Source organism: Alosa pseudoharengus, unplaced genomic scaffold, assembly GCF_046254945.1.
Source record: "Alosa pseudoharengus isolate Yale_2024_CS ecotype anadromous, Long Island Sound unplaced genomic scaffold, YU_APseudo_1.1 YU_APseudo_1.1_scf_23, whole genome shotgun sequence".
Taxonomy (NCBI): Eukaryota; Metazoa; Chordata; class Actinopteri; order Clupeiformes; family Clupeidae; genus Alosa; species Alosa pseudoharengus.
The window spans coordinates 18011196-18154866 of NW_027468685.1; the positions used below are offsets into that span (position 1 = coordinate 18011196).

Sequence of the window (143671 nt, forward strand, 5' to 3'; positions counted from 1 at the left end):
ATGTGTGCCTGGCAAGGTGCTCAAGAGAGTGAGTGTCATGGTGAAGGTGCAAAAAGTAGTCCAACATTAGTCCAACAGTGCAACAGTGCAAGAGTAAGCATAAATAATATAGACAAATAGGAGAGTAAAGTGTAATGTAGACAAGGTAAAATAAAAAACTATTTCAGTGCAAGAACAGGTTGAGGTAATAGGGTTATAGCCATTCATTCATTCATTCATTCTCATTTGGTATACCCCGCCCTCTCTTTATTTATTAATGATAAAACAGTAAAAAAATATTCATTAACCTCACAAACTTAAAAAGGAGGTGGTCTGAGTGCAAAGTCCACATGAAGTTACAATATGCGTGTTAAATGAATTCCAGTGACCGGTCTACAGATCATTGGATGGATAATTAGATTGATCAACAGCTCCACCACGTTCCTACAGTACAGCAAGTCTCCCCTCCCCAATCTTCATTCATAAACACACACACAGACACCCATCCTTCAGCATAAAGTACCTATACATAGACCCTCTCTCTCTTTTCTCTCCCCCTCTCTCTCTCACACACACACTTGCAACCTACCCTTCAGGGCCCTGGAGCCATGACGTTAGACACGCTTACCCCTGAACATTACATTTACGATTTATTTTTCATTCTAGTTCACAGAAACATATATGAAAGAAGGTTCTGGACAGGATCAGATCATTCAGTTCATTCACATTCAGTTTAATCATCCTAAAAACATAAACATAACTAAACATTCCAACCTTTTTCTTTCTCACTGTCAAGCATGCAAGCACACACACACACACACACACAACCTACTCCCTCAGGGCCCTGGAGCCATGACATTAGACATGCATGACCCTGAACCTTAAAGTTCAGCTTAAATGTAGGATTTATTTTTTATTTTAGTTCACAGACACATGGCTGAAACCTTTTTAGACTCTTGGCATCATCACCTCCTTGATTCTTTTATTCAGGTTCATATCACTAAAACTTTAAACATACACACAGTCATACAAACCCCCTCATCTCTCTCTCACCCCTCTCTCAGACACACATACACACACACACACACACACACAGACAGCACCCTCCCCCAGGCACATGACTCCTACCAAAAGCACCCCCGCCAAATTCAAAGGCACCCATACTCAACAGATGCCTATACTGTTGCCTATAGCTTTCTCTTGTGTCTTTTCTTAATGATTTCTCTTAATGTTTTCTCTTAGGGGCCCCACTTATCCGCTCGCTACTAGGACCCGCATTTTCAGGAGTTGATAAACTAGCCATTTTTACTTTGCTATCTTTACCCATACTTTTACACCGCTTTTATTCTCCCTAACAGCGCCGCTCATAATTGCTCGCGCATGACACTCCCATGACATCCCCCTACAGGACACACCACAGCCATGACCAACACATTCGTGTACACCCCCCCCCTGGACACACGCTCACCCATTACCAACGCATCCGTGTACCGCCCCCACCCCTGGACACACACACACACCCATGCACACACACACACACACACTGACACACACACACACACCCCTGTACACCCCCACCCTGGACACACGCTCACCCATTACCAACACATCCGTGTATCACCCCCACCCCTGGACACACACACACCCATACACACAGACACACACACACACACACACACACACACACACCCCCGGTACACCCCCACCCTGGACACACGCTCCCCCATTACCAGCACATCCGTGTACCGCCCCCACCCCTGGACACACACACACACACAGACACACACACACACACCCACACACACACACACACACACACACCACACACACACACACACACACACACACACACACACACACACATACACCCATGCACACACACACACATACACCCATGCACACACACACACACACACACACACAGCCCCCTCCCCAGACACATGACTCCTACCAAAAGCAACCCGCCACATTCAAACAACCTGTCAGACTCAATTGATGACTAGTTCAAAGACCGGATGTCCCGCCCTCACCGGAAATCAAAGACCTTTGACCTTCATTAACCGGAAGTCCCGCCCACCTGTCACTTTTTAATTAGTGATAATTGAATATAAGTACTTCTTATACTCTCTCCTATTCTCCGCTAAATGAAGTGCATACAAATCTTACCCAGGACCTAGACTATAACACCTGGTCAGGGGTGTATTCCTTCCGGAATTTACAAACCCATTCTGCCAGGTGGGTGGCTATGCCCCTTATCCATTAGGCCAGTGGTTTTCAAAGTGGGGGCGGGGCCCCCTGGGGGGCCGCGAGGGGGTGCCAGGGGGGTCTCAGCAAGTTGGAAAGAAAAATAAAAGCATCAAATAAATACATTTGAATTTTTTTAAATATACCCATTACTATGAGGGTTGTTATACAATGGCATTATAATAATTTGTCGCATATCTGAACATTATTTTCCATGATAATGACTGGGAATAATAGTAGAGTGATAGCTCTCATATAGCAGAAAGCCCCAAATGTAATTTTACACACTGTATGCTCCATCACAAAGTGCTTGTGGCTAAAATAATTATTAGGATTAGCTTAATGTATTTTTAAATTTGCTGTAGTATTGTCGATGGGTTTAATAACACATCAAGGGGTCCTTGGCCAGAACCTAGTGGTATTTGGGGGGCCTTGTCAAGGAAAAGTTTGGGAACCCCTGCATTAGGCTACCCCCCTGTTGTTTTTAGTGTAGGCTAAATGTTGTCATAACCAAATTGCACTGTTCCATTTTACAATATTAGGCTACTTTGCTATATCACCAACAGACACCAGAGTCAGACTTGTCTTGACCTGACAAGAAAGGTTAGAGGCTATCTACCCAGATAGCAAGCATACGTTGGCACAACGTTGGCACAACGGCATATCATCCGTTGGCATGACGTTGTTTACTGACGTTGTGCCAACTTCATTTTGTCCGGTGGGGTAACGTTGTTTTGACGTTGGCACGGAGAAAATCGTCGTGCGTCACAATAGGCCTACAAAAATCCGTTTATTGCAAAACGTTGGCTTATAACCAATTGCCAACATTTTGTTTTTATTTTCCATTGCTAGTCCATACCGTGAAAATGAATGAACATTATACTTTTATTATCATGAGCAATGACTTGTTCTCCAGTAGCCTACAAGCCTATATGGAAATGATTGCTTCCGCAATTGCGCATCATGCCTAACAGCTGTTCTAAAACCAGTGGCCTCTCGGGGCTTGTTGCTTAATTCAAGACAGGCAGGCAATATGTTATAAATGTTAATATTATTTATAATATTTATTGACAATAACAAAAATAACAAAGAAATAAATTAATAAAAAATGTTTAAAAAAAACACCAACAAGGAATTGGGGGGTGGGCTGCTCCGGTTCCTCCAGATCATGGAACTATTCTGGAAAAACAAAAGAGTTTGCTCATCGATCCATTTATCAAAACAATGCAAAGTATGTGGGGTTTGCCATATGTGCTACTTACTCGGAGTCAGAATCGCTGGAATCCGAATCACTGAATTCCAATTGACGCAGACGCTGGCGCTGAGTAGCTGTGGAGAAAAGGAGACAACCATCAGTGACAGATTGCCCATTTAGGAGGTTATCACTGAAACTAGGCCTAGGAGGTAAGAATGTTTTTTTTAATTATTTTTTAAAAAATGTTTACTGTCCCCATCTATTATATGAAAATGCGCTTAACGTTGTAACGATCTGAATTGCGTTGTATTGAGGCATGCTAGGCTATATTTTTAGTTGAAAATGCATCTCCATTTGCAAATAGCATTTTCATATTGCAATCAATCGTGAAATGCACAGCATGCACAGGCCTACTAAAGCCACGCGACAAAATGTTACCTGAGAATGAATGCACGTGATGTTTGCATGAACCACGCGACATTAGGTCAGTTTGGCCTAGGATTAGCCATAGCTAGGGCACTGGACACTTGGTGACTGTTTGACATGTGATAAGGTAAGATTTTTAATTATTGTCTTAAAATAAGGTTAGAAGACTAAGCTAAACTTGGTTACTTTTGTGTGAAGAAATGAAGAGTTTGGTTCCAAAACGCTATCTCCTTTTTTTAAAACATTCAGGTTATTTAATGTGTATTGTGTTGTTTTGATTGAGTAAAGATATATAAAATAACAACACCCAGTTACAGTTCAACTGAAATTATTTGGAAAACAAAATGTAAAAAAAAATATTTATGAAAATTCATTAAAATGGTGGCGTTTTGAAACTCTTCAAATGTAGCACATAGCTCGACATATTTTGTAGCCTATGCTACTTTGGAATAATTAAAATACATAGATATTTATGTTTTTGGTATAATACAGAAATATAAGCAACTGTTGTTGAAAGTCCCGAGTACCGCCATGTATAGGCTAATAGAAAATCGGAGAGATTTCTATTTTGGGTAGGACTTTTTGCCTCAGTATTTTCTGTCAGTCTAAAGCACAACTGATATTGCCATCTATGTACTGTAGGTAGCCTGCTTTGTTTAAAGATCGTTGTCTTTCAAAGAAATGTAGCTGGGCTTTGGATGATATAAAATCACGGTGTCTCTGCAACAAATGCGCATTAAGATTAAACGAGGTTGCATTTTTTGGTAATTGGTGGAGTAGCCTAGGCTAGGAACACGAAAATCAGTGGGGCTGTTAAAGCGTAACTGGCCAGAATGCATCCTAGGGTGTTTTTGTGAATGTACCCTAGTCAAACTTTAGTTTAAAAGCATAATTATAGCCTACGTCCGAAGCGCCACTTTTAGCTTGTCGTCGTTTTCGGGTCAAATGGCTTTTTTAATGGAAATCGTAGGGGCACTACTATTTTGATACATGATGGCATCAAAATAGCTATTTTTAAAACACCAAGAAGGCTCGACACAACATGAAACTTTGATCGAAGTCATCTGTGTCTCTACACATGAACTTGAGCATTGTTTGTGTACACAGAGTTTACTAAAAGAAAGGTTTTTAAAAACTTAGTTTTTCTGCTCGCCGCCATCATGCCAGCCAAGGAGTGAGTTGTCCAAAACCTTTCTTTTTAGTAAACTGTGTACACGAACAATGTTCTCAATGCTCGAGTTCATGTGTAGAGACACTGATGATTCTAAATAGCTATTTTGACGCCATCATATATCGAAATAGTAGTGCCCATGAATAATACTTATCATAAATGCTCAAACATTGCTTCCTAGATAATGTGAATTCCAAGCTACAAAACTGAAGTAATTCTAAGGACTGACAATTATATGAATGTGATAAAGACAGGATTTGAACAGAAATATTTTACAGGCTTTTGGTTTTGGGACCCATTCTTGATTAAGACAATGTTTTAACAAAATATGAGATGGTGCAGCAAGAACCTTAGATGATTTAACCTGGAATGACCCATTGCATATACTTAAATGTCTGCCACTATGTCTTTGGATTTCCCTCTTCTTATTCAGGTCTGTAACATACCGATTACAGGGCTCTGCGGTTCTTCAGCTCTCCTCTTCCTTCCTCCACTGCGGTCACTGCTATACTTAAGCCAGTTCTTAATGTGGCTGTCGCACTCGCTGGCAGTGATATTTTGCGCTGCCGCAGCACCTGAACAGGTAACAGTTCTTGATCATTGAAAATACAATGCACTATTTCCAGGAGAATCAAAAAGTGTCTATTAAGCACACTGTATTTAATTTTTCTTTTACAATGACAGCAATGCAGTGGCATTCAGACACCTCTTATAGCTGCAGTGATTTTTAAAGCTGCAAAAGCCTTCTTTTGGCCTCCTCGGCCAAGCCAATTGTATTGGGTTGCCAGTGTGTCTGTGATGAGGTGACGCATTATTCTCCTGACCGCGTCCCCAGCATTCATCCCACCAAGTGCTGTAAGGTGTGTTGTCTACAGATAAGAACAGAAATGTACAGATGTATATAGATTTTATACAGTTAAGAACAAAATTATTCATACCCCTGGCAAATATTAATTTAATGTTGATTTTCTCTCGACCAATATGTTTGTTCTGACTGAAAATGAAACTGCCACATGTCAAAAGGTTGCTTGACAATGTGGTAGAAACATGGAAATAGAAGCATTTTCATCTTTTTTTTTACATATGTATGAATTTTGTGTCCAAAATTATTCATACCTTTTTTTAGATAATGACTGGAAAGCCTTGTTTGGCTGTATGTTTTGGATCATTGTGTGGTTTAATGGCCCGATGCCGCCTATTGGGACGGGTTTCTCGGCAGACTGCCTGATTTTTTTTCCTCCAAAAATCTTACTGTAGCCCCTTGTTTTAGTGTTACCATTTACTTTGAGAAGGTCACCAGGTCCCATTGTCTGGAAAAAAACACCCCAAGCTAATACATTTCTATAATAGCTATTCTGCACTGTGGATATGGTGTTTTGATGGTTGACATTTGCAGCACATCCCAAAATGGACCACTTGGTCATCATGGATGCTGATCATGGATCACTCTTCTTAAAATGCACAACTCTGCTTAACCTTTTATAAGGACACACCTGAACAAAGAATATAGCTTTTGCTTGATTTTTAAATGGTTATGAACTAGGTTTCCAGACTAGATCTCCCTGAAATAAGATCTAGGTGGGCGGGGCTAGGCTAGCTGTCTAGAATCATTGTGAAGACATTGAGAGGCTTGGTATGTATTATGAGAACCATTTTGAGAGCTGTGATGACAAATAAACATGCTTCCAGTGATTATTTAAAAAGGGTATGAATAATTTTGGACATGCCATTTTTCATAAAAATGTTCAAAAAATATGAAAACTGATTCTACCACATTATCTTACAACATTTAGCCATGTAGAAGTGTCATTTTCAAACATATTGGTCAAGAGAAAATTAACATTAAATCAATATTTGCCAGGGGTATGAATACTTTTGTTCTTAACTGTATAGAATGTGTACTGTTGACAAAACATAATGCAGTTGGTTCCAAAGTATTCAACCAACGTGAAATTTTTCACCATGTTGTGGTCATCAATGTAGTCAAATACATACCATAGCTTTCTCCTGTGCTTTCTCTAATAACACATTCTCCACTCTCCTCAGATGTTCTTGTGTCTGAATTGGGAATGTGAATTCCTCTGGTAGAGAGGGCGCTGCTTGTGCTGGCTGCTTCTTAGCCAGGGCCTGGAGAAGGAGGGTGTTCTGGCGCACTTGCGCCTTTATCTCCTCCAAGGCCCTGAAAATTAGCTGGTCACGCTCTATAGGTAAGAAAGGTTTAATAGAAAAACAGAAACATTTCACATTGCTTTAGAAAGTGTTGTGACTTAAATGATTATGTTACACAAATGATATCATCAGTCATGTTGCAGACCAGCAAAATGTTTTGTACCGAATGTGTTTGTCACAGGCTGTGAGTAGGAGGTAGTGGGAGCACTCAAGACCGATGAAAACACCGGTGGTGGCTGGAGTACAGGCTGGAGTACAGGTAGCTGTTTGGAGGAGCCTGGTTTCGCAGGTGGTTTCACTGGTTGTTTCGCTGGTTGTTTTGCTGGTTGCTGGTTGGCGATGGAATGGCGTGGCTGAGGTAGAGCTTCAAACTGCTCCACCACTTTGGCAGAGGGCCTGCAGTATGACAACAGGACAACACCACAGGTATTAAAACATCAGTGAATCTTAGACTTTTGTTAATTTGTGTACTGTACGGTTCTTACATTCTAGGCCTTCTGAAACTTTCATCCTCAGAAGTGAGGGAGTCTTTCTTGGTGGCCCTCACCAGTTTCTTCCTGGCCGCTTCATAAGAATCTGTATTTGAGGGAAACATTTGTTAAACAAGGAACCATATTGCAGCATGTATAGAAATGAAATGAAGTTGCATTATGATGAATCATGTTATCTCTCTCTCTCTCTCTCTCTCTCTCTCTCTCTCTCTCTCTCTTTCTTTCTCTCTGTGTTTGTTTACAGGAGGGTCTCACCATATTTCTTCAGTACCCTGACAAAGAACTCCCCCCATGTCTCATCAGGATCCTCCTGATTCTGGACAGCCACCTTACCCCGTTGCATACTTTTGTATGGTGGCCAGAACGACACTTTTTGGTCGACACTCAGCCAGCTTGTGGGCACCACTTCAACCTCATTCTTTTCCGTAAATAGTACAATTGCGAACATGATCTGTAAACTGAAATGATGAACAGATGAACTTAGCTTTAACTAACTAAATTATTTATTTATTTATTTATTTATTTATTTATTTATTACTAACTAACTCATTTATTTATTTATTTATTTATTTATTATGTATGGTTCAGTCGGTATATTGCAAAGCCATGTTTGACAGGCATTGCAACCATTTTGGCATCAATGGTTTTCTCTGACAAAGCCACCACCTCTACAGACAGTCCTTGAACAAAAGCAATATTCAAATTGAGGGAGTCAACTGGGGATGTGAAAAACGACTGTCTGTTTAAAAATTTCCGTCCCAAAAACTGTGTGCAGCCATCAGCATTGAACATTTTTTCAATTCTGAATATGCTGTGCCCACTCAAAACTATGTTGTTAGGCGCATGGACTGATAAAAAGAATTTGGGACAGGTGTAGTGAGAGAGTAGACTGTGCAACACTGGACTGACATTGACTGACTGACTGACACTGCTGTTTAGTTTTTGTTCAGCGATGCGTTTTACAATTTGCTGCAAAGGTTGGTTTGGCTTTCTGATCTTTCTTTTCAGTTGATGCAGAAAGTTTTCGAAAGGAAAGGCAGAAATTCTCTGCAAGGGGCCAAATTTTCTGACATCGTCTGCCAGGTGGATTAAGCTATGGACATTGTACACAATGAAATCGCCATAAATCACAGAGAAGTTTTGGACAAAGACTCTGATCACCTTCTCGGCGTAATCACAGTATGTTTTTGACAGCTGTGGGCTGCATAGAATGGTTATGCCCACATGCAGAAGGAGGAAGTGATCGTACATAACATCAGGCAGTTCGTTTTTGAGAGCAATGGGACCCGTATACAAAAGAAATGTCCGAAATTCAGTTGCTTTCCAACGGTCCACCTCTGTTAGGGATCTCCCTCTTCTATTGAACTCTTTTGGCAAGCTTTTTCCAAGTTCCACTATTTTTTGTGATATTGATGTTATTGTTCGGTTGCCAATTCTTGTGGGTAGTGGGCCTCGCATCCACAACCAAATGAGCTTTCTCACTACTCCCAAACACACTAAGTGCATGTAATCGAGCACAAATTGGGAGACCATGCCAATGTTGATGTCAGTGAGGGGACTTTCACCATCCTTGTGGTGATCACTTTGTAATTTGGCCTTAAAGCTCTCGTCTGTACGTGGTGCCGCCATTGTCTCAGGGAAGTTTAATCTGTTATTGCACCAAACACCCTCCTGAACACACCTCTCGCAGCCGTAATACGAATTATGATATTTTATGTTTTTGAGGAATGCTCTTGCTGGTGCATCGCATACAAAGGCCGAAATGATTATTTTGTGATTTTGTTGGTACATAACACCACTTGAGGAGATGACTGACATCTCCTCCACAAAATCGGAGAGATACTCTGCCAAATTTGATGGTTTTTTAAACCCAGAGTATAATGCCACAACGAAGGGAATTTGGTCTGGGTCTTCTTCAATTAATGCCAATATTGGCCAGAATTGGTTATTGCTACTTTTAAAAAGTGGCATGCCATCAATATTGATTTGCAGGTGGAGTGTTTGAGCGATTGTTAGGGTGGGACTGTCCTGCATCCTCACCAATACACCTTTAGCTAATCCAAAATAGTGCATGGAGCCCCCTGCTTTTTCTTCCACCTCTATGCTTTTAGGAGTTGACAAAAGTGTCCGACCATCTTTTGGGAGATCTGCATCGGGCAGGTGTTTGTTAAGGACAGCAAGAAGACTTGAAAGATGGCTGATTGGTGTGTTTGTTTCCACTGCCCACGCCTTTAAATCGTCACGTAATTTAATGTTGTCATATTCCTCATCAGGACTGTCAATGTCAATGTCAAAGTCCTCGTCTTGCATACAGTAATCGATATTTTGGATTTCCTCCAGACCACAGGTGGCGCTTATGTCCTCTAAACTAGAGCTAGTACTAACGTTACACCAGTCTCCTCCATCACAGCTGTCTAACGTTTCCGTCCCTGACATGTAGGAGTCGGAGCCATGGTCGGAGCAGTCGGAGTCGTGAGTAACGCTAACTTTTTCCACATTAAGTGATTGTAGCATAGAGACAATGGCCTCTGTATTTTTTTTTGTATGCCGTCTTAAAGACCTTTTTGATAGCAATTTGTTGCTCTCTGCCATTATTGTGACAGACAATAGCGTAAAGTTTACTAGATAACTGTTAGCATCAAGCAAGCTATAGCAGCTAGCGATATAGCTAACGTTAACGTAACCGTTTTCAGCTAACTTTAGCGAGCGAATCCGACTAACGCTAATTTACACAGTTATCGTTCTTGGTTTATGGTGTTGCGGTCTTGAAAGTGACCTTATAACCACTACTTTACCTGAATGTTGACCAAAACACCACAGTGTCTAATGTTAGACCAAAGTCTGTCGTTGGCGATCCCAGGTGAATTGAAAATCAGTTGATTTCAGTTAACTTTTATTCATACGCGCGCAGGTGTGTGTGTTACATCATAAGCACGAGAGCAACCTATATGTTCTATATTGTTGATGAACACAGTGGACCTTTTAACCTGTAATGTGTAGTGTAGCCTACAGTTTTTTTCTCCTACTCTCTCTGTGTGTGTGTGTGTGTGTGCTTTCAGACTCTGGAAAAATGTACTTATGAGGGCTTTATTTCCTTGAAGGTAACTATATTACACCCCCAGACACACACACATCAGTAGTCCTATGAGCTATGAGATGTCAGATTGTGTGTGTTGACACTGGAGGCACACTCACCTGTCTTATGTTCTTCAATGGAGGCTGAGGATGATGAAGACACTGTCTGTATGCTTGGAGTTGTGAGGGGAATTCTTGTAAACATGCACTACCAAAGTTTTAGCCTGATGAGCCAGACCTCACATCTTGATGTAGGACCATTCGCAGTGCTCAGTCCAAGGGGCGGGATAAACGGTTGTCTTTCAAATTCCCTCTGCACGCAATAGGATAGTGCTACAACCATGCATTTTCCCACCAGCGGAGCTAGTTGTTCAAACTTTTGCCAATTTAAACAAAGCTTAACTCGTGTCACGCTGTTCGCCAGCAGCAGCATCCATCTTCTTTGTTTTCAAGTAGCAGGGAATTCACGCAGAACAGTCGCAACTATGCCATCATTATGTTAAGTCCGCTTACTGATTCTATACACGATGTGATTGGCCTGACTGAAGTTGAATTTTTCCAACTCGCAAGCCAACGGAGAGTTGCTAGACTACCCTGGCAGCAAATTACATCACCTTGGCCGCTAGGGTGCGTCTAGATTTCTAGGCTACCAAAGTTTGGGATCACTTAGAAATTTCCATTCCACTCCATTATAGACAAAATACCAGCTGAGATCAATTACATTGTTTTTTTGTTTTTTTAATCAGTGCAACAGTTTTCAGGTTACACAGTATGCGCTTACATAATTGCAAAAGTGTTCTCTACTATTGTAGAAAGAAATGTCTTATCTCTAATGCAATATTTACATTGCCCATTATCAGCAACCATTCATCCAATGTTCCAAAGGCACATTCTGTTTACTAATATATAATTTCTCTGTTTCAGTAGCATCTGTTTCCTGTTACCAGCGTAACACAACACAGACTGTTTTTCTGCCGTGTATTCAGGGCACAGGCAGCTAGCGGATAGTGAGGCGATGTTTTAGCTTAGAAACTGCGTGACATGTCAACAACGTTTGTATTTACTTGTCACAGCCTGGCATACTGTGTTCATTATTCCATACATCTGATGTGTAGGCTAACTGCTGAACTATGAGGTCCGACAAGGGACCAGGGCTATAGGCTACAGTCAGGGCTACCCTGCTGAAAAAAAACAGCCTGACCAGCTTAAGGTGGTTTGCTGGTTGACCAGCTTGTTTGACCACCCTATGATGGTTGACCTGCTAGACCAGCAAAACTCATGCGACAACATAGCTTCGGCTGGTTTACCCAGCTTGCGATGGTAATTCAGCTGGTTTTGCTTGTCGTATCATCTCAAGTCATTTTAGCTGGTGTTGCCGGTCTACATTGCTGATTTATCTGGCCATGCCAGGTTATGTTGGTCATTCTAGTAAACCAGTATGACCGCCTTACACACACAGTATGCACTTACATAATTGCAAAACTGTTCTCTACTGTTGTAGAAAGAAATGGCTTATTTTTAATGCAATATCTACATTGCCCATTATCAGCAACCATTTATCCAATGTTCTAAAAGCACACTCTGTTTACTAATCTAATATCATTTCTCTGTTTCAGAAGCATCCATTTCCTGTTGTTACCAGCACCATGCCATGTATGTCGCTCTGCATTATCCACATGTACACTGACCAATCACTGACTTGTTTCTTGCTGGGCATTTTTTATAACAGTGATAAACATTAAAAACATGAAAAGCATGAATATTTCTTTCAAACAACACAACTTGTGGTGAAGTCAGAGTATGCTTCCAATCAATCATTACACAACAGTGAAAAAAGTTCAAAATATAGTTTTCAATATAGATCGACAGATAGATACTTTATTGATCCCCAAGGGGAAATTCAATTCAATAAGAACCTAGACAAGATAAATTCATATATTGAAATTGGTCAATTGTTATTTCCATTGAATATTTTTATTTAAGTACACCAAGTAAGTACAGAAACCACTGTAAATGTGCCTTTGGCCTATTTGATCCATGCTTGCAAATACACACACCTTCAGCTGTGTTGCTGTGTGTGTGTGTTAGAGGGTGATTGACTAAATAGCACCACTGTACATTGTAAAATGAGTGTGACAAACATGTAATGCAACTTTTTTGTTTGTTTTTAAAATCCATGCTATCTATTTCTCTGTCTAATGTATATTTTTTTGTTTCTATCTGGTCCATTCAGGTGCTCTCTGCAGCTCAGAATGAGATTGGCTGGGACTTAATGGCACGCTACTGGGAAAGTGATTACTCACTCATGAGTGAAATAGTGATCTCGTATACTGTGAAATGCCAGTATTAAATAAATGATGGGCTTGTAAACATTGGGTTTGTGTCATGGTTTTCAGCAACAAACATACTTTACATGAAACTGTAAGATGACATTCACTTAAATTGTGAGTTATTAGGGGGAAGGCTGAAGTCATTTGACAAATTAACTTTGTCTAATACAAAGATTTACTTGTTTGTATTAGGTGTAATTGCAGTGGCACATTATGATACACATTTAAATAATGCCCAGTCAGACATAAGGAATTTTCTATCAGAAAAACTTTATTGGACCATGGCAGTCATATTTTATGGTGAGGTCACGGGCAACTCCAACTGAAATATCTGATGTTACATGATTAGTGCTTGGATCTCATCTAGCCTATAACCAGAAAGTTGGACATCAGTTCCACCATGAATAGCCTAACTGCTTAACAGTTATACCCATTAGAGTGGAACTTCTAATGGGTGAGCTATAGTATACTTTTTGTTGGAGTTGCGATAGCTTGACCTATTTGGGAAATGCACTCTTTTTCAGTGACTTCTGTGGGTATACTTAGTTACTTATTGGTCATAGGAATAAGTTGGCTACTGCTTTTCTTGATTGCATGTGGGAAAACAAATATCCTAGTCTTACAAACAGAAGCAGGTATGTATAATCTACACACCTATGGCTGAAAAAGTTAAGGTTCATTTAGCAAATGTTATTTTGTAGTATTAAAAAAGATTGTTTTATAATTTATCACGTAATTAGCACGTTTAAGATAATCACTGCAGTTGCAAACAGCCGGTCGGTGGACTGCCGTTGGCGTGACTGTGTTTCAACGTTGTAAATCCTCTTGTTTTAAGAGGCCTTTAAGAGGTCTTACAAACTTCTAAAATTATCTCACAAATGCAATAAATAATAATAATAAATAATAAAACCCGAAATCTTGCGTTGTTGACATTCGCTGCAGTTGCAGCCAGTCGGTGGACTGCCGTTGGCGTGACTGTGTTTCAACGTTGTAGATCCTCTAAATATTTTTGTTTGACGCAGCTTGTCGCAGAACAATCCAACATTCTATAAACCAACATTCTATATACAATTGCTTGAGGCGCTGCGGTTGTTGTGACATTGTTTCAACGTTGAAATTCCACCTCCGACACTGCCAACCAATGGCAACGTTGTGACAACGTGTGCTTGCTATCTGGGTAACGTCTATGGTAACTAACTGAACTACAAGCCTTGCCACCACCACACGCTTGATTGCTGACAAAATGGAAGATTATGGAAGGCTTGCTATCGTGTTTATCGTGTACAGTTGTTGTGGAGGTAAGCATATCATCTTATTCTTTACTTCTTTCATCTTCCGAAAAAACATTTCGATATTTGTATTCAGGGGGCTACTGTGTGAAATTGCACTGTCTATGCGTATAGTGCTCATGTCTAATCCTGTTCTTGAGCGAAGTTTTTGTTTTTACATGATTATTCTCGCTCAATCTGAGTGAATTTCCTCAAACAAACGCTTACTTTTAAACATTTTGGCTACTCGGTAACTCCACGTAGACAAGTGCAATAGCCAAGACGGAGCGGTCATGAGGAAATGCCACGACTTATTTTACTTAAATCTGTGAATCCTTCATTGAAACTGCCTAATACGTGCGCAAATGGTTCAGAAACTTTCTGAGCAGGTGAGAATTATTTTCTGAAAAGTTTTTCAGTATGGTCAGCACATGTGTATTCTCGTTGCTCCTCCTAACCCACCACCTTTGGCAAGCGTAAAGTGTAAAGAAATAACATTTGTAGCCTTTAGAATAAGTGGTCTCGTTTTGGTCTGATCTTGAACGTTTAACGATATTTATTTCCTCAAGCCATCCTTTTCCTCGAGTTTCTTTCCTCAAGCCATCCTTTTCCTCGAGTTTCTTTCCTCAAGCCACCCGCATCCTCAACACACGTAAAACTCTTAAACTACGTTGGACTTGCCATACTGCACTCACGTACACACATTGCGCTTTTACTCCCTTCTCTCTCAATATAGACCTATATTTAATTATTCTAAATAGACACATGCACACAATAGTTTACCAGCTATGCCATTTCACTGACAACATGTTTTACAACACTAGGCTTAAAAGTTATAGACAGGTAAGGGGCTGGTGGGGATGAGTCTAATAGGAATTAATTATGATAGGAATAGGCCTGAGCCAATAAAAAAATGTTTGGCTATAGGCCTACTTCCTGGCATCATACTGATCAGTTGCTGATTTAACATTTTTGATTGTTCTTACATTGCCAGCAAACATATTCTACTCTACAAGTAAAAAATACTCTTAATATATACATACATGTATGTGACAAATAAAAATCTTTGAATCCTTGATTAAGAGTATTTTTTACTTGTAGAATATGTTTGCTGGCAATGTAAGAACAATCAAAAATGTTAAATCAGCAACTGATCAGTATGATGCCAGGAAGTAGGCCTATAGCCAAACATTTTTTTATTGGCTCAGGCCTATTCCTATCATAATTAATTCCTATTAGACTCATCCCCACCAGCCCCTTACCTGTCTATAACTTTTAACTCATAATATAAAATCAAAGTGTTTTATTATAGTATATATAATTTTTTTTAAAGAAGATTTGTGTCATGTAGAGGGTATCTACCGGTGTTCATTAGATGTGTTTTACAATGGATAGATCAAAAGGTGAGGCGGCTAAAAAGATTTATTGGATTTTTCAATAAATGAAAAATATCACTTATATCATTTTATATCCAAAATATCATTTATATATCTTTTTTTTCAAATGTGCCATCAAAATGGTAAAAAAAAAAAAAAAACAAGACTGGAGATCGCACTCAAAAGGTAGATTTAAAAAAAACTGAGAATTATCAAATAGTGATTTATTGACCTCACCAGACTCCAAATAAAAAACTAAAGTGCAAGTGCAGACGTTTCGGGTGACCCCATCCTCAATGCAAGTTACATCAACAGAGTTCACAGACTATATAGGAAATTACATAATTTACCAGGCAAGTTAGCCTGGGTATTTGCCCTCCCCTGTCGTGGAGGGAGATGAAAATCGAGCGGAAGTACGTAGGAAGGCAAGGCCAGGCAAGTGGCAAATTCAAATGAACCAATCACTATAGTTCACAAACAATCAATCAATCAATCAACCACCATCTTGAGCTAACGATTAAATAATCATACAAAGTAGAAAAAACACTTCATCATACTTCTTAGGTTACATACATGTTTTAGAAGCCACAATACCAATGTGTAAAAGTTGCAGATTAGACAAAAAAACAGGTCAAGTTATAATCTTCATTCAGTCCTCCAGGAGAAAATTTGCTCATATAGAAGACCCAACGGGCTTCACTTCGTAATAATGTCCTATCCAAGTCACGACTTCGACGGCTGGGTGATAGATGTTCTATCCCAATTATCTCCAACTCGCCTACTGTGTGCCTAGCCATGGTGAAGTGTCTAGCCACTGGTGAATTTGCATCTTTCCTGTAGATGGCACTCCTGTGCTTGTTGATCCGAACTCTTAGTTGCCTATTGGTCTTATTGCAAACTACAGGGGCATGCTAGTAAATGGATAACAAAAGAAGAACTGCAAGTTATACATTTCTTGATAGTGTATTCTTTACCTTACCTAGTAGTTTTCTTCATCCCTGTGGTGGTACAGGATGTGCAAATCTGGCAGGGGAAAAACCCCTTTTGCGTTGTCCAATCGTAGGCTACTCTCCAATCGTCCTAGAGAGATCGAAGGTCTCTTCATGCGCTAAGATGTCTTTGATGTTTCTCGCTTTGGAGTGTGTGAATAATGGGGGATCTTTAAAGAAGTTTGAGCATGTTGGATTTGTACTGAGGACATTCCAGTGCTTCTTGATGATCTGTTGAATCTAGTTGCTCTGGGGGGTGTAGGTTGTACAGCATATCACAGAATGGTACTTTTCCTTTTTCTTATTTGCTTGAGTCCCACTATGGGTGAAGTGTGCCTTATGGAGGGCCAGGTCCAGTGTGTCTATGCTGTAGCCCCTGTCCAGAAACTGTCTGTACATCTTGTCTGCCTCAGTTTGAAAGTCTTAGTCCTTGCTGCAGATCCTCCTCACCCTCAGTAATTGTCTATATGGAAGTCCCTGTTTCAGAGAGTTGGGATGGAAACTAGAAGCATGCAAGACACTGCTTTTGGTTTGACATATACAGTATGTATCTAAACATGTATCTATGTACTGCACAGTCCTGACCTCAACCCTGTAGAACACCTTTGGAATGAATTAGAGTGGACACTGAGAGCCAGGGCTTCTCATCCAACATCAGTGTGACCTTCCACATGTGCTTTTGGAAGAATGGTCAAAAAATCCCATAAACACACTCCAAACCTTGTTGAAAGCCTTCCCAGAAGAGTTGAAGCTGCTATACAGTAGCTGCAAAGGTTGGACCAATGTCATATTAAACCCTATGGATTAAGAATGGGATGTCACTTAAGTTCATATGATAAACAATTTGGGTTCAAGTGCCCATTTTAACTTAGGGATTCACTTTTGTTGCCAGCGGTTTAGACATTAATGCCTGTGTGTTGAGTTATTTTGAGGGGAAAATATTTGCAGAGATGTGAGGGGTGTACTCACTTTTGTGAGATACTGTATGTAGATGTTTGTATGTAAATATTTGTATGTCAGTTTGTGTTCATAGACATTGTTATCAGCTGTTTCCCTTAGCCCATGCAATGATTACAGAAACAGGTCTGTTTTGAATGCAGTGCTATCTGATGCCCCAAATATCACAACCATCCAATATTGATAATGAATAATTATTGTTAAATTGAGATCACAATGTATTTTAATGTGTGCACAATTTACTTTAATGGACCCACGTGTAATTTTTGATCTTAGTGAGCTTATTTTATTAAATGTGTTGTTCACTTTGTAAATCGAGCTCACCATGTGTATAATGTATAATAACATGCCCATGATGTCTGTTTTTTTTTAATCTATTTTATCTTCACCTTTTAGGGGCTCTGTATTATTCTTATTGGTGTCTGTTAACAAATACTGTATGGTGAATTGCCCTTTGGTGGGACATTAGGGCAAATCACACAGAAGTCCGAAAAGCAAAAAAGGTCCCACATTAGGGCAATCCACCTACCGGTACATACTTTTCTGTGGCTTTTAAAATGGGGCATATTTCATTAAATTCATTAAATTTCTTTACAGGCTTTAGAGGGAAAAACCATAAAACTGGATTAAAAGCCTAGTCCAAATTAGATGCAGACCCTTTTTGCTGGCCTTGTGTGGTTACAGCTTTGGAAAAATCATGTCTCAATTAGAGCCTGGCCTGTTTTTATGGAGGTTTTTAGTTGTATAAAATCTCTTGAAGCCCATCCGATCGCCCACTAGGGCTAGTTCTATGCTGCTTAGATTGTGCACATGTGAGAGACTTCACTGCTTAAAACATGCATTTGCCACTAAAGAAAGGCAGACAGTGTTAGCCAGAGTTCGTAAATGTTTAAACCTCTGTCAATATGGACATGATGTATCGTTAGATCAGTTAGATTCTCCACAACTTAATTGTTCAGTTAGTTTTACAGAAACCGCAAGTAGCTACGGTGAAATTCATTCAGATTTACCAGCATGGTAAAGAGAGGCGAAGAAAAGTGGTGACTCCCCTCCTTTGGTGGTTATTAAGTAGATAGATAGATAGATAGATAGATAGGTAGATACTTTATTGATCCCCAGGGGAAATTCATATTATGAAGTATTAATATGTCCATTCCTTGACTATTTAAACCCAGACAAACCGGACCATCTGCAGGTCTATCTGGAAAGGATCCCATTGACGCTGCTCCTTTCCGATACTTCCTGTTTTACGACCGAGTGAATTAAACTTAAATTGGTGCATTAAACTGACATGAAACCGTTTCTTGTAAACCAAGGTTTTAAATGCAGTTGTTTCAACTGAATTCCAGGAGTGCCAGTGATATTTCATAGCCTTCACAATTGGCATACATTTTGGTCTTAATTTTCTATTATTTTTAGATATTATCATAAATAGAAGACACTCAAGTTGTAGTCGTATATGAGCTCCCACACCTATTTTCAGAAAATTATGAGACCTTATTATAGTAAGATCAAAATTAAAATGTTGAAAGATATGAAGATGATATATATTTGCTTTCACTAAGTAAATAAAACTTAGTCTAGTTATTTTATATAAGAAACTCATACAGCTTACACACATAGGCAACTTTTTTAAATAGGGGAAAACATTTGATATTTAGAAGCACTTTTTTATTTGCATGTTATTCCCCACTACTTAGGTATAAAATGCATTTTTATAGTTATTTCATAATATGATTGAATGATTGAAAACAATATCTTGATGACAGGGTGGACCAATGTATTTTGCACATAACTGTGTCAACAAAAAGTCCATCATCAGGTAAATGTCCACCCCATGCCAAAGGGCATGATTTCTGACAGGGTGGACGATTTTGGAAATTGTTCGACAATGATAGGGTAGACATTTTCACCTTCAGTTAAGTTTTTTCTCACAACAAACTGTCACTGGCTTACTATTTAGACTTGTTGTATAAGAGAATGTGGAATAGATATACGGTACCCAGGGACACAACTACACTGCCCCCCCCCCCCCTCCAAAAAAAAATAGGCTTATGTTTTAGTTATGATTGTGATAAATCTTACATTTATGTAACATTCAGATGCAAACAACTAAAGTAAAAAAGGCCAATAATTTGCCCTATTAGTGTGTATTTTGATGAAGTTTTGATAATTGGTGCATTGTCACTTTAAGGGACGCTGATTCTTAACGGTTATCATAACGTCCTTTTGCCAGCTCTTGCTCACAAAGGATCAGGCTGATCCAACCTTGGGCTGTATTTTGGGTCACCAGCGCATGGCGTAATACTCGTTATTCACCCGCGGAAAGTTGAATTCGGTATTTTGCACGTTTATTTTTTAAGCATTGCGCCCAGGGGTGTGGCAATTAACAACCTAGGGAGGGGACTCGCGCATTGTCTAAAAATCGCTATCATACACCACCTAAACCTGGTCAGAAGTCAATGGCAAGTTGTTCATATGCTATTTTAAGAGCGCATGTCAACAGTCATATTGGCAGGTGCACGCACCATCCTTCTATCATTCATGAACGCACACCAGCGCACGTCCATGCAAAGCATTAAATTGCACATTACAATGGGAAACATAATTAGAATAAAGATATTACGAAATACTGTACATCTCATGATGAGTAGTTATTCACCATCATTTGCAAATTGGTAATGACGGTTAAAAGTGATTAGGGGAGAGGCGAGAGACACGTATGGAGCACAGTCACAAGATATAAGCAACTCCTCTGCAGGATAAATGTTGTTTTATTCAGTCATTTGAGCAACATTAGGGTAAGTGTTGCTTTTTCCAGCCTATGTTTTCGATGGTAACCCATTGTCAGTCAATAGTGAAAGTAACTGCATATAACTGTCTTGTCGTTGACTGACTCCTTGGTGAAGTTAGTTTCACTTTGCCAATGAGTTCAAATAATAGACTAGTGCAAATGCGTGAAGGCTATGCTAGGTTTTAGTAAAGCATGGTTTAAGAATGACTATTCCATACGGTCTCGCAAGCAGCCTCCTTCAAATGCGCCGTTGAATGCCAAAATACCGATGCATTTATTTGACATATCGCGCGTTGCGCCGTTAAAGGGAATGACAGATGTCATTCTCATTGGTTTAAAATGATGTTACGCCCCAAACACACCCATATGACTGATTAAAAGACCTAGGAACACCTTGTTACAGCCATGCGCTCCACTTTTGAGAACGAAACCCCTCCCAATGTGAACTGGACATCCTACTAAATTTGAATAGACTTTTGACGAGTGACGATGCACTTTAGAATGTCATGATAGGGCCCCTTGTTTGTTTGCGCCATTGACAGCACAATATTAATAGAACCGTATGTAAGATTGTGGCCAAAACTGATACTGCAATCACTTTCAAATTACTTTAGAGTGGTGTATCCCTTCCCCCCTCCCTGACTGGCAGAGCTGGCAACCCGGAGAGGATAAGGCTGGATAAGGCTGATCCAACCTTGTTTGTTTGCGCCATTGATAACACAATATTAATGGAACCGTATGTAACATTGTGGCCAAAACTGGTACTGCAATCACTTTCAAATTACTTTAGAGCGGTGTATTCCCTCCCCCTCCCTCCTGACTGGCAGAGCTGGCAACCCGGATGCCGAAACACTACTGACTTTGTGATTAGTAGATAGGTGGAGGGTGGCGCATCAGGCCAAAACACAAAATTACAACATCAACATCAGTTGAGGGCTGCAACTTCACTTTTTAAATGACAATATCCTGGCTGGACTACTGTTGTTAGTGTATTTGAAATTAACATGATTTCTTAATGTCTATAGACATATCAAGGCCATTTTATGATTAATTGAAATACATTTCTTACATACAGTTCCTTTAAGTTATTACAAACAGCTGTCCTTGTTGGGATGGAAACATGTAATGAGTTGTTGCTAGCCTGACATTTCTATTTGCAATTAAACGTGCATTATGAGCCTGGTAGCCACCTGAATGCTATCTGAATGGAATAGGCCATGTTTCGATGGGCATCTATGCTTCATGGAAATGCTTAGCTTAAGGAAAACTAATTATTGAAGACTCACCAACTCAATTCTTCAGATGCAAAGAAGTAATCCTTATATTCTTGGCCATGTCACAAATCAGTGAGTACAGCTAGTGGCGTTCGATCCCCAACCAGTAAGAAAAATGTGGGTGGGGGAAGTGGTTAAGCACTGCTCTCCCATGCCACATTCACTAATTCACGGATGGGATAAATGCAGAGACCAAATTCCTTGTATACGCAAGTGTACTTGGCCTAGAAACCTGATTTACATTTACAACGGAAAGGGGGCATGTGCCACCCTGATTTTTTTGTAAAAAGATTTTGTTCCTATTTCATCCCCATTATAAGCTCATAATATTGTGACAGATGTATTATTCTGGATGTATAAATCACCCAAATAGTCAAAGATGGGTCAAAAAGCTAAACCGCAGTAACATTAAATAGTTTGGTCAAAGTAGAGTTAGCATATGACTCGAAATGGGCTTTGAGACATATTTTCTGTCTATGGGCCTTCTCGAACAACAAACCATATTCTAATGTCACTTTCGTGTTAAAAAGGTTTGAACTGTCATGATGAATCGGCGTCAATGGCAACTTCATCAGTGTCATTGGGGCATTTAGACTTTCTGCTTATCATTGCCTTTGCTCAACTGTCCGTTACCTTACAGCTCTGCATGTGGTTTTGATAGATAAGGCCACTGTGTAATTTCCACAAACCACAAGGACACAGAGTGTAGCTTTTTTATTGGTTTCCTCCTGAAATAAATGTACCAACTTGTCAACTCAAAAAATAAATAATGCCTAACGATCTTTGAGTCTTTTGAATTGTTGGATTATATCTAAACACCAAATAGATTAATATGTATCGTATAAAAGTGTCTCACTGTGGTCAGAGAACCTTCTGGAAGATTTAAATTCAAAATCACACTTAGTAAGAGTGGGAAAAGACTAACCTGACGAAACCCACTCCTTAAATCTCAGTTAATGGCCTCCTTGTCAGACAGAGCAAATTGAAATGTGCTGACAGGTTCGTCTGGGTTTTCCCAGTCTAGGGAAAGACAATTCCATAGTTATAGAATGTAACTGAATAATAAATGTTGAGTGTATATTCTCCCTACTCATGTGCACATGCAAGTATAAATCCACCCATGTACCTTCATACTGTATGCACATCACATGTGCCTGTGTGTATGTGTGAGAGAGAGAGGGATCAATGCTGTGAAAAAGCATGATGGCTCTTTCCCTCCCAAACTGCTCAACCTCAAGGATTGGTAAATAGAGGGATGAATCGGTGGATGTGTGAATGGGGAGGGGGAGGGGGTGGAGGTGCCCTAGTAAAACACGGTCTGTCTGACTGTGTTGGGCTACTAAAAATCTGCATGGCTACTGGTAGCAGTCCCTCAATTCTTGCAGGGAACATCATGTGCTTGGGTGGGCGATGGTGGTGATGGGTATTTAGAGGATCCTGGGGAGTTTGATTGGGTGGTGGGATGATGGAGTGGGGATGGTGATGGGAGATTAGGGGGGCTTGATTGGGTGGGGAGGTGCTTGGGTGTGGATGGTGATGGAAAATCAAGGAGGTTGGGCTTGAATATTGATCCACAGTCTGCCTGCTGAGGTTCTGGGGAGTTTGTTGCAGACGCTTCGCTTTCAGCAGGTATTCCAGTAGTGTATTCCATGTTGTTGTGTCTTTGTGGTGGCAAGGGGGTCAACGGAGGTGGGGAGGGGTATTGGTACTGGTGTTGCAACATGACCCTTCCTTTCTGATAGCCTCTCAGCAGCTTTGAAAGATAGGTGCTATGCTCATTACATCCATTTCTTTGCTGAGATTCCAGGGAGTTCGAAGCCAGTGATTGCTGAGTAATTTCAGCAGCATCCTCCCTATTGTGTGCAGGTGACGTGGCTGGGCGTTGTTGAGTGGGTTGCTTACGTTTCTCCAAGGTCTGCATTTCAGTGAAGGCTACCGGGTGATTACCAGAGGGCCCCACAGCAGGGGGGGTTGGGCTCTGTTTCAGCTTGTGCAGTTTTGGTTTAGCCAAGTTGTTGATGTCATCAACTTGTTCCGTTTGTATGGCTACAGAACGCTTATCAGAGGCTCTGCTCAAGGTTGGCAGAAAAAATGTTGGGTGCAGGAGAGAGGGTTTTCGGTTAAGATCTTGGCCCCAGTTCAATTCAGCTCTGTGCTATTTGGTTTGAAATAATTCCCTGTGATTCCAGAAAATGTTAAAATTGTCAATAAAATTCATCCCAACTGACAAGGATGTTTTGTAAGCCAGGTGTTTAAACTGCATAGTCTGGTAAATACAAAGCTTCCCTCTACTGGGAGTGGGCCACTGATGAAAATTTGTATTCCAAGCTCATATAGGGCAGAGAAAAGTTCCTTGGAATCTTATTGGACGTACAGCTGTTCTTTGTAAATGTCATTTGCTCCATCATGCACAATGGTGCCTTTGATAGTTGTACATTTTGACACCATTTCTGCAAGTTTGCTTTTTGTATCTCATTTACTGAAGCTTTTGGGAGACGGCAAGCATGTAATCATCCTTTCCCCATTTAAATGTCTCACAGCAGAATCTCCTGGGTCTCAGGCCAGAGGAGGGCATTTTGTTTTATTCCAACTTCAAGGTGACTTGCCATTCAGTTTTGCCCATTGACTTGGCTGGCTCAAGTAAAGTAAAAACTAACCACTAAAGTTTCAAATTTAAATGTACTGGTTTCACGGTCTTTCAAATCTAGCTTGTAGATGAAATAAAAGAATGAAAAAGAGTGGAAATTGCTAGAAAGGATCGATCAAGCAGGAGCAGTGTGAAATGTGTCCTACTCTTAAAGGTAGCCTATTAATTATCCTTGTATGTTTAATTGATAACTCATTTCGGAAAGTTTTAATGCACAATCGAAGTAAAAACTATAAATAGATTCTGCATTGTTTGTGTTATTCTTCTAAGTGTGAGATCCGGTGCTGATGCTTGCCATTAGAGCTAGATAAACTTGAACATGAATATTTGTAAGCATCCAAATTTGGTAGCAAATCTATGCATGGTTCCATGGTAAACCAGAGTTATTGCATTAGTTATGTTTTCCAAATTCTTGTTATTTATTGTACATGCTACCTTATATTTTCCAGTTGTCAGCGCAGGCGCAACAACATTGTTTTTACATTTTTAAGCTAGTCGTAAACCCCTACCCTGGCTACAAATTACATTTGCTGCCACTTGGGAGCATCTAGATTTCTAGGCTAGTAAACCCCCATTTGGCTGCTACATTTTAGCAAACACTAGCTAGTTCATAACATTCATATTTACAAGCCTCTAAGTCAAGGAGCAAGTCTATGTATGATATGGTAAACCAGACTCATTGCATTAGTTATATTTTCCAGATTCTTGTCGTTTATTGTACATGCTACCTTTTCCAGTTTTCAGTTCAGCAACCTCGGTTTTGCATATTCTAAGCTAGCCGTAAAACTCCATTTTGCTGCTACATTCCCTGTGCAAACGCTAGCTAGTCTGTTAACATGAATATTTACAAGCCTCCAAGCACAGACGTCACACTTCCTACCTATTGCCTTTCACCATCCACTTATTTAACTGCTGTCGCATCTCTTGACATGCCATCTCCTTTTCCCTCTTTCTTTTTCTATTTTTAGCCCCTGACAGCTTTTATGCTTTATCCATCTTTTTCATAACGACAACTCACTATTCGTACCTGTTCGCTCAGCGCTCACGCCACCCCCACTCCCCTCCCTCTTCTATGTCAAAATTCCATGATGGAATCTTATGAGATAGTATGCCTATTCTAGCCTGTTAGTCCTCTAAAATGTTATATAACATTTAGGAAATGCAGAAAGGATTTAGAAATGCACAACAGATAGCCTGGGTTTCCCCATGTTGCCTTATGTACGCAATTTTATTCGTGCTGCTATGCAGCCTGTTCCATGGACCCAATTTTCACCTCAACAAAGGAACCATTCACAGAACGGAGGGGGGGAAGGAAGACAATGACGACACACCTACGTACAGACGCATTTGATAGACATTCGTAGCGCCCAATAAGTAGCTCTGGGCATTCGTAAACCACGTCTCAAATACGAGACAATGAATGTGTAGTTCCCAGACCCCATCTCAATGAGATGAGGTCTGGCGTTAGCCAGGCTACACAACAGCAGCTACATATAGAAAATACAAAAAAAACAATAATATATATGTTTTTATTTCTTTTTTTACCATCGCTTATGCGCAGCATATAGTGCATAGGCCTACCCACTTTTTGCGCCAATGGATATACCCGAATATTATGAAAATATTGTATTCCGATCACTTCCCAATGCGACAATCATTTCAGGGACACACAAAAAAATCCTCCTTTTAAAGGGGAACTTGCCAACTATTTCAAACCCGTTTAGAAATCATTTGGATGGTTAAATGACCCGATCCGTTGAAAATGGTGACTTTCCCCCGCTGCCCCTAGCGTCCCCAGGCGGAAAACCAACCTTGCAACATTGAGACTACCGTCCCGGAAAGAGAAGTTAGAAACAAGAAACTCGTTTTAAATCGTGTTTCTTACCTTGTAACATCCACATTCTTTTGCCGAACTTATGCTAACTGTTTCGCTAGCTTGTAAACAAATCCATGTGCTTTATCGTTGGAGCTGGGGACATGGCAAAATAGCATGCATCCTCCTTATAAAAACTGAAAAAATCAAGTACATGTAAAATGGCCATGTAATGCTTTTTCTGAATATAACATACACAGACAAATGTAAGAAACTCTTCATAGTCATTTATATGGCAAATGAGCTATTTATGTCCAGGACTGCAAAAGACACCGCTCAGCGATATTCACCAATATAATGCCCGCCCCATGCCAGTTAAGCGATTGTGATTGGATCCTGCTTTTTTGGTGATTCGGAAACAGGTGCCAATGGGATCTTCTCCAAATGGACCTGCAGAGCAAATTTGAATTTGCCATCAGGTTCGTCTGGATTCACACAAGTTAGGCTACTGTTTTTCAACCACTGTGCCGGGGCACACTAGTGTTCCGTGAGAGATCATCAGGTGTGCTGCAGAAAATTACTCAAATGTCACTCACTGGTCAAGAAAAGCAACTGTTGCACCAAAGAATTTATAACCACATGCTCTCATTGATTGTATGATTGCACTATTTGTGGTATGCAGGCATTGTACAACGGGGGCCCCATATCCAATATTCACAGAATCATCACATATCCAGTTCATAACAACAATTAAATTAGATATAGTCACCTACAAATGAAACAGAGGGCGCTTGTTTTATTGAGCAGGTCTTGCATAGAAGCCATAATAAGGCCATATCTGTGTATTATTTGAAATTTTAGGCTATGGTATGTTTATTGTTTCTTCACACAGGATGTTAGTGTGCCGTGGGATATTTTAAGTGTCAAAAGTGTGCCGTGGCACAAAAAAGGTTGAAAAACACTGGGTTAGGCTACTCTCTATTAGGTTTGAATTCCGGGGAGCATTGGTCAGCTCTTCCACAATCTACTGTGGAACTAAAACTGTGACCTAAATTCTCAAAATCAGTCTTAAAAACTAGGAAGGGGGATATGTCCTTCAGTATTTTTACCGTATGAAGGAATACATTTGCCCAAATAATCACAGTGTTAACCAGGACGGCAGATGATGGTGTCATTCTCAGGAACCTTTGGCAGCATCTTATGCCTAGTGTGACCGGCAACGTTAACGTCAGGTATTTCAGTGCCAGTAGTTTTTTTTTTGTTTTTTTTATCAAAGACCATTTTTTCAATACCAGACTTTGCTCTTTTAGCTTCCTACAGTCAGACAGATGTGTGAAAATATAAAGGAATGATGTGTTGAATAGGATTGAGATTCCATCAGATTATTGTCCAAGTCATTATTATACCTAGCCTGGCCCCGCCCACCTAGAGCTTCTTTCAGGTAGATCTAGTCTGGAACACCATAGTCCTTATACCATTTTCTGAAAAATGCCAGCCCAATCAGCAACGAGAGGGGAAGACGAAACCTAAGCTTATTGTGATAGTAGCAGCAACACCTGCAAACATCAAAAAATGCAGAAATTTATTTACAGCAAAGGTAAACCCACATACATTGTTTCCTGACTGTTGATGCTGTTTATTGTAAGGTTTAGGCAAAGTAGGAAGTAACATTAGGAATCTCTGAACAATGTAATTGGCAAGGCTGGACCAGTGATTTCAGTCAGCAGCTCTATCACAAAATAGGGTGAGTGAAAGTTATTTATTAGTCAGACTTTACTGCTACTATGATTAATCAGACTTGACTGGAACTGTAAGCAACATGTAGGAAATGACTGAGTGACCCTGAAAATACAGTTTGCTCAAGATACTGTTATCATTTGCTTTGGTTTGAAATGCTAAGTCCTTGTGTGGGATTCAAAACAGCCAAAAGATTAAAAGTGTTTCACAATTCACAGGGTCCATCTCCTACTTCATCCCCTACTCTTGGAACTTTTGTGTATGTAACCATTGGTGTGTCTGTATGTGTGTGTTTGTGTTTATGTGTGTGTGTGGGTGTGTTTCTGCATGCGTGCGTGTACGTGTTTGTGTTTACATGTGTGTGTGCGTGCGTGCCTGTGTGTACTGTATGTCTGTGAGTCTGTGTGTGTGTGTCTGTGTATGTGCATGTGTGTGCGTACGTATGCCTACATGTCTGCTGTGTGTGTATGTGTGTGCGTGTGTCTTTGTGTGTGTGCGTGTGTTTATGCGCGTGTGTGTTTATGCATGTGTGTGTGAGTGTGTGCATACCTGTGTGTGTGTGTGCATACCTGTGTGTGTGTGTGTTTGTGTATGCGTGTGAGTCTGTGCGTGTGTGCCTGTGTGTGTGCATGTGTGTGTACGTATGCCTACATGTCTACTGTGTGTGTATGTGTGTGCGTGTGTCTTTATGTGTGTGTGTGTGTGTGTGTTTATGTGCTTGTGTGTTTATGCATGTGTGTGTGTGTGTGTGTGTTTGTGTACTGTATGCGTGTGTGCCTGTGTGTGTGTGTTTATGTGTGTGTGAGTCATACCTGTCAACACTCCCGTTTTTCCCGGGTTTCTCACGTATTTCAAGGTCATCTCCCAGCACCCTCCCGTTTTGTTATTTCTCCCGGAAAACTCCCGTAATTTGCATGGCCATCAAACTTCATTTTAAAATCATTGATCCATTCAGGTTGCCAGATTGTGTATGAAATACACCCTACACATACACGATCACTTAGTTTCAATTTCAACTGTTTTGTCATAGGTTAAAACCTGGCAACCCAAAACCCAAATAAGTAGGCGGGTGCCGACTGCGCAGCCTGAGTCTCGTCGTAAGCAAGCGGGCTAGTTGAATGGCCTACTCCAGAACCAACTGTTGTGAAATTGTTGGGAATTTAATTGATTAACACATCACATAAACTGTTATTGAGTGTTGTTGATACAGTAAACTTGTGCCCTCGGAACCAAATCTGACAGCAAGCAGCTTTGAAGTTTTGGAAGTAGGCTGCAGGCAGGCAGCTGGTGGATACATACAGTAACTGGCATGCATAAGGTAATGGTAAGGTAAAAGCAACGACCGAAATGCAGTGTTGAAACACGTGTATGAAATGTATTAAATATGCAAACACAGATCTGGTATAAACACTGCCCCCCAATGTCTGAGTAAATGTTTTATTACTGGCCTATATCATCTCTATGGAACTAGCAACTCGAGCTAGGTAAAACCAATTGTTTTCGGGTTTTTTTTCATACCGACAGTACTGGGTGACCTCGATTAACGGAGATCTATGTTAAAAAAATTGCGGAATTTCTCCTTTAAGCAATGTGACATACGAGTGGGAGTGAGGTTGGTTAAGGATCTCCCCATGGCTGTGATTTGACCGTATCTAGGCATAAGGCTGGAAGCCAAATATAGTAAAAGACTGTCAACTGACAACTATCACACAGACATTGCTGTGTACACCATTAACATGCTATAGACACAATGTCATGGTTGTTATGTTTAAGTGTTGTTTATATGAAATTAATCAACAGCATTACAAATTACACAGATACAATGTTTTTGTATATTGTACAAACCCACATGCTTTTGTTCTTATGTACTGCTGTTCAAACATGTCAAGCAGTTCAAACCATAGATATAGAAACCTATATTTCTACATCTGTTGTTCAAACTGTGAATGCCATTGTATTGCATTGTTAAACAAACACCAATGGGAGCGTATGTGAACCTTGTGGGAGTTGCAGGAGTAGGAGTTGGGGAGGTTTTGAGAAACATGCCTTTATGCAATGGTCATATAGTAATATGTGACTGCACTGCGTCAAATTGGATGACCTGTTTCTTTGACCTGTTTTTCCACTGTCCAATTGATGAGACCCTTGGCTGTCTCTCTCTCTCTCTCTCTCTCTCTCTTTCTTTCTTTCTTTCTTTCTCTTTCTCTCGCTCTTGCTCTCTCCCAGCTGCCTTTGAAGTGAGAGTCCCCCAGAAACAGGTGGTGGCAGTCCATGGGTTTCCAGCTGCCATTTTGGGGTGCACCTTCACGCCTCCTCCCAGCCTACAAGACGTGGTCGTGACTTGGCAGCGAGTAGAGGACTTGAGGGTTGTTCACAGCTTCTATTACGGAACTGACCAGCTGGGCCGACAAAGTGCCGACTACAAGAGCAGGACAAGCTTGTACCACGAGCAGCTTTCAAGTGGGAATGCCACTCTAAGGCTGGCACGGGCCGGCCCCCGAGATACCGGGAACTACCAATGTAGTGTCAGTACTTCACAGGGATCAGACAAGGCAGATGTGCAACTGAGTTATGCAGGTGAGGATGGGTTAAAAAAGGGGAATTCCTTTAAAGGGAAACTTGGCGGGATTAGCTATATTTCCCCCTCTGCTGGAGGAGTTGTGCATTATGATATTTCAAACTGTGGAAAAAGGTAACGATAAAGCACATGGATTTGTTTACAAGCTAGCGAAATGGTTAGCATAAGTTCGGCAGAACCATGTGGATGTTACAAGGTAAGAAACACGATTTAAAACGAGTTTCTTGTTTCTCACTTCTCTTACCGGGATGGTATAGTCCCAAAGTGGCAAGGTTGGTTTTCCGCCTGGGGACGCTAGGGGGAGCGGGGTAAGTCACCATTTTCACCGGAACAGGTCATTTAACCATCCAAATTATTTTTAAACGGGTTTATTAAGTTGTAGTTGCCAAGTTCCCCTTTAAAGGTACCGTTCACAATGCTGGTGAAAGGTTGTTGATATTTCAGCTCAACAGCCAATCAAATTACACCCCCTTCTCTGCTCCTGAAGCAACCTGTGTACAGCTTTCTCAGTTATTTGTTTTATAAGATTACATTAGAGGTTGCATTACAATGCCTTGTTGAAGTTGCTTCAAAAAATTGTGTTTGTTTCTTTCGTTGTTTTAGAAATAGGTAATAAATCACCTGTCACATATCTCAAATCCAGAGAGGCATGGATTAAAATGTTTATATCCACGTAGAACATGAAGGGCCCTAATTTTTTTTCTTAAAGTCAACTAGCAATAAGCAAAGCTAGACTCTGGTTGTAATCTTGGGTGGGTCAGTGCAATGCTCTCACACACCACACGATAGCTTTAGTTCATGCGCCATGGACTGTGGTCATTTATTATTGCCTGTCAATGACATCAGTGCCCAAAGTAGCAAAATATCTCACCGGCTGCCTAAGAGAAAGTTTTTGTTTTATTTTAGAGAAAACAGGCCTATTGCTTGGGGATTTAGGAACACACCAAATGTGGAGAAAATGCTTTAACTCCAGTTATACTCCAGTTTTAACTCCAAATAGTGGTATCCTTACATCAGAAGACTTGGAAAAGATTTGGGAAAGATCCTTGACAGATTGGAGTCTTTTAACTAACTAGCCTTTATATGAACTTTTTCTATTTTCGGAGAAATACAACATTGTGTGATTGGTGTCATAACCTCGTAACTCACTTTACGGCTGCTATGACGTAATGAGCATGGGACTTGTCGTCGCACAGGAAAGCAAAGTAACTGTATTCTCTGGATAAGAAACGAACACACACATATACACATACCCACACACAAACTTCTCGACAGTTGAAAATACCACATGCATATTGTTTATATCCCTACTTATGATGTTAGAGAATAAAAATTGGCTCGCTTTGCATATTTTAGAGTTATGTGCGGAACACCTCTTTGTGGATTTGAAGTTTATTTCAGTCTTATACAGTCTCAATTAAAGTCAGACTCAATGACTCAGGCTCAATTCAAGTAAAAATTATGGATGGTCGTGTTCCATTCAAGTAAATAAATAATACTTACTTTAATGAAGCTGTCATTGCACTGTCATTCATAATATTTACTCTGTTGTAAACATAAGTGGTGATGTAGGTGGGGGGAAATCCCGTTGGTGAGAGTGCGACACACTTAGATATAACCCCATCAGATGCCGGGAAGGGAATCAGTGGGAAGTAGGAAGCAGTGGAAATTTCAAAATGCCAAAAGATGACTTTCTAAAGAGAGTCATCACTGTGTGTTAGACCTTTTGTATGAAATGACTTAAACAGTGATCTTGGACTTCCCTTCTGGCAGAGATCAGAGAGTGTTTAAATTCCTTCTGTCTCTGTCTGACCCACATTTGTTTTTTCAGCTTTCTTCTCGGAGCCCAGGCTGTCTATACTGGCCCACAGCTCCAATTTCACTCTCCAATATGAAAGCGAGGGTTATCCACAACCTGAGGTCCAGTGGAGGGATGGGTTGGGTCATAACCTCACACACAATACCCAAGTGCTTCAGTCAGACGAGGACCCTGGTCTGCTGAAGCTCCATACCCAAGTGGTGGTCGACATGGCCAAGGGTTTAAACTGGACTCTCACTGTGGTCAACCATCCCCTGGGACAGGTCATCCAGAGACCTGTTAGCTTCATTTATGGTAATCTTCCCTCCCTTTTGGGGATCATTATTATTTGTTTGAATTATCAGATTTAAAAGATACAGCCGTATGCAGTAGTGCCCTGTGTAGAGTGATACTCTCTTGAAAGGCCAAAAAGAAACTTTGGTAACACTTTATTTGAGGGAGCATATGTTAGCCATTGACACATAATGGTACAGCAGCACTAGCATCACCCCCTGAAAATCGGCCGGCCTGAGTTTGCTGTTACGAGTCTGTGTCGCTTTGGATAAAAGTGTCTGCTAAAGGTCTTCTAGAGGCTAAGGGCTGCATTTATCTACAAGCTTTTCCCATGGCGACTGTCCATGAAGTATTTCCCAACCAAAATCCGCCCTGTGTCAGAGCAAGAGGTGAGGAATGCTCTAAAGGAAATAAACAGCAGGAAAGCAGCAGGACCTAATGTAATCCCTGGGGGTCTTATATGTGGGCATTATGTGTCCCTGGCGTCATGTGGTGAACAGCTGGCCAGTGTTTACCTGAATCTTCTGCATGTCTCTGGCCCATTCAGTTGTCCCTTCGTGTTTTAAAAGGTCCATTATCATCCCGGTACCAAAGAAGACCAATAATAAGAAACTTAATAAAAGCTAACTACATCTGCTCTTCCTTGCCTGGCTCCTTTGACCCCCTCCAATTCGCCTATAGCCCCAACAGAAGCACAGATGATGCAATAACCCATATCCTATATTCCATCCTCACCCATCTGGACATTGGCAAGGGAAATTAGGCTCGACTGCTATGTTAGACCTGGAATTTCATGATATTAGGGGCAAGGCCACTTGGCCTTCGGTTGGGCATATTTGGCGGGGGATCAAAGGCCACACGTCAGGGCACCAAGCCAAAGTTAACAGTAGCCTATATGAATTTAGCCTATTCACAGCAGTAGACCTGTATCACTGAATGAAACATTACAAAAACATGAAACATTACATATTAGCCTACATAGAACTGTAAATCATCTGATTTTAATATTTACAGATATTTAGGGTGTATTTAACATTTATTTTGTATTTGGCCTGTTATGAAATCATGTATTAAACAATTTAAGCACATTGTAAACTTAAAGCCCAAAGTTGGAGACTTTCATGTAGAGATTTGCTGCAAACTGGACTACTCTGGAACAGGGGCATGCTTTACACTTTTGTGTTCGGTAAGGTCAGCTGTTTATTCTGATATATGGTTTGTCATGTGTTGAGTAAAGAGTTAATGAGATATTCCACCGAGATGAATGGGTGGAGAGATGGGCGCAGAACTGTATGCACAATAATATGATTAAATTAAAGTTACTTTTCCTGTGAACCGTTTATCACAGCAACTAGCGGCTAACATCATTTAAAAGCTCTTTCATGTGATGTGATACATGTGATATAGCGTTAGGCAAGGCTTTGCAAGCTATCTCGTCATAACATTTATGCCTACGCTACTGTATGCCAGGGTAGTGTTTGAAGAATTCCTCCTGAAAGGAGGGTAGGGCGGACACAGTTTTCTAAGTATAGTATAAGTATATATACTCTTTTGATCCCGTGAGGGAAATTTGGTCTCTGCATTTATCCCAATCCGTGAATTAATGAAACACACATAACACACAGTGAGGTGAAGCACATACTAACCCGGAGCAGTGAGCTGCGTGCTACAGCGGCAGGATCAGTAAGGGGTTAGGTGTCTTGCTCAAGGGCACTTCAGCCATGGATGTGGGCATGGGAGAACCGTGCTCAACCCCTTCCCCCGCCCACATTTTTTGGCAACCCTTCGGTTACAAGCCCGAAGCCCTAACCCACAAGCCATGGCTGCCCCGTAAATGGCCTGTGGGTTACTTACCGGTACTAATTTGCCCAGATTATGATCATAATAGTGAGATTCAGGAAGATTATGTAACTTGTTGGTTGCTCACACACAACACTCCCTCTCATACCAACCTCAAGATTCTTGAGAACTTTATTCATCCAATCTGAACACAATGGAACCAGCTATGTGGTTGCCCTGCAACATTGCTCAATCTGGGCATGTATTGACGATGTCAGAGACTTGTCTTCACTTTGTACCGCTTGACAAGTTCCGTTGTATTGACTTTTTGGTTGCATCTCTGATACAATCTTTAGGCAATGAGATGTAACAGGCAGGTCAGCATAGTTGATCTGTTGACTGTTTGCTGGTTATGGCAGGTTATGGCATGTTTCCATCCACAGCGGAAGTGCCCTTGAGCAAGGCACCTACAGTGCCTATAAAAAGGTTCTTTTTAAGTTGACTAAAAAGAGGAATAAAAAAATCATCTTTTGGAAATGGATCTTAATGCCTTAATTAAAATGAGGAAAAATCCAACCTTTAAAGGCACCAATTTTCTTTGTGAATTAATAATGTATCGTAAATAAATAAATGTTCTTCATTAAAATACAGGGTGCATGTTCATACCCCTATGTTGAATAGAGGCAGGCAGATTTTTATTTTTAAAGCCCAGTTATTTCATGGATCCAGGGTACTATACATCCTGATAAAGTTCCCTTGGCCTTTGATATTAAAATAACCCCACATCATCACATACCCTTTACCATATCTCACGATTGCCATGGGGTACTTTCCATAAGATCAACTTGCATCTCTCAATGCAAATCAAACCAGCTATTAGGCTAACTGAAATGAAACCATCCCAATCTCTAGGAATGTTGAAGGGTATGTGATGTGGGGCTATTTTAATTCCAAAGGCCAAGGGAACTTTATCAGGATGTATATCTTTTATTTCTCTTTTTAGTCAACTTTACCATGGGGCTGAAGTCTTTTTATAGGCACTGTATATATAAGTATACTTGGCCAAAAAACCTGATTTACATTTACATGTTTCATTGGCAGAGAAAACTCAGTATCAGTGTACTGATGAAGGAATACAGTGCAACCGGAAAGTTTTCAGACCCTCAAGTTTTCGACATTTTGTTATGTTTCAGACTCCTCTTTAAACACATTCAAAAAAAGAATTTGTGTGTTCAATCTACACACAAATAACAGTTTGGACTGTTTTGTAAATGTATAAAAAAAAAATAAGAGACTGAAATGACTGAAATTAATTTACAACAGTCGACATATTAGATCTCACCTCCACAATTTCCTCATCAAAATCTACAACTAGTCTACTAGACCCTATTCCTACTCACCTTCTTAAGACAGCTCTCCCCTTCCTTGATTATGCTTTGCTCCATATTATAAATAATTCAATGATATCAGGGCATGTAACACAGTCGTTTAAGACATCTGTTATTAAGCTATGCCTCAAAACACCTAGCCTTGACCCTAACAACCTGGCCAACTATAGGCCTATATTTAATCTCCCTACTAGAAAAAATTGTGTCAAAACAAATTGGTGCCTTCTTACAATGAACAAAATCCAGGAATTATATCAGTCTGACTTCAGAGCTCACCACAGTACTAAATCCGCCTTAGTTAAAGTTTTTAATGACCTTCTCTTTGCTGCTGATAATGGATATGTATCAATACTGGTCCTCCTAGACCTCAGCACTGCCTTTGACACCATAGACCATGACATACTACTTCATAGGCTTGAACATTTGATAGGCATCAAAGACTTCGCACTCACTTGGTTTAGATTCTACCTTTCTAACCGTTAACAATTTGTACAGGTCCATAGTAAACCATCTACCCAGACTATGGTAAAATATGGAGGGCCTCAAGGCTAGGTACTGGGGCCCCTGTTATTTTGTCTTTATATGCTTCCTCTAGACTCTGAAATTAGGAAACATGGCATTCATTTCCATTCTTGCAGATGATGCACAACTATACCTCTCCATAAAACCTGATGAATTAACCCAGTTAGCCAAAGTTGAAACATGACAATTTCCTGCTTTTGAACTTTAGGTCCTAGAAAGATGAGGGATATCCTATCCTCATCACAGGCTACATATAGTGATCTTCCAATGACCTCATCCACAAGTGTTAAAAACCTAGGAGTTATAATTGACCAGGACCTATCACTAAACAAGCATATAAAACAGCTCACCAAAACTTCAGTTTACCATTTAAGTAACATTTCAAAGATAAGGAAGTCCTTATCCTTACCAGATGCCAAGAAATTAATCCATTAATCCAAGGATAGACTATTGCAATGCTCTATACGCTGGCTGCAATAATACCTGTCTAAAGATCTTACAACTTATACAAAATGCAGCTGCTCGCACACTCCCTAGGACCAAAAAATATCCCACATCCTAGCATCTTTACACTGGCTACCTGTTAAAAGTCACATTGACTTCATAATATTACTTCTAACATACAAAGCCATAAATGGCTGGGCACCTGAATATATTAAAGATCTCCTAGTCCCATACAACCCACCTAGACCGCTACGTTCACAGAATACTTTGTGCTTTTTGCTACCGCGCACCCCTCCTCAGGAATAATCTCCCTCCCTCTATTCGATTAGCAGACATTTTAGGGAGGGTGTCTATTTAAGTCTAGACTTAAAACATACCTCTAGTGCCTCCCATAGTTAGGTATGGTGCAGTGTGGAACTTCAACCACCTCAGGGTTTTTTGGAATGGACCACCCTGCTGTGTCCTTGTGTGACTGGCACCCCAGTCATGCGTGCGGCGGCAGTGGTCACTGACCATACCTGCGCTGGTGTTGACTACCCTTCACCATGCCTTAGTTATGCTGCTATAGCATAGTGCTGTCATGGACTTTTCATGTGTCACACCCAGTGTTGGGGAAGTTACTTTTAAAAAGTAGTGTTTGCTCGTTACTCGTTACTTCTCAAAAAAGTAACCCGTTACTTTACTTAGTTACCCTCTATGGAAAGTAACTTTTTACGTTACTCGTTACTTTTACGTTGCTCGACTTTGGGCAGAACCCAATATCTGTTCCTAAATGTGTAGGCCTACATAAAGTTCTACTATGGAGGACATAACAGGTATTTCTTTTGTGCTCTTTATTATAAAAAAAAAATGCCACAAACAGAGCACTTGACAAGGCTACAACTAACACTCACATTCCTCCCCTTAGTTTCAACGAGTTCGAAGTAATGTGAATAGGCTACCTCCATCCCTCAGAAGTTAGCGTTGGCTTCGTCTCGCTTGCTATGATTGCTCTTCATTGCCACCAGCCTCTGTCACATACCGTGTGGAGCTATAATTGCACTTCATGCTACCAGCCTCTGTCAAGTAGGCTGCCGTGTGGAGCTTGTGCCTATTGCGCAAGCGCGCAGCTGAGAAAGCAGCGTCGCTGTCAAATCTGCCCCTGGGAAAAGTAAAGTTGCGCCGATATGAAAAAGGAACTACGTTACGTTACCAAATTTTCAGTAGTAACGCGTTACACTACTTTTTACTCAAAAAAGTAGTTACTTTAATGTAACCTGTTACTGTAACTCGTTACTTTATAACGCGTTACACACAACACTGGTCACACCGTACAACCCCTCCTCTCCCCTCTCTCCCCTTGCCTCTCTCTCTCTCTCTCTCTCACTCTCTCTATTCTCACTATGGTACACTATATAGTACCAATGATATACTTATTGATATTAACCATTTTGTTTTATATACTAACCCGCTCTATATCCCTCTCTCTCTTCCCCGTTACCTCACTTGTGAGGTATACCATTACCAGTCACCAGCCATCCTTGTGTTTGGCCCTCATCTCACTCATCTCACCTGAAGTCCCATCCCTACGACTGCCCTATCATCGCCTATTGCTGTCCCCCTGCCCGGATTCCTAGCCCGCGCAGCCTAACGACCCACTACCTGCCTTATGACAACTCCTAATCCCCTTGGACAATTCACTTCCTACACTGAACTTTTTGAACTTTCTGACACTAAATAAGATTCATGCATTATCATACTGGATATGTAACTATCCCACCTCTTTGTAACATACACCTCAGGTGTACTAACTTATTCATTATCATGTAAACAGACCTGACTGTTCTGTACTGACCCTAGGCAGATGGGTCAGGCCCTTGAGTCGTGGATCTGCTCGAGGTTTCTTCCTACATGTATCTCCAATTCTAGAGAGTTTTTCCTCACCCCTGTTACTCATGGGCCTTCTCTGATTGTTTAACACTCTGTAAAGCGCCATGAGACATGTGCAATGTTTTGGTGCTCTATAAGAGATATTAAATTAAAATTGAAATGGTTGTCCTTCTGTACGCCTCTCTCATCTTCACAAAGGAACTCTGGATCTCATTCATAGTGACCATTGGGTCCTTGGTTACCTGTCTGACCAAGGCCCTTCGTCCCCAGTAATTCAGTTTGGGTGGTGGGCCAGATCTAAGAAGACTGTTGGTTTTCCCAATTCTTTTCCATTTGAGAATGATAGAGGCTACCATGCTCTTGGGCATGTTTAATGCTGCAGGAATGTTCTTGTATCCTTCCCCAGATTTAGGCACAGGTGGAATACAATCAAGTTCTAGAAGCATCTCAAAGACCATTGACATAAGTAAGATGCACATAAGCATCATAACAAAGGGTCTGAATACTAATGTAAATGGTATGTTTCAGTCTTTTATTTTTTCTAAATTTTCAAAACACTCCAAAACAAGATGTGGAAAACTTGAAAGGGTCTAAAAACTTTCCGGTTGTACTGTAGATTATATAGACAGATATGTTAGTTTTGCAATGATTTCATGCTCCCTGTAAAGGCCTTAACAAGATTTGGAAGTAGAGGCGCAGCTGGGCTTTCTTTGCCTTTGATGCAGTGTTGATGGCCCAAGAGATGGCCCACTGATGTACTCCCCCACAAATTTGGTGCTGCTCACTCTCCCCACAGCAGCACTGATGATCAGTGTTGGGTGTGGCCTCTCCAAAGTCAATAACAATCTCCTTTGTCTTCTTGACATTCAGAAGGAGGTTGTTGTTTCTGCACCACATGGCTAGAAGGCTGGCTTTCTTCCTGTAGTGGGTCTCATCATCTTTGGAGATGAGACCCACCACAGTTGTCATCCACAAACTTCATCATGTGATTGATGCCAGCAGCCAGTTGCATAGTGAGGTGTTGAGCCCCAGGTGGTCCAGTTTGCAGATGTGGTGTTGTGGGATTATGGTGTTGAATGCTAAACTGAAGTCTATGAACAGCATTCTCACATATGAGCCTTTTGTGGAGAGCAGAGCAGATTATGTCCTCTGTGGACTGGTTGGCTCGGTATGCAGTTGCTAGGTCGGTAATTGCCTACCGGGGGCTGCTCAGACAATGGCAGTATTGTTCGTCATGTTATGAGGTTATGTGTCATCAAAGTGATTTTGGAGACGTTATGTTAAGGGTGCTTTTGAAGAGTATTTTTAGTATTGTCAAAATAATACAAAATACAGTATTTTATTTTGATACATGGCAAGGCTGCTGTATTTTGTTGTTTACTTTGATACATTTAACATTAGGGTTTTTGATATTTCATTTTAAATACATGTTGATGTATTCTTGCCCATCGTTGGCTATGCCTACCTGCAAAATGTATAAAAATGTGGAAAAAATCTGTAGCTTGTGGAAACAGAGGATGAAGTGCATGAATGCCATATAGTGTTAAAGCAGCACTAAAGAAGATTTGCTCTTGGGTCCCCCTAGTTGAGAAGCGCAATAATACAGCTTTGGTGCATTTCTCAGATCAGAACTGAAATTCTCAAAACTGCTTGTTCAAACTCCATGATCGTCTTATCACTTGTGCACATCATTAAAGCAGTTTCTCCCCATCTTAAACAACAACAATAACCCGGGGACCAAACGAAAGTAGTGGGTCTAATGGGTCTACTGTACATGCCCACCAAGTTTCATGTGTTTCGGTGTCCCGGAAATCGTTGGCCAAAAATTCAGGAAGTTGTTGACCACTCTAGCGGCAGTCATAATTATTCATACCCCTGGCAAATATTGACTTAATGTTGATTTTCTCTTGACCAATATGTTTGTTCTGACTGAAAACATGCCAAAAGGTTGTAAGACAATGTGGTAATTTCGGGGGGCTTCAAAACTGTGTAATCAATAGGTGATGAATGGGAATGTGGAATTTCATACATTCAGTTTTTTTTAGCATTTATACCACTATTATTTAACCTGACTCTCGCCAGATGAATTTCGTTCCGCCTAGCTCCACTCATCCTACTGTGATGTGAGTGGAGCTAGGCGGAGCTAAGCGGAACGAAATTCATCTGGCGAGAGTCAGGTTAATTATTATCACCATTGAAGTGCAATCATTGCCATTTTGAGCGATTTTCCCTCCCTGTCACTATAGCAGCCTGGATCAGTACAGTTAAAGTACTTGGACCTGTATGCCATTGTATTTGTGAAACATTGTTTGTCAGTAGGTATACCTATTAGGGGCAGCCGTGGCCTACTGGTTAGCACTTGGGACTTGTAACCGGAGGGTTGCCGGTTTGAACCCCGACCAGTAGGCACGGCTGAAGTGCCCTTGAGCAAGGCACCTAACCCCTCACTGCTCCCCGAGCGCCGCTGTTGTTGCAGGCAGCTCACTGCGCCGGGATTAGTGTGTGCTTCACCTCACTGTGTGTTCACTGTGTGCTGAGTGTGTTTCACTAATTCACGGATTGGGATAAATGCAGAGACTAAATTTCCCTCACAGGATCAAAAGAGTATATATACTTATACTTACTTATACTTATACTATTCTACAACTATTCTGTAAGTAATATATTCAGATAGTGTTTTAGGAGGCTATAAACTTTCTATTTGGATTTTTATAAACTATCAATGAGGTTAGATTAGATGTGATGTATGAAGAATAAACAACCAGAGAATAATAAATTAGAGATTAGAGAATAATTAGATGAATGACCTAATAAATTATTAATGATGCTCATTGTAGGCCAATTGGCACTAATACACACATATTAGATACATAATATTCCCTAAAACAAAATGTAAACAGGAACTTCCTATTTAAGTTGGCATAGTTACTCCCATCAGTAGATTCTTTGTTTTGTGTTAGACTGCCTCCTTGTGGGCATGCAACACAGTTCAACAGACAGCACACAGTGGACACGTGGACACTGTTACTCAATTATTAGCTGTTAGTAAATTATTTGTCTGAGCCATTCCGTAGGCCTCTCTCACTTTCTTGTGTGTTTGGTTTTGAGTCACACATGTATATTAGTAACAATATGTAGATCGTGTATATGCACAAGAATAGAAAGTGATTAATGTTATGACCTCTGCAAGTTTGCAGTCGGTTTGAGCCTTACAATTTTTCTTTTTTTTCCCCAGATGATCAGAGAAACCTAGTGGACTGCAGCAGAGAGAGGCTTTCTCTGTTATGTCCAATTGCATTTTGTGTAATTGGCTTATGTTTACTGTTTTGGGTACGACAGCCACTGTGCTCCATTTTAAAATAGCAGGTAAAGTAAATCAGCAAAGTGCATGACCGTACGTTATGGACATAACTTACAATCTATTTCGACTTCACTCAGTCACCACGGTCTTCACCTATGGATGACTCATACCATTAGGGTCACGAGGAACGGAGGGTTCCACTTTTCTTCTTCTCTCATAAAAAGCCCTGTAGAGAGTACAGCTGAACCCAGAGGTTCTGGCGCGGCAACACCTGCTACCGTGTCATTGTAGCCGCTACTTGCCACTGCATATACAACCTGAATTCCGAATAAGTTGGGACGCTTTGTAAAATGTGAATTTAAAAAAGAATGCTATTATTGACACATCATGTCAACCCTATATTTAACTGAAAATAGTTCAAAGACAACATATCAACTGTTGAAGGATAAAAAGAAAAAATTGTTTTTTGAAAAAAAATATGTTCATTATGAATTGAATGCCAGTAACACGTCTCAAAAAAGTTGGGACAGGGGCGTTTTTACCACTGTGTTGCTGGGGACTTCTTAATCATGTTTTTCATTCCATGACCCCCCCCCCCCCCCCCCCCAATTTTACAGGTCTGGACTGCAGACAGGCCATTTTAGCACTTGGACTCTTCCTCTATGGGGAAATGCTGTTGAAATATGTTTAGAATTGTTTTTGGCATTGCTTTCCTGAAATATTCAAGGTCTTGAACCTGAATATTTGAAATACAAGGTTGACATGATTTGTAAATCATAGCATTCATTTTTTTTTACGTTTTACAATGCGTCCCAACTTTTTCCGAATTCGGCTTGTATCTTAATAGCGCTGGATGCTCTCCCTGCATCCAAGAGTGACTGGAGGAAACGCAGAATCAAATGAATAGAGCACGTGGCTAGGATCTGCCCTGCCCTGCCCTGCCCTGACGCCAGGTCAAAATAGATCTGAAGTTGTTGTGAGGTGTGTGGGATCATTGAGCTGTTTGTGTAGGATTTTGCGCATGGTATTAAGTTAGCAAATAGATTTACCTCATTATTAAATGACATTTACTTAGATTGTAGACTTTGTCTGTCATTTAAATTAAGGCCCAATGTGTTAAAAGTGTTATTCAGAGCACAATATGTAGAGCATTGTTCACCTCTTTTGTCATTGAATCTCTTGAAATGAAATATGTATTATGTTGCACTGCAAAAAAACCCTGTTGCATTCATATTGAATCAATTGTGACCTTCAAAAGATGTGTTCTATGTGTCCTTCTATGATGATTGACCTCGTAAAATGAAGAGAATGTTGCTGGACAACAGTGGTACTCAATATTAGGCTAGAACCAGTCTTCCACTGGATATACAGTAGTCATGGACACCAGACAAGGGCACCTGCAGGAATAAATGTACCTTGTTCTTGCCCATCTGCAATAACTCTTCTAGCTTTGCTGCCTCCATCCTTTCTGTTTTTGTTGTTTGCAACAAAAAAAATGTGTTATATCCACGATGGTCTTGAAGTCTTGAGTAACTGAATTAACTAAACATTGTTAGTTGGTAACCAGCAGCAAATAGCCTACAAGTTCTGTAATCACTGCATGTGTGTGTGCTCTCAATCTCTCTTCTGCGCATACAAAAATGTGTGCGTTCCATTCCACATAGTGCACAGTTCTGCTGCATTTAGTTGAACAAATTTGTTAATGCAGTTAATGAGCTACAGTGCAGTGAAGAGTTGGGAAGTTATGATAATAGTCCAGTGGACAGAAAGGTGAACCCGGAAATGTTGAGTACACCAAAGTTTTATGATGGAAATATATAGTATGGGTTCCCAGCATGCAGAAACCGCCGGGTGCTAATTTGCATATGTTGGGCAATTTGTGCAATTAAACTAATTAGCATAAATTAGCATAATCACCTATATTGATCATATTATAAGAGCTGCTTGGCCAAAATGGACCATGTTAGTATGTTGTTTGGGGTTACTGGAGATGCTGAGGCCATATCTGACATTTTCAAGATTTAAAATCACTATTTAAACTTGGTTTGGTCACGTTTTTACTCTCATTAAGCTGATTTTGCTGAGTTTTTGGGGGCGATTTAGACGGATTTTTGGAGGATAAAAATGTTCAGTGTTTAGGAATAATTTGGATCCTCAAGTTATTTCTGAATTCCACAATCATTTTGGAAATAGCTATTCACTGGCCCTCTGCTGTGACTCACAATTGAGTAACAAAGGGAAGAACTAGCCTCTACTACTCCTCACTGTCCTCATCCGTTGTCCTGTCGCCATCTTCTCCAGACTCTTCATCCCTGTCCTTCTGCTGTTTTTGCTGTGTAAATATATTGCCACATGTAACATCACTGCCTTTGCAGAAACAATAATTAGTACAGGCCAGGCCTGCAGCTGCACAGCTGAACTTTCCAGATACAGTACATGTATACACAGTTTTACACCAGCTTTGCAGTTACAGCTGATAACATCTAACAAATCAGGAGGAGCAACAGGACTTGAATCCAAGGCGGGCAAGTTCCTCTCCTTTCTTCATACCTGTCTTCTAACTCCCTCCAAACGCGGTTATATCCACAGCCGGTGGGTCAGGACGGTCTGCTGCTTTCCAAAGCAGCACCTGTAGATGGGCACGTTTTCCATGGAGGAGCAAGTTGCATTCTGTAGGAGACAGTGTCTTCAGTGCTGGAGGAGCCGGGAGTGGGAGACCTCACCGCCAGGGATGAATTACTGCACGGGCCTACCGGGCCCAGCCCAGGGGCCCAAGGGGTCAGGGGGCCCTGAAGCCCAAGCCTTTGCCTGAAATCATTGCCTCAATATCAACACATCAGGATGTAGGCTATGAATCTGATTGAATTTAGTATTGGCCATCCCCAAAATGCACCAGAATACAGGAAATCACATCAAACAAATTAAAACATTTCTGAGGAAGGACCTCCAAACCCCCCTTCCACATATGCGACAATTAATGGGGGGCCCTTAATACATCTGGGCCCAGGGTGGAGGTGGATAGGTGGAGGCCCAAGCAAAAAGATCCGAAGAGAACCCTTGTAAGGGGTACTAAAAAGCTTACAGAGGCCTTCAGTAGAAGCCGCGGGAGGAGACCAGCCGTCGCCTGGGCCTAGCTACGGGAGAAATGCTTGCCTGAAGAGGGTTTTGATGCAGTGGCCACAGCGGAGAAGGACTTCGCGCTACTGGGAGAGCGGTCTGAGGAAGCGGCCTTGGAAAATAAGGTAGTGACGCTGGCCTGGGCGCTGACTTCACCGAGAGAAGACCTTGAGCCCCTGCCCCCGCCGGACAGCTTTAGGCTGGAGTTGGCGGTGGCCCTGGCTGCGGAGCAGAGCAGAGGTGGAGCGGCAAGGAGGTGGTGCCTTGAGGACGGACGGTTGGCGGAGCCTGTTCGAGTCGGCCTGTTCACCGGTGCTCTTCAGAAAAATAAGGGGGAAAAAAGTTTGTTGTGTGAAATCCGATGGCACGAGCCAGAGAGAAGGTCTAGGCCTTGGTGCGATCGTGGCGGTGTGGAGTAGCCGGAACAGCGGAGGACAGCTCTGCGACAAGGCAGCAGAGGAGGGACGCCAACGTCGATAGCTGTAGCTGTGTGCAGCGTGGTCCGGCTGCGATGGAACTGGAGTCTGCTGCCCCGACTGGCGAGACGACGGAGTGGAGCATCGGAGGTGCAGTGCCAGTTACGGTGCTCAGCGCTGGGGAGTCTGTGGCAGCGGAGGCTAGGCCCCGCCAGGTGTTGGAGGTGCCTGTTGGTTGGGTGCACACTGCAAAAGTGCGACCTGAGGGCGTTCTCTGAAGGGAGCTGGAGACGAGAGGCGACAGACCAGGTGACTGCAAGCACGCCCCGCATTGGGCCGCTGGTGGTTGTGGTTCCCCAGGGTGAGTAGGGCTCTTGCGGTGTGTGCACCCCACCTGCTGTGTGGCAGTGCCAGAGACTAATTGCTGGACTGAATGTGGGAACGCCCGCGCCGAGGATGGCAATGGCTTGTAGGGGGAGCTGTGTAACGTTGGTGTGCTGGACTGTGCTTGAGATTCCCACGATGTTTCGCGCTGGGGATTCTGGGAGAACTGAATGATCATCTCAATATCAATGTTTCCCAAAAGGCTTGTCCCAAGGAGAACAGTATTACCTTAAACACACATGACGAAACTGAACAGTCCAATCAGTAGACTAGGATAAGCTAGCCAACTATGCTACTTTGTTTACAATATTTCCAGGCTTCAACCAGACAGCTGAATGTGGTAGAGTTGTAATAAAAATAGTAGGCCTAAGCTATAGGCTAATCTGCATGAAGTGTGCTGTCATAAATATCAGACATTCAGTATTCTCTCTTTTTATATCAAGATATAAAATAATACAGATATATTACATTGTAATCCTTTGGTATTCTAAGGTAGGCTATTGAAATGTCTAGCCCCCCCCCCCCCCCCCCCCCCCCCCCATCCTAAAAAAAGAAAAATCGAGGTTCGTATCAAACCGTGGGTCAAAAATCGTGATACGAATCGAATTGTTAGGTTGGTGTATCGTTACAGCCCTACTGTATATCGCTACAGCCCTATCCTCCAAAAATCTGTCTAAATTGTACTAAAAAACTCAGCAAAATCAGCTTAATGAGAGTAAAATGTGACCAAACCAAGTTTAAATACTGATTTAGAATCTTGAAAATGTCAGATATGGACTCAGCATCTCCAGTAACCCCTAAAACATATTAACATTGTCCATTTTGGCCAAGCAGCTCGATATTAATAATATGATCAATATAGGCTATTATGCTCATTTATGCTAATTAGCTCAATTACACAAATTGTCCAACATATGCAAATTAGCATCAGGCAGTTTCTGCATGCTGGGAACCCATACTATATATTTCCATCATAAAACTTTGGTGTACTCAACATTTCCGGGTCCACAATGAGGCTCTATGGGCTGTCCACCGGACTATAAGCCAACTGGGTGTAAATATTTACACAGGAGAAATCCTTTCTCTCCTTGTAGCTGTAGCCTGATGGTACAAACATGTCCGTACACCTGCAGGCGCCACTGATACCAGAGAACAAATTACATTTCAGATACTTCTAAACATTCCTGACATCCAGAATTATATTCTATGGTTATTTATCATTTTGTAGATTGTAACCTTTATTTGTAGTTTCAAAGTTAACAGTATAAGTAAAGTTACTGGATTGAAGTAAAGTTACTGATGAAGTTTCATTATGGGAAATAATTACAGTGAAATGGAACTGTTGCTACAAGCATTATTATAATATTTATGTTCATTTTAATACTGCATCTCTGTCAAGGTTTTTAAATGTTGCATCTCTAAGGCTGTTATTAAATGATTAGAGAAGTACAGTAAAGGCTTCTAGCAGTAAGGCCTCGTGTGGTGTTTGCAAGGTTTTGCATAGTGCTGCTAGATAATACAATGTTATCAGTGAGAATTATAGGTCTTTAAACATGTTCAACTATACACAAATGGTACAGGTGCTGCCTCCTTGTATGATAAAAACTTTTCTGATGAATGCCTGATGGATTGAAACACCATTTCTTGACAATAAAATAATTGGTGCAGTGACTCATATTATTGATTGTAGTCAACAAGTGTCAATAGAGTCAATGACCAATAGCCTACTGAAGGAATGGATTTGGATGTAATTTTCCTTTTCCAATAATTTTTTTATAAGACAGAATTATGGTTGTGTTAAAATCTGGATTTGACCTCTTAGAATATGTGTTTCTGTTGATTTTGGCTATGTATGTACGTTAATGTAAACATGTATTTAATTGATTGGAACACATTTTGTACATGTCATCTGCTGCTAATAAACTAATGTTAAAGATTGTTATGGATTAAGGATTAATTGGTAACAGAAGCCCTTATTTCTGTAATTCGTGACTTTTATGTTTTACTCCCTTTCACCTCTTCTGCAACATATCAGTTTATTGAAATCTGCAAAAGCCATTAACTGTTCTATTTTAAAATAAAATAGGCTTATTCAACGTTTGTGTGTATCTTTTTATTTTATTTTCTGAGAGAGTTTAAAAATTAGCATATGTGTAACAGAATATGGTGCTCAGAGATTAAATGCCCCTGATAGTTCACTTTTACACCAAATTACCCACACAATAAGCATATTAAGCAGTTTGTAGGCTATGTAGGCCTAGTCGAAAAGGAAAATATTAGGCTACTTCATGTGGGCTTAATTTGTGAGGCCAGTTATTCTTATAATGTTCATCATGCCATTCATATACTTCTTGATTATTTGTTTTTTTTATTTGTTGATATAAAGAACGTTTTGTTATGGCAAACAAAGACCAGGTGGTTTAAGGCTTTGGAATACACTTAGCCTACAAACTTGTTTTAGGCCTATAGTTCAGCAGTTTCATATAACCATCAGGACAAGGATTACAGAATCGCTTTCCGTAACTCTCATTTTAAGGACATCATCCTCTGACTGTATCTAGCTGATGCACACAGCGCGTCAGGATGATGCTGCTGTTGGCCAGCGGTCCAAAGCTCTCACCGCATCTCCGCAATCATTTGCATATGAATCTTAGATACTGCCTACCGACCAACCATAACGCAAAGCATTCCAAAGTCCCTCCCCTGAAAGTCATATGCTCATGCTGTCTTGCTTTCCAAAGAAACAAGGTGTGTTATACGCGCCAGAGGAGAAATACGGACATCATTCACTGAAAATTGGTAGGCTATTGCAGTATTGCTATTGGAAACATCAAGCAACAAGCCTGAGGTTAATGAAAAAAGGTTAAAAAAAGAAAAGAAAGAAAAACACGCCACCATGGGCTGCGCTGGATTCACCTGCTCAAAGAATTCCCTCTGCGCTCTCAACATCCTCTATGTTGTAAGTAGCCCAAGCCATATCAGAAATGTCCATATGGTGCGACTTGAAGGCAATTTCAACGTCGTAAGATAAATAACAATGTTTGTGGTAGGGTCAAGATGCAAATTGTTGTAAACAATATAGGCTACTTGTCCGCAGAGGGAACACGCTGTATCAATTATTCAAAATTATTCATTGTCTGGAATTAGATCGACGGTCGAAGGCCAACAACAACGTTTCGTGTTTCAACCAGGGTCGGTCGTGCAAATGTTTGAATTATACAAAATCAGAGGCAAAACAAGCTCTCGTTCCCGTTTCCTCTTACGTATATCTGGGAGAAAATTCACGTCCTGCCTTTGTTCATGGCTCAGCCCAGGCCTAACTGTATCCTGCTTTATCTAACTTAAACTAACACAACGGTTAGGCTACTTCGCCGATGGGTTTTTTCCCCCAGCGCTCTATTAGATATGCTGGCCTGCATGACACTTAACCACGTGGCTTGTTATGCTCTGAAGAATCCGTGTCAGATAAATTTGGACACTGCAGTTTTAGTTAACTGTTTAAATTGTTAGATTTTACTCCCTTATGTTGACCTAGTTGCAACTGACTGTTTGGTAAGTGGATAGGGCACAGAGCAAGCCAGTAACTACATTTTTTTTTTTAATGAATCCATACAAAAGAAATGTACCTATTGATACACACTCGCATATCAGGACATAATCACAGTTTTTTCCCCATCTCTCTTCCATGTTCTCTAGATGGTGAGCTTGCTGATGATCGGAATCGCTGCCTGGGGAAAATGGTTTGGCCTGGTGTCTAGCTTTCAGGTGGTGGGGGGCGTCATCGCTGTCGGGGTCTTCTTGTTCATTGTTGCCCTAGCCGGTCTCGTTGGAGCCATGAAGCATCATCAAGTCCTGCTCTTCTTTGTATCCTTTCTCCCCCTGGAGGTCTAATTGTTTTAGTCTTGTAGGTCAGGTGATCTTCAGGGCACCAACTCGGTATCATATTTTGTTGAATTATGCAGCTGATGGAGGACATTGTACCATCAAAAAATGATGTTCCATTTTAGTGGAAGCAGGATAGACTTTTATTCACAATGATGCAATAAACCTTTATTCACAACTGAATGGGGGCGGGGGGGGGGGGGGGGGTGTCACTGGGACACTTGTGAATAGGGCACTGACAGAAGACACTAACACATATCTGAGGAATGTATGTGCACTCTTAGACTTAACGATGAAAGCTAGAGGAACTGCATTACTTTAGTGGATATCAGTTCTGCCCTGCTAAGTTTCAGTTAAATACACAAGTAATATGTGTCTAATAATAATAATAATTATGAACTCACTAATATAGAGTTGTTGTTTAGTCATATCCCTGGGTTGGCTTTGCTCCCCTACTTGGAAATGTTCATGTGCACTTTTCAGTGATGCATGTGTATGTAACCAGACCGGTGTAGTTAAGATCGGATTTCATACTGCGCCAAAGTGCACTTGGCCCTTGTGGATGGAGGCTGCAATGGATCTCTTCCAATCTGTTGGCAGTCCAGTCAACATGATCAGCTCAGGAATCTTCAAATCATAACTTTCTTTTTACATGCTATGTTCAAGTTCTTATAGGATTTAAGGGCTCGTGCATTTCTATATTACTAGAGATAAGTATGAGGTAAGGTCATTTAACTGAACCAAACAAGTGATGCACACATCGGATCTCTACAAAATTGGTATTTTTTGTATTGATTTCGGTTGTGCTCTTTTTGGTATTTAGTGGACTTGTGCCTTAACAGCTGAAACACTAGTACATGATTATCCTGTTCATGGTGTTCGTGGTGCAGTTTTCTGTGTCCTGCGCTTGTCTGGCCATCAACAAAGACCAACAGGTACGTATGGTGGAGCAGGACAAGATTATGCTTACAGGCAAGCGTAAGCCCTCTATATGCAAATCACACAGCTATAGACTTCAAGTCTTTAAGCAAATACAGGGCCATTCATGGAGAATGTGGTGAGGGAATGATAACTAATGGATGGTAGTTTTTCCTTACATACTGAGAGCAGTAAGCTCTACATTCAGTGTTTCAGGCATTCATCCACCTCTTTGACAGTTCCGCTTTGTCAGTAATTAAATAATACATGAAAACATAGTGATGTAGTCACTTGTAAGGAGTGAAGAGGTACTAGACTAGTGTGGAGTAGAAGGAGAGTGTGAGAGTTTGTATGTGTGCCATCCAAGAGAGTGTTTGTGAGTGTGAATAAGTGTGTGTACTAATGTGTCATTTGTGTGTACTATGCACACTTGAAGGAGCAACTGCTTGAGGTGGGCTGGAACAACACTTTAAGCACTCAGGCTGATGTGGAGAAGACACTGAATTGCTGCGGCTTTCTTCATGTTGACTACAACGTCACCTGTCCTGCAGTAAGACCCTAGCAAACACACCCATACAAACTGGGATTACGTTTTTCACAAGCGTATTTAGCAGAAATGGTCAATTTGTCAGGTTGTTGATTTGTTCTTTACTTTCATTTTCTCAACATTCATCTTTATACTGCATACCTTGTGTAGCTGTACCAAAAATGTGTGGCTGTACATTTGCTATAGCTAACCAAACTGATTTTTAACTGTAAGTTGCCAACAAGAATATCCAATATCATTTTATGTGTAGGGACCCAGAGCAAGCTACTGACAAAGTTTAGTGCCGTTTTTAACAATATTACTGGTTAAAAAATGCTATTGGGAAGCGTTTGACTCACCGCCCTTAGCTAATCCACTGTTTGCGATTTGGGGCCATACTGGGGCAAGCTCTATAGTGGTTGATCAACAAAAAATACTGTCTCCACGGCTTATTTGATGTGTTTTCATGCAGAAAATAAATTTTTCGCCGGAGTCACACTTTAACTGACTCGAGGGTTGATTCTGAGCCCTTTCTTCTCCACAGGCCTGTTTCCCTCAGCATTCTTGCTCCTCATGCGCTAATAAGATCCAAGAACACGCAGGAGAGGTGCTGCAGTTTGTAGGTGGAATTGGCCTTTTCTTCAGCTTCACTGAGGTGAGTTTTTTTCTTTCTTTCTTTCTTTCTTTCTTTCTTTCTTTCTTTCTTTCTTTCTTTCTTTCTTTCTTTCTGTCTTTCTGACTGATTATACACAGCCATATGCATGGCTCAAAGCATTAGTCCAACACATGTGCTCTTAAGGAAGTGGAGAAAGTCTTTTCTTTAAGAATGTGGCTGTATACTGACCTCAGTGATGTTAATGTCAAGCAGTCTAACCAGTTTTGTCTCCTGGACTGCTTCCTCCAGTAGATCACATGATGTTTGTGGTGATCACACCAGGATGTGTAATCATGTGCCACAACTGTCCGTATTTGCCATTTTATCAAATTGAAAATGTAGTTGTTGTAGTTGTAGTGCTGCCACCCTTTCAAAGGAAATGTGGCTTCAGTCTCTACCATCTGCCATGAAGAGGGTTACTTTAAAATCGCACTGCTCTTTCCAAGGTTTGGCACAGTCTGGGCTCTGTGTGGAAGTGGGTGCCCATGCATTCTATGTGGTTGGTTGATGCCAGCCAGCTCGTGGCGTGAAGTCACAAGAGTATGATGCCTGACCTGTCTGTCCTCTTGCTCTTCAGATCCTCGGGGTGTGGCTCACGTATAGGTACAGGAATCAGAAGGACCCGAGGGCCAATCCCAGTGCCTTCCTGTAGCTCCCATCACGGGCTATGGTTGTTATGGTGACCCACCGCTGCATTCGCCTGCACTTCTCTGAATCCCTGAACTTTTTTTAAAGTTTTGTTTGGATGTATATAGACGTGCGTGCATGCGTGTGCGTGCGTGCGTGCGTGTGTGTGTGTGTGTGTGTGTGTGTCTGTCTGTCTGTCTGTATCTATGTGATGTAGTTATGAAGTGGAAAAAAGTGTTTTCTAACTGCTTTGTGTGCCTGAGTGCAGTGTGTCTGAGTGAAATGGTTATGTACATTATAATTGTGTTGGTCTACTGAAAGGGTGTTCCTCTTTGAAAACTCCTGTGGAAAGTTTGGCATGAGCCACTAACTCCTTATTACTCTCTAATGACCTAGATAGGTATGGGATAACAGGGTTGAAGTACGATGGCCTACTGATAATGTGAGCTTTAATGGTTTGGGGTTGAAAACTGCTGCTGTACCACTGAAAATAACTTCCGTCATAAAGATATTAGTATCACTTGCGCATGTGGGACTGAATGGAAATGACTAGAATATTTATATTTATATCTCCTGGAGAACGCACTATCATTTTGTTTTACAGCTGCCTTCGCAGCTCACAAAAACTATGTCAAAGAAATGCTTTAGTATTTCCCAACAATGATTGTGGTCAAAACAATAAAATCATCAGCAGCGTTGTCAGATGCTGTTATTATATAATTTCTCTGGAACATGAAGTGTAATGTGTAATTGGCTAGCAATGAGGAAAAGACTACTGGAGTAGAGTGAGAGGGAAATCTGAGTCGAGCGTAAAAGCTCCTCCTTGGATTTAAATCAGATGACCGGGATCTTGAGAGGGCAGCTGTGGGGCAGGTACTAATCTCATTGCAAGGCTGGCTGGCCAGGTGTGTGGCACTAAGCTGTGTTGTCAAGCATGCCTGGTTTTTGTCCCTAACTTAACCCACACAACAAAGGGCACTTACATGTTATCATGCTAGTAAATCAGAATATCTCTACCTGGTACATGGTGTTGTTTGGCTTGTGTGGTTTTGTTCTTTCTTTTTTTTTTTTTTTGTAGTATATAAATGTGAGGAACGATAATGGTAATAGATAGAACTGCTGTCCTCTTGATTGTATGTGTGTGTGGATTTGGCCTCTTGCATGATGTTTGGTGTGAATTATGTGCCCATGTATAAAGGTTCTGTGAACTGCACACCAAAGCGTTGGAAAATGATGCAAAAATAAACCTGAAATAACCCCCCTCACCCCCAGCTCAATTCATTGTCTGTCACTTTGTCAAGAATTCAACAAATATGCTTTTTGTCAGACTGAAACAAAGGTCTTTCTTCGTTGCTGCCATTTAAACCAATCAGAGACTGACACACATTCCCCACTCCATAGTCCCAGAAACTCATTAAGCAACAATGACTATGTTTGGCCAGGCTGTGGTAACCAAGCAACCGGGTGACTCAGGATAAAGTATGCCAACTCCAGGGCCCTCCCTTCCCGGATGTTGCATAGTCACACTCCCTAGATTTCACCCAGCGTCCTTTTCCTCTGGGCAAACACAGCAGTGACATGCTGTGACCGAACTCGAACACCCAGACATTCTTCATACAGTGCTTTTACTGATCACGTTCAGGAAAGTAAATACTAATAGGCAATTCCACGGAAAATTTACTTTTTGTCACATCCATAACGCCAGTGAAATGCCTTGGCATTTGTATGATGTGAATGATAACATTCATTTTTTGTGCATTTTTTCTCATTTACATTCTTCAGCCAAAAATAGCAAATGCTCAAACTCCATGTAATCATTCACATCATACCATACCATCACATTTTATTGGCGTTATGGATGTTACAAAAAACGTAATTTTCCATGGAATTTCCCTAATACAGAGTATCATCTATTACTAAACAGGCTCTATTTAGGAACAGGTGTTTCACAAAGTTGAATAGTGTTGACATCCAATGTATTCCCAAAAAAAAAACTTTATTGTGCCTGAACACATTTTAGAATTTCACTGAAAAATGTCTGGATGAATAGGCTTAGTATTCTTTTAACTATTTCCTACATGGTGGGTTTTATAAAGCTACTCTTATTCAGGCAAGTAAATGTGTAATGCATACTACAACTTTACCCTGAACAGGATATATTAAGGAACTTGCATTTTCTGACTTTCAATCATTTTGACCTGAAAAAAATGTAAGGAACGGCCAAGCTTGGCCCATTCAAAGAATGTACAGAATAACCATGGAACTGATAGTATGTCAACATAGTCATTACAGTTACATTATAGCCATTCTGCAAAATGTATTTGATTATCCATACACTTGGTAAAGCTGATGTTTATTCTTAGTTTTTTGTTTTTGTTTTGTTTTTATAAATTCAGAGTACCTACACCTTCTCCTGTGACCTTTCATTGATCTTAAGAATGGTTTGTCTTTAGGAGGGCTCCACCTGCTGACAATAACTTCTAAACATGTAATTAATTCAAACGTCTTTTTGAACAGTTAATTTGAAGGGTTTTAATAAAAACAGATTATGGACAGGAAACAGAATCTAAAAATGAAATGCAAATGATGGATTGCATTAATGGGATTAATTAAAACAAGAGGTCAAAACGTTGTTTGAGAACTTGTGCATTTATTTAAAAAGGCATGTCATACATTACATTCAAAAGGAAAATGACAGAAACAAAAACAAAGTTTAAAAGTGAAATAGTTCTCCAGTGCTTGGCTTTACATCAGTAAACTGTGGCAGAGTGTGGTATCGCACTCCAGCTCATTGCCTTCACATCAGGGGTGAGGGGGGGTGGAGACGTCCTCAGCCTTACAGCTCTGTCTTCAGGAATTTCTTGGCCTTCTGCATGTTCTCCAACACTGCAAAAATGTGAAGAAAAGAACAGGCTCAACTATTATGAAATGATAATGAAGTCAAGTGGAAATCTCATAAGACCCAGACATGGTCTGTCAAGATTGCATATTTTGCTATTTAGCATGCAGTCAAGCTCAGCAGAGAAGTATTGCAAGGAACACTTACGGAGTTTGATGTCAGATGGCTCATAGGCGTACATGCGGTTGGCATAGCGCCCAGTGATGTCAGCACGCACAGTCATGGATGGATCTGAAGAGAGGAGTAGCAGCATTGTCATACCAAATGACAGCCGATAGGAGACAATAGCATTTTCTGGTGTGCGCTACACTTCCTGCAGTTCAGTGCAATACATTACAGTTGTACATGATGAGTCCATCTGTATTACTTACCAACAAAAACGATCCTGGGCACATACTGACCATCAGGTGAAAGATGCTTATCAGTGGTTTCATACTGTATGTGGTGGGGCAAAAGAAATGATATTTTACCAAAAAAAATAAAAATAAATATACACAGTATAAGGTACAGTGTGTAAGGTAAGCAAAATGTGCTGCAAAATGTATGTAAACTGAGATAAGGAGGCACTGGACACAACTCACCACAAGGTTGAGGAGAATGTAGTCATCATCGGCTATCTTCTGAATCTCCTTATTCTCTGCAAAGACCTTCTTCAAAGCTGCGGAGACATGAAAGCGGAGGAGGGATTACGTAAGATCCGGGTGTTTTGTCCTGTATGCTGTGCTGAGGACATTAAGCTTTCACATCGTCCACAGTCTGTACTGCAGGCTCAATGCCAACTAACTCGACAAACAGGATCTCATCAGTCAAACAGTCTGTTTGGAGGGAGTGTGAAACCTGAAAAGGCGTGTTCGATATAACGATGCATTCCACAACGTCCATATATTATGCAACTCATTTACACAGAAGCAGATATATTAGGAGTCTGGGATGAAAGAAGCGTAGCATGTGATTGGAGGAGAAGGGGCCTTACCCTGGCTGTGGGGGCAGTCCTCCAGGTGAAAGATGACCATGAGGGGCTTGTTCCTATAACAAAAGTTTTTTAAGTGCACACTCTCTGAATGGCACCTGCTTCCTGGTCTATGCAAACATATAATAACAGCTGTGGTGTGCTTTTAAAAGGGCAATTATTTACTTTCAGAGTAGACTATTAAACACCAGTATCAGTATGCCACACAGCCAACTTCTTATATGGTCAATTTGGGAAAGTGAAAAACTTACTTGGATCTAGCCCAGAACAAGGCTTCTTCATATGTCTGAGCCCAGATCAACTGATCACCCCACCCTGAAAAACATTTTTTTTTTTTAAAAAGATTCCCACACACCACAAGACATGCCTCAAAATCCTCACAAAAGTTGTTTCGTGCTAACATTCCTTGCTAACATTTCATGCCCCACCAAATCTGCAATGCTGCCATCCTGAGCAGCTTGCAGAGTAGCCTTACCTCTGGAGAGAGTCTGAGGAATCCTCTTCTCTTTCTTCGTGACCTTCTCTGGTTTAGCCAGGGAAGAGGACACGGCCACCAGGACCAGTAAGACTGACAACAGTACCTTAGCCATTTCTCACAACCTCTCTGGAAGAGAGCAGACAGAGAGCAGAATTTCAGAGTTCTCCCATTACAACACAACAGACAACACTTCCAGAAGTCAATGCATCTCTCTGTTCCTATTTGCATTGCTCTCAGGCTGTCACTATGATGTCATTGCTTTGGTGAGGAGACACAGATCCTCCGCTATAGAGAGATACTGATACCCAGCACCAAACAGACAGATCTAAGATAAGATCCAATGTGAATGAGTGTGTGTGTGTGTGTGTGTGTGTGTGTGTGTGTGTGTGTGAGTGTGAGAGAGAGGGGAATAGAATGTCTGTGTGCAGGCAATGGATGACAGCAGAAAGAGAGAAGATGAAAGAATAAATTAAAGAAGGCCCTTTGGTGGCTCTCTTACCTGCTCTAAAGTGGCCCCTTTGTGCAAGCTCAGATCGCTTGGTGGCAAGTGTATCGGCCCGTATGCACCTGTGCAGCCTTTATACACCTGTACACCTGCTAGGTCCGCCTCCTCCCCATCTCTTTTGTTCTCCTGTCGCCTGGAGGAATGTGTGGAGCAGAAATATAGAGCCTGTATTCCTTGACAAGCCAAATAAACTGGTTGTCATTGCTTTCAAACTTGAGTTTTAGCATTCTTTAAATGTCAAATGTAATGGTACATGTAAGGGTAAACTGTAATGTAATTATAAGTGTTAACTGTATTGCTCCGGGATAAAAGAAGAGAAGCTTGACTGTACAGGGAGGGTACACGTTAGGATTTTGGCTCTGGTCCAAGGACAGCTCAGCAGACATCAGCGGATTGATTTTGGATGTTTGGATGATTAGTCCAACCACGATTGGCTCTACTCATGTCCTGTCCATAAACCTTGACTGCTCCTTAAGTATCAGCTTCAAGGTCATTGTACGGTTTGATACTTTTCTGCCCATCTGTATTTTGTGAAAAGTTATGCTTTTGTCATTACATCAGCACGTTACATTACAGTTTTTTTCAACTGCTTACACACTAAATCTTTGCTTGTCACACAATTTTCTAAACATGTCTTCCAAACATCATAACCCCAGACCAAATCTGCAAAACCATACACTAATTCTCAGTGTTTGACTCAGTTTTCAATTGACTAAAACACATTTTGCAAAACACCACACACAATTTTCTACGTAACACACAAAAATCTAACAGGAAGTAACTTGATTTCGTTTTTCAAACACAACCCATCAAAATGCCACACTAAATCACCAGTGTTTCACTCTCTCTCTTCACATGTGTAAACACTCTTTACTTTACTGAACACCATCGAATCATTGCCTTAGTATAGGTCTATGAATAGATATACTCTCTATATAGGTATGGACCCTTTCAATCTGCTCCTAGAGGATTTCCGGTTACTGTAAAATATTCAGAACCAATGCAGATACTTTGAAAGGAAAATTACAGTAATCAGACTTTAGTCAACAAAGTCAACAAAAAGTTGACTTTATGTAAAATTTGTCTTTTTACTCTTTTTTGTTTGTCCCAATGTTACAGTACCATTAGCTCAATACATTTTTCTGTGCCTCCAGAAGGAACGCTTAGGATTGTTTGTTTCTGCAGTTGAAAGGGTCTATAGGCCTATGAATACATACTGTACACGACCCCCCCTCCTCCCACACACACACACACTTGTCTTTTGAAAAAGCAAAGCAATTTGATAGTATAGTCAGTCATTTCCGTCTTAGGCAAAATCAGTGTTTTCAAAACTCCATGTACATCTGGTGGTCACTGTATTCTGTTTTGCTTTTTTCTTGTTAGCTGTAAAATACTGTATTCGCAACAGCAAATTATTTGGGACAAATCACTATTTTTGGTTTCAATATTGCTTGCATTTTTACTGTGTATTTCAACTTCTCTTTGTTGACACCGTAACTTTCACTCTTGTATGGAAATACATATAGAAAGCCTAAGACAGTAGAGCTTTAGGTTTTGAGCAACAGTGTGTACATTATGTATCCAAAATGTCATATTATGACAAAAGTGTTTGTCAGGCATTTTGCATTTTGTGTGAGCAATTGTGGGTTTTGTGTGTGGAGTTTTGAAAAATAGACACAGGGTTTTGAAAACGGGTGTAAACAGTTGTAAAAAAAACTGTAATAGTTCCTTTACAGTACCAATACGTCAAAATTAACTTATTTTAATTTTACACAGATGTGTGATGTAGCAAAATGTAAAACGTAACATAGTAGTACCATGTGATATGATTAGCTTAGTACATGCAATCTACTGTGTTAATATAAAAGTACATTCTGAAAAAGAACACATTAGAACAACAGAACATACTTTTACAGCGATCAGAGTGACTGTGTTCCTGTGTGCTAAAATTCAAAAGTGTGAGTGCTTTGAGTTATAAGCAGCAGTTTGTTTGTGTGTGTTTGAAATGTTTATCTCCATAGTGATGGAGTGGAGTTTTCTGGGTCATAGACCAGTTAACTAAAGGCGAGTCAGTTCAATTTACAGTTTTTTTCAACTGCTTACACACTAAATCTTTGCTTGTCACACAATTTTCTAAACATGTCCTCCAAACATCATAACCCGACACCAAATCTGCAAAACCATACACTAATTCTCAGTGTTTGACTCAGTTTTCAATTGACTAAAACACATTTTGCAAAACACCACACACAATTTTCTATCTAACACACAAAAATCTAACAGGAAGTAACTTGATTTCGTTCTTCAAACACAACCCATCAAAATGCCACACTAAATCACCAGTGCTTCACTCTTTCTCTTCACATGTGCAAACACTCTTTACTTTACTGAACACCATCCAATCATTGCCTTAGTATAGGTCTATGAATAGATATACTCTCTATATAGGTATAGACCCTTTCAATCTGCTCCTAGAGGATTTCCGGTTGAAATATTCAGAACCAATGCAGATACTTTGAAAATTACAGTAATCGGACTATAGCTTACAGTAATGTTCTACAAAAAGTTTACTTTACTGTATGTAAAATTTGTCTTTTTACTCTATTTTTCTTTGCCCCCATGTTACAGTACCATTAGCTCAATACATTTTTCTGTGCCTCCAGAAATGCCTTAGGAACGCTTACTGTAGAATTGTTTGTTTCTGCAGTTGAAAGGGTCTATAGGCCTATGAATACATACTGTACACTGTACTGTACCCCCCCCCCTCCCACACCCACACACACACACTTGTCTAGAAAAAAACAAAATCAGTGTTTTCAAAACTCCATGTACAGTGGTCACTGTATTCTTCAGCAAATTATTTGGGAAAAATCACTATTTTTGGTTTCAATATTGCTTGCATTTTTACTGTGTATTTCAACTTCTTTGAAATACACAGTAAAAATGTTGATACCGTAACTTTCACTCTTGTATGGAAATACATATAGAAAGCCTAAGACAGAAGAGCTTTAGGTTTTGAGCAACAGTGTGTACATGATGTATCCAAAATGTCATATTATGACAAAAGTGTTTGTAATGTGAGGCGAATGTTTGCTTTAAACATGTGTTTTTGACATTTTGAATGTTGTGTGTCATTTTGCTGGAGACTTGAGGCATTTTGCATTTTGTGTGAGCAGTTGTGGGTTTTGTGTGTGGAGTTTTGAAAAATAGACACAGAGTTTTGAAAACGTGTGTAAACAATTGTAAAAAACTGTAATCACAACCTCTCTTTCTCTCATTCATTCATTCACTCACTCACTCTCCTTTTATCTCTTTCTCTATATGGGAAGTTTTGTGTACATAATAACAGTTGGTTCTCCAGCACAATCCACAACAAATAAGGAATCATTGCAGAAGGACACATGCAGTCTTTCAATCACGAGGGAGAAACAAGGAAGAGGCAAAGTGAAAAAGCAGGGTCAATAATTCAAAGATCTGACGTGTCCTAAGAACTTTCCATCTCATTTATTTGGTGCATGTCCTTTAATAACAAATCCTTAACCATGTTAGAGTGTCATGCGCAGTGCTGAGGAAATCCAGTATGAATTACTGCACCTTTGCAGAACTCACTACTGCGCTGTGAAGTGGCTAAGGCCAACGAGTCTGTCTGCTTTTCTGTCAGCATTCTGTGGAGTCCCCCAGGGTTCTATTCTCGGGCCTATATGCTCCCTTTAGGTTGATCCATAGATTTAAGCCCTGAAGCCTCAAATACTTAACTGACATTTGTTGATTTGTTGAGCTTGTAAAGCTGTAACGGTTCAAAATGCTAGGAATGGGATACAGGAATGGGATAGCAATTGTGACATATCGCTAAATCTTTAAAACCCTACCACCAAAATCGCACCATGTCGCAAACACAGTTCCATTTACGTCTTATGGCAGTTGATTATTACCTCTTTGGGTAACCCAGAGTTTCACGTCACAACACTATGAATTGTTGGTAATCCCCTTGGATAAAGTCTGCATGAATACCGACTTACACAAAGGGCACCGAATGTCAGTGAGCAAGCCTCATACACTTTTAAAGTGGGACAGCCCTAAGCCCTCACAAATTTACCAGGAACATGCATCAAAGTCTGTGAGTCCTTGAATGTGGAGAATGGAATTATGCCAAAATCTCTCTCAGTTGACACTCAAACGCATTACAGTTTTTTACAATTGTTTACACACGTTTTCAAAACTCTGTGTCTATTTTTCAAAACTCCACACACAAAACCCACAATTGCTCACACAAAATGCAAAATGCCTCAAATCTCCAGCAAAATGACACACAACATTCAAAATGTCAAAAACACATCTTTAAAGCAAACATTCGCCTCACATTACAAACACTTTTGTCATAATATGACATTTTGGATACATCATGTACACACTGTTGCTCAAAACCTAAAGCTCTTCTGTCTTAGGCTTTCTATATGTATTTCCATACAAGAGTGAAAGTTACGGTATCAACAAAGAGAAGTTGAAATACACAGTAAAAATGCAAGCAATATTAAAACCAAAAGTAGTGATTTTTCCCAAATAATTTGCTGTTGCGAATACAGTATTTTACAGCAAACAAGAAAAAAAGCAAAGAAGAATACAGTGACCACCAGATGTACATGGATTTTTGAAAACACTGATTTTGTTTTTTTCCAAAGACAAGTGTGTGTGTGTGTGTGTGTGTGGGAGGGGGAGGGGGGTCGTGTACAGTATGTATTCATAGGCCTATAGACCCTTTCAACTGCAGAAACAAACAATTCTACAGTAAGCGTTCCTAAGGCATTTCTGGAGGCACAGAAAAATGTATTGAGCTAATGGTACTGTAACATGGGGACAAACTAAAATAGAGAAAAAAGACAAATTTTACAAAGTCAACTTTTTGTAGAACATTACTGTAAGCTAAAGTCCGATTACTGTAATTTTCAAAGTATCTGCATTGGTTCTGAATATTTCAACCGGAAATCCTCTAGGAGCAGATTGAAAGGGTCCATACCTATATAGAGAGTATATCTATTCATAGACCTATACTAAGGCAATGATTGGATGGTGTTCAGTAAAGTAAAGAGTGTTTGCACATGTGAAGAGAAAGAGTGAAGCACTGGTGATTTAGTGTGGCATTTTGATGGGTTGTGTTTGATGAACGAAATCAAATTACTTCCTGTTAGATTTTTGTGTGTTAGGTAGAAAATTGTGTGTGGTGTTTTGCCAAATGTGTTTTAGTCAATTGAAAACTGAGTCAAACACTGAGAATTAGTATATGGTTTTGCAGATTTGGTGTCGGGTTATGATGTTTGGAGGACATGTTTAGAAAATTGTGTGACAAGCACAGATTTAGTGTGTAAGCAGTTGAAAAAAACTGTAAAAACTACTGTCCTGAGGACATCAAAGGTCTGGATGGCCTTTGTTTTATTTTAATGAGAAAGAGACTATTTCTGGGACACAGGGGTGCCTGCAATGGCCCTATTTTATGTACCTATATTCTCCAAAGCCATAAATTAATCCTTTGTACAAAAATGTGATAATGGTCAGAGATATGAAATTAGACAAAAAGATTGCTGTAATTGCTCTCATCTACTGTCATTTTATTGCACTGTAGCTTAGCCATATATAAACATGTTCTGTTTGGCTATGGCTCTGGCTCTGGCAAAGATGTGCTCATTTCATATACATGCATATGACTAAATGAGCCAAAATGTGAAGAAAATAACCAAAACACAATAATGGGATACTCTCAATTTTTCCTCAAACATGTTTTATATGGTATGTCGCTATGGACAACAGCAAATACAGTACCATAACCATAATTTTGAATATTTTGCTAAGTCTAGAGAAATACAGATGTTACAGATGTTTGTTATGAATACAGATGTAGTTTGAATACAGATGTCGCTATACTGAAATAATCAGTTCCTATGCTTCACATAGTTCGACTTCTCCTGAGAAAATTGTTGGGTGCATAGGAGACAACCAAGTCTTTTCCCTGTCCATGGTCCTCTGGCTGAGGGATAAAATGACATGCATTGAATCAATGGCCTCTTTGTTCAGCATTCAATCAAGACAGGGCCTTCAAGACAGCCAACGTACATTTGACTGCATGAATCAACTCCTTTGACATGGCGGTTTCCACTCTGTCACCTACAGGAGCAAATGAGTCTGACTAGTCGTCAGGTAAAATGGAGACAATATGGGGAGGACCAGAAGCTTGATTTGACCATAAAGAAGTAGGTACTATAGTGTAAATAAATCAGTGATATTTTTCTTTATATAATTTGATTTATTTTACATGCATAGAGAAAGCACAAAGTGCAATTCAAAGTAACATTTTCATATTCCATTAAGCAAGTCCGATGCACAAATTCAAATGCAACTATTTGCAGCAGTATAATTCAAGATTGTACTGTACTGTACTGTATACTGTATTTCACTGCTCAGTGTACCTGAATACTAATGGTTTCATCATGACTAGAGAATCATTGATTATCCTATTCAAATTATATCTGAATGTCTTGCCCTAATACTGGGTTACTGCATCACTTATCCAAAGATAGACATGTGGCATATGTAGACCGTGAGGCAATAAATGTTCTCTGAATGGGAGCGGAGAGCTGAGGTGTCCTTAACTCTGATTGTGCACACATTCACGCAGTGATGCGGGCTGACGCGGTACTAAGCCCGGGTCAATATTTACCTTGGAGGGCGGCTTCCCGAGACCACTCCTGTTCACATCCCGCATTTGCCACCTCAGCCCCGCCCTTAGAACACGGATATTCCTGGTGGTTGGCCAAACGCCCTGTGATTGGATCAGGCCTCACCAAGGCAATGCTGATTGGCTGCAAACAAAAGGCTAGCAGACGGGAGGTTAACCCCTAGGGTTGTTAAAGCAATGATGGTGTAAAGCAAACAATTAAGAGAGAGCAACGTATTTTGCCAATGTTGGTGTGAACTGTGACGATATTAAGTCCAAGCCCTCTGAAAAACTTCACACAGATGTACCAGAGATAATTTTTCCACATTTATTAATGCATGTACAAAATACTTATAACAATGTGTGAATAATATGCAATATACATGTGCATGTATGTCTTCCACTCATTCAGATACACACACCTCTATACACAAACAAAAAACCCCTTCTCTGCACAGAGGTTAAAAAGAAGCAATTTTATTATTAATGTATCAAAATAAAAACAACTTGTAACCAAAATGTAACCAAACCAAAGAGCAGGGGCAGAACTGCAAAGAAAAAAAAGAAAAAAAAAATACAGTCCCACAAGAGACATGAAAGCCACTGTTTTCACAGAAAACAATTTGAAAAGGCTTGGCCCAGAGAGTGGTTCATGACCCCCTGTTTAGGTTCTGACATTCACATCCCAACACAAATATACACACACACACAAACAAACATACCACCTCATTGAATCTGTGAGTTTAAACGTGGGACGGTGATAAGACACACACTCACACATTGTGAAAGAAATGATCAAAAGAGCTCATCTGGCACCATTAACATTCATAGAAAATAGGTGATGTGCGCTGAACCACCTCATGATTGTCACACCGAACAGATACATAAGGTACAGCACATATCCATTTGAATCATGTTCACAACTTTGAATTAATCGCCTCTAACAAACAGTCCTCAAAGTGGATAAGAAGAAAAAACAGCAGAATATACAATTTTGAAAGCCAGTGGCAAACCTCCAAATACAGTATTTAGAATTTGTGTACAAAAAAGACAAATAAAACAAAAATGTAGCTGAATGTTAGTGCCCTTGGACCAAAAAAAAAAAAAAATCTTTCAATGAACCAAATTCAAATCAGTGGTCATCATTATCATCATCTTTCACATCAGTGCATATGCCCCATTCGTAATACTGCATCATCTGCTCTTTGGGGTCAATGAATATAAGGCGTTAATAGGTCACCTCCATCACACCCTATAGGTCCCCCTCTCTCGCTTCAATACTGCACACTTTTAATAACCCAAGCGAGCAGCAGCGTAGCTGTGAGGGACAGCAAACACAAGGCCTTTGGGAGGCCTCTTGAGTAAAATTACCAGATTATGAGATGCTAACATGGGACATTTTCACATGGACATAAACAAAAAAGAAAGCAAAAAAAAAAAATAATAATAAAAAAAAATTCAACGTGGCCAGATGTGCGCTCATTTGATGGCTGAGAGCTTTGGGAATGAAACAGTAAATCAAGGTGGACCAAGGTCTGGACTGCGCAAACGGCAACATGGTTCAAGCGTAGTCACTGAAGTTTAAAGGCAATCCCAAACAGTGTTGTTCCTTACTGTGTTTTCTTTCCTCCTGCCAACAGTTTTAAAACCGTTAGCATGTTTTTTTCTTCTTCTTTTTCCTACATACATCTCTAGACGCAAAATCAAAAGGCCACAAAACACTGTATTTTCTATTTTCAGTGAGATGAAACTCTGATTTGCTTGGTTTTGTAGCTTAAAAGACTGAAGATCCACAGTTCGTCTAAAGGTCCTTCTCGAGCGAAAAAGAGTATGCTCACAAAAGGAGTCTGTAGAGGGGTTAATACTTCAATCTGTCAATGTTAAATAGTAAAAAATAGAACTCTGTAAAATCTATATGTTCTTCTCTCATTTGGACTGGAAAAAGTGCAACAGGGCATACAGGACCAGAAGGGAACATGGGTTTGGGGGGGAAGAGATGGAATGAGTGTAGGACAGACACCGGACAGAGACCTTGTCCAGGAGAACAAGCTCTGTCTGCATTCACTATAGTGGTCATGGGGACACAAGGGGACACAATCTCCACTGACTGGGGTCAGGGTTTTGGTAGTGGGGGCAAAGAAAGGTATAGAAGTAAAAGCAAGTCCTCATATTGATGAACAGTTCACTGCTTTGTCTGTCTGTCTTGAGCACCTTGAGAGTCTTTGTGAGTCGCAACATGCCACTATGTTCCCAGAAGCCTTGTGACCAAGCATGGAAAGAGAAGTAGTAGTGTTCTTTGCTTAAGGCCACTGGAGCAGGTACCGTAGGTACTGGCCATTTCAGGGCTGGGGCGAGTCTCTCTTTGTGTGTGTGTTTGTGTGTGTGTCATCATTCAAGCTTGGCATCGGCGACTGAACTCACACAGGAGTAGTCGTCGGTGTGTCACTGCAGTTGCTCTGACTTGAGTCAAGCTGCCCCCTAGTGAAACACTGAGGGAGTGTCCAAATGGCCATTGTCTGTTTGAATGAGTTTACGTGTGTGTGTGTGTGTCTAGTGAGATTCAGTGCCCACAGGGGTGAAGAGAGGGGGAGAGGGGTAAGGGGGTGTTATGTGTTTGACTGTCAATGCTGGGGGGGCAGAGGTGGCCCGTTAACCCCAGGGTGGTAGAAGGCGCAGTTGTTCTCGTATCGGCAGTTGCCCTTCATCATGAAGTGTCGACATACAGGCCTCTTGGACATGTCTGAGGAGAAATGAGAGGGAGGAATTAAACTTCAAGCAGCTAAAATTGAACAATATCAGATAGATATTGATATTGTTCAATAACTATATCGTTCACACAAGTTCTACAAGCGTATACAACTCCCGATGTGTAGAAATGAAATTTTTTGTAAATCAAATTTGTCCCAACAATTGTGTAAAAAATTAGTGTATAAACAGCATTGATACTAGTCTGGTTATAGCACAGTTCAGTACACAGTACAGTGTAATAAGCACAGAGCTGGCTGACTTACCACCCATGTTGTTGTGGCCTCCTCTGGGTCCTCCACGGCCCCTGCCTCTGAAGCCCTGGTCGCCTCCTCGCCCTCGGCCGCGGTGGAAGTGGCCTCCGCGATGTGGGCCGCCCCTCATGGAGTCGTCGCCCCAGTAGTTGCCGTTGTCTCCGCCACGACCTCCGGGTCCGGGAGGGGGCCCCATCATGCGCGGGCCAGGGCCCCCGGCGTTGAAGGGGGGCCCATGGCCGTGCGGGGGCGGGGGGTGGTTGTAGTGCGGGCCGCCGGGGGGCTTGTTGGGTGGGTAGCCTCCATTCATGGGCATGTTCATGGGCATATTCATGGGCATGTTCATGTTCATGCCGGGGCCGTGGCCCAGAAGACCGGTAGCCACTGTAGAAAAACACAGACACGTCAAAATAAATACTCAACAAAACAACAAAGATAACATACATTATATGTATATAATATTAATTGTACGATATGTGTGTGATTCAATGTCAAACTTATGTATAAATGATAAATGGAGGTATTGGAGACCTATTGAGTGAGCCCTGGTGTTAAGCGTGTTCATAGTCATAAGCTAACCTGGCGGCATGTTGTTAGGCATGTTCTGGTTGGGGTTCTGGTTTTGGTTCTGAGTCTGCTGCAGAGAGCCCAGCAGCTGCTTGATCTTGTCGGAGAAGTCAGGCTGCTTGATCAGGTCCTCTGCTGACTGGTTTCCCTGGGCACCCTAAACAGACAGACACAGAAAAAGAACACTGTAAATACTGAACAAGAAATGAATAACAAAACAACCATATATTATCAACCTTATATTATTAATCTTTGCATCTTAAATAGGAGTAAAAATGATGGGTCACAGTGAAATGGGTGCACATCCATTGCCCCACACAAATGGCCAAATCCAAAAACATTTTCCTTAGTAGTGTTACGGCCATCATGCTGTTGTCAAAGCTCTGGTCTCTTACCATAATAGACGTCAGCAGCTCCTGTACGTTGACGTTGAGGGCTGGGTTGTTGGCAGGTGGCGCGGGGTTGCCCTGCATCTGGGGGCTGCGCCCGCTGTTGGCTCCGCCCAGGTTGCCGATGAGGTTGGCCAGGACGGGGGGCAGTTTGGAACCCTCTGGGCCACCGATGGGCAGGCCACCAAGAGGCAGGCCACCGAGGGGCAGGCCACCGAGAGGCAGGCCACCGAGAGGCAGGCCACCCATGGGCAAGCCGGAGGGAGCGGCACTTTCCGTCTGGTCAACGAACGGCTCTTCCATCGGGGTGGAGTCCTGCTTGAGTAGAGAAGCGAGAGGGAGATGTGGTCAGGTACTATTGCGTGTTGCAGTCAACTGTAAAAATGACTTAATTTCAGTATACACACACTTATACATCAGAATCAGAAAAAGAAACAGTGATTGCCAGAGATATAACAGAGTGTGTGTGTGTGTGTGTGTGTGTTGGTGAGAGTGGTGTGTGTGTCTTTACCTCGTCCAGGGGGATGAGGCGTGGGGGCATTGGCTCATAGGGCTCAGGATCAGGCTCATGGGGGCTGTCCGGGACACTGAAGAGAAACAAACGGAGATCCATCAATCATCAACAGACCAAATAGATCAAACCTCACAGCCAAATAATCCCCCTCTTCCTCCTCATACTCCCACTTATAAAAGAAAGAGATCATTCAAATGGCTCAGTGGCTCCATCCATACCTCTCCTTGCTGAGGAAGATCTCCTGCAGGATGCCCATCTCGCGGTCCCTCTGGGTCAGTCTCTCGGTGCTGTTGGCGCCGGAGTTCACCAGCGAGGAGGGCAGGCTGATGGGCCGTGGGGGCGTAAAGGGCACCCGCTCCTCCATGGTGTCGTGAGACAGGCGGCGGGCCATCTCGAACGTGTGCCTGTCCATCATCAGCTCACGCTTGGCCGCCTCACCAAAGTCCTTGATCTTGTTCACATTTACTGGAGAAGAGAGAAAACGGTTAAAGAAGGAGTTGGGACATTTCACAACTATTTCTCATTCTTTTTAACCACTGATACCATATCTTGCATCATATGATTTCGTGTGACTAACATGTTGTATGTTCTGACAAAGAGATCAGATAGACATCTCCTAATGCTGCCCTCGAAAAATGGACCAATGGTTAATAAAGATGCCTCACCTCTCTCGGTCTCATCCAGGTCAAAGTAGAAGTACTCTTTGAGCTGCTCCTCCTCTGCCCAGGTCACATTCTTCTTCTTCTTCCCTTTCTTCGTCAGGTTCTCATCATCTCCACGAATCTCCACCAGAGCATTGGGCTTGTCGGCTGCGAGTGAGAGAGAGAGAGACAAAATGGCACTGTTAACAGTCAAATTCTGAACGAGCATAATGAAATGTCATCCAGCTTCAGTTCTCTCCACTGTACAAACATGTAGAAGTGGGAGAAGAACAAGACTAGACACATCTCAAATTATCAATGCACAGTGCTGAACTGGGATACGTTTAGTCAAGCAGAGCTTGTGATGGTCTGAAATACCTTCTGTAGGAGGGGACTTACTGGAGGTGTCCATGGCCTCGGGGTCCTCAGCTGGCACGGGCGTCCCAGGTTGCTCCAGCTCCTGGGGCTCTTCAGCAGGGGTGTGAGACATGGGGGCCTCGGGGGACGACGGCTTGACCTGCGTGCTGCTGGGCTTAGGGTCGAACGGACACGGCTGAGGTTGGAAAAAAAAGGGTGAAGGGTGAGTGTGTTGTTTGCTTACTGCACGAGACTCTGACCGTCATGTCATCTGCTCTTGTCATCTGGCATAAGACAGAATTGAGAAAGGCATGATTACCTTGTTAGAAGTAGGGGAGACGGCCTTGGTCTTGGACTTCTTCTTGATCTTGATGCCTGGAACTGGGGCTGAGTTGAGGGCATCCAAGAAGCCTGTGCACTCCATAGCTGAAGAGGAGGAGGAAAAAGATGAGCCAGAGAATAACGTGTGGGATGTGTGTGCGTGTGTGTGTGTGTGCATGTGTGCAAACATGAAATGAGAGCAGAAAAGGGAAAAAGAGGGCTTACGCTGGGCAGGAATGATTTTGATGCGGGACTCCTTGGTGGAGTTAGTGTTGAGGGGCTTGTATTTCTTCTCCACTGGTGGGGCGTCTGACGGAGAGCCACTGAGGTTGGAGGAAGGAGAGAAGTGAAGCTTAACGACAGGCTGAACAAGCCTATTAACAGCAAACAACTATGTTCAAATGACCTCGCCTACAGCAAATACACTACATTTCAGCAAGAGCCCCAAGCAATACTGCCTCACTAAGGCAAGAGCCCGAGCTGGTGTAATAAGTGACTGAGTGATGGTAGTTACCTGGGCCTCTTGAGCACTGCTGGCTTGATGTTGTATTTGTCACCAAGCACAGGGGCAGAGGGGGGCTTCTTGGGCGGCAATGGAGTGGGGGTGTCCATCTCCAAACCTGTGAGAGATCATTGGATATGGCGTAAATGCAGGCATTAATATGGGCCCATGAGGGGCAGTAAGAATAAGTAATTTCGAACTATGAAACTTTGGCCAGGCTACGCACCGATGGAGCGGATCTTGGCGTGGCTGGGAGCATGAGCCTTGGGCTTTTCTTTCTTCTTCTCTTCTTCACTTTTGCTTTCAACGTTCTTCACTTCAGGTCGTTTGCTCTCTTCTTTCTTTTTCTTCTTATCTGAGAAATCCCAAACATTAACACAAGTCAAGATTAAGCATAAAAAAAAAAAAAAACCCTGAAGTGAGAGACGAGGCCACAAACAAGGAAATGAGAGGTTCAGAAATGGAGATGGGGAAACACCAGGAAGCTGACTAAAAAGGTCAGGTTACCTGCAGGTGAGCCACCAGCAGCCACACTCTGGGAACGGATGATGTTCATCCAGCCTTCAACCAGCACTGAGGCCAGCTTCCTCAGCTCTGGGGGAAAACACAAACACATGTGGTCACAAACACAGCCATACAACAGCAATGATGAATAGTCTATTCACTTGATTATAACGGAAGAAAAATTCAGTTTAGTAGATTTTACTCTGACCTGGCGCCATTTGATTTCAAAGAAATATTAGTAAGATAAGAAAACGTACCTTCTGTCTCACCGCCTTTGCTCAATTGCTTCACCAGCTTGGCGGTGTTGTTCTAGATGGAGAAAGAAATACATGACTTTAGGAAGTTCCCACATTTAAAATACCTCAACAGGAAGTTATGCATATTAGCTCTTCAGTGCACCCTATAGCAATGCATGATTTAGGACTCCTTACCTGCTTGAGATGGTCCACGGTGAGGGGCAGCTTCTGGAGGGTCAGGAGGATAAGCTGCAGTAGTGGTGTGTTGGTGGTGGTCTTTGAGTAGGTGAGCCATGAGTTCAACAGCTTGTAGCCACCCACTCGGATAAATCTACGAGAGACACAGAAAGAGATCAACGACAACAATGTATGAGATGAGTCAGTTATTGTACTGCAATCCAGTTAGGTTATTATTTTAATCTCTATTTTTTCTAGTTGGAATAAAGAAAACGCATTATGCAGAAAAGCTTCATACCTGTTAAGAATGTCATGGGATTTTGTCTGCAGCAGGATGTTCAGATACATGCATCTGCTGACCATCTTATGAGAAGCCTTCATGAGACTGGAGAGGGGGGAAAGGTTGTTTTACATTAGTTATCTCACTAAACCACCATGGGCAGTTCATTAATTTAACGTTTTTTTTTTCTTAAATTAGGATGGACGACACAAATTAGTGTGATTTGGTTTTTTTTGTTTTTTGGGCTCTTAATTTTATGAATTTGATGAATATATGCTAAGTTATTGGTGTGAACTTGAGATGGCTGAAATGTAATGGTGATTTGACAGGTGGACTTCAGTGAGAACAAGATTGAAGAGGAATGATTGTGTGTTTCTGCACATATGTTCACCTGAAGACTTTGGCGACTCCCTCAAGGCTGCGCAGTTCGCCATCCTTTCCTAGGAGCGCCTCCACACCTTTCAGCACCTCCCTTGGGTCAACAGGCCCCACTGCCATTGGTGCGACTGAGAGAGAAACAGACAAAACGTGTTACACACACATATCACACTCAACACCCTCACACACACTGCCCAGTCTATGAAGCAGCAGTGTGTGAGGTTTACATATCAAATCACATGACTGAGGTAGACCATCTGTGGCCCTATGGGGGAGTCCTACGACTCCCACAGCACAGGGCACTAACATTGGCTATAACTGGAATGTCGAATGTCTTCTGAAGGGAGCTCATTGGAACCAAGCTTGCCATGGGGTCATTCAGGGCGGATCCCATTCCAAAGCCAACTTGGGCATTCTGAACCATAGTGTCAAATAGGAGGAAAAAGGACACCTGGCTCATGCAACCCTCACGAGCAAGAGTGGAAGATTACCGTTCTCTGTAAACCAGTCCCATTCTGAAGACCACAGACGCAAGAGAGGAAAGCAATCAGGCAGTGTGACAGAATTTAAGACACTTTGATGTCAATATGATTAAATCAGTACGTGTTTTTTCGCCTAAAAAAAAAAAATAGGCTTCTCTGTGCCAACAATTAATTTCTGCATTGGAAGGAGAAGTATTGAGCCTTCCACAAGGGGCTGTTATGTCTTTACAATAACATGAGTTATTATGCCTGCCATACACATATTTAGTATAATTTTGTCTATCCAAAATGATCCTTGATTTCACTCAAAATTTCAATAGAATTTCAAAATAAGTCAAAGAAGCTCAAAGGAAGTGTGGGCCTATCACTATGCAATATAAAAGTAACATTATGAATATGTAACAAATGACATTACAAACAATGAATGAGGATGTGCAAGCTAACAACACAGAGAAGCTGACATTAAACACATCTTCCTAAAACTATGGCAACTCAAGAAATATTTTATGATTATAAATGAACAGCCATTATTTGTGTCTGTTGACTGCTTATTACTAGTAACATAAGTACAAGTAAACAGCACTAATAGGGGAGATTTGCTATATTAGTGAGGCCAAGTGACACTAGTTTGATTCAAATGATTCTGTACGCATGGAAAAGAAACATGTATGTGTACTTGTCACTTATCATATGACTCACCTGCTCCACAGATTAGGCACTTTAAGTGAACTTATAAAGAATAAGTGGTGGTTGTGAGTGATAAAAATTATGCAAACACACTCAAAGTCTAAGACTACATAAAATAAAAAGGAAGGGCATTTTGCAAAAAGAACAGAGTAAAATGTAATGTCTTGGAGAAAAAAATCTTTCTCTGCACTTTCCTTGCTTGCCTTGAAACTAAGTGCTTGTATGTTTACTTTGTTGAGATAACTGTTGATGTTTGATCTACACAATTTTTTTGTTAAAAAAGTGAGAATGTTAATTTTATTGTCATTACTTTCCATTTCTCATTATATGCATTATATAAATTATATTATATATATATATATATAAATCTTAAAATCAGACAAGAGACAAGCACAGTACATGCAACACTGTAATAATGGATGGGGGAATAGAGTACTTGACTATATCCTGTCTCAGGATTCATAAAACACAGTCACACAGCACCAAACACACAAGTATACTTACAAATTGTCCTCTCTCTCACTCACATACGCACACACACACACCAACAGACAGACTTTCACACAATAATTAGTATTCCTATGGGAGAACTAAGTTGGACTGCATCAGTTGTCTGATCCTGAGTGAGGGTCAGCATGTATTCCAGAAGTCTGCCATTACCAACAGCTTTGATGGCAATAGTGCAGTCATGGAAAATTGTGGGTAATACACACACAGACAAAGTAGAAGTTGAAATGTATGCTCATTCTACTCCAAATGCTTTATAAGAGACTCACTTCCTCACAACACAGTAAATCAAAAAAACTACAAAGGGAGCTGTTCATATGGCACAGGATTAGTGACTGGCATGTGACACTGCTGCCATCTAGTGGCACCGTATGATTGTTGCTACGGAGGAAAGTAAAGTTAATCTCTGACAAAACAGGAACCGCTGTCACATGAGCAGACAACAGCTCACACTACGCCTAGAGTCCATCATCTGACTGAAAGTTGTCACATACAACTGACAATGCAATACAGTTCAAGTTCCAAAACTAGTGCAGTGGAGGAGGGAGGGGCGTTCCTTCTTATGGAGAAATGTCTACCGACGTCATTTTGCCCTGCCTCTGCAGTGGCAACTATTTATACCTAATCTCACAGGCTAGAAGTCGGGCAAAACACTCGAGTGTGACTTGTTAACAGACTAGTGCATGACAGCATTTGCAACATGTATCCTGTTGCTGTATCAACTTTAAATGTTTAAATTTGGTTGGTTGTGTATGTCAACTCAACCACCAGGCCACTGAACACAGCATGCATTGGACTGTATTATTTAAATGGTACAAGTGTCAATTTGAGGCAGTACAATCTCGACACCATTCTTCGTAATCAGGGCGAGTATTGTTATCAATAGCTATGATCTGTCAAATGTCATGTGAGAAATCAGGTTTGGTCTTACCCGTTTAACTGTGGTTGCAGAAGTTTTTATACTTTCACAATTCAGAATCGAACTCCAAAACACGGGACATACAACACAATTCCTGAAAACGTCACAACTGTTATACATGTACACACAGTCAACGACACTAACAAAAGCTTCAGAATGTATGGCTGGAAAAGCCATTGTGTATTTACTTTCAACAAGTTTCTCAAAGTACATCAATGGATGCTCATCACATTACACTTGTCTGATGCAACTAAGGGAAAGAAAACTTGGTCAAGAAAGCAATGTAGGTTGGGCAATGTGTAGGCCTATTAATATTTCCATTTCTCACCTAATAGACCCGATGCACTGCATTATAAAAAAAGAAGTGCATTTGGTATAAAAAGATCAATGCTATTTCACTGCCTAATTTCACAAACACGATTTGTAAGTAATGCAAGGTGCGTCATTAACACAGGCTTTGTTTCATAAAGCTGCAACAGTGGACAGATATATAAGCCATCTGTCACATCCTGACTTTCACAGCCCAACTCGACACAAACTGTCCATGGAGGGGGCGGCCCTCTGACGCAGTGATTCGCTGAAGCGCTTTTGATGGCCAGCCCTCTCGGTTAACCCCTTCATGGAAGGCGTCGTCTAAAAACAAGAGAGCGCTGCATGAAGAAGACTAAGCGCCATTTTGAAGAAAGAAAAATACGTCACATAAATTGTTGTTACATCGTGCAGCTGGCTACCTCTTTTACTCCAAAATACAACTAATGGTCGAAAAAGTCCATCAGAAATCCGATAAAAAACGAATTCAGTCCAAGTGGAGCTATCATATAGATGGCTCCCACTCGTGTAATTCCAGAAGTCAGACAACCTGAGCCACCATTGCCTCGAGTGTTCTCAACAAAGGACAACCTGTCCGCCATTTTAGAGCTAACATTACAACCGCACAGCAAAGACTTCTCAACCTAAATTCCCTCGTCAGTACACCTACGTCCACGCAAACCGCAATCTTTATCGTGAGATTGCAACGTTAAAAGCACATGTAGTTTAAAGTAGAAAAAAGATCGAGTAAACACACGAAAACGGAAACTGCGCGAAATACTAGCTAGCCAACATGAAAAGCTAACAATAAAACATGGTTAAAGTCATAGAAAAAAAAAAACACTTTTTTTTTATAGAGTTCCCTTTTCGGATTGCAAGTCCATAATCGTCAGGTATTGCAATCTTTATGTGTAGATTGCGTTGATTGGTTCCAAAGAGCTCTCCCTTCAAAAAGATTTTAGCGACATCAAAATTAAATTACTTCCTGCCTCTTACCCTTGGCAATCTTTATGTACAGATTGCTTATGAAAAGCGATCTTGGTTTTATACTGCATTCATACTGATTAAATAATTTCATTGGCAAACCAGTCTCACACACAAAGAAACACAGGGCACTCAGCCTCTGTAGACTTTGCTGTGCGAGCTCATATGCTAACTCTAGCTGACTATGAGCAAATGCTTAAAATAGCTTAATCCAGCTATCCTAGCAAGCTAACTCGCTACATTCGAATATTTCCTACTAACTCAAATTCATTTCTGGCAAGACATGATATATTCAACTGTATATCTATAATTCATCAAATTTAGGATCAAATCGGTTTTGAAAGACAACTTACTATTTATACCTCTCCTCTGCGTCTCGGGTAGCTATTATATTGTGCTTTAGCTACAGCAACAAATCTTTCAGTTATAACAGTTTCAGAGCGTAAACTGTCATGACTTTATATTATGGTTGAAAAATTGCTTAATGGGCGGGATTGTGATAAGCTCTAGGTTTTCCTTCTGGAACAGTCTGGAGGCAAAAAGTAGTAATCAAATGTCCATTACTTGAGTAGGAAAAAATAATGAGAATTTTTGGTTTTGGTCTTCAAACACTGTTGAAAATCCTCGACGCCAGATCTTCACTGAGATAACGTTAGCCAGACCTGCAACAAAGAACAAAAATAATCGACACGTTAGGATAACGGTAGCTGACAAGGAACGTTGTCTTCTTACAGCAACAGTCGGTTCTTCTGATTTTTAAGTGGGATGTGAACGTAAAACCGATAAAATTTGTAAAAACGGCACTATTGTTCAAAAAATGCGTCCCGGGAACAAACTCCAGCACGTTTACTTACCTTAGACAAATCCAGGAATGATCTAGAAAGGGTGGGACTCCGTATATATACCTGGTGACGATTTTTACGTCATGTGTGCTCTAGAGAACGCGCATACGTGAAGTTCCATGCAAACAAAATGGAGTTCTACACGAGGCTCCTCCCCTGATAACGACCTCTCTTGCTTTGTGAAGGACAATCAGCCCATCCCCCACATACACTGAAACTACATCCCATCCCCCAGCTACAGCACTTTAAACAAATCATTTAATATTCAACTGACTGCTCATCACATAAAACTTACATCATAGAAATAAAATAACTATTTTTTGAGATACTGAGAGTTAAGGCGCGTCTTTAACCTGACTTTCTCGAGAGAACGTTAACGTATTTGGCTAGGCTAATGTTCCTGCAGCTAAACAAACGCAACAAAAATATATAACACATGTGTTTAGTCAGAGATGATTGAGGCGACAGCTAATATTTCAACACTCTTGGTTTCACTGTGAAATGTGAAATAAACGTAAAATGCTTTCAATGATGAATCACTTCCGTTACTTTTAACTTTGACCCTTCATATAATCCAAAATGGCGGCCCCCTTGAGAAGCATTGGAAGACTCTTCTGTCGGACTAACATTGTGTATCAAAGTTTACGAGAGGTTCAGGTATGAAATATTCCCCAAGATTATGTTTTCGAAAATTAAGTAGCATGTTAGTTCGATGGTTGCAGTTGAGATTCCATTAGCTGCTAAATGTATTGTAATGTACCAATCAATTCATGCTATGTAAACCTAACGTTAGCTTTAGCAACACTGTTGTACATAAATAACTCAAACCCTCTCATAGTTTGACTGTGTGTAATGTGCACGCTGTAAAAGAATGGCCATGTTGAACAAAACACAGATTAACAGTGTGATTATTCCTCTTGTTAAAGGGAGGACATGTTATGTTACCTGTCATAAGGCACCAAGCTGGAAGTCCTTGTGTGCAGGTTAATCGGTCATTTTGTACCCCAGCATCATCTGATAACGACGTTGCAGCAACTCTTGATGCTTTGTCCCGGTACAAAGACAGACCCTGGGATTATTTGGAGAGCGAAGGTAAACGTATTTCCGGTTAGTTTTGCATAAACGACTGAACCGTAACTGGATGTTGGTTAACACCTAGTCTTTATTTAATGTCATTCGCAGAGTACATTGAACGCTACGGATCAAAACCAGTGTGGGCCGATTACAGGAGGAACCATAAAGGGGGGATTCCGCCGCAGAAAACACGTAAAACCTGTATTGTGCGTCAATCTGATTGTCAAACTCAATCACATGTTGATGAGCTTAATGTGTGCTTCAGGCACAATAGCTTAACTGACTTGAACTATTTGTCTCGCAGAGAGGAGATAACATTTGCGGCAATCCCTGTCCCATCTGCAGAGATCCAAATGTCATCATTCATCACCAGGTTTCAACGATTTTCTTCTAACATTGACAGCTTCTGATCTCAAGAAATCTGCATTTATTCATTTTTATTTATTCATTGCCTTGTTTGTTTTGCATATAGAATGTGAAGTTGTTGCAGCAGTTTGTTAGTCCTTACACAGGTTTGGTCTTGGATCCCACAAGAACAGGTATTACACCATATGAAGTTGCTTGAATGGCATGGCAGTGACACATTAAGGTCAATACTGATTGATGTGTAAATAACTTTTTCTATGCCCTCCAGGTGTGTGCATGAAACAACAGAAACATCTTAACCAGGCAATAGAGACCGCTAGGGACCATGGTATGGCTTCATTTATTTACTTATTTTCCTTATTAAAGTTAACTTGGGCTAACACACTCACCTGTTAGCAAAAGTTTCCAAACTTGATTCAGTGATTATGCTTAACCTTTCCCGATTCTCCACAGGTTTGATGCCTGTACAGGTACCTCATGTGGATTTCTCAGGGGAGGACTACTCCAATTCCCATGCAGCAGTGGGAAAAACACCTTCCTCTGCTGTAAAGGCTGGTGAACCTTGGTATCACTGGTATGAAACCATGATTCCAGATGAACGGGAATTGGCACGAGTAAAGAAGATATACAAACCCTACCTGAAACAATAGTGTGTATTTGTGGGGATACAAAGGCATAGGCCCAATGTATGGCTTTCACTGTTAATGTCTTGTCTAATGCCTGCACTTGTGGTTTCATTACAGAAAACATTGAAAAGTATATTATGAAAGTCATTATTTGTCTATCCCTCATTAGTGTTGAATCAATCCCAGTCATGCCCTGTTGATCACTGAGGTTTAACAGTTTATTTTGTTTGTTCAAGTCATGTCAAATCTTCCTGAAACTTTTTTTTTTTTTTAAAAGAACTTCTGTCTGTGAAGTAAATGCTAATAAGTTTGCTAGTAAGTCATCAAATTGTGTTGAGCACATTTAATAAAAACACAAGTGGATAATGTGATGCAAAATCCATTTTATTTCCTTTAACAATATTGAATATTTTGCAACACACCCACATCACAGGGTGTGGTTGATGTTCATTAGAGCTATGTATTAATGTCCATATCCAAGGCTGACCAATGTATGTAACTACTGGTGAATCTAATCTTTTAAGACCAACTTCAAACACATGATTTGGCCAATGTCCCCTGAGGTCTCAATTCCCCACTGAACACTCAGAATAATTGTACATATGTGTTAAACACTGGTGAATTCAGACAGCTCATCATGGAGGTAAACTGAGGAGTGTGCTATAGTACATTACACACTCCACTCTCTTAACAGCTTAAGTAATTTAACTACATCTTTAGTCACAAAACATATCTGTTCAGCCTGTTTTTGGTTAAGTGGCACACTTTTTCCTGGCCTGGCTTTTTGGTTCTCTCAACCATACTTGACTCCGACTATAACTCGGGTCATCTTCAAAGCCAGAATACACATCAAGAGAACCTTGGATATTTCAATTGCAAAGCATCCAAGCGCACACTAGCACAGTCAGTTGTATGGCCAGAGTTTTTATTGAAGGGCTTTATTTTTTGCTGTTGTTTTTGCAGTCTTGGGTCTTCAGTTCTAGGATCAGACTTTGGGTTGGTGTACAAGTGTCTCCCCCAGGGCCTCAAGCACCTCACGCTTGTATTCGTCAAAGTCGCCGTCAATCTGGTTGACCGACTGGTCCTCCACCACCCACATCGTACACTGGGTCTCCGTGATCAGACGGGCATCGTGGCTCACAATGATCACAGCTAGGAAAGTTGAGGCGTTTTGCCATTAGTTAGGAAGAGTTCACAATATGTGTTGTGAGTTTGAGAGAAACAATACAGCACAATACAATACCATTACAAGTTCAATAAGACTCAATATCAACTGAAAACACACCATGAGATACCGTAAAACTTCAAATAATCGCCGAGTCCCTAAGAGACGCCTGTCTCTTTTAAACGCCTGGCGTGGCTACAGGTTTGGGTTAAAGGCCGGTCTCCTTAGTTTCGGGTTGTATTTAATCTTCTAAAACCCATCGATCGTCTGTTTAAAGATTCGCAATGACACGAAACCGTTACAGAAAGGAGGTTACAGCAGTGTGAATTAGATGTTGCACGTCGTTACAAGCCGTCGCAAAGCATTCACATGTCTGGTCACAGTTGCAAGGTTTTAGAATGTTGCATCAAGTTGTTGCTGATCTCGTTGCGAATCTTGGGTGTGATTTGGGCTTAAGTATGGCGCAGACTGCGCACATTATGATTAGATGGCATTAAAAGACTGCGGTGGGGAAAAGCTAGAGTTCCAAATTGTATAACTTTTTCCCCAATAAGAACTATGCCTATATGTCCGACTTCGTCATCGTTCAATTCATCCATTGTGTTTAAAATTTGCGGATAGGCCGATGGTAAGCTTGTTTTTATGCTGGCAACAAAACCAGAACGGTTCGCGAACGTTTTCTTTATTCTAAATGCCATGGCGATAAAGAGAAAGAAGTCAGAAAAGGAATTTACCTTAGACTAGGCTATATCAGAGCCCGTCTACGGACATTCTCTGGCTATATAACCTACTGAAATAGGTTACAGTAATGATGTGAAGTCAAGTGCGCTTCTATGGGACTGTGTGCGCGCACAGTTTTTATTGATGAGTCGGAGTGGCAAGTGCTGCGCATAGTTGCAGTGGAATGTGGCTGCCCAGGGCATTATAAAACTTCTCACTCTTAGACCTACTCATACACGGCGGTGAAATGGCGTATTTAGCTGTCTAAATTCGAATCATATGCTGTGGGAGAAATCGTCGGACATCCATGATTATTTTGTTATTCAGCACCCCTGGTCAAAAATATGTTCCCGGCGCCTGGAAGTAGGCTATGATTTGAATGTAGACTGTTGTCAAATTTGGCAAATACAAAACGGGAGAAACAATATGGTTCATGCTCTCTCATGCTGTTTCATTCCTCCCGAAAAGGAGGGAGAATGAAACATTAAGCACGTTCCACTTTTGCATAAATAATTCCTGAACGGTTTTGGTCAGGGCTGATAATGCAACTGTATTTGACAAAGGACCGATATAGTCTATTTGCTAGTGACAAAATATGAGCTTTCAGTGTGATACGATCTCTTTGTAGATTACATTTAATTAAAACGTGTTTCATCTGTTCTGGCTATCCCAGCTATTTGGATCTTACTGTATCTCAATGATATATCAATGAACAACATCTCAACTAACTGAATGATGATCCATAATTGTCAGATAGCCTAGTCATATAGGTAGACATTCAGTGTGTTTGAAATAATTAATTCGATAATATTTTCCATCTTTGTAGAGGAAAAGTTTTGTGTAAAGGGAATTAAAGGCCTGTCTCATATAGACGCCTGTCTCTAATACTAGCCGGTGCAGTTTGGCGATTTGGGGAAATAAAAGCCCGGGCTATTATTTGGAGTTTTACGGTAGTTCTTTTAGACAACATACCTCCTTTGTATTCATTGATGGCATCAGACAAGGCATCAATTGATTCAATATCCAAGTTATTTGTGGGCTCATCCTTTCAAACAGAGAGAAGCGAGTGAGCCATACATAAGCGACATTTAAGTCAGTTCTACCTCAAGCTAGTTGAGATTAAAGGGAGCAATTGAGGAGAAACTCACCAGGATCAGGACATCAGGTTGTCTGCATGCCAGCTCAGCAAACACCACTCTCGCTTTTTGACCTCCTGCAGAATCAGAATCAAAACATCTGTCAAACAACAACTAGCAACAGAGTATAGGTTAACATGAGAAACTAACAACTTCATCCCATCATGTGAAATCAGAGTAGTTTTCTTACACGACTGATGCTGAGGTAGTGAAGTTGCTATAGTTACCGGACAGTTTGGAGATCTGGATGGTGTGCGCATGGCTCTCCAGGCCGAAGCGGCCCAGGCATTTCCTGCTGTCCTGATAGGGCAGGTTAAAGTTCCTCTGGAGGTACTCTGTGGCTGCCTCGTCCATGTTCAGCTGATCAGCATACTGCTGGTTAAAGAAGCCCACTTTCTGTAGACAAACAAGAAAAAGTACATATGATTACGATCGCCATTTTACGTTCTACAGTCATTGGCACAAAGTAAATGATTTCAGTAAATGTGAGTGCTTTTACGTCAAAGGAGCCAGAACTGTTGTTATAACAGCTGTGGTGCCTGTGGTACAATGTCTGGCACGTCAATAAACACCTGTAGCGCCAACATGACAGACCTCTGTCGGCATTAGAGCCTTCGGGAAAAGGGTTACTCTTCAGTATGCTAAGAAGCACAGTGTAGGCCTAATCATCAAATATTCCCATAAGGAGAACAATCCTGGTAGTTAGCATGTTGCCTTTAGAGGACTGGATCTGACCAAATTTAAAAACTGTAATGTGTAAATGGAGGCAGAAAGTGTGAACCGTAAAGTGTGCCCAGAACACTTAAACAGGGAAGCTTAATATAATGCTTAATATATGATCGGGTAGGGTCATGATCCTTTGAGTCCATTTTTGACTTACTGTGTCCAGTCTTAGCACTAAATGGCATTGAATATTGACACCAAGAGGGCTACATTTGGTGAAAAAGAAACAAGGATCTGCAGAGAACTGTAAAAGATCCACACAGCTAAAATGGTTCCAAACACTGGTGTATGCTGTCCTGGTGTATCACTGGTGCAGAACTTGGGATAACGGATACTCAAAATATTTTACTTACCAAACGGTGGTTCTTTCTCATCTCTCCTTTTGTCTATGATTATCAGAGAAAAAAAAAAGTCAGTCACACATGGATCACATACAGAAATCTTCTAAAAAAAACAAAAAAATACTTACAGGATTCAATTTTCCAGTCAAGAGCAGCAGCAACGTACTCTTTCCCACTCCATTGGGTCCAACTATGCAAACTGGAGAGAAAGTTTGTGTTAGCCTGACCATAAACACAGGGAAGTTGATCACAACCCTAGAGAATTCTATATTCAGTATCTTAAAGCAACTAGAAGCTACACTAACTTACTTCTGGACTCCATATCAATACCAAAGTCCACATTCTTAAATAGCGGCTTCTGGCCAGAATAGGTGAAGTCAACACCTGTAAGAAATAATTAGCAAATTAAAATTATACATTATACATCAGTACATCATGACACACGATTAAAAAGAACAAACAAAATGAAATGAGTTAATAAAAAAAGAAACAAACAAATAAAAAAATGAATGTGGATTTCAGCAAGAGAAACTCCGAAAGCCCACCGTGCAGGCCGAGGATGGGTGGCGAGAGGGGCGGTGGGTTGGGGAAGGTGAACTTGACCGTGTACTCCCTGGGCTTCTTGAGCAGCTCTGGGGCCTCGTGACTCTCCTCCTCCAGGCCCTTCTTCTTGCCCTTCTGCTGCTTCCTTGTCAGGGCCTCTTTAGTCTGCTTCTCCTGGGAACGGTGGGAAGAGCACATAGTGTGAGTGGAATGAGTGCTTCACTGTGTTAAAAAAATCCTGGTGTGATGCCAGCCATTTCTCAACTTTGGTTATCACACAATGGGCATTTTTCATGGCCCCTTTTCTCTTTTCTGGTAATCTTTGCTTTGATTTACAGGCTGACTAGTACACCTTAAGATTAATTTATACATTGTTAAAGAACACAGCTTATTATTATTGTAAATTCTGTGTTGGTGTGGTAAAGAAACACATTATTTGTCAGAACTTTGAGGAAATGAGTTTGGCTATGAGTGAGCAGAGACACCCAGGAAGATAAAAGCAATGTTATAGAACTTACAGCCTGTTTAGTGGACTTCCCTCCAGCTTTTAGGTCTTTGAGTTTCTTCTCCTGTTTCTCATACTGTTTCAGAAGCTCCTTCTGTTTCTGGACATACATCTTCTTGAAGGTCACTAAGAAACAAATAAAACAGAGAGCCTGAATCAATTACAAAATGTTTACAATAGGAGCACATAGGGCTGGGCGATATGGACCAAAACTGATATCCCGATATTTTGGGGCTGATTGGCGATATACGATATCGATACGATATTGATATTTCAAACAGAAAGAGCGAAGTGCTTCATATATTCACTCAACACAACAATTATGACAACACAGCCGGTTTTAATTATATTCATTTCAGACTGCTCTAACACAGCTGTGCAAAAAAGTGTAAACAATAACATAGGCCTACAATAGGCATAGGCTACAGTTGCTCTGATAAAGCTGTGCAAATAACAAAAGACCAAAAGTTGACCCTGACTGACAACGCAAGCCTACATTGTACTGCACAATGCAATATTTTGGGCACAAAAATATTGAAAAACCTGAAGTTTTGTCACACAATGCAGTTTTTTTACCCGTAAGGGTTTGATAGGGCCTAGATGACAAGCAAATGTAGCCTGTGATGGCCTAGACATGTTGCTATCAACAACAAAAATAGTTTTAAACAATTAGGCTACTTAAACAACGTAACTGAGTCACTCATCAAGAGTGTGATAGACGCTACCGTCGTTTTGTATGCGTTCATTTTTGCATGTTCCAGTTCGTAAGAAAAATCCCTATGCACGATTGAATGGGGTTTCAGGAATCATAAAAAATGATGCCCTAACTGCTCGCGAGTCCCCGCGTGCATATCCTCTTAATAAAACCAGCGTGTAGGTTGTCTCCCTGAGGACTTTAAATTTGCTGCTGTATATCGCTAAACTCAAGCGTTCATCAGTGTATTTAAATTAGCTAGGCTATGTACCAAAAATAACATTTTACCGCGAGTCGAAGAGCTGTAAACAGTGTTGTAACTTAAATCTGCGTGTACAAAACCGCTTGGAGCTCCAGTGGAATTTTGATTTCACAACGAGAATTCTCGGTCTAGCCGTTGATGAGCCGACGGAATAGGCATCAGCACCAGCCTCTGATCAAGGTAAACAAAATCTGACTCGGTGTCCGTCATGTTTGAAAGTTTGTAGTGCTGCAAGGGAGAACGTGCACACGCAGGGGCGCAGTTGAGCAGAGCTGCGGCTATCTGAACGATCTGAACACAGAAGAGCAAGTGGCTTTGATAAAATGGCCCATTATTTGACATAATACCGGTATTACGATATTGTCTCAACTACATATCGTTTTCAAAAATATATCGGTCGTAGTCGTAATACCGATATATCGCCAGCTCTAGGAGCACAATAGTCAAGATGACAAGTACATGCCAAATCTATGAGTATACTCACAGTAGTTTCCTCTGTAGTAATAGAGCTTCTGGTAGTCTAAGTGAATAATATCTGTACAGACTTCATCCAAGAAACTCTGGTCGTGGGAAACAATAAGAAGAGTCTTCTTCCAGCCTTGGAGATAACTGTAGAGAAAGAGAGGGGACACGAAAGAGAGAAAAATGCATTTGTTATTCTCAAACTAACTGATCTTTGTGACCTTTCCTTTTTGTCAGTAGGAATTTAACAAACACAGAAATACAAATATTTTCATGTACAGACAATGGCTATACGATAAAAGCATTAGTTCTGTACTTATTTAGCCAGATGACAGCGTTCAGATCCAGATGATTGGTGGGCTCGTCCAGCATCAGCAACGTTGGTTCCATGAAGAGAGCCCTGAGGGGAGACACAGGAAGACAGAGGCACATTTATTCACCTTTGGCTCATGGGGCTGACAGCACTGTCAGTTCAATCTTTTACTGGAATAACAATAAAAAAAACTTTCCGTCCAGGAGCACAGAGCTCAGTAGGGTTTGTGGGTGGCCAGTCAGAGAATGCCTCATCAAATTCCTTTGATTAACATTTTTTATTTCATTAATATTCCTTTTCATAAGATAATGTGATCTCATTAATATGTGAATAACCAAAATAAATGCCTACTGAGGGAGCACAGATTACAATGGTGAAGTTGCTAACATGAAGTATCAGAGTTGGAAAACGCCTAACTTGCAGAGACGTAGCCTGCATTTTATTATTTACTGTGTCACCACAAGCACACACCATGAAGGTTCATTTGAGCCTTGAGCCTTGGCGAACACCTTTGAAGCATCAGTAGAACGTGACACTGACCTGGCCAGGGAGACTCTCATCCTCCAGCCTCCGGAGAACTTCTTGGTGGGTCGGTTCTGCATCTCGGACGTGAAGCCCAGACCAGCCAAGATCCGGCGAGCCTTGGCCTCAGCGGCGGCAGCTCCGATGGCCCTCAACTCCTCGTAGACCTGCGGACACAGGCACACTTACAAGTTACACACGAAGCTGGGTGGCGGGTGACTGTTCAACTGCCTTCTGCCAGTATTTGGAGGAATACCATCCTGCTTTTCATGAGCAGGTAGCTAATGATGCTTCAGTCATCCTCTACTCCTTACCTTCTCAAGCCTTTCAGAGACGCTGTCATCTCCTTTTTCTAACAGATTCTGCAGTTGTCTCTCCTCCTCCAGAAGTTTGAGTCGCCGCGTGTCTGCCTTCAGCACGGCCTGTACAGCCGGGGTGTCGTCAGCGATCACCTCTGTGTACACAAGCACACACACAGAGGAGATAATGAAGTACATTAGCAATAGACAGAAATGAAATGCTTGTGCACTAAGTATCAAGTCATCAGTATACAAAGTCTTAAATATCAAGACATCAATATCAACACGTCCAAAATAATACCAGGCTGTGTCAATGTCATTAATGACAGACTACATTCTTGAACACCCTTTTTTTCTTAGCATAATGAGAATTTGGAAACTATTGATTGTGAGGACCAGCTGTTACCTTGTTCACAAAGAAGTACATCAATATTAGGTGGGATGCTGAGGGCTCTATTGGCAATGTGCTTCAAAAGTGTGGTCTTTCCTTTTCTGGAATTGTCAAGAAAATGGTGTGTTCATCATTTTGACTGTACATTGAGTACCATTTTTACCACACCATTTATTCTCCCACATTCTATTGGTGTCTAAGCGATAACTTTACATCAATTTCTAATAGAAGAATACTGAAATATTAAAACAGGACATAAGAAATATCAAATTAGTTTCCGAACTTACCCATTTGGTCCAACTAAACCATACCGCCTTCCGGCAACAATCAGAAGGTCAGCGTTTACAAAGAGCTCCTTTCCGTGAGCCGATATACTGAATCTTTCCAGCTGATGGGAGAAGGAAGGATTAATGCAGGTCAAACAAAATCTTTAGAGGTTTTTCAGGGTTGTGTGTGTGTGTGTGTGTGTGTGTGTGTGTAGAAAGAGACAAATAGTAAACAGATCTCAAAAGTGAGCACAACAGCCATATTACCTTGATGTCAGAAGCGTTCTCTAACATGGCTTGCCTGGAAGACATCTCTGCTACTGAGACTGAGAAGTCTCCCTCTGAAGCATTCTGAGCGCGCACACTGGCCACCTGCCTCTCATACTCCATCTGTCAAACAGCAACATATGCCGTCAAAGCCTTCAATCACACACATGGACCAAAAAAAAAAAGCAGCAGTCCTGTGACCATCAACAAACCCTGCCTACCATTTTCTTTTTCTTCTTCTTTTCCTTTTTGCTCATGTTAGCGTAGGGGTCCTCACCCCTTTCTTTCTCCAGCTGTTCTCTCAGGGCATCTTCTGCACTCTGTTAGGAATGACAAATGGGACAAACAAGGGGCACAGGTAAGGACAGAGGCGAGGATCTTCACCAAAACATCTGCTGACCAAGCTGAATTTGTAGGGGGGGGGGTGGAGGTGAGGCTTTACCATCAGTGTGTCGTCCCCATCACTGTTATCTTCATCCTGCTCCTCCTCTTCATTGTCATCTTTACTTGACTTGGCTTGACTTGGCTTGCCTTTCTATAATTGAAGCAAATTCATATTGGAATGCGTTTTTTAAAACCAGGGACTCGCATAACCTCAAAAAAATTACAAAAGTGCTCAACGAGGTAGGACCCACTCACCATGGGCTGTTCTTTCTTGCCTTTCTTCTGTGACGTTTCCGCTTCATCCTCCTCATCAACTTCTGGAGACTTCAGAGATAAAGACAGAGGGCCCTAAACTTACAATCTAAACTATGGGGTCCTTGTCAGTTACAGTTATTCTTATAATAGGACACTGTATTTGTAGGTTAGTGGGCACACAATATGCCCCTTTACATTCTGGACACACAGTCTTAAAGTGATCCTGAATCTGGTATGGACAAATGACCACTTTGTGCAAAAGGCTGTTCTCTAAATATTTGCTGAAAGACAATAGTGGGTAATTCTCCTTGATGAGGCATACCCCAGACTAACCTATATGTACAAAACAAGGTACTGTTTCTTCAGTGTGACACAAGTAAAGTTAGCGTTGAAAGACATAAGACGAAGGGTCCTGATGTCTAACCTTAGATGTTTTGGCTACTGCCTTCTTGTTCTTCCTCATGGCCTTCTTCTCGTCATCCTTTTTCTCACTGTCCTCCTGCTCGTCCTCGGATGCATCCTTAATTTGGGGGGAGAGGGGGATCATTAAGAGGTTAATTCATTCAGGTCATTCTTTGGGCATTACAATATAAAAGAAAGTATGCTGAAAAAGAGAATGGATGAAAATGAAAGAGAGAGATTATCAAGATGACCACTTTGTGCAAAAGGCTGTTCTCTAAATATTTGCTGAAAGACAATAGTGGGTAATTCTCCTTGATGAGGCATACCCCAGACTAACCTATATGTACAAAACAACAAGGTACTGTTTCTTCAGTGTGACACAAGTAAAGTTAGGGTTGAAAGACATAAGACGAAGGGTCCTGATGTCTAACCTTAGATGTTTTGGCTACTGCCTTCTTGTTCTTCCTCATGGCCTTCTTCTCGTCATCCTTTTTCTCACTGTCCTCCTGCTCGTCCTCGGATGCATCCTTAATTTGGGGGGAGAGGGGGATCATTAAGAGGTTAATTCATTCAGGTCATTCTTTGGGCATTACAATATAAAAGAAAGTATGCTGAAAAAGAGAATGGATGAAAATGAAAGAGAGAGATTATCAAGATGTACGTCCTCAGCATCCTTTCCCACTGCTGGATGAGAAGGAAGACCAGAGAGACATGAAGAGGGGAAATTGAGGGTAAGTGGGATGGGGTGGGGTAGGTTAGGGTAGGGTGGATGGTGTAGGATAGGGTAGGGTGTGGTGGGGTGGGGTGGGTAGGGTAGAGTAAGGTGGGGTGGGGTAGTTTGGGGTGGGGTAGGTTAGGGTAGGGTGGATGGTGTAGGGTAGGGTAGGGTGTGGTGGGGTGGGTAGGGTAGAGTAAGGTGGGGTGGGGTGGGTTGGGGTGGGGTAGGTTAGGGTGGGGTAGGTTGGGGTGGGGTAGGTTAGGGTAGGGTGGATGGTGTAGGGTAGGGTAGGGTGTGGTGGGGTGGGTAGGGTAGAGTAAGGTGGGGTGGGTTGGGGTGGGGTAGGTTAGGGTAGGGTGGATGGTGTAGGGTAGGGTAGGGTGTGGTGGGGTGGGGTGGGGTGGGTAGGGTAGAGTAAGGTGGGGTGGGGTAGGTTAGGGTAGGGTGGATGGTGTAGGGTAGGGTAGGGTGTGGTGGGGTGGGGAGGGTAGAGTAAGGTGGGGTGTGGTAGGTTGGGGTGGGGTAGGTTAGGGTAGGGTGGATGGTGTAGGGTAGGGTAGGGTGTGGTGGGGTGGGTAGGGTAGAGTAAGGTGGGGTGGGGTAGGTTGGGGTGGGGTAGGTTAGGGTGGGGTGGGTGAGGTAGGGTAGGGTAGGGTGGGGTGGGGTGGGGTAGGGTGGTTGAGAAGAGATGTGCGTATGTAGTGGAAACGGGAATGTGTCACATCATGGTGTGGTGACCAGGTTTGGCTTTGTCTTACCCACCTTGTTCTTCTTCGACTTAGGCTTATCTTTTTTCTTGCCCTTTGGCACTTCCTGTGTCACGGACATACAGGCACAGACAGATGCACACAGAATTTTGAGAACTGTTCTTCAAATTAAATATTATGCCATGTTCTGTATGAGAAAAGCTTGCAGCATTGAGGTTTTCCAGTTGTCTGGATATACCCCAGGGCAGGCCACAAACAAGCAGTAAAAAAAATAGAGCACAAAGGAACATTTCAAAGACTGACGACTTAAGACCTTTGAAGACCAAGACCTCTTAGGACTGAGCACGCCGACAACTCTTTTGCCACAAATTAACATTTCTATAAATGAACAGCCATTAGGTCATGGATGTTAAACATCTGATGGTACATGAATGATTTTTTTTTCAAGCAAGTGTGTGAACGGCAACAGTAATGATACAGTGAATGTAGTAGGTGAGATTAGATGGAGAGAGAGTACAGGGATGGAGGAGAATAAGAAGCAAGGAACTGGGCAGAAGGAGAATGGACAACAAAGACAAAAGGGATTCATGGGACAATGGCAGCTACTACAAAATGTTAGTGTGATTAATGTTTCAATGTTTAAAATGCTTCAATGACATGCTAGCTCAGACCTTCTATATGACTTTGACAATATAATTCTGTTATGACATGACAAGCTTGAATATTAGATAAATAACAATAATAGGCTATGAATACACACACATTAGTAATAAACATGTATCGTATTTTCCGGACTATAAGTCACACTTTTTTTCATAGTTTGGCTGGTCCTGCGACTTATAGTCAGGTGCGACTTATATATGAAAAAAAATATATAATTGAACATGTTTTTAAATGTTAATTTATATAAACTGAGATGAACCCTACATGAAACATTACCGTCTACAGCGAGAGAGCGCTCTCAAATGCACTTTGAGAAAAGTCCTGTGCACTTTCAGTCAGAGATTAGTGCTTGCGCTATGCCTGAAACACAGGTGCATACTTAAATGCTCAAATTATGGCCGGGATTCTATTTATAGTGGCCTCAGATTCGGACAAATAAAAGCCAGTCAAATTTTCCTTCAATTTAACTCATAAAAGAGCTCTTCTTAATAATTTATGTTGGTTGGTTTAATATAGTTGCCAATGAAAAGTCATCATCCTACACCATGAATCTCCAACACGTTGCTCTCAAGCTACCAGTCGCACGCAGTCCCTTTCTGAGCTAGAGGCTGAAGCAATAACCTACATTTAAACACAATTGTTGCTGCCAGGCATCAGCCTACGACTTTTATAAAAAAAGTAAATCATGCATAATTTAAAAAATAACTATATTTAGTCTCTTAGACCTCTTTGGCTCTTATCTCGCAATAAGTGGATGGAAATCCCGACACTCTTTCATACATGAAACTTCATAGTGAACCATTGCCATTGGTATGCCGCTCCTATAACGAGAAAAAAAGTATAGGCCTGTCTCACAGTAAAACGCAAGAAATAAAGGCCTAGCTGACTCGAATAGCCTACAAGCCATGGTCCAAATAAAGGTGCTGTGCTTTGCCCAGCCATAATTTGAGGATGTACGATAGTCTGTCCTAGGGTTGGGCACCGAAACACGGTTCTAATATGGCACCGGTGCCGACGCAAACGGTAGTAACTACATCGAATAACAACGTGGATTTCGGTGCCTCATTTCGGTGCCACTTAAATCTCACGTTTTTTTATTTTTTTTTAAATACGAGGCATCACTACACGTCATGCACCATCTCTAAGATCTTGCTCTGATAGCAACACATCCAGATACACTTAGCTAACATAAACACAAGATGTATAAGCTTAAAGCAGAGGGGTGCACCAGGCTAGTGGACAGTGTTTGACAGCTTGCATGACCCCATGCCAAGTAGGCTAGCAAAGAGGCTACAGAATCATCTCCGTACGTTATCGCTAATTAAGCTGCTCTGACGGGGTAGCCTGTTAGCGCATAGTTGCTGTTAAAATGCCTAGCGCTGGGGATCTAAAAACTTCAATACCAGCATATTATGTAACATGTTTAAAATTATTGCGTGGTATGGGGGAAAACATCATTAAATGTCTTGAAGAATTTAGGAACACACTGAATGAACTTGAAAGCAGAGTCCCTTGACGTTAGATTAGGTTGCTTGCAAATGCCGTTGTCCATGACCGGGCAGTTCCATGGCAAGCGGTTTTAACATACCTTATGGCAAGTAGCCTACACTGTATAAACTTGAAAGCAGAGCTTACCATTGTGTGTGCATGCATGGCAAGCTGTTTTAACATTTAAATGTATTATGCGTAGAGATATTGATAGCAAATTAAATATAACAGTTCAATTCCATGTTCCAATTTGTCTTATCAATAAAAAGCAATTCATGCTTTAGACCATTTTATTTTAAAGACAAAGTACCGGTTCAGGCACCGTTTTGGCACCGGCACCGTTTTAAAAGTATCGATTTAGCACCGTTATCGGATAAAACCCAAACGATACCCAACCCTAGTCTGTCCCCTAAACATTCCTCACCCGTTATCTAGACATGCATGAAAACATTTGAAAACAAAACTCACTGCCATGTAATATTTGATCGCTGTTTTGCTACTAATTATCTTTCACATGAATATACACAGAAAGTGAAAGTAGGCCTACTATGCGCTCCGTGTCTGTAGCTGTATGTTCACGTCCGCAATCGATTATAACGTTCCTCAAATGGAGAACACATCCATGTTCTCTCGCGTTATATTATAGGCTGTCATGCTTCTGTGTTTGCAAAATTCCTGACGGTTCCTGATCGCTAAACATTTGCTTTCCTTTCCTGTCGGTAGCGGTTGATGTAGAAGCATCTAAAGCAGGGGTCTCAAACACCCGGCCCGCGGGCCAAATCCGGCCCGCGTCCGGTCCAATTCCGGCCCGCGACGTATGTCAAAATAATAATGTAATCCGGCCCTTGAGACTATTTTTAATTGCGACAAACAACTATACTTATTAAAATAGACGATAGTTCCAAGTATGGTGACAAATCTCATTTGTACTCTGCTCCACTATGTGCTAGACATCCAGAGCTTCATTCAAACCCAAAATCGCTGCGCAAACTTTTCAGGAAATAGCCTACTTGTATTACACGCGAGAAACACAAAGACGTGCATTTGTAATGACGCGGAAGCGATGCAGGCCATAGTGTTGCATAAATTGAAGCAGAAATTAAGCAGAAATAGGCCTACACCAAATGTTGAAAAACGTTTACGTGTGATGAAGTCTTAGGTAGGCTATGCTATTCACCTATTCTAAATCTGAAGGAGAATATCCTTTTGGAGATTATGATCGATCGTCTATTGAATGGAGATGCACCTGCGTGTATACAACGGTGTCCACTAAGCTTTATCTCTGGCCACTTTCAAGCCATGGCCTTTTGACATTTTGATATAAAAATCCAATGGTGTTGCTTTCTTAACCCTGATGCCTATAGTTTGCCAGGTTTAAAAAAGTTATGAGAGGAAAATATTTTTATTTGGTGTGAAACACACACATACCTGTTTTATGCTTTTCATTTGTTTTATAATTTGTATTAATATTTATTTTATCATTATTTTATTTATAAGCTAAGGTTGCTAGCACAGGTGTCTAAAACTAGATAAAAACACTTGCACTTTCTGTTTGCAGTTTTGTGTGGTATTTGAAAAAAAGAACATTGCGTTTTCAGAAATAGCCGGCCCTCCAATCAGATGACATTGGTAGAATTGGCCCCCAGCTCATTTGAGTTTGAGACCCCTGATCTAAAGGCTATAATTTGGTGACAAATGCTGCTGAGAGAGAGAGAGGGGGGGGGGGGGGGGGTCCAAAGGTCCAAAGTGGTCCTGCGCGCGCGTGTATGTGTGTCTCTGCATGGTCAGAGTTGGTCCGTCCAGTCAATAGTCCCGCATTCAGGCCGCTCCATTATTAGATTAACGTCAGACAGCGCTGTAAAATGTGTGGGAATTTCTCGCATTATGATGGCTAGCTTTCAGTGAATCTTTTGCTTTGCAATTACCTTCCTGCCCTCCTCTTGGCTGCCTTCACTCCTTCATCTTCATAATATTAATCTTTTTGGCCTCAATAATCCAGTTACATAGTCTCTGTTTTTGGATTTTGAGAAATACTTTTCTAAATAAATGCAACTTATAGTCCAGTGCGACTTATATATGTTTTTTTCCTGTTCATGACGCATTTTTGACTGATGCGACTTATACTCAGGAGCGACTTATTGTCCGGAAAATACGGTATGTAAATCATGTAATGCAATGCATAACAATACATACAATATCCATCATGCACATACTGTCCTAAATCACTCTGTGATGTGAACTGGTGATTTAGCTAAGCAACATAAGGTTAACATGTAAAAGCCAGGCATTATGATGAAGTGAGTGCAACCTACCACAGATTCTTTCTTTTTTGATGGTTTTTCTTCCTCTTCATCATCGTCATCTCCTGCATCCTCATCATCGTTGTCGTCGTCACTTTGTCCTTGACTAAGGGCAGCAAATATGTTGCCTCCCTAGCCAGATGAGAGAGAGGGTATGAGTGGCTCTTCAGAGAGAGGAGAAATGTGAAACCCAATGCTTCCCAGCCAGGACTTACCTTATTTCTCTTTGCGCCTTTGCTAGGAACCACAACTGAGGAGACAAAATAATCATTGTGATTACAAAATTCAAACCAAAAAGTGCATTAAAACAAGGGGTCCTAATTTAAATGGTGGGCAAAGTGCAAAGTCTTAAGTTTAACTGACGCTAATTTAATAACTAGGCAAAATCAACACCATGGGTAAGACCTTAAGCACAAACACTGAAGAGTCTCAATGCTCCCACATGCAACTAGGGGTGGGACACAATATAAAAATGGCAATATACTGTATAACTTCTTCTTGCACTATATTATCAGTATGCTGGCGCCAAATATCGGTATTCTGACTAAAACATTAAATTCTACAATTTATACCATTTATATTTTAAACTGACTAATCTGGTAATTTCACTTAACAGTCCCTGTTCATACATCCTTGAAGTGGTGTTTATCAAGTTAATGAAGGTAATCTTCTACACATTGTAAAATTCTGTTTCAATTCAGTTATGAAATGTAATGAATAAATACATAACTTAAGCTTTTTGCCTTTTTCTTCTTCTTCATTTACATAGATATCGTAATGTATCGTAGATTAATCTTTTGTTAAGTATTGAGTATAGCAGAAACCGCTGTGTCATAATATTAAACAATAATAAAAAAAATAATATAATCAAGTATATATACACACACATACATATACCGGTATATATCATTGGCAAAGTATCATGACAGTATAGATCTTTGAGTTGAGATTTCCAGCCCTATATGCAACATGATAACTATAGTTCAGGCATGAGAGCTGGCTTGTTGACAGACTTTGCACTTTGCCTGCCTTTTAAATGACCCAATAAGCAAAAAATAATCTTTTGACAGTACCCTCCTCTTCATCCTCATCACTGGCTTGTACCGACAGCTTTTTCAGCTTCTCCATAACATCTTCGTCGTCCTCATCTGCATTTCCTCCTTTACCTTTTCGCCTGTCCTTCTTTTTCTTCTGAGGCTGGATAAAAACCAGAGGGGGTTTAAGTTAAGTCCTAAAGTTTAGGACTACCGATTCATTGTGGGACTTGTGAGGGAAATTCTAGAGGAGTGACTTTGGACTTACTTGTTTTGAATGACTTTCTTTGACAGGTTCATCCTCTTGTTCTGGTTTAGTATCTGATGTCAGCTCCTCAAAAAACTGTGACCATATGAATGAGGATGTGATGCAGGTACATTTCAACACAATTTGCACATACTAAAACATCTGGACACAAGTAAAGGGACAAGTCCTCTGTGACTTACGCTCTTTTTCCCCTTCTTGTCTTTCTTTCCTTTCTTGACTGTTTTTTCTTTTTCTAGACAAAGGCATTTCAAGTTAAATTAATAGCTTTGTGAGTACCATGAACGTCAGTGCACACACCAGGGCGAGTGAGCCTCAATGAGAACTGAAGCTGATGCTAGTGTAGATGTTCCAGGTAGCCAGCTATTTTTCTGACAGCACAGCAGTTTTACTAGAATTGCCTATTTCTGTGGCTTGGGAAAGTTGGCCCGCAACACCGATGAAAGGGACAGCAATTTCAAACGATGACGCATTGTTGCATAAGCTTTCATCTAACACACACACTTTACTAACGATTCGGATACTAGACACGTATTAACAAAAATCTAACGTTATGCTACAAAGTTAACACATTCCGCTCTAGTTCTCGTTGACATATGAGCTTTACTGTAGCTCAAAAGCTATGAAAACCTAAGATCGGAACAATCACCATTAACGTTAGAATAGTCTTGACGGACTCAGTTCTCATGTAATATGGGAATAGCTCTACACGTTTCTAATACATGACGTTAGTCTAAACCAAGGTTTTAGCTAAACGTGTGTCTGATAACTGACTCACTACATGGCTAGTGTTATCGCTACATTTCAATTACAATATGGCCCGTTGAAATAACGTTAGCTACGTAGCAAGATAGCTGGCTAAATGGATTCACCGGGATTCTCCAGTTGTAGGTTAGCTATAACATTAGCCGTTAACTTACCTGTCGTTTCAACTTCATCTCCTTCCCACAGTTCCACTTCCTTAGCTTTCTTGGGCATTTTCAGTCCTTAAATATTTTAATGGTCTTGGGAGAACTGTTACTGTATTTTAATATATTTGTCGGACCACTGGGGAGACCACCAACCAGTAGAACTGCGCAGGGATGCTAGCTAATGCGAATCGCATGCGGGGCCTGTGCCGATTTTCCTTTTTTCTACGAGTGAGTGAGTAGCCGGTTCGTTGAAAATGTCATAGCGCCAACAATATATGGTGGCCAAAACCAGTACTTCAGCTCTTTTATTAGGAATTCAGACGTTGCACGTTTGTAAAGATGTGCAAATATTTGCATGTACATTTTACATTATGGGATTACAACCGAAATGGAGAGAATGCATTTTTTTTTATCATATTTTCATGGATAAAAGTAATGATTTTGGCACCAAATTTAACAGCCATTTGTGCCAGCCAATCAGTGGCATGCCGGTGTATGAGGTAGGTGGGCGGAGTACTGTTCTAGAAGCGTTTCGACGCTTGCCTTGTGAACAGTGTGCTGGCTGGAGACTGGCAAGGACGTCGGTAAATGGAATGACATTTGTGTAACGTTAGCCACCGGGCTTGAAAATTGCAGGAGAAATATCAATCATTGTAAGCGGAGATAAAATATGAGTTGCACAAATTAACCAAAACAAACACACGCCTGCATCACTGCCCTAGTTAACTAATAAAGGTAAGCAAAATGGTTTGGGAATTGCTTGCATAGCTACTATTCAGCTAGCTAGCTGTGCTGTTAGCTTATTAGCATACTTTTGGACCAGTGAAGTAACGTTAATATTTGCTGGTAAAGTTAGCCAGAAATCCTACATCATCAGCCTGTCAGCACTCGACGACTGTCTGCTTTATTTGATAGCTGAAATACGTCAGTGTTCGGAAAGGTTTTTCACTTCCAGTCATTTAACGTTACAGAGTATGCACATTCAAATGGCTAACTGTTTGCAGGCTACAGTAGACAGTAGAACCAAGGCATCAGCCCACAACCAAACTTGGATTCCATAACCTTAGCTCACTGCCTAGCTAACAGCTAGCGAGCTGCCTATCTGACATTGGTTTGCATGTTACCAAGCAGATGTCTGCTGGAACGCTTTGTTGTGTTTTTGGTGACTGTGCCAGCGGGTCAATTTAGATTAGTCAATTTAGAACAGTAGATTCTTCTCACTCTGGTTTAGCTAAAGTTATCTCAGCGTTGGCATGAGCTGAGCTAACGTTAGACATTGCAGTCGGATGACACTAGTTAACGTTGACATTAGCTGTAAACTTTCGTTTGTAGCAGTACTTGACATTGTTATTGGCTGAGGAGAAGTTTATTTACACATGTGTGAGAACACGTCTGTGGGGAAATGATGAAAACAAACCTGGTATCCTGTGTGTAACGTTACATTGTAATGAGATGAGATAGATGAGGTAGGCTACCTTGCTGCTGGGGAACTGCCTCAGCCTAGCTTACTACAGAAGTTACAGCTAACGTTAATCGAATGATTTCCGAACTTGCTGCTGCCACTCACGTTCAGTGTGTCATGTGCTACTTTGGCTTCAGTGGTTTTCTGAGCCTCAAGAGCACAAGAGGTCAAAGTCTCAGCACACACTTCGTCTACCGTTGCTATTAACGTTGGGCTGCTTTTGCGCCTTAGAATAACAGAGTTAGGTGGCAGTTGTATTTCGAAGTAAATTAATACCGCATACTAGAGTTCATGCTATCGTTTTGCAGTGCCACATCCGGAGACTTGTAACAGTATGCTTTAGCAGAGCCCGTTATAGTAACTTGAGTGTGGCTGTTCGATTAGTGATTTGCATTTTACGTGTAGAGAGAGAAAAATAAGCCAAGGCAAAGCAAGGATAACGCGTGATGTTTCTTCCCTCCAGTTTGTCTAATGGTGTCTGCTCAATAAATCTGTCATTGGGGTAACCCCTGCCCCTTCCTGAGGTGAATGGCTGTGTGCAGAGGGGGTGCTGCTTTCTGGGTGGGGTGTCTCTGGAGCCATGGCGGCAATCAACTTAGGAGGCAGCCATGTTGGACTATATATCAGGTACACTTAAAATAAGAGAACGTACATTTTCCCATTTTCCACAGTTGGCAGTAGTGAAATTAATTGAAATATGTAATCTGCAGATGCTTGAGCAGCCCTTGAATGGCTCCGCAAGAACACTGTGCAGTGCATCGTGGGCCCTGGCACCACCAAACAGCCTCCGCTATCAGAACCTGAAACATCCATCCCTGTCGCACCCGTTCCACCATGCGAGTCAGCCCCAGACAGCAGCTGTCCTGGATGTGGACTGGGACGAGACGGTCAACTTGTGCGTGCTGCTGCGACCCAAGGAGTCTGAGGAGCAGCACACCCTCGTGGAGGTGTCACACGTTGGGCAGGATAAACTAAGCGAGCTCCTTGCTCTGGGACCCAACAGGCCCTTTGAGCTCCTTCTTCCTTTAACGACTGTTGACGGTTGCAGGGAGGATGACATTAGCATTACGGCGAAGGACAGGAAGGAGGGATATGTGGAGGGAACGGCTCTTGGTAAAGAGACAGGATCCTTCCGGAGTCTTTTTGAGACAGAAGGCTGTCCTGCTCCGTTTGTGTTGGGCTCACACTTCTACTGTTTTCACTGCCCGACAATGGAGCCCTTGGCCAGCACTGGAAATAGACTTCACTTGAGGCTCGGACTAGAGGCGCAGGCCTCAGGCCTCCCCCCACTCCCCTCAGTCTCCTATTTCGAAGACGAACCTGACCGGGTAGAGAGGAGCAAGAGTGACAGTGAGCGGGAGAACGAGGAGAAGCTGGCAGTGATGTATGAGAGGCTGAGGCTGGAGGTAGGTGTACAGAGGGGAACAGGTTTTTAATCATGTCGTTCTTGTTTTTGTCTTTTTTTTACAAGTGCTTTAATGACCCTCCTGCTCACCTAAGGTTTTTGGTATGTTGTTTTTGCAGCTTCCACAGTTTTTCGTGAAAAGTCATGACTATTGCCTGTACTCCAACGACATCGAGTTCATCAATGGGCTTATGAACACCAAGACCAAGTAAAGAACTATTCTCCCTATCAGACATTTGTTCATCTTAGTGATGGCTAATATCATTTAATGTGTAATTTTTGGGGCAGGCATTTTTATTTATAGTTAGATATACATTTCTAGACTGAAAAGGATCTTTGTTGGTGTGTGTGTGTGTGTGTGTGTTTGCAGGGGCCGTATGATGTATCAGCTGACCCTCTCCCTGTGGAGGCTGATGTGCCTGTGCTATTACGCGGAGGCGCGTATAGAAGTGCTGAAGCTGACCAAGCACCCCGAGGACGGCTCGGTGCGAGCGCGCTGGAGGATCCGAGGCCTGCCCTTCCACATGCTGCTGCTGCGCTTCTACAAGAAAGACAAGAGCCAGCTCTATAGGTGAGCGAAAGGAAGACTGCACAAGCCAGTAAAGAGCATTAAAGGAGAATTCCGGCGATTTCTCACATAGATCTCTTTTTGTCGAGGTCACAGAGTACTGTCGTTTTGCAGAAAAACGAAAACAATCGTTTTTACTTAGCTAGAGTTGCTGCAGCCAACAGCCAGAGCTGCCAGGCAGCTACAGTGCTACACTCTAGGGGCATGAACATGGGGTCTCATGAACATGCCCCTAGAGTGTAGCACTGTAGCTAGATATTTCATGGCCCAACAGCTGGATTAAGCCCTTGGTTTTTGGCAGTCCTACTGGTTGATGCATAGACAGTTGCTTGTAGAGCAGATATTGATGCAGGATGCAGATGTTGATACCAAATGCAGATGATTTCCAAAGTTTTGACTACATTGTTCTGTTCATTGTGTAGAATCCATATGTCTGGGAGCGTATGTGACATAAATCCTCACCCTGGAGTCATATCAGCACAGAGGGTATTTGTTAATCTGACTTCTCGTCACTTTCTTGTAGGAGTTATGATGCTTTCTCCACATTTTACCTGGGCTCAGATGGTCTCATTCACTGTCATAGAGTGGAAAAAGTGAGTTTAAAAATAAATAAATAAAAATGCAGTTGCTTTTGGGATGGGCATGCAAGAATGTGTTGAATGAGTATTCCATAATTCTGTCTGTCAATTTCTTACTCCTCTGAAGGTGATGCAGGCCCAGCCGCCTGTGTTGCCCAGGGTGACCTCGCTGCTGGCCGGGGCGCTGATGGCTCTGGGCGTCCAGGAGCACCGGCCAGCTGTCAACCTGTTGCCCTTCCTGCTGTCCTCCTTCAGGCAGGGCCGAGACTGAGTCTGGCTGGCAGTCGTGGGGGGGGGATGTGCAGAGCATTTGTGTGCCAGAATGGAGAGAGAGACCGAGAGAGATGGACTTAAAACACTTGAGGATGGCAGAAATAAGTTTGAGCAGGAGAGAGAGAGAGACAGAGAAAGTGTGAAAGAGCTGTCAAAGAGGTAAGGGTTTTGTTTGGAGGCAAAGAGAGGAAGGAAGAATAATGCCTGCAACCCTAGATAGGAAGAAAGAATCATTTTAAAATGAGTAATATCATCACTTGAAAATGACTCCCTTTGTTTTTTTTATCTTTTCCCCAGCTTCAACTGTACAGGCAAGCTAAAACCCTCAATATGTATTGTTCTATTACATGTAGCTAAGAGGAAAATATTGTAGTATTTGTGAATAGTTGGTTAAAACATGATCAGAACTGTTATGCAATGGCCTCCAACGTGTCCCCTTTTCTGATGTGGATCACTGAATTGGAGCTTTTACATAGCTTCAATCGTACGCACAATCCATGCACGCACCTTAGAAAAACAGCTGCCATGGCTTTAATGATGTACAGATAAGTTGGTATTGTTAAGCAAACACACACACACACATACACACACGCATAGACAAACACACACACATAGACAAACACACACATATACAGACACTGCCCTGTGTCATTATTGTACAGTCTGAAGAACCTCTTGACTGAAACTGGCTTTACTGTGAGATGTGGTATATTGCAAGGTCTTGGTTTCAGGTTAGGGTTATTGAGGTGTTTTTTTTTTTTTTTAATTATTACTGTTTCTCTGACAGGGTAATCATTACCACTATACAGACTCAAAACAACTTTGACAGAAAGCATTAGTATTCTACATATTCAGCCAAGTACCTGGGGCAACATACTGTCAGATGGATCATTTCAGGGGAAATGTGAAAATGCAATGGCAGGGACTAACTGGTTAGCATCCATTTCCTCCATAACATTGTTGGAAATACATCTGTGAAATGGGTCATGTTCACCTAAACACTCATTGTGGGAAGAGATGTATTATAGTTATATTTCGGTCAGTGCAAAGTCATTTCTATTCTATTTAAGAAAGCAAACCATGATGAATGGAATCAAATCTGTGTATAAGTATAGCCTTTGAAGTTATAACTGCAGTTAAATTGCAAACCCAATAGGAGCATTGTTTGGAGCAAGTATTCAAAATGTGTAATACTGTATGTGCAGCTGCCAGAAACTAGTGTTTGAAATGTGTGTTATAAGAGTCAGCATACCAAGTTAAACATGCCATGATCTGTCAATCAAAGAGCTCAAGTTAATCCTGTATGATGAAAGTAACTGTTAAAAATCCTGTATGTGATTCATCTGTCCTGACGACGCCGCACAGCCGCTAGTAATGCTCTGGCTTTATTCAATCTAGATTTAAACCGCATGAATTAACATTCTGCAGTTAAATCATTCAGATAGACAAATACAGTACATTAGAAAACATGACAAAATCCTCATGCTGGTACTGTGATGGTAATTGACTTTTTGTTTTCTGTAATAATTCTACTTTGCAGTGAAATAAAACAAAATATGTGTGAATAATAAACAGTATTGATTGTGATGACTTGCACACCCTAATACTAAAGGCATTTCTGACCTGTACTTTATGTGAGGAAAAATAGTTTTTGACAGAATAAACTTTCAAATGCACAGTAGCTTTCACAAGTCAATGAACAAGTTCTCCATCAAAACTACCAAAGCTAACATACAAGTGGATTTACCCATCCCCTAACTCGAGGTTTTGATTGCTCTTGGAATTCATTAACAGGTTCTAGAAAGTTCAGATGCCCGCATAGCTTTGATGCACCCAACCACCTGATTGAATTCACCGTGATTTCCATTGAGCTCATTTGCTTGTCTGGGTCCTCAGGAAGTGAGATTATCAGTTAATTGAATGGAGGCTGCCCAACACATGCAACCACTGGGGCCTATTTGCGAGAGCTTTGGTCCACATGCAAGGACCTGCAAGTGCCGCAGGCGAGCAGGATGACTGCTGAGGCAAGAGTGAGCTTCATCAAATGTGGTGGAAGTAAGTAAAACTGATTCTGATAATCTAATAATAAGTATTTCTGAAGAACTTGTTCAGTTGTGTAGCAGCTGTGTAGTGTATCATCACTGGTGCATTAATGTGAGGCATGAATTGTAAAGCACTTTTTTTTTTGTAAAGAATTATAAATGCAGTCCATTTGCCATTCAAAAAGGGGAAAGTCTTGATTTAGACTGACTGATGTAGCACAATCACTCATGATTATTGTCAGTCCAATTGGTGTCAGACCAACTAATAGCTCTAGTGATGTTTTGGCAGAGGGATTCTTTAAGATTCGTAGTAAGTCAATAAATGCTAATTGTTTAAGTATGTGGCTCCTTTTATTCAGTTGAATGACTGTAGAGTTGTATTTCAGAAAAAATCATCAATGTAATAGTTGCCAGATAGTACATAGAAGTTCACAGATGGAATGGCAGCATGAGCTAGTGCCGGATATAATATCCTTTCTTGTCTAAGGTCTTGGAGAAAGTGGTCTTCAAGCAAATCTGTGACTTATATCAGAACAACCTGCTAGACCCTATGCAGTCTGGTTTCAAGAGTGGTCATTCTACTGAAACTGCTGTTCGGTCTAGATCTGAAGCATTGAGAGTAGCAAAGTCTTCTGTTCAGTAATCATTATTAATTCTACTAGAATTCTCTGCAGCCTTTGATACTGTAAACCAAAGAAAACATTCTCCTTTCTATCTGAACTGGGAATTTCTGGGAAAGCTTTTGACTGGTTTGAATCCAACCTTAAAAGGCGTTCTTTCAGGGTGTCTTGGCAGGGTCAAGTATCAAAGTCTCATGATCTCACCAGAGGTGTGCCTCAGGGATCAATATTGGGGGTCCTTTTCCTTGGGTGAGACCAAAGATTGTTAAGGCGGAGCAAGATACTTCATCAGGAGCCACTTCCGGGAACCCGGATCGCACGAGGGGGGGGTCAAAATCCCCCTTTATGCAGAGCAGAGGCAGCGACTGCTCCATTGAAGTCTATGGGCATAGCTCAGAATTTTACCACATATGCTAAGGTCTTAGTTCTATAGAGTTAGGAATGTGAATTTCGGGCACGTTTTCATGATCCTCAAACCCTTGTGAACATTTCAGGTACATTTTTAGCATTTTTGAGCATTCCAGTCTGGAGAAAATCGACTTTATATCAGGTGTGCGCCGGTTATTTATGCCGCTGCTGTTGGCGGTTTGCAACGTACGCTCATCAATACGTCATCGACACGCCTCTTTATGCAGACAGGATTCGATCCCCATTTCGCGCCCATAGACATGAACTACGACGAAGTATCTTGCTCCGCCTTAACAATCTTTGGTGAGACCATTCGCTCTCATGGATTTGACTTTTTCCCTCCCCGGTGTCATGTGACTCGTTAATGTTACAAGGTCTCAGGTGTGAATGGGAAGCAGGTGTTTTAAATTTGGTGTTATCACTCTCACACTCTCTCACTGGTCACTTGAAGTTCAACATGGCACCTCATGGCAAAGAACTCTCTAAACGTTTTCCAGTTATACAAATACAATCCTCACAGTTTTTTGTAATGAAGGATATTTTTTCTGAACTGTCCTTTTTGACACAGAAAACAATGACCAAATTGTACAACAGATGCTATGGATTAACTCTAATATACTGAGTGGAGGTGCCACAATGTTCTTGAAGCAAATGTTTGAAAAAGGTATAATGTTTGTAAAAGATATTATAAAGGAAGAAGGGGGAATTATGTCACTCACAAATAACACAAGTATATATGGGTGAATGTGTACTTTGCAACAATACAATCAATTAATTGGAGCCTTACCACAACAATGGAAAAGAAAAGTTAATGCGATTGCATGTTCATACTCAGTTTGTAGACCAGATATCAAACAGACTAGGTGGCTAAAAAAAGCAAAGGTTAATAAAGAACTGTATAATTTTTATCTAATCTAAGCTAAAAATCTGGTGGCAATACCCTATAACATTTTTGACAGTTGGGAAAGAATGCTAGACATACCAATATCATGGAAGCAAGTCTTCACAACTTTGTATGGAACAACAATAGATACAAGAGCAAGATATTTTCAACATAAATTAATCTATAAGTATAGCTACGAAAAAAATGTTATGGATTTGGGGAAAGGAGTCAACACCAAGTTGTCGATTCTGTAAGGAGGAGGAGGAGACAACAGATCATTTATTCTGGTATTGTTCACCAGTTGCTTTGTTTTGGATTGAAGTGGAAAGGTGGTTATTGGGTTATGATGTAATATTGCGATCTTCTCACAGTCCTTCTGGGTGATCTTTCAGCGGAAGCTCACGCTCTTCAGAACATCATTATTTTGTTAGGGAAAATCTTAATCTTCAAAACAACAGACATACATGAGTTGAGTATAGGGAGACTTAAAAACCACGTTAAAGTTTACTGTGAAACTGAATGTATGATCTATGAATCCAAGGAAGTGCATTATGCAGAAAGATGGAGTAAAATAAATGGATAAAGTGGAAGGATGGAACAGGTAGAAAAGAATGAATATTCCAACATGTTGCTGTATGATTCAGGAATTTGTTGTCCCTTGGAGGTTGGGAGTAGTGTGTGTGTGGGGGGGGGGTTGAGGGCGGTCGGGAGGATGTGGTTTGGATGGAGGGACTTTTTTTCATTCTTCATTGGTTTGTTTTTTCCCGTTTTATATATTTTTCCTTTGTTACTAGTGATTTTTTAGATTTTTTATTTATTGTATTCTGTTTGGAAAGATGTAAGGGCTACCCTGTATCTGTTTCAAGCTTTAAAAAAAAGAAAAAAACACTCTCTGAGGATCTGAAAAAAATAATTGTTGCACAACATAAAGATGGCCTAGGCTATAAAAAGATTGCCAACACCCTGAACCTGAGCTGCAGCATGGTGGCCAAGACCATACAGTGGTTTAACAGGACAGGTTCTACTCAAAACAGGCCTCCATGGTTGACCAAAGAAGTTGAGTGCACATGCTCACAGCGTCATATCTAGAGATTCTTTGGAAAATACATTTGAGTGCTGCCAGCATTGCTGCAGAGGTTGAAGGGGTGGGGATCAGCCTGTCAGTGCTCAGACCATACCCCGCACACTGCATCAAAATTGGTCTGCATAACTGTCGTCCCAGAAGGAAGCCTCTTCTAATGATGATTAATAAGAAAGCCCACAAACAGTTTGCTGAAGACAAACAGACATGTATTACTGGAACAGATAATAAAATCTTTGCAGAAATGTGAGGGGTGTACTCACTTTTGTGAGATACTGTACATAGTTTCCAGACTGTCACCGTTGTTTATTATCATTTTGTAAAGGTAAGGAGAAGTAGGAAGTAACATTTGGAATCCCTGATCTATGTGATTTGTTAGGCTGAGCCAATGATTCCAAACTTCAAAGTCAATGCACAGTCTATGCCATTACGATGCTAGGGTTGGACACATTTCCCTATTGGGGGTATCCAGATTTTTCATTTAGTGAAATGAAGTAGAGAGTCAGGTGACACCAGGCTATCCTACCGTCTACTGAGAACCAGCCCTGCAACTTCGTTCTCCACCGACCCAGAGAATCATAAACTGTTTTACGACAATTGTGCAATACCACTATGAAATTGTACATATTACCTTGTAAGTCAACAGGGCTCTTCAGAGATTGTCTTTGCTTTCCTTCGTTTTATACGCAAGAAGTTGTGGCAAATGATGGACCACAGACATTTACAGCAAGTCCATGATGTCCATTGCCTCTTTTGGCCTCTAGAGTGCATCACTGTGCCATGTGTACTATCCATCCACCTGGCGCTTTTCACGTCATGAAATCACAGACTGCATGGTATAGGTTAGCTGCAATCTGAAATGTGACAGAAGTAGAGGAACTTGGGACTTTCTGGAGCTAAATAATACCCTACAACACATTTTACTGAACTAAGCCCAATGAAGAAATAGGCTACACTGAATATCATGACTAAAGGTATATGATGCCCAACATAATAAGTAATTGTAAACTGATTTGGGTGTGTATCAGTCAATGGGATAGTGCTGAGTTCTATGTACCAGTGTTAGCTGGAATACTGTATGTGCACATAGGTCTTTTTTCAAGGTGAGGTCTGTCTGGCCTTTTCTTTGCTAAATAACAGAATTTCACAAAATCATTGTTATAATTATAGTTACTCATCATTGAACATTTTTTTCCACTATTCAAAACTAAATCTTAACACAGTTCTGTTTTGTCATAATTGGACACTGATGACTGCAGTGCAGTTTGTTTATAGAAAACAGTCACCTGTAATTTACAGCCCAGATAATTGGTGCAAATTGCTGGAGCAGCAGTCGCTCCACTATTCAGTAAATGTCAGTCTCTGTCCTTTTACACAAGGACAATGAAGTAAATTAGATTTACCTCAGGCTATCTTTGCATTAACCTCAGTGGACAGTGCATATGTAATTCACATTACCATGGTAAATTCTGGTTCTGTGGCATGCTAGAAGCATGATTTCTTTGTGGATAGTAGATTAACTTTTCCTATTTGTCAAAAATCAATAGAACACAGTTTTTCGACAAGGATCACCTGTCTCACTAACTCTTGCTGTTGAGATGCAGATGTCATCCTTCAGCACTCGATACATAGAGAGACTCATAAAAATAGAAAGTGACAATCGGAATTGCATAAATAATATTTCTGTGGTCTGTTATGTTGCTCGGCAACAGCTCTCTCAGCCATGAAAGCCAGATAGAATTCACAATGATCTTGATATGGAGACATGGACCAACAGTTTACCAGATTTCAACATCATGCCAATGTTTGTATCCCTTTTGTCATTGCTAACATGATAATTTTATCTATTTTGGACATATTTTCCTCAACATCCACTGATAACATCTGTTTAATAGTGGTTGCAAAAGCTTTTTAGCTGAAATGCACACATAAAAGCAGTGATGTTAGACCCACATTTTAGTGTCAATTTTATCTGTAAAGATAAACATGACTTGAGTCATGAAAATCACCAACATCAATATCCCTATCAATATCCTATCAAGTCACTGATAGGTTTCTCCAAATGTGGGCTCATCATCTGACCAATTACATATTATTGTTATTGCCATTATCATTATTTTAATGCCCACTAGTGGTATTTATGTTCTGCTCAGGCAAGATCTTTGAAATGATAGCCTATGTTTTTTTAGATTACAATTATTTAGCATGCAGCTCTTTAAAGGGACACCAGGCAACGTTTTTGTGTTAATTAATCATCTTTGTAAGTCTATATGGTTAACCCTGTACTTTCTAGCATGGTCCTCTCATCTCATATTTGGTGATCATCACTTAGGCCTACCTGCCCTATGTGCCTCCTCCTGGTCCACATTTTCCTCACATGTTCTGGAGGCTTGTGACTGCTCCTCATCTTAAATGTAGTGTAATTATGAAGCATTGCCATTAGTAGGCTAAAATATGAGTCTGATTAATTAATCAATTCGCTTACACAGTGTCATGTCATCTTTATCACAGAAAGTTTCTGTCTCACCTTCTGTTTGGCTTTTTCACAGCCAACCCTGCAGTGATGTGCTGCCCTTTGCTGCCTCCCTGAATTGTCTCTCCCTCTCCTGAATCCGCCTCTTTTTAGTGGGCATCTTGGCTTCAAACAATACCCAAAATAGTGAATAGGATTTAAGCATTTAACCATTTTGAATAAAATAATTAATGTGATGTATTACTTCCATCATTCATTCTACTTGCTAAAACAAAATGTGAGAAAGTAACTATCAGCATACATGTAGCTTAATTTGCCTAATGCAGGGGTGGGCAAACATTTTGGCTCAAGGGCCACATTGGGTTTTGAAAATTGGCCGGCTGCTGCAAAGGAGATAACTAAGAGTGGGCCTATCATCTCTATTTAACATGATGTTTTGACATTGTAAACGTTATCTAAGAGTGAAAAGCAGTTTTCGGTAAAGCTAACCAATTTAGTCTCTGTCACAGGAAAAAAATAGCGAGCAGCCTGATAACCAAATTAAATGATCGGCGGGCCGGATGAAAGTGGTGCGCGGGCCGCAGTTTGCCTACCCCTGGCCTAATGCCTACCAAAACTTAGGCCTATGTGGTAACGGGCTGCTTGTCTGCGAGCTATCTGTCTGATTATTTAGGCTAAACGTGGCAAACTCAGCCTGGATTTATGAAGATTTGAATTAATTTCATAAAACTTGATGATGATCGTTCGTTTGTTATACATCACAAACTCACTTTTTCCGACAACGTGGTTTCGCGACAATCTCCTTCTAATATAAGGCCGCTCATGCAGGCTCAGCTCAGGTGCTGGTCGCGTGCAACGCTGAAGCCACGTAAACAGTTTGCCCTTCCCCTAATGACTTTCACTTTCGGTGCCCGAACTGAAGTGAATGAGGCTTTGCGATTTTTTTTTATCTAGGCCTATACGTGAAATTCTGCATCCATTGTACGATTTATTTATTTATTTATTTATTTTCCCCTCGGAAGGGCAACGTGAGTCGAGAAGGCCATATGGCATTTGCCCGGGCAACCTGAGCAACCCCCCTGTGCACGTCCCTGGTCACACCTACCCACAAATAGACATAAGCATTTGCATTATATAAACATTGCATCCCTTATGTGTATATGAACATGGGACAGCTTACTATATATATATATATATATATATATTACTTTGGGCAATTTCCACATTACTGAGTTTAGAACTTTTGTGTGAATGCCCAATGATGTAGGCCTACTCAAGTCCTACTTAGCATAACCCCCACAATGGCATAAAATGTAACATCAGTTCTTTTCCTGCTCAACGTTCTCAAAATATGTATTCCCTTGAATGTATGGAACAGCTTGCTGCCCTTAGATTCTCTAAGGATAAGTGTCTAAAGACATATCTGTTCAGCATACACTTAGTTAATTCGGTGGTTCTTATGAGTTATGGGTTGAATACTATGGTATTTGTTTATTTTTTTTCATTAGGCTATTGGTCATTGATATTGCATTGAAATGATTGTTTATGTATTATTGCTAGATTCCTTAATGTGATCTTACCAACATTTTAAAACTGTTCGTTGTTAATTTGAACCATTATATTGTTTTTTTTTGTTTTTTTTGTAAGTCACTTTGGACAAAAGCGTCTGCCAAATCCCATAACCATAACCATAAGAAGCAGATGAGGTGGTTTGATGTATTGAAAAGGTGCGGTAGAGAGGTAGAGATCACAAGCAAAGCCTGACTACAGTGCCCACTTTTCCCTGATTTTTGTCATACATTTCCACTGAAAACAATTTGCCGATTAGACTTGGTTTCATGGTTTCATTTTATTCAGCGGACTTGAGTGGCAAAGGCAAGATGTTTATTTCTGCTGTAGCTTATCTTTAAATATAACATCGCTTCAACTGATCTGGACTTTGATAGTGGCAAGCTGCCGCCAAGAATCCCTCAATCAATTACAGGAAAATAGTCTTCCAACCCTGAAATCCACTTATCCAGTGATACGTCATACCAAAAAGCATCAAGATCAGTATATAAAATCAGTCTTTGATTACCACAGACATATCGGAAAAAGACTCTTGTGTCATAGAGTGCCAGACCAATGTCAAATGTGCACAATCTGTAGATTTCTCTTGGGAAGGCACCTGCATTATTTAAGAGGAAACTACATCAGGTCTATGGATTTCAGTTTCTTCTATGTTGAGAACTTCCACTAATATCATCTGTCTCCCTCCTCAATGAAACCAAATAGGTCCGTCTATCAAAACACAATAGCCATTTTGTTCAGGGAACATAGAGCACAGTAATTTTGTTGACTGATTCCTCTCTGCCCTTTTCCCAAAGACGGGTACGGTAACCCTAACTAAGGACAAAGACGATAAGCTTAATTGAGCCGTATAACTACCGGTCAGTCTACTTATGCACTTTTATTGGGGCCTACAGTTAAGTTGTCAACTGTCAAGCAAATACAAGTTTGTGGGTTGAGCTGTATCAGATTCTTTCCCAATTGTAATTACTGTGCTTGCACTGTGTGATTATGTAAGCGCACCAGAGCTGTATTTGTCATGCAGGGATAATAATGATATGATATGCTACCACTGGAAAGTTCTGACAGTATGTCTCTGCTCTTGTAATTCTTGTCTGTACTCTTTCTAATCGACAAGGGTATTTTGCAAAATTTGCCTTTTATAGCTTTCAGACGCATATATTAATTGTAGGTTTAGAAACACGATTATTTTCAGCTCCAGAAAATGCTATGCATCTTATTTTATCTTAAGAGCCCTTATGTACATTGAAGCATAGACCTCTTAATTAATCTTTGTATATTACATTTGGTACGGTTGCCTTTTGTATGGCATGATTCATCTTTTGATGCCAGTGTATTGTGGGATTTCAGGTCAGTGTTGTTTAATATGTGTGATCCAAGGAGAATTTCAAATTCAATGCAGTTTAGTTATTTTCCCTCTAAGTAATGAATTGATAAGCAAGAAGCTTAAGTTGGTGTAAAATACACATTTTGACTTTGCACAGGTTTTCAGTTTCCTTTAGTTCATTAGAATGCCATGTTCTAATTCTTGCTATTTCATCTTTCAACCTCCTAATGAAAATCAAGGATAAAAGGTGATGAAACAGTAATGAAATAGTTGGCTGCAAACAGTTCATTCAGTCTCATTCACTCTGCAACCCTTTAAAGTAACATCCCAGCCAGTGTCACAAAAAAACAACAAAAATCTTTTTACATGACATTTTTAAGCTTTGATAAATTCATCACTCTCACAGTAACACCTCAGTCTAAGATGTCTTATTTTGAGCTTTTGTCAGCTTTTCCCAAAGACATACTTCAGGCAGTGAGAAGACACCTTTTGTAGTATCAGATTAGCACAGAAATTGAGATTTGGGGTATTACTTTGAAAGAAAAGCCATTTCCCCTGCCTTTCATAAAAGCATGCAACATGTGGGTGTTTGCAGGGTACGGTTGAGTAATCAAAAAAAAAAAAAATTCATCTTGATGGACGGTCATCCTGCTGTGACCATATGATTGGTCACAGAAAAAGAGCAAATGACAAATGAAAGACCAAAATGAAAAAAAAGATACTGCTGTCCCATGTTTGGATATTGAATGTCCTTGTTGCAAGACTGCCTATTTCAGCTATTTCTGGCACCCTCAATACATAAATGTCCTGAGTGAAGCAATTTATATTCCAGCACATCCTACATTCAGGCTTTAAGAGAAAAGAAAAAAAAAATAGAAAGAAAATTATTTTGGAGCAAGATCAATTTGAAAAGTAATGGAATGAAACCTTGAAATTGATTTTATTGCCATTTCTCAGCATGTGTGTGGTCAGTAATTGCCTGGCGGCCATCAAGTGGGAGCGATTTTCGGGAGGCACTGGGGTGGAACATTGAGCTATGTGTATAGATCTGTACACTTCTGAGCAGGTGAGAGTGGAGGTCCGTCGCGGCGTCTGTGTCAGACAAGCGCCTGTGGTAAACACCTGCCACCGCTCCCTGCAGGCCCCTCTCTCCTGCTCCCTGACAAGGTCTGCCTTTTGAGTTTTTAGCCAAAGGTCCCCAAACTCATAGACATTTCTCTCCCTCTCTCTCTCTCTGAGAGTAATCAGCTCGGAGTGAGTTGGAATCCTCTGAAGTACTACTGGCTGCTTATTAGGCCTCAGATGGGTTCTCTTTGTACTAGTGGTGGGCCTCAGCAACAGCGTGTGAGCGATTTTAGTTTTTTTTATAGTTTGAATGATACATTACTTTGAAATGTTAGGAAGCAGCATATGATAGTCTAATTCTGATTCGGGGGCGATATTGAAAGACACAAAAAAAGATAGGCTATTTGCAGTATGGTGATGTAAATGTATATGCAAAAATGATTTATGAATGAATTATAAATTGATGTTACAGCATTCCCAAGTCAAATCCAGCTAAACTCAATAGCAATAGTAATAACACTAAAAAATGTTTACACTCGGGCTTAAAATGCCCAATGGAGCCATTACAGAACAGGCCAAGACCAAATTAGATCAAAAAGTAACAATTTTCAAAGTCAGACTCCCAATCAGTCTCTGCTTTCGCCATTTGTGCTGCAGGTGGAGGGCCTTCAAGGATTTATGTTTTGTGTTAAGTAAGGCTGAAGCTACTCATGTTATCTCACTCTATCAATAGCAAATACATTAGCAATAACCTGGCCTGTGCAAGCACACTATTAATTTACTTCAGGCCTGTCCAGACAGGGACAAAGGGACTGTTGGAAACGGGCGAGGTGTATCCACTTTCGCTCTCCCTGGGCCTTGGCGTCTCCTGTGCTGGGGAGTGAATCGATGGTCCATCGAACGACAGGAGGAGGAGAAAAGAGAAGGAGAGAGAGGGGGGGGGGCAGGGTAGGCAGGCAGGCAGGCAGCCAGACTGGGGCAGGAAGAAGCACCTCCAGTTTGGAGTGAGAGGCTCAGGTGTCAGTGTCACCCTAGAGTCCGAAGCAGATCCATTGGAGACGATGAGGAGGAGAACAAGACTCATAGGGAGTAGGGAGAGGCTCGTTGGCTTTGTTGGCTTCCTCGTTGGCTTGTCATTCACTGAAAAAGGCTAGATTCTTAAGATTTCATTGTACACAGTTTACATTGGTATTGTTAAATACAACCTCTCAGCTATGAAATTACTCAGGAGCATTAACTACCTGTATGTTATCCTACCTGTATGTGTGTGAGTGGGTGTCTTCTCGAACACTATAGGGCCCTATAGACCCCTAGATCAGTAATGGATGGTCAGAGGCGTAAAGTTTATAGGCATTAAAGGCGTGGCCAGTCCACATTCACTAATTGAATGGCACAATTTTGTGATCAAACGCTGGGTGCAAAAGGATTGTCCTTATGTCTCTTAATCAGTCATTGGGTGTGCTTTGGGCGTAACATCCTTTAAACCAATGAGAATGACATCTGTCATTCCCTTTAACAGCAAGCAGCGCAACTTTAAACAGCGCATTAGTATTTTGATAGTCAGTGGCGCATTTGAAGAAATCTGCTTGCACGCGAGACCGTTTGTAACAGGGATTCCACTAAACCTTGCTTACTAAAACCTGTTTGTGACTAGCAGAGTAAAGCCTACATGCATCTGCACTCGCCTATTATTTTAACTCATTGGCAATGTGAAACTAACTTCACCGTGGTCTCATGGTCGAAACAGTTCTACACAATTAATTACTCTCACTATTGACTGACAAGGGGTTACCATCAAAAACATAGCCTGAAAAAGACAACACTTACCCCAATAATGTTTGAATGATTGATTTAAACATCCTAAAGATATTCATCCTGCAGAGGAGTTGCTGCTTACATCTCGTGACAATGCGTCTTCAGCTGTGCTTTATATGTGCCTTTTGCTATAGACCAGGTTTTTCTTGGTCAATGGCTAATGATTTTTAGAGGGTGTAAGATAGCGACTTTTAGGTCATGCGCCAGACCCCACCTTATTGTTAATTGCCACACCCCTGGGCGCAAGGTTTGATTAAAATTGCAGCGCATGGCGAAAAATTGTGCCGAGTGCACGATACGACCCATAGTGTCTTAAGCCCTTATTTAATACCTCTATTAGCAGTACATTTTCAAACTCTGAGACCTTTCACACTCGCTGAAGTGTTTTTATTGTCTCTGCGGGTCAAACTACTCTTATCTTGACAAGTTAACCTTTAGTGCTGGCTATGTACAGCAGCATATAGAAAAACAAGCTAGTAGAAGTGTAAACAGTGGGAAAAGGTCATTATGTAGAAACCATCAGAGGAATGAATCTGGCATTTACAACTCATACATTTGGAAAAAAGTGTCTAGTATTACTGTTGATCTTCTGAAGGAAACATTTTTTTACATTGACTGAAATGTGTTTTTATGAGGTAGTATTTCAATGAAGTTAGTTCTACTGTGACAGCAATATAGCAAACTGTAGGAGCACCTATAGCAGCACAAAGAGCACTGTAAAAACCTTAAGGTATATTTTTATTGAACTTTATCTGAATGGAAAAATGTGTTAGCCTTAGACCTAACAGTCAACTTGTGGTACCATTATCCAAGGGTATGACATTTTCAGAACATTTTAATCCTCAGAGAATCTGGTCTGGATACAATATTTTAAGGAAAAGAAGTAAGAATTAACGGCACACTGTGCAGGTTTTTTTTATCTTAATATGCAAGTTGTTTAGCTTAATTTACCTTCATTTAACAGCTTCAGAGTCATTGGAATGGTTATATGACTTTTTTCGGGTTGAATGGTGGCCGTCTCGCTTCCCCCTAGCGCCTGTGAGCGGAAAAACCACCCTTGCTGTGGGCCGGCGGGCCGACGGCCTCAGTGTCAGGAAGTATAACGGGTGTAACGAATTGCTTTACTGCATTCAAATAAACATACACGCCAGGCACCGGCTAGAAAAAGGTAGCGATGGAGTTTCTCAGACATTCGTCATGACAGAGGCAGCGAAAAAGAAGCAAAAACCGAGAAAACAGTAAATTGCCAATACTGCATAGTTTACCTTTAGGCCTAATAGTGACCATTTTACCTCCTGTAAGGTCACTTCCAGTGTTGGGTGTAACGCGTTACAAAAGTAATGTAATTAGCCTACTGTAATATATTGCTGTTTGCGGTAACGTGGTAATGTAAGGCATTTCAAAAAAAAATTGGGTAATATTTTACTCGGTCAGTAACGCGCGTTACAATGCATTTAAAGGGACACCAGGCAACGTTTTTGTGTTAATTACTCATCTTCGTGAGTCGGTATATGGTTAAATGACTCATTACAGGGTGAATGAAGACTCTCTCGCCCGCCCCTACTGCCTGTAGGAAGAATATCCCGCTTGCAAGTTCAGTGTATCGTACCCGGCGACCGAAGCAGTTTCAGTTTCCATCCTGCATCCACAGCACAGAGGGAGGCTAACGAAACGCTAGCGATTGTTGCAAACGTGTGTATAATGGCAGAGCCGGCAAAGAAGCAGCGAAAACCCTTGACGGAAGATGCAAAGAAAAGGAAAAGAGCTTCAGACCGAGCGAGGGGGAGTTTCGAAGAGAAAAAGCATCAGGCTTGCCTGGTGTCCCTTTAACCTGAAATTAAGTGGTGTTTGTTTTGATACATATTTGCAAACACCACGCGAGAACAACAGAGGAGAAAAAATCCGCGCAAAATAGTAGAACGTTATATCCTGATACTGGTTAAAGATGACTGTGGCTGCAGCAGACTCGCAGGCGGACTCTATTTGCGGGATGGACATAAGCCTACGCGCATTATTTTCAGCTTGTCAGAGACAAGGCTATGAAGAACATAGTTAGTTTACTTTGTGTGCGAAACCGAAAGATCTTTCTATGCCTCGCGAAATAGCACAAGTAAATTAATGAAACATCTAAAGTATAGTGCCACGCTAATCTTTTTTATTCTTGATAAAACACAAACTATGCTGTTGTGCATGTCAGCTTTGTGCTGTGAGCTTGAATTAAAGAGAATAAAGGGATAGAAATGCAGAAAAAGATTGTGTAGCCTGGCAGTGCCACCGCTCCCGTACGCGCATCACGCACTTTGTGTTGGGCACCAAAGGACAGAGGGGGCACCCAAATGTAACCAATGAATAGTAGCTTTACTGCAAACTGCGTTTCACTCTTCATCAATAACGTTTACAATGTCAAAATGCACTAACACGATGTTACATGCAAGTTTGATACCTGGTATGAAGCAACATATCATTGCATACTTCCATTTCCAAAGTAATGAAGGCTGCTTAAAACAACTTAACATTGTGCATATTATTATGACCGCCGCTAGCGAAGCGGTCATATAGGGATTGTCAAAGTTTTTTTTTTTTTTTTTTTTTTTTTTCGTCATCTACTTCCTGAAATTTTGGTCAACGATACCCGGGGCACCGAAACACCGGGGCACATGAAATTTGGTGGGTATGTAGCCCCACTAGACTTTTACGGAAAAATTTCGTTTGGTCCCCTGGGCCACTCCCCCCTCCGCGCTGGGCTCCCCGAAACCCAAAAAATGCAGTTTTTCCTAAATAACTACCTGAACCGTGGCACCGAGGATGAAGAACTTTTTATGGTATGTTGGTCTCAAGGGCCCACATCAACCTAGCCCATAATCACTCATTTGTGATTTGCACCCCCCCGGTAAAAAATGAAAATGCAATATCATTCTGCTTTAATCGCCCCTCTCTTCAGTAAAGACGTTCAGAACTGCACCAAATTTTATGTGTATGATTAACCTGACATTCTATGGGGGTATGCCAAGTTTCGTAGAATTTCATCCATGGGGGGGGTCTAAAAAATTACATTTAGTGACTGTACACTCATTGGCCTGTAGATGGTGGTGCACACATATACACATGCGCACACACACACACAGGCACCCACATACTATCAGTATTAGAACGGCCGATACATAATTACAAATTCAGTAGGATTAAAAGAAAGCCAAAATAAATATTCATCATCATCATCATGGCTGCATTTCCAGTATTGGCGATAAGTAGTCGTTTGTCCACTAGATGGCGCATCGTTGCAGTGAGACATAATTTTGTTGGAAGTTAATCTAAAGTGGGTTGGAAAGACACTACGCTTCCTACAAGGACAAGACTGTAGGCTACAGTAGTTTACCGCAGAGAACGTCTAAGGGTAGGATTATTTCTGCATGACATGTAATTCCCATTTCCTCTTGAAGCCGAAATAAATCTGAGAATGTTTATCGGACATTCTTGTTTTTTACTGCAGGTAGGCTACGTTAATCCCATCAATAGCAGAACGTAGGTAAAACTAGATGTACCGCATAGCGGTACAAAATATGACCGCCGCTCAGTCCTGTACAGCTGTTCCGCGAAAATAAATCACACTTCAATTTGTCTCCATATTTTACTCCATCCCCCACTCTTGAAACTTTTGTGTATGCTTGTTTGGTATGCCTGCGTGTGTGTGTGCGGCTGCACAGAAAGAAGCCTACTGGTGCTGAAAAGTTGAATAGATTGTAGAATAGCCAAAGAAGATGTAGCATTGTTATAAAACCTTTAAAATCTCTAAACAATCACAAGTAGGGCAGTTCATCACAGTTCATCCATTGCAACTGATTGATGAAAGGTCATTTACACCTGTAGACTACATTGTAGGCTATTTGGGAAAAGCAAAAGGTATCAGCATAATGTTATTTATGTATTTATTTGTTTGTTTGTTTGTTTGTTTGTTTGTTTATGAACAAAAACATCTCTGTCAGTTCCATGCCGTTTTCAACAGCTATCAAAAACAAAGGTCATTTTTGGATGGATGGATTTTTTGTGAATGTTTCTTCTTCTACATAAGATTTTAGTCATCTTTAGTTCATGTAATACTTCATTGTCAATGCACAAATTAAGTAACAGTAGTCTGAAACGTTATTGTTAATGCACAAATTAAGTAACAGTAGTCTGAAACGAAATGCTGTTTTACATGTAACCAGTGGTGCAAATAACTGACATGTCCAAATGGGCCTTGATGAAATGCGTCGCTAGACTGTTCATACACATTTTGGCCAAAGTTGAAGAACTGTTGTCCGTTATTGTTCGTGCAAATATAGGCTGATTCATGTTCCCTTGCATTGTGTAACTGAGGTCCATGGCTAGTCTGGCTTTCACCAGACTAAGCTCAATCTTTTAAGAAATCAAAAAATAAATAGCGGGCAGATCAGGCTGGGTTCACCTGGCACCCGATATTGTTTAATTTTCCGATTGAGATATCCACGCTCTGGCTATTCTAAATGCAAAAATGCATCAGGGAGTTATGACAAAACTGTAACTAACAAACTAGATCCTAATAGAAAGCTGTTAGCTTCCCTAAGCTACAGGTAGGCTTATAAGGTAGGCCTATTTACAACATAAATTGTCAATAGGCTATGCTGGCGACACAAATAAAATCTCCTTTGGAAACCAATGGATTACGCCTTACAGTATCAAGCGGACTTAAACTGCCATATTGTGGCGAAAAGTTGTAATAAAATTCATGCAGCTCCATGAGTTAAGGAAAGCGCGAATGAAGTAGCCACTTCTAAATGGGACCCACTACTACACAGTAGCTTAAGGTGTGTTGCTAAATCAACCATAATGAAATGAAGGTGTCATTGTTTGGATACTTCACACACACGTGCTTTTTAATTTCACAGACTACAACTACCAAGCTGGTATCAAAGCACATCGATTCCCCTCTCACACACCCTGCACGCACTTAAAACGAAATAAACAGGCGTCTTGGTCTCACGCATGTACTATAGGCAAAACTGTATCAGTAACGTTGGTAAATCTTCCATTGCACAGAATGATTTTTGTAGCACGTGCAACAAATGACAGTCGAAAGATACAATTACAGTGCTGCTATCAATTTGCTTGGTATATCCGCATTTCTAGTTTTCTACAAATGCAATCAATCAAATTGGCCTCCATCACTCAACCAACGCTAACGGTAACATTACCTAGGTCCTTATTGATATTATAAGATTAACGTACCTGCAGTAAAAACCAAGCATGTCTGATAAACATCCTCAGATTTATGTCGGCTTCAAGAAGAAATGGGAATTACATTTCATGTGAACATCGTCCTATCCTTATTAGACGTTCTCTGCGGTAAATTACAGTCCTTGTAGGAAGCGTCCATTGTTTTTTCAACCCACTTTTAACTTCCAACAAAATTACGTCTCACTGCAACGATGCGCCATCTAGTGGACAAACGACTACTTATCGCCAATACTGGAAATGCAGCCATGATGATGGTGATGAATATTTATTATGGCTTTCTTTTAATCCTACTGAATTTGTAATTATGTATCAGCCGTTCTAATACCGATAGTATGTGGGTGCCTGTGTGTGTGTGCATGTGTATATGTGTGCACCGCCATCTACAGGCCAATGAGTGTACAGTCACTAAATGTACACATAACCTAATTTTTTTAAGACCCCCCCCCCATGGATGAAATTCTACGAAACTTGGCATACCCCCAGAGAATGCCAGGTCAATCATACACATAAAATTTGGTGCAGTTCTGAACATCTTAACTGAAGATAGGGGCAATTAAAGCAGAATAATATTGCATTTTCATTTTTTACCGGGGGGGTGCAAATCACAAATGAGTGATTATGGGCCAGGTTGATGTGGGCCCTTGAGACCAACATACCATAAAATATTCTTCATCCTCAGTGCCACGGTTCAGGTAGTTATTTAGGAAAAACTGCTTTTTTTGCGGTTCGGGGGGCCCAGCACGGGGGTGGAGTGGCCCCCGGGGACGAAACGAAATTTTTCCGTAAAAGTCTAGTGGGGCTACATACCCACCAAATTTCATGTGCCCCGGTGGTTCGGTGTCCCGGGTATCGTTGACCAAAAATTCAGGAAGTAGATGACGAAAAAAAAAAAAAAAAAAAAAAAAAACTTTGACAATCCCTATATGACCGCTTCGCTAGCGGCGGTCATAATAATGTTACCGTTAGCATGGTTGAGTGATGGAGGCCAATTTGATTATTGATGTATTTGTAGAAAACCATAAATGCGTTTATAGGCTACCAAGCAAATCGATAACAGCACTAATTGTATCTTTCGACTGTCATCTCATTTGCTTATGACCATAACCTAGGCTACTAACAGGAGCTAAGTGAGTTAGCCACAACACGTTCGCTACGTGATGTTTTTTTAATGGAAAATATATAGGCTCAGGACTGAGCGGCGGTCATATTTTGTACCGCTATGCGGTTCATCTAGTTGTTAATATTGTGCTATCAATGTAACTCAAACAAATAAGGCTTGTAAACCAGAGCTGGCAAAAGGGCATTATGACAACGTAAAGATCACTGCTCCTAAAGTGACAGTGCACCATTTATAAGTAAAACAGCATTTCTTCAGAAATGAATGGTCTGTAAATAATAGGCCTTTTATTTTACTTTAGGTGTTTGTTATCATTTAAATGTCACTCACTCAAAGCCACTCACTTGGCCAGCAGGCCACCATCTTGACATGTCTTTATTAAAGGAACCGTAAAAATGTATTTCAATTAATCATAAAATTGCCCTGATATGTCACTAGACATTAAGAAATCATGTTCATTTCAAATACTTATATCACTGACAACAGTAGTCTGGCCAGGATATTGTCATTTAAAAAGTGAAGTTGCAGCCCTCAACTGATGATGATGATGATGATGTCATTTTGTGTTTTGAAGTACCTTGCCCAACACTGGTCACTTCTAACACAGGTCTACTTTACAAATATGTAAGTTCAAGGTAGGCTGAGTATTTCACTCACTTAAAGCCAGAGTCTATGAGCCCTATCAGGCACAAGGCACTGACACAAAGCTTACTCTAATCTTACACCCAGTCAGTGACAGATTTTTCACCATGCGCTGCACTTTCATTAAACAATGCGCCCAGGCGTGTGGCAATTAACAACATAAGGTTCTGGCGCATTATCTAAAAATTGCTATCTTACACCGGCTAAAAAGCATTACGCCACTGACCAAGAAAACAAACATTGGTCTATAGTGAAAGGCTCATATAAAGCACAGCTGAAGGGGGGTAAGTGTGGCTTTTTTCATGGTATCGATGGTAACCCCTTGTCAGTCTATAGTGAAAGTAATTAACTGTGTATAACTGTTTTGTCGTTGACTATGCCACCAAGGTGAAGTTAGTTTCACTTTGCCTATGAGTTCAAATAATAGACTGATAGAGTGCAGATGTGTGTAGCCTATAGTCTGCTAGTTACAAACAGGTTTTAGTAAAGCAAGGTTTAGTGGAATACCCGTTTCATACAGTCTCGCGTGCAAGAGGATTCCTTCAAATGCGCCGGTGACCATCAAAATACCAATAAGGAGTTTGAAGTCGTGCTACTTGCTGTTAAAAGGAATGACAGATGTCATTCTCATTGGTTTAAAGGATGTTATGCCCAAAAGACACTCATGACTGATTAAGAGACATAAGAACAACCTTTTTGCACCAAGTGCCCGACTTTTCATAACCAAACCACCCCGAATGTGGACTGGACACAACCATATCTATTTAAGCTTTTCACGACTGACCATGCGTTTCTGATCGGCAAGATAGGGCCCTGTATGTTTCCTGTATGCAGTTTGACACGTCATGTTTATGCATATGAAGTCAGCTTGATGTAAATGAAACGATCATCAAAACATACTTTTTAAATGTTCATCCTTTAAGTATCTAAACCTCTCAAAATTGTTCCACACAAAACACCTTATCCCTTTGCTTTGTGAAGCCGTTTTGGTTACTTTCTTTGCTTGCCATCTGATAAAAAAGAAATCAGATACTGAAGTTAGATTATTAAATTCAGCACAATAATTTCCTAGTTTAAATATTTTAATATGCACATTTGAAACTAATATTTTATATATAAAAAGATGTTGCTTGCTTTCTCAGCTATAGCAGCAATCAGTTCTGTTCCAGCAACTAATTACACAAATGAACAAGGTGGACAGCTAATTTGATCAAACCAAACACTATATGACTGTTGCATCCCTTTTGCATGCCAGTGTTTTCCTTACAATGTTCTCAGCCTACACACACAGGGTAAGCAGCACAAAACACATTAGCTGCTCATATATCTCTCTAAAATGGCCAAGTCTCGTCGAGTCGCTGTTCTCCCATGTCAATACATTTTATTTGTAGTTATACACAGTGAAATACCTATCAGTGAACTCACTTCAACATCACATCAACAAAATGATACATGACTGCAGGTCTGCGGAGAGTTTCGTAAAATATAGTGGCCTACAATGTCATAAAGTGATGGAATATTGAGTCCTTCAGGGTTTTTTTTTCTTCATCCCTCAGGGATGACAGATCATGTTCAGCAATACAAGAGCACTGCTGGAGTGGAGGGTGGAAACTGACGACCCCTTTGGCATCGACAGCAATCAATAACACCTGCCCTTTTAGTTCTGAGAGGCTCCAAGTGTTGATCAGATAGTCTTCATCGGTGCACCATTGCACACAACTCCCTCTGCGCTCCCTCGCTTTATTTGGTGTGTGTGTGTGTGTGTGTTTGTGTGTTTGTGTAGGTGTAGCAGCACATTCTACTTTGCAAATTGACAGACACAGAGATGTTTTTCTCCCCTTTAACACTGCATTTGTATACAAGTATGCTTTTTTGGTGCGGCACCTTTCGAACAAAAGAGATACAAACAATGCTAACCTTGATGACGACATCCCTGTTGCTCAATCATAACCATAAAATATTTTTGTTTTGATATTAAATTTTATATTAGATTTTGTTTTGTTCACTTGTATTTTAGCCATCTATTAACTCTGATGAAAAAAATGCATGATTCTGTAAAAAGTAATATTCTCTAAACAGTAAAACAGTGTGTGTTTTATTAATACACACGGACATAGCCCAGAATAAACAATAGATATATGCAGTTGGGGCATATGCGTAGGACTCTCCATGCTCAAAGCACATGAAGAAAGTGGGAGAAGCTTCCTCCTCACTTGGCCCTGTGCCTTGACCGTTACCACACTTCAAGAGTTTAATCTCAATCCTCATTCTCCTGTAATGGTCCAAGGATGACATTGATTTGACAGGCTCAATATATGGAGGCAAAACGATACTCAAAATTAATGAGCAGTTCAATGGCCACAATTAGTCGGTGGGTTTCTGACTGCCCACAGGGAACTTAATCACGTGGTGTTTAAAATCAGTGGTCTGCATAAACAACCATTGATTCATCGGTAGCTATTGTGTTACTGGGAGCACACACTATGTTAATCAAAATACTTTAATTAAGATGACTGTAGGCGTAACATAGCATAGCGAATGCTAATCATTCCATGTCATTTCCTGTGACGTTAAAGAACCTGCACTCCAAGGATTATTAGAATGCAAACCCATTATCTAGTGCTCCTCTGTGGAGGGGATCTCCTCAGAAGAGTCTGTGTTGTCGTGCAATATATTTTTAACCATTTGTGGTCAAATCTGTGGAATGTGATAATAAGCTTTGAATAAATTTGATATGACCGGTTTCACCAGTGGATTTTTAGCTTTTTTGTGTCTTTTATCCTATAGTAATGATATATTCAGAGATATATAGAAAATCTAGCGAGATGGACCGAGACAGAATTTGTTAATTATAGTTATCAAACCAAAAAAAATTGTTTGATTCCTTTCATATGAAAGTCCCTTTTGTTTCAGAGTTCTTCTTTGTGCCTCTGTGACTGCAGAGGAGAGTCATTTGGCTGGTTATTAGTGTGTGTCAGAAAGACCACACTCATCTGATACAGGAGTATGTGTGTGTTTGTTTTCCGCCCCCATGCATTTCTTTATGTAGTACCGCTCTCTCTCTCTCTCCCCCTCTTTCTTTCGTTCTCTCTCTCTCTCTCTCTCTCTCTCTCGATGAGCAGTGTGCTGTATATGATTCAGAGCATCTCCACCACCACTTGATAAAAAATAAAGAAAAAATCCAGGACCTGGACTGTATAGAGGAAAGTATGGCTCTCATAAATCCTATCTGACATGAAAGTTCTAAAAATAACTCTATTTTGATCACAAGTATAGTGAACATGTGCTCTTCAGCAATGTGCAAAGAAGCACAAAACATTTTGTAGTGGCAAACCACTGGCAAGCCACAAACCGAGCACCTATGTTATTCTTCGCTGTCAATCTCTTTTTTTAAAAGTCAGTATAGTTAACTTCCTTAATTAAAGCAATCATTTCAGTGTCTCAAATCATATTCAATCCATCTATCATGTACTCCTGCACCAGGGGCGCCTGCAGGAATTAATGCTATGGTACGCACCAACCCCCCCCCGGCAAAAAAAAATTTCACGCGTGGACAATATTTGTCCGTTTCCCGGTTTACATAGCATAGCAACATTCACATGCAATAATACAACAACAACGTCTTCAATGACCTATTCATTTGGACAACTTGATACAGCCCTATACAGGCTAAAGTTACCTTTAGTTTTGTTCTAGCTTACCGTGACGTCTGGCTGTAAACAGCTGTCTAATGCAGTCTAACGTTCTGACAAGCAATTGCCTACCTTGTTCTTGCCCATCTGAAATAACTCCTAGCTTTGCTGCATCCATTCTTTCTGTTTTCGTTGTTTAAACTTGTGATATCCATGATGAGTATTGAGTTAGTGAATTATCTCAACATTGTGTGCTGATAATATAGATAGCCGAGTAAAAGAAAACAAGTAGCCTAGTTGCGTGCCTGCGTGCGTATTCTCTCTCTCCTGCTCAAACAAAATGTGTGCGCGTTAATTTTGATAACGTGTTCACTAACTTCAATAGAAAATTGTAAATTGTAGCCTGATGGCATGCTAATAGGATACTGTCCATAGTTGGGAAGGTATGGTGGGCCAAAACACACACGCACAGGAAATGTTCTCTTGTTGAGTAGCCTGATGGTACGCACAGTGCGTACGGACGTACACCTGCAGGCGCGCCTGTCCTGCACTCACAGACATACACACATATGCACAGGTGAAATTAGATTAGAGGCTGTATGGGCCATAATTCATACTTGACCTGTCTGAGACTCGCGCTGTGCTGTGATCTGATGTATATACACTGCTAAAGGAGTATTCCGGCTACCCTCTGGGGGCATGGACATGGAGGCTCATGAACATGCCCCCAAAGTGTAGCACTATACTGGTGGGTTTGAAAAAAATTAGAATATTGTGTAAAATTTTCCCACCTAAATTATTTTTAAAAAGTGAATCTTTCAGTATTCTAGATTTATTAAATATAAAGTGAAATATTTCAAGCCATTTTTTTTTATAATCTTGATGATTACGGCTTACAGCTCATCAAAACACAACCACAATCATGGGAAAGACTGCTGGTAAGCCACAGAAGGTCATTGCTGAAAGGGCAGGGTGTTTACAGAGTGCTGTATCAAAGCATATTCATGGAAAGTTGACTGGAAAGGGAAATGTGTGGTAGGAAAAGGCTTGCAAGCAGCCTTGAGAGAATTGTCAAGCAAAGCTAATTCAAGAGCTTGAGGGTACTTCACAAAGTGTGGGAGGCTGGAGTCTGCATCAAGAGCCACCACACACAGTGTCCAGGAAATGGGCTCCATTCCTAGTGTCAAGCCACTCCTGAATTAGATACAAGGTTAGAGCATCTTTCCTGGGCTGAGGAGAAACAGAACTGGGCCGCTGTTCAGTGGTCCAAACTTCTTTTTTCATTTAATTTGGATATTAGGGTACAATGAATGTCCCAAGAGTCTGGAGGAAGAATGGGGAGGCACAGAATCCAAGTTCCTTGATGTCCAGTATGATGTTTCCACAGTCAGTGATGATGATCATGTCATCTGCTGGTGTTTGTCTACTGTGTATGTGTTCCTTTCAAGTCCAGAGTCAATGCAGGAGATTTTAGAGCACTTCATGATTCCATCTGCTGACAAGCTTTATGGAGATGATGATTTCCTTTTTGAGTAGGACTCGGCACCTGCCCACAGTGCCAAAACTGCTAACTGGTTTGCTTACCATGGTATTATTGTGCTTGATTGACCAGACAACTTATCTGACCTGAACCCCGGGAATCCATGGTTTATTGTCAAGAGGCAAATGAGACACCAGACCCAATAATACAAATGATCTTAAGGCTACTAACAAAACAACCTGGGCTACCATAACACCTCAGCAGTGCCACAGGCTGATTGCCTCCACGCCATGCCACTTATTTTGGGGTTTTCATGAGCTGTGGCCGTAATCATCAAGATTAAAACAAAACATGGCTTGAAATATTTCACTTTATATCTAATGAATCTTTTTTAAATAAATTAGGGGGGAAAATGAACTTTTCCACAATATTCAAATTTTTTAAGACCCAACTGTAGTTGCCTGGCAACTTTAGCTCTTGGCTGCAGCAACTCGAGCTAGGTAGAACCGGTCGATTTTTTTTCCGTACCAACAGTACTTGTGACTTCAAGAAATAGAATTTTCCTTTGAAAACCTTGTAAAGGTATTTTAAGGTCCAGCCTTTCAGCTGACTAAGAAGACACAAGTTTACTTTTCATAGACTTCACCCTGGCTTCCTGTCTGGTTTTCTTACCTGAAACAGCACTCGAAGGTTCAGCATATGAAACACCTCACACAAAAGTGAATTCAATTGGACACAATCCAGTATTTTGGGGGGCCTAGAAGCGAAGGTGCGAAGGCACCCATTCAGTTACTAGCTTTTCTTATATTATTATTATACTTCTACCATTGAAGTCTATGGCAGCCCTTAGAATGCCTGGGTAAAAAGTGCTGAAATTGGCAGAAAGTTTCGGGACACTCCACTGACCACTCACACTCATTTACGGACCTCTAAACCCAGCTGTTTAGTGCCACCAGCGGGTCAAAATTTGGCTGAAAATTAAACCGCTGGGTCGAGTTATGATATTCGGCGCACTGATTCAAGACCGTCCCATGATCACTCTCACCAATTTACAGAACTCTATGCCCAACACTCTAGCGCCACCAATGGGTCGGAACTGGACTCGCATTCACGCATGTGACCATTGAATGGTGCGTCAATGCTAACATCTCGGCAATGCTTTGATATACGTCCAAACTTGGTACAGGGACTTGGTATCTGATTGTGAGGACACAGTAGGAAATTGGCATCATTTTGGCCTCTATAGGGGGCGCTGAAAAACTGGAAGTGCACTCATATCTCAACAACGCTTTGATGTATGAAGTCCAAACTTGGTACAGGGACATGGTAGCTGATTGTGATGACGCACTAGGAAATTGGCATCTTTTGGCCAATATTAGAGGTGCTGCAATACAGGAAGTGAGCTCATATGTCAACAACGTTGATGTATGAAGTCCAAACTTAGTACAGGGACTGCAGACAAAAATATCTATTCAGGTTATGTATTAGATATAGAATTGTGTTCATAAAGACTCATTGCAGATTGAGATCCAATCACAAATACAGAAGAGGCCATTTGAAAAGTACACTGCAACAGACACTCTAATTGACCTCTCGGGTAGGGCTGCTGTGTTCATTTTCAAAGGCACAGGGCTGAGTTGCGACAGAGCTTAATTCCATGTCTGCTAACACTCCCCCAGTGGCGAATGCAGAGCGAATCACACATCCCCGATCTGACTCTCTGCAACAGACCTATTGCTGGTTCTGGTGCTGATTTGTAGTTTGATCCAGTTTTGCTCGTGTAAACTCATAGCATATAACCTTCTGAGAACCATGGTACTTTTGATCACATTCATTCAACACGCAAATCCCAAATCAAACGTTTGGGCTCATGGGCAAAAAAAGAATAAAATAACTGAAAGTTAATCAACCTTTTTTCCCCCAACATTTGAAGTTTTTGAGTCAGTGTGGTTAATTTCAAATAATTCTATGGCTGTATTAAGCCTTGACAAATAATTTGAGCTTTTAAATTCCTCTGCATCAATGTGGTGTATGGGCTCCCATTCACACATAATCACATACACACACACACACACACACACACACACACACACACAAACACACACAATTACCATCTTCTTATCTTGGGAAGGCAGTACATTCGGAGGTCTCGGAAGCTCGGGGTCTGGTGTCGGAAAGGTCAGGCCTGCTTTGTTGGTTAACATGCTTTAGCCGGCCTGCGACAGCTCCGTGTTGAGGCATGAGGCTGTCAGGGGATTGCCATTCCTCGCGCTAAATGGCATCTCAAGTGATTAGCAGGCTTCGGCTCAGCACAGATGACAGCACTAATGGAGAGAGGGATGGAGGGATTGCTCTTGCCTAATAGCTGCGCCTGCGTGTGTGTGTGTGTGTGTGTGTGTGTGAGTGTGAGTGTGTGTACATGCATGTGTGTGCGTGTGCCAGCTGTAAGCAGGCAAAAACAGCATAGTGCCTAATGGGGCACTAACATGCCTATAGAAAATCTTGACTGCTGGGATTGGGTTAGTCAGGGTTTGTTCTTGTTCATACACAACTGTTTACTTAAGTGAAGTCTAGACTAGACAATAGAGGAATAGGGGGTGCTGGGGTTATGGAGGGTCTGATGACGTGCGTGTACATACGATACGTACATAAAGTAATTATCTGGAAACACTCCCCTATCCAGCTCAAATGTCCACAGGTCAGTGTGCAGCCACAGTCAGTGTCCAGGATGTTCTTTATTTATAGAACTATATCATGTAAAGCAACAATTGCACCTTTTACACATTTACAGCTAGTATGCAGAAGCGTTCAGGGAGGAAATGCCAAGATTGTCACAATGCCCTGTTCATGTCTTGTGGTGTCAAATCCAAATTAAATAATACAACATCAAAAGAAGTCCGCACACCATGGATGTATACTGCAGATGATGGCTTTAATGCACTCCGGAGCATTGGTTAGTGAAGAAAGCAAGTAAGTGAAAGCAAAGTAAGATAACATCTTCTGGCTGTTGTCCTGCCTTTATACCCCTTCAAGTCATCCCAGACAAGACCCTCATGTTTACAGATAACTGACCAAGTAATATATGGTACTCCACCTTTGCCCTCTCATCCTGTTATTCATACATTCTTTAGGTTTTGCCATTCTTTAGGTTTTGCTTACATTTCCTGGCACCAAACCTTATCTATGCCATTTTCTGCCAGGCTTGCTCTTTCACTTAAACCAGTCTTCCTTTCCCACACACTGAACATACTACAGACGCAGGCTATACGAGAATCCTAATATAGAAGAGAGAGAGAATTAGACTGTAATTGTGTTTGACTGAGTGAGGGAAAGTGCTAGTGACCCTAGGTGTCCACCCTGAGTACCCCACTGCCCCCTGGGTGGACTCAGCGCTGCACTTCACCACAGCGGAGGAGGCAGCCGCTTTTTTGACCCTTAGTCCGAATTCCATCACAATATCTATGCCGGTCCCTGCCCAGCGTACTTTTGGACTCTCTGAAATGGACACTACCTTAAAGCATTTATTGTGATATTGTTTACTTGAAATCTATGTCTAATCTATGGCCAGTGTTTCAATTGAGCTTCTCTGGCATTTGTCATTCTATGAAACAAAAGGAGACTTCCAGTCTTCTTATCATTTTTTGCATGAAAACCATCAGTAAAAATGGAAGCACGGAAATATATTCTTTATGCTGAAAAAAAAAACTCTTCGACTGACAGTAGTGATATGAAAATGAAGTATATGAATCCACTTCTTGCAGACATTCATTTTGCTCAACACTCAGGAGACCAGAGTGGAGAATCAATCTCGATGTCTTTATGAGAACTGAATTTTTAGCACACTATATAATCAGAATCACTGCAGAAACAGCTACACATACTGTACATGCCACCACTTCTGGATACCACGTCCCTGGGGTAGCCAGCAACACTTTTTTTTGATTATTTTTCCCTTTCCCCCCACTAGAGTCACATGCATTTCTGTCAGTTTTTTTTTTTTGCCACCACACCCCATTTCCATCAGTGTGTTTGGCTCACACTTCAAACAGTTGTTAATAGAAGCCCTCTTTCTGAGAGGAGGGCAAGGGGGGCACAGGGTTAGTTCCTCCGATGCCATCTGTTTGCTCTGCTCTTGGTGTCTGTGCCACCCTGCTCAGTCGCTTTAGGGAACACGGGAGGAAGGAGGGCAGGGGATGGAGGGATGGGAGGAGGGGAAGATGGAGAGATGGAGGGTGGGGTGGCTTTGGAGCACCATGTGTGATTTGCTTTTCTCTTCTTTCCTTTCTTTTTTTTTACTTTCAAGTTGTAAGTTTAGTCGACAGGGCCTTAGGTGTCATAGCAACACCCAACTAATTCTCTCTATTGTACAGCCCTTTTCCTCTCCTCGTTTGTTTTCTGGGACGATTCTCTCGCTCTCTCTCTCTCTCTCTCTCTCTCTCTCTCTGTCTTTCCTGCCCCTCGCTCTCCTCTTCCTCCTTGCTTTTGTCTTTCTAGGACACCCAGATCTATCAGAGGTTTGATTTCATATTATCATCCTTGCAGCTGTGTGGGAGAACCCAAGGGGGATGGCACTGTTTGACCAGCCTGCAGGAGAGGAGGCGGGTGAACTGTAGCGTGTCGTCTGTATGTGAGTGCAGATGTGAGTGAGTGTGTGTGTGTGTGTGTGTGTGTGTGTGTGTGTGTGTGTGTGTGTGTGTGTGTGTGTGTGTGCGTGTGTGCGCGCGTGTGAGTGGGAGAGACACACAGACAGAGATATTTTTGAGTTTGTTTGGAGCTAAGCAAAATCTAATTTGATTTCTTGTGTACAAAGAAAAAGCTTTCAGCAATTCACAACAATTTTATGTGTATTTGGACCAAAGAAGCAGAAGCAAAGATGAAGTAGCATACACATATTTAAGGAATTGATAAAGATGTTGGGTTTTACGTCGGCGGCGGGCAAAATTGAGGTTCCATCTTCAGCATGAACACACTCCTAACCCCCTCTGATCATCCCGCCATCATCTCTCCACTCTTTCATCACACCATCTCAGTCAATCATGTGCCCTTTCCTCCTCCTCTCTTCCTCACTCCCTCTCTCCTCTCCTCCACCCCCCCCCCCCCCACTCATCCTCAGCCCCATCCCAGAACATATCTCCACCCTCACACATCACACGAATTACACGCGGTTGAAAGAGCAGAGATCCCGGTCCCCCTCTGGCTCCGATGGCAACAGAGATGCAATAGCAACATCTGCCTGGAAAACAATATCAAAAGACCCCCCAAAAAAGACATCCAGAATCGTGGGACAGCTAAGAGAGAGAGAGAGAGAGAGAGAGAGAGAGAGAGAGAGAGAGAGAGAGAGATGACATGAACTGTGACCCACAGTGGGCTCTCGCTCACTAATGCAACCTAACAGCGTTGAAACAGTTTGACAGAACTAAGAAAAGGCTCCTTCTCTCTGAAGCTCGACGTTTTTCCCTCATCGCCGAGGTTTTTCCTCCAGACATCCAGGCTTTTGTTTTGAACAGGAGGAGGAAAACAGAAAAACACACCACAGAGGCATTATCGTTCACTGTCTTTCTGTTATTGTCAGTGTAGAAACCAATGCCATTATTGTAGTAGTGAAACCATAAAAATAGATGGCTCTGATTCCAGAAAGAAATTTTCTCGGTAATTGCCCCATTACACTCTAAATTGAACCCCATAACTAATAACCACTACTCCAGACTATATCTCCAGAAGGAAAAGATATAGAGGACACAAAAGGAAATCATAATCACACTTTTTTTTTTCAAGCACACACTGCACAATAGAAGATGTTTCTCTTGTTCTTCTTCTGCTCTGCCTCGATCCTTCCTCCTCTTCCTCATCCATCCTCCCCCTCCTCGTCTGTCTCCTGGGTCCAGAGTCCTGCTGCTGGAGGAGCGGAGTGGGTCGGGGCCAAGGCCTCCCACCACATTCCCACTCGCGCTCACCCACTGCAGCGGGCCAGTGGAGGTGGAGGAGGAACCGGAGGAGGAAGACTCGTGTTTCCCAGCTCAACACAAGCAAGAGAGAAAAAAGTAAAAAAGTAAATATTCTGCGATGATATTTTGCTTCAACTCTTCCTGTGAGTTGTTGAAAACTTCTCTAGGTGCAGTGAGGTTGTGTATGTGTGTGTGTGTGTGTGTGCGCGCGCGCATGTGTGGTGTATGGACATGAACATCTCACAGACATATGTATACATGAGAATATCTCACAGACAGACGTATACACACACATTACCATACAGGACCAGACATGAGCATATGAATGCTTGTCACTGACATAAGGAGCCACTTCTTCACAAATTTAGGGGCAGCCGTGGCCTACTGGTTAGCGCTTTGGACTTGTAACCGGAGGGTTGCCGGTTCGAACCAGTAGGCACGGCTGAAGTGCCCTTGAGCAAGGCACCTAACCCCTCACTGCTCCCCGAGCGCCGCTGTTGTAGCAGGCAGCTCACTGCATCGGGATTAGTGTGTGCTTCACCTCACTGTGTGTTCACTGTGTGCTGAGTGTGTTTCACTAATTCACGGATTGGGATAAATGCAGAGACCAAATTTCCCTCACGGGATCAAAAGAGTATACATTTTTTTTTTTTTTTTTAAATTACACACATACACATGCACACATATACAGCTCAACCCCAATGATTTCCACTTGGTTGTGTCTCCAGCTCTTATTTTCAGTACAGCCGAGCAAGTTCAGCCATGTCATTGGCCGCCAACCCTCCAGGTCATCTGTGCTCATTTCTCTCAGTAGAGAGCAGGGGGTAATTGAACATAATTATGGCAGATTAGGTAAGTCTCCAGATAGTTTCTTTTCAGGGTCTACAGAGAGAAGTTAAAGACTTAGACCCTGACAGTAAGGCTGTGCCTCCCTCTACACTCCCCTCCTAAAGCTATACCCGAGCCAATGGGAGTCCCAGCTCTCCTCCTGACCCCCCCCCCCCCCCCCCCCCCCCACACCTGCAGAATGCCAAGTTAATTAGTGAGCCGCCGGCCTGTGGTGACCTGAGGAGAAGGCGTGAGGCCAGGGTTGGGTGATATTCATGGCTAATATAATGATTTCATTACCCTTAATTATGATATCATAATTGCACTCTTGGCATTAAAAATCTTCAGCAGTGGCTCGTCACTCTCCACCAGCTATGAGACAGATAAGGAAATATCAGCCCCCCCCCCACCACTCTTCCACTCTCTGGCTCTTCCTCTCCCTCTTGTGCTTTGTTCTCCCTTTTCCCTGTTCTCTCTTTCTCTCTCCCTTCCTCTCTCTCTCTCCCTTCCTCTCATCTCAGGAGCCATAACTCCCAGTGCAAGGAAAGAATGGGAAAGAAAAGGAAGGAGAGAAGAAACGGGATAAAGTGTCGCAAACCACATAACAGCATAAATACACTTCACTTGAGCACTCTCTCAAGGTACACCCAAGGGCTTTTGTCAATATCATCTGTTATGCCATATTGTATTGCACTGTGCCTGTGACCCCTTATTCAAAATTGATATTGTGTTAGCATGCTCTTTCGCAAAGGAATTAAGCGCATTGATTTGACATGTACGGGAATAGGGACTCCGCCATACACCTCCCTCCGGTCTCACCGCGTCCCATCCCTGCGTCCCGAGCGAAAATGACCGGCTCTCGTGTCTGACCTCTCCGTGGCACCTGTGAAGCCATGCAGTTTGGCAGGTGCAGTGGTGACAACAGCGACGACGGCGTGTCTCTTCTTTGAGCGAGGGGAGAGCGTGAGCGCAAGCCTTGGCCCCGGGCACAGTTGGCTGCGCGTGAAACAGCTTTCATGATGGGATCTGTCAGGCTCCCATCTGGCTCCCCTGTGTAAGGTCACAAAGAACCGGTGGAGTTGAACCAGACCACTCTACTTTAACACTTATCTCTCACAGTGCACTCTCTCTCTCTCTCTCTCTCTCTCTCTCTCTCGTCTCTCTCTCTCTCGTCTCTTTCTCGGTCTGTCATTTTTGTCACTTGCTATATACCACTCAGCTTACCTCTCTATCTCACACTTGCACATTCTCTCTGCAGTCTGACATTCCTATTCTTGTTGACCTTCTCCATTTTTCTGCCCCTGTGTGTATTTCTTTCTTAAGCTCCCTGTTTTTGCCTCTGTGAATCTGAAAGACAATTCTCCACCACAATAAGTCAAAGTCAATATTACTATACAAGACAAAGAAGTTTATATATTGTTTTTGAAAACACAAATTAAAACATCCCCTGCATTCAGTTCACCTTATGTGTCCTTAATTGTCAAACTGAGAATCTGACCAGTGGTAAACAGAGAAAGGAGAGGTCAGCCGAGGGCAAACCCGGGGCAGACTGTCTCCCGTGCAGCTGTAGAGGTGGAAAAGACCCCTCCTGTGTGCCCTGTCAGATGAGTGGCAGGTGAGGGGGAGCCGTAGCTGTAAGCACAGCTGTGGAAGAGAGAGAGAAAGAGAGAAGCAAAACACATAGAGAGCAAGAACAGACAGGTCTGTAGAGAGAAGAGGAAAGAGTGCAAGGAAGAAGAAGAAAGCAGGAAGAGATACTGAAAAAAAAAAATATATGTGTGTGTGTGTGTGTGTGTATATTGTGTGTATGTGTGGTTGCATGTAGGAAAGCAAGAGAGATTTATAGTGTGTGTGTGAGAGGGAGAGAGAGAGAATGAGTGAGAGAGACAGTGGACAGTCGACCTTGGGCAAACTCTTGCCCGCTGCCATTGATTGGTTTACCTGGCCAGGGCTGACAGCTCCTCATTAGGCTGCTTTTATACAGCACTTCCTGGAGAAGAGAGAGGACACGCGGGGTCTCTGCATCCCTGCAGCAGGGGGTGGGGTGGGGCGGGGTGGAGTTGGGTGCTGATGGGGTGATGTCTGATCAATGCGTCTGATGGATCGGTGCGCAGTTGCGTGGCGAACGCCTCTTTAGCGGATGTGAACGCGCTCCCATTGACGGGCAACCCCAAAGTGCCCTCTGCAAGGCCGACTCCATTGTTGCTCCGAGCGTCGCATCTCACGGGGAGAAATCGAAGGTTGGTGGGGTGAGCGAACGTTCACCAGCCAGATGCACCTTTGGCGCTGTGTTTTATTTATTTATTTATTTATTTATTTATTTATTTATTTATTTATTTATTTATTTATTTATTTATTCCTGCCCGTACCAAGCTGGGCAGAGAGGTGTCATGGAGATTTTGAGAACTAAATCTAAGTCAACATCTATGTTCTCCTCTTGCACACGCTTCCTCTTCTCCCCAACCCATGAAGATGTGTAGTTATTTACTTTAAAGATAAAACACCGAAAGTGTAAACCACATTGAGTAGTGTATCTGGCCGCTCTGAGCATGTCAGTGGATGTTCATCTTTTCATCCAGAGTGTTGTTAGTGGAGGGCTGGGCATGCACAGCTGAGGAAGCCATGTTGTCATTTTCTGATAATCAAGAGAGTATGTAAATACTGCCAATCATAATAATCTTCAACAACCTCTCTCTCTCTCTCTCTCTCTCTCTCTCTCTGTCTCTCTATTAATCTAAATCCTAAAAAACATACATCCTTCCCTCTTTGTTTCTGGTTTATTTACAGTTCTCCCCTTTTCTATATACACCCATCTCACTCCCTTCTCTCCAGAAAAGAACTCATCTCCTACGATCACTTGTGCCTGAGCCCTTTGCTCTTCACCTACGTTCACTTGTGCCTGAGCCCTTTGCTCTTCACCTGAGTCACCTGCCACTGGGTCAGCCATAGGGAGGCAGTATAGTCACTCCAAAAGCCCAGCTGTGCTGCCCCTGCTCAGACTATAGAGAAACCTTTCAAAAATAAAAAATAAAACATACTGTCTTTATACAAGCCCTGTGCGGAATCCTGCACTCCAGCCCCACCTCCGTCCTCCTCTCCCCAATCCCCTACGGTGTCCAATTTGCAATCTTCACACTTTGTCTGTGAACTCGCTCAGTTGCCGCGTGGCACACGGCGAAGCAATCAAAAGACTGAGAAATACCAGGGATGGGGGGGGGAAAGCGACGAGATGGGATGGGGTGTTGAGAAAGAGAGAGAGAGGGGAGTACACCCCAGCAGTCTGAATTCAAAGTGTGTCGAGGGCACAACTAACCAATTAGCCCCAAGACACGTAATAGGGTAATGACCCTTGAGATGGTTGTCGGTTCATGCGCCAGTCAACCTTAGGAATTTCATTAGTGAGGACAGACATCTGATATTCAAGGTTAAGAGTGCCAGTCCTCCACTCCCCCCTTCTCTTTTACACCATGCCACTTGCCTGAAGACATATTTTAATTATTTTTGGTTTAGATTAAAAATGCAGTGCAAGGTATAAGTATACCTTTGATTTAAGGTGTTTTTTCCCCTGCTCTGTTCTGTAAATTAGCGAGAAGAGATCTGCGGTTCAATTTGAAAAAGATATTTTTAAACAGTTTTACCCAAACCAAAGGATGCAAAGCAGCACAGGTCATAAAAAGATACAAATGAGTAAAAGGATGGAAGGGGCAAAGTGCACTTGTTAGCCGTTGTGTGTATATATAGATCTTCTCTCATCATACTCGTACAGAGACACAAAGAAGCATTTTGTTTATGTGTGAATAGTCTATCCCTCTTCATTAAACATGGCTTTATATACTGTAGCAACACTTTGAACTATGAACTTGCTCATTTTCATGTATTCAAAGATAAATCCAAGAGTGAGATGAAATATTGTAGCACTCTATGATAAAGCTCCACAATAAACAGCAAATTTGCCATGGGTTATAATAGTAAAAACTGGTTTATGCAAACAATTCAACTGGTTCAGGTTCCAGGTTCACCTCGGGTAACTTCCTGCCTCTTGTTAAAGTGTCCTTGAGGAAGGCACTCAACCCAAATTGGCTGTTGATGATTGTTGTAATTACATTTGTAATACTAAATAGTTTCATTTTCAATAGATGTACTATTATACACAAATAAATATTAGCAAGAGAACAAAAAAGTTTTAGGCTATAGAATAGTAAAAAAGAATTATATAATTATATAGAAGTCATTTAAATTTAAAACATGCTATTCATTTTAATTCAATTCAATTTAATTCAATTAATTTTAACTAATGAAAGAACAGTCATTAACAAACTATTGTGTAGAGTGTAATGTCTATTTACTGGGGCCTGTTATCATTACATTTTACTAATAAGACTTACTAATAAGACTTTGCCACCAGTCAGGTAACAGAGATGATTCAGCAAACAGACAGAAGGCCTGTAACTGGTTCAGGTTCCAGGTTCACCTCGGGTAACTTCCTGCCTCTTGTTAAAGTGTCCTTGAGGAAGACACTCAACCTTAGCTGCTCTTGATTAGTTGCTTGGTGTTTGACATAGCTAAATTGCTGTCAGTGTGTTCGCGTTCATTAATGCTTATATGTTGGGCCTTCTTTGTGAAGCACTTTGAGCGCTCAGTGGATTAGAAAACACTATGCAGTCTATTTAAAAGCAGTGGCCAGATCGTGCAACAAAACGAGCCTCTGTCAAAATCCAATGTATTATTTAACAAGATGTTACATGGACATGACATTAGGCTGATGGCAGTGTTGACAAAGATCAGTACTAGGCATATACGAGGACATTACAGAGGCTTTGTTTGTGGTGAAGACGATGAAGAAGAACAGATGGCAAGCATATCTACAAATAAGTCGGTCATCTGCAAAGAAGATTAGTGCATTTGAGCCCATTTTTAATGGTCCCGGAAAGAGATTAAAAATGTAAGCTGTTTTATAACACACATTTTCTTTTCCATTTTTTTCTTTCTTTCTTTTTTATAAAGAAAAAGCTAAACATCATAAAGAGTTGTTGAAAGGTTTACACCCAGTATTGTTCGTGCATGCAGGCCATTGAAACGGCCCATTAGCGAGGGTGCTGGCACGTTCATAACATTTGTAACCAATATCTGGTGCCTGTGGTGAGCCTTTAACCCTGTCCCTCTAGCTGCGTGTCTGTCTGTTTTGCTATCCTAATGAGAAGTTGGGAACTCTTCCTACCACCAGTTTGTCCGTTGCCTATTTTATTACCACGCAAAAACTTTGCAATAAAAAAAATCACATAATATTCACACACATTTCTTTCCTCACTCTCTAGCTTTGTCATGCTCTTTTTGTGTTAAGCCTGGCACTTTTACAGAGGGAAATTCAATGTAGTCAACCCGCCAATGCCTATAAATAAACATAATATCAATCGCCTCGAGCGGCCATTTCAGAGCACAATGGAAGCCAAAGAAGTAAATAGTTCTCATTGCCTCTCTCTTTGTCTCCTCTCTCTCTCTCTCTCTCTCTCTCCCCCTCCCTCTCTAAAGTTTGTGGAGGACAAATATATATATTGATAAATATACATGAGGCCATCTTGTTTGGCTGTTTTGGGTCACTTTCCTTTGCTGTGTTCCTGAAATGGAAGAGGGACCCCTCTTACAACCTCCGATAATCTGAATTATATAACCAGTCCTTGTCAGGCCTCTCTTCCGCCCACTAGGAGACCTATAATACCTTTGTGTCTCCTCTGATGGAAACACTGGCAACTATCTTTCGCTTTCTTAGCTTGTGAACATAACAGCACTGTGTATCTCGGTAGTGCTATGACTTTGTACAACTTTATTCTTTGAACTAGTTAAAATTGTGTTGATAGGAGTTTCCATCCATCACTGGATTTAGCAAATCTTGATTCACTGGCCGTTATAAAGGTGATAATTAAATTGAAATTGTTTTAACTTAGTCCTGGGCAACATGATCCAACTACACAGTGGTTAGTAGGTGGATACACACCATACAGGCCTTCTACATTTGGGCTTTTTAGCTATAAGAGCGGACATGAGTGGGTGAGAAGTGGGAGTGGCTGAGGTGTCGGTTCACAAATGATCCTAGGCCGAATTCGAACCTCGGTTCCCATGGCCACTGCCCCCCCCCCATCCTTTCCTTTTTCATTGCAAGCACATTTATGGAAGTTTGCCTAGGAACCTCAACTACCAAATGTGATTTATTAATCCTAATACGAGTGTATATGCCCATTTTTATTAAAACCCCAACAGATATAGCATGGTTTTCTGTGGGTGTTAATGATTTTATATTTGTTGACCCTTGACCCGCAAATACTCTGGGAAACAAAGGTTAATCCAACCCAGTGAAGATATATATATATATATATATATATCTTTTTCACTTGCCTGCTTACTTGTCTGCAGCACAAATAGAGTGAGGTATCTGTTTAGACAGCAGCAGACAAGCACTGCCATCACAAAACTAGCTTACAATAGCAGATCATCCAATATTGCTCTGCGATTTTCAGCCTTGTACTGTAAACAGAAAGTGAAAAAAGACTGACTGACTGCTGGCATTGCAATGCTGGTGATGCCCATGTTACTTTGTTCAAAATGTTCTTAAACGGCCTCTGGTTGTATTGTGGAAGCAAAGCAAACAATCTGAAATGCAGACCTGTAATGAGATTAGCAGCAGACAAAAGTGACACTGCATGACCCGCACATATTGACATATTGGACTCACTCCGCCCCACTGAGTGTCTGTAACATGACAGTAACGGAGTGCTATCATTCTCCCCATAACTAATGTTCTGTCCCAGTAATAAAAATGAATGAATAGAACCAATAAACCCATACATTCTACAGGATATGGTTACAAGATGTCAGAACACATAAAGCGGTTGGGGGAAAAAATTGCTTGTCTGTCTCTAATTTGCATGTATTCATTTATGAGAGCTTCTTATGTGTATACTAAGTCACACTCACAGATGTTTTTTTTTAAATGGTTGTGCAGTCTTTTAAAATGCATCAATTTTTGCCAGGGACGTGACCTTAAGAGAGATGATTGGATTTCTTCTAAATTATTGACCAGGTGTATAATGAAGTGGGAGACTGAGCAGGAATGTAGGCTATCAAAATAATCAATTTTCATTTTAAAAGTGGTCAGCATTCATACACAATAGAAGGCATAGGAGAATATGTATAGTATTAGGAATACTACATCTTTGTTCTGCTTTGCTCCAATGTAGCTTGTCACTGTTTGGGCTACAGGCTACTCCAGGCCAGTCTCTCTCCTCCAATGACAATGTCTGACTCCACTGATGACTAAGAGGAGTGTTTGGGGACTTAATAGTAGTAAAACAAAAGGATCCCGTCTGGAAGATCTAATTCTTTTGACGTTTTAGCTTGTCATTTCGGAATATAATCTTCAGATGGTGGTTCGACCCATATCACGACGGAGAGGCATTCTAAACATCCAGAACGAACGTCCCCCATGGCTGCGCATCTACTTTTGACCGCACATTCATGTTGATACCTCACTGTATTATGACAACAGAGGAGCCCCGGAGTGATTCATAAACAGAAACCCGCGGCCAGACGAGATCTTTGACTTCATTCGTTTGTCACCCCAAGGTTAAATAATATTAAAGCAGAAATCCAACCGTACGAACTTTACGCTCAGATTCCTAAAGGGATGATGTAGACATTCAGTGAAACTGCATTCATAATCCCTTAGACTAACATAAAATTCCGCTTGAAATTCATTTGACTTAGACTGTTGAGAACATAGCGCACAATACAATTGCATTCTCATTTCCATATTCAAATCTGCCCTGCAGCAACTCACAGCTCTGCTGTGTTCAACTGATTTGATTAGTCCAAACGTGATATTCTAATGAAAAATGTACTTGTTTGCCCCAATAATTTCCCCGGCTACTCAGCACTCGATGCAAATCTACATTATTTACACTATTATTCTTTTATGTGTATTTGCACACTGTGCCATTGTTCCTTATAACATGCCATTTAAACGTTTAATTTTCGTGAGCATCGGTTTACGGTTGTAAATTGGCTGTGGTTGTGTCTGTTTAGTTACAGCACCATGGACAACTCTATTCGCTCCTAAATCCATCTGGCGCCAGTCCGTCCCCCTCCTTGATTGACGCTTAAATTGTTAGCATATCATAGCGCAATTTTTACCGCAACCAATCGTTGGAGGGCCTGGGACGTACCGTCGTTGCCAGTGGATACAACAGGGGGAGCTTCAAAGAGCTTGTTTACAGAGCCGCGAGAGATTCTGCTCAGAGGGGTTTGCCCGTGAAGGACTGAGTGAAAGCCTCACAGATGGGATAACGGAATTCCACAGAAACAAGTGCATACACGTTCTTCATGGCTGACACAGCATAACAAACTAGCTTACTTGTAATGTTTTAACACACGCTACGAGAGACACCACTTGTTTCTTTTTATTTTTGAAATTTGTCGCTGTTCATTCTGGTGGTGCAAGCCGAGAACGCGGGATATCTTTATCCAACCCTATCGTGTTTGCTTGGACCAAAGGTGCCGGACAAAATGGATAACGAAAAGTACCTCCCAGAGCTCTTGGCAGAGAAGGACTCTCTCGACCCGTCATTTCAACATGCATTACGGCTTCTTGATCAAGGTAAACCACCTGATTCTGTCCCCTCCGTCCCGTGTCGCCTAATATCATGCGTGCGCCAAAGCACGCATTTAGTGACAGTGTTACGACTTTCCTTGTATTAAAAGCAGATCATGAGCTACTAAGTTACGGAGTCAAATGCTTATGTAGTTAAGATACCAGAAATGTATTAAGGGCTATATGTTTGAAACGTAAGATACATCTAAACATTGCACATGTAACTATCCGTTGAGTCACCGTTGGACTGTTGATCCAGCTGACATGAAAATGCATGCATGACCTTGTACCACACTGTAGCCTAATATCACGCGGCGAAAAAGGCTATAGGCTAGGCTACATTATATAAATTGTAGATTAGGCAAAAGTAGCTACAGTTCACCAGTTGATAGATATCCAGATTTTTTTAGACCTCAAATTAATTACTACCTCAAGATATAATTTACTTCGAATATGTTATCTTAACCGCTGCACTCGATACTTTTTGGCACATCACGTCTGCTCTTGTAATAATGTTTTCTCATAATTACCCAGCGTGACGTCCTCCAGGTATCTTCCTGTAACACCTTATCCCAACACCTGTTAATTGGGATGTTAGCAGCTGCATCAGCTTGCCTTGGACAGTGCCGGAGTGCTGGGTTTGGTGTCACGCTTTGAAGAAGTTGCGCTGATCCTAATGCAGTTTGAAAGAAGACAGAGGCATTGTCCACGGTGATTTGAAGACGCTTTAATTAATCCAAGGCTGCGGCACAGTGGTAGTCTCTGGCTTTGAAGCTGTCTGACTTTGCCAAATGCCGCTCGACGCATCCCCTATTTCCCCTATCGTCGGGAGTGCTCCAGAATAGCCAGTCCTTTGAGTATCGTTTCTCCTCGAGTGGCGGGTTGGAAGGAATTGTCGCCCTGGATTAGCAACTTATCACAATTGGCAGACCGTTTCATCTGTCCACATTTGAATTGACTTTTGACATGGTCAGAGGCTTAGGCATTTATAAATAGTCCCAGTGTATGTTTCAGAGGCGCACTGCACCTCGCTAGAATAACAAAAAAAAAGCAGTGGAACTCATTCATCAAATAGCTTATATTAGTGTGTAAAATGTGTTCCTGTAATCGTTAATCAGTAGCATTTCATACACAACACCTACACAAATGCATCTACAATTCAGTTCATGTTTCAAGGGTTGTATTGGTTTTGGTCATATTTTCACAAACACTTATATATATTTGAAATAACAGCACCAACAGCAACTAAATAATGCATGACACCTTGTGTGAAATGTGGAATGCATTGTGCTTTGAATCAATGAACCAAAACCAAAAGCAAGCTCAAACAAATATATGGCTATCTTCAGTGTGAGTGGGGTCAGAGACCTTCACAACAATTATTGAATGTTGGCCTCAGTTGACATGAGCATACATAGACAAACCCACATCTTTTACTGTCCATAAATCAGTCATATGATGATGCAATTACCAAGTCAGAAGGCCTATGCACAAGATTACAGTGTTTTCCCCCATTTTCAGATATAACCATGTGCTTGATGCAAGTAGACTTTCAAGTGGGGTTCTGGCAGCAGAACAGTCACAGCTTTTTTTTCGTCTGTTGTGTAACGATTAGGAACATGCAAAAACTGATGGCATTTATGAAGGAAGAGATGGAGTGAAGGGGAAAAATAAGTCTTTCTCAGTGCAATCAAGGTGGGCTTGTATAGGAGTCCCTCAGAGTATCTCCCTCCCTTCCATTGTCAGGGGAATTCGCGAGGGCACATTATGCGGGCGAGATGCCGAGATGAAGGATGAGATCGCTGCCGTTGTTAGCGGAGATTTGTGTCAAGGCAGGAAGGCATTGATTCGGGGGACAGCGACCGGGAGCAAAGTGGCCATTACGAATGGGCCTCTCCGCAACCTCCATCCGCTCCATCCGCTCGCAAAGGTGGAAGGAATCACAGTAGCCGGAGAAGAGATAAGGCAGCGTGTTACTCAGCACTTTTTTCTCCCTCTCCCCCTCTCCTTATCAGTTGGGCACTGTCTTCAGTAGAAGAAAAAAATGGGCTTGCCTTTTCAAAGAAGTGTGCTGCTCGGGGGAGAAGAAATATGTCAGACTATGGGAGGGGGGTGGGAGGAAAAAAGGATTTCTCGGAATCTCCCTCGGCAGCCTCTTCAGCTGTTTTCCTCTTCC

At 41.3% G+C, this 143671-nt stretch overlaps 8 protein-coding genes across 13 annotated transcripts in view; 5 read left to right on the forward strand and 3 right to left on the reverse strand.

Moving 5' to 3' along the window:
- Window positions 1–14259: 14259 nt before the first annotated feature.
- LOC143140780 (CD276 antigen-like) lies at window positions 14260–42242 on the forward strand. The gene is made up of 4 exons (XM_076301871.1): window positions 14260–14378; window positions 30162–30512; window positions 32345–32626; window positions 41843–42242. Exons 1-4 carry the CDS (start codon window positions 14324–14326, stop codon window positions 41968–41970), a joined length of 816 nt encoding a protein of 271 aa, XP_076157986.1. The 5' UTR covers window positions 14260–14323; the 3' UTR covers window positions 41971–42242.
- A 6306-nt stretch (window positions 42243–48548) lies between these two features.
- On the forward strand, window positions 48549–53698 carry tspan13b (tetraspanin 13b). Its single transcript, XM_076301872.1, has 6 exons — window positions 48549–48784; window positions 49522–49689; window positions 50562–50642; window positions 51062–51175; window positions 51696–51806; window positions 52384–53698. The coding sequence occupies exons 1-6, from the start codon at window positions 48722–48724 to the stop codon at window positions 52456–52458; spliced, it is 612 nt and encodes a 203-aa protein (XP_076157987.1). The 5' UTR covers window positions 48549–48721; the 3' UTR covers window positions 52459–53698.
- A 1365-nt stretch (window positions 53699–55063) lies between these two features.
- Window positions 55064–57385, reverse strand: agr2 (anterior gradient 2). The gene is made up of 8 exons (XM_076300971.1): window positions 57280–57385; window positions 56778–56906; window positions 56554–56617; window positions 56306–56358; window positions 55914–55990; window positions 55704–55767; window positions 55480–55563; window positions 55064–55319 (listed from the first exon to the last, which is right to left on the reverse strand). Exons 2-8 carry the CDS (start codon window positions 56890–56892, stop codon window positions 55270–55272), a joined length of 507 nt encoding a protein of 168 aa, XP_076157086.1. The 5' UTR covers window positions 56893–56906; window positions 57280–57385; the 3' UTR covers window positions 55064–55269.
- A 6920-nt stretch (window positions 57386–64305) lies between these two features.
- Window positions 64306–76616, reverse strand: ppp1r10 (protein phosphatase 1, regulatory subunit 10). 4 transcript variants are annotated; one of them, XM_076301878.1, is made up of 18 exons: window positions 76098–76616; window positions 71870–71984; window positions 71497–71583; window positions 71217–71352; window positions 71043–71094; window positions 70789–70875; window positions 70508–70636; window positions 70294–70399; window positions 70005–70102; window positions 69778–69884; window positions 69501–69654; window positions 69126–69269; window positions 68679–68925; window positions 68458–68533; window positions 67953–68261; window positions 67570–67714; window positions 67003–67374; window positions 64306–66731 (listed from the first exon to the last, which is right to left on the reverse strand). In XM_076301878.1, exons 2-18 carry the CDS (start codon window positions 71974–71976, stop codon window positions 66613–66615), a joined length of 2475 nt encoding a protein of 824 aa, XP_076157993.1. In that variant the 5' UTR covers window positions 71977–71984; window positions 76098–76616; the 3' UTR covers window positions 64306–66612. The 4 variants fall into 4 exon arrangements, with proteins under 4 accessions (XP_076157993.1, XP_076157992.1, XP_076157991.1 ...); XM_076301877.1 differs by having other exon boundaries at window positions 67953–68264; XM_076301876.1 differs by having other exon boundaries at window positions 69480–69654.
- Window positions 76617–77134: 518 nt separating this feature from the next.
- mrps18b (mitochondrial ribosomal protein S18B) lies at window positions 77135–79023 on the forward strand. Its single transcript, XM_076301879.1, has 7 exons — window positions 77135–77243; window positions 77513–77678; window positions 77769–77866; window positions 77965–78033; window positions 78133–78199; window positions 78295–78354; window positions 78480–79023. The coding sequence occupies exons 1-7, from the start codon at window positions 77166–77168 to the stop codon at window positions 78674–78676; spliced, it is 735 nt and encodes a 244-aa protein (XP_076157994.1). The 5' UTR covers window positions 77135–77165; the 3' UTR covers window positions 78677–79023.
- abcf1 (ATP-binding cassette, sub-family F (GCN20), member 1) lies at window positions 79021–96597 on the reverse strand. Of its 2 annotated transcripts, XM_076301873.1 has the most exons (28): window positions 96398–96597; window positions 95660–95712; window positions 95481–95555; window positions 95252–95375; window positions 94394–94428; window positions 94191–94310; window positions 89783–89833; window positions 88734–88829; window positions 88325–88420; window positions 87901–87969; window positions 87704–87796; window positions 87483–87581; window positions 87262–87384; window positions 87016–87116; window positions 86744–86829; window positions 86353–86492; window positions 86057–86205; window positions 85520–85603; window positions 85226–85350; window positions 83799–83911; window positions 83283–83454; window positions 83047–83121; window positions 82866–82936; window positions 82750–82782; window positions 81901–82069; window positions 81686–81750; window positions 81510–81582; window positions 79021–79804 (listed from the first exon to the last, which is right to left on the reverse strand). In XM_076301873.1, exons 1-28 carry the CDS (start codon window positions 96453–96455, stop codon window positions 79638–79640), a joined length of 2715 nt encoding a protein of 904 aa, XP_076157988.1. In that variant the 5' UTR covers window positions 96456–96597; the 3' UTR covers window positions 79021–79637. The 2 variants fall into 2 exon arrangements, with proteins under 2 accessions (XP_076157988.1, XP_076157989.1); XM_076301874.1 differs by lacking the exon at window positions 89783–89833.
- Window positions 96598–96949: 352 nt separating this feature from the next.
- cunh6orf136 (chromosome unknown C6orf136 homolog) lies at window positions 96950–102246 on the forward strand. 2 transcript variants are annotated; one of them, XR_012990684.1, is made up of 8 exons: window positions 96950–97123; window positions 98314–98477; window positions 98561–99256; window positions 99375–99463; window positions 99626–99826; window positions 100347–100416; window positions 100529–100833; window positions 100972–102246. XR_012990684.1 is itself a non-coding variant. In XM_076301880.1 (7 exons), the coding sequence occupies exons 2-7, from the start codon at window positions 98379–98381 to the stop codon at window positions 100670–100672; spliced, it is 1299 nt and encodes a 432-aa protein (XP_076157995.1). In that variant the 5' UTR covers window positions 96950–97123; window positions 98314–98378; the 3' UTR covers window positions 100673–102246. The 2 variants fall into 2 exon arrangements, 1 of the variants encoding a protein (XP_076157995.1); XM_076301880.1 differs by having other exon boundaries at window positions 100529–102246.
- Window positions 102247–141163: 38917 nt separating this feature from the next.
- Window positions 141164–143671, forward strand: part of khdrbs3 (KH domain containing, RNA binding, signal transduction associated 3) — a 107828-nt gene continuing 105320 nt past the window's right edge. Inside the window, exon 1 of the mRNA XM_076301883.1 lies at window positions 141164–141501. Coding sequence (XP_076157998.1) covers window positions 141411–141501 — 91 coding nt within the window. The 5' untranslated portion in view covers window positions 141164–141410. The remainder of the gene's footprint in view (window positions 141502–143671) is intronic.

Coding starts and splice junctions, on each gene's coding strand:
- LOC143140780 (XM_076301871.1), top strand. CDS start 14,324: ATGGAAGATTATGGAAGGCTTGCTATCGTGTTTATCGTGTACAGTTGT. Junction 30,513..32,344: donor TGTGCAACTGAGTTATGCAG/GTGAGGATGGGT, acceptor TTGTTTTTTCAG/CTTTCTTCTCGGAGCCCAGG. Junction 32,627..41,842: donor ACCTGTTAGCTTCATTTATG/GTAATCTTCCCT, acceptor TTTTTTCCCCAG/ATGATCAGAGAAACCTAGTG.
- tspan13b (XM_076301872.1), top strand. CDS start 48,722: ATGGGCTGCGCTGGATTCACCTGCTCAAAGAATTCCCTCTGCGCTCTC. Junction 48,785..49,521: donor CTCTCAACATCCTCTATGTT/GTAAGTAGCCCA, acceptor CATGTTCTCTAG/ATGGTGAGCTTGCTGATGAT. Junction 50,643..51,061: donor CCATCAACAAAGACCAACAG/GTACGTATGGTG, acceptor GCACACTTGAAG/GAGCAACTGCTTGAGGTGGG.
- agr2 (XM_076300971.1), bottom strand. CDS start 56,892: ATGGCTAAGGTACTGTTGTCAGTCTTACTGGTCCTGGTGGCCGTGTCC. Junction 55,991..56,305: donor GGACTGCCCCCACAGCCAGG/GTAAGGCCCCTT, acceptor ATGTCTCCGCAG/CTTTGAAGAAGGTCTTTGCA. Junction 55,564..55,703: donor GCCCAGGATCGTTTTTGTTG/GTAAGTAATACA, acceptor TCCTCTCTTCAG/ATCCATCCATGACTGTGCGT.
- ppp1r10 (XM_076301875.1), bottom strand. CDS start 71,976: ATGGCAGTGGGGCCTGTTGACCCAAGGGAGGTGCTGAAAGGTGTGGAG. Junction 71,584..71,869: donor GGAGTCGCCAAAGTCTTCAG/GTGAACATATGT, acceptor CCCCCTCTCCAG/TCTCATGAAGGCTTCTCATA. Junction 66,732..67,002: donor AGGCCACAACAACATGGGTG/GTAAGTCAGCCA, acceptor ATTTCTCCTCAG/ACATGTCCAAGAGGCCTGTA.
- mrps18b (XM_076301879.1), top strand. CDS start 77,166: ATGGCGGCCCCCTTGAGAAGCATTGGAAGACTCTTCTGTCGGACTAAC. Junction 77,679..77,768: donor GGATTATTTGGAGAGCGAAG/GTAAACGTATTT, acceptor TGTCATTCGCAG/AGTACATTGAACGCTACGGA. Junction 78,034..78,132: donor ATGTCATCATTCATCACCAG/GTTTCAACGATT, acceptor TTTTGCATATAG/AATGTGAAGTTGTTGCAGCA.
- abcf1 (XM_076301873.1), bottom strand. CDS start 96,455: ATGCCCAAGAAAGCTAAGGAAGTGGAACTGTGGGAAGGAGATGAAGTT. Junction 94,311..94,393: donor AAGGCGCAAAGAGAAATAAG/GTAAGTCCTGGC, acceptor TCATCTGGCTAG/GGAGGCAACATATTTGCTGC. Junction 83,122..83,282: donor ACCCATCCTCGGCCTGCACG/GTGGGCTTTCGG, acceptor TATTTCTTACAG/GTGTTGACTTCACCTATTCT.
- cunh6orf136 (XM_076301880.1), top strand. CDS start 98,379: ATGGCTGTGTGCAGAGGGGGTGCTGCTTTCTGGGTGGGGTGTCTCTGG. Junction 98,478..98,560: donor CATGTTGGACTATATATCAG/GTACACTTAAAA, acceptor TGTAATCTGCAG/ATGCTTGAGCAGCCCTTGAA. Junction 99,827..100,346: donor GACAAGAGCCAGCTCTATAG/GTGAGCGAAAGG, acceptor ACTTTCTTGTAG/GAGTTATGATGCTTTCTCCA.